Raw genomic sequence first — 130,036 nt, forward strand, 5'->3', positions numbered from 1 at the left:
GGCATTGGCAAATTAAAGCCCAAACTCATGCCAAACCCTGTGAGGTATAACCATAATTCTTTTATAAGTGCCAAAAAAAGCATAATTTGGGCATAACAAGTGTAATCTATATATTACATGCCTATATTACATGCCTGAATTACATCACATATGAAAAGGATACATTTTTACTACTAACCTGGTTCTGCACCTGGTAAAAATTCTTTTCACAAAGGACAAATCCAGAATACAAACACAAAATATACTAAAAACGTATTAATAGACAGCACTCACTTCAACTAGTCTACAAGTGTAACCACTCGCTAAACGATTGTGAACTGGAATTCTACAATGATCATGGTTAGGTGCTCAGGGTGCTGTATTAGATTACTCTCATAGTCTTCTTTTAAAGTTTGTAAAGCGGTATTGATTTGTCACTTTTTCTGATCCGACATATTTTGAAGTTTGAATAGATCAATCTGCTCTAGAATTTTCCGTTATATAACATCCACAACTCACACCGTAAAGCGTTTACTTTAACATCTGGCACCATTTTCTTTAAAAATAGACTGTCTCCGTAATTAGCTTACCAATAAAATAAATATGTAATGCAAAGTTCACTTTTGAAGAAACCCTTTTGTTTTCTTGGAAATGGGTAATGTACAGTTGCTATAAATAGCAAATAAGGAAATTACTCTTATGCTATTCTTATGCAGCATTCACCTTTTAAAGAATATTCTCAAATTAATATGAATGGAATTAAAGAGATGATAATAAAAATGACATAGAACTTTTTATTGCTTTATTTTTATTTTTTAATGTAGCAAAAAAGTGTTATCCATATACAGTCTAGCGGAAAACCTAATTTGGTGAAGAAAATAGAGTGATGATTAAGCTAAAAGCGTAATGGTTACAATGAATGCAAACTGAAGAGTGCGCCAGTTCTTTCAGCTTCAAATTTCAGCCAATCGCTTAAAATGTATGTTGATGCAAGTAATATGGGAGTTGGTGTAGTATATCAGGAAGATAAAAATTGTGTCAGTCATCCAGTGTGCTATTTGTCTAAAAAAAAGAATTAAGCACCAGAGAAATTCTTCCACATTTGAGAAGGAATATTTGGCTTTAGTACTGACTTTGAAACACGTTCAAGTATAAATTAGTATAGCTCCTTGTTAGATTATTGTATTCGGTGATCCCAATTCCCTTACTTTCATTAACAAAATGAAAAACAAAATTTGAGATTGTTGTTTAGGTGGAATTTAATGTTGCAAAAATACAATATTGACAAGAAAGAAAGAACTTAATTTACATTTAGCCAACTGGCCATCAGCAAGTACATACATATTCGTTTGTTACAAACAATGATGGTGACATGTTTAATATTTAATGAAAACAAACCTATTGAAATTACAAACATTCAGTAAATGCAAAAGATATATACTTACATATACATACCCATATTCTCATAAGCATCCCTACCTGCATTTATGTTGGAACAGAGTATGATACGAAGTTAGAATACAACTCAATAAGCATCCCTACCTGCATTTATGTTGGAACAGAGTATGATACGAAGTTAGAATACAACTCAGTAAGCATCCCTACCTGCATTTATGTTGGAACAGAGTATGATACGAAGTTAGAATACAACTCAATAATTTGTGACCTGTACAATACTCTAGAATATGCTTGTTAAATCACATGCATGATCTTCAATACAACCTCCTTTGGGAGAAGACACACAAAAATTTCATCAGTATGTAAACAGTATTAAACATCCTTTACTTAATACTATCATAAGCACATTACACATTAAATCTAGTGGGGTGATACATGTATGTAGTCTCTTCCGTCTCCCTGATTCAACATGCAAAGTATCGGCAGACATCCTTATTTCTGAAAGGGGCCGTGCATTTAGTACGGAAGCATGGAGGTGGGTGTTAACCAAAATGCATACGCTTGCGTGGGGGGGGGGGCTACTGATAATGTACGTACGCATAGGAAACGGGTGGGGTGGTAAAACCTAGATTACAATTTGTCTAATACATAACCTGTCCGACCGGGTTCAGTCAGCATTTTAATTTTAGCGGACACCAGACAAACATTTTATAAGTTACCGAGATTATTTTTTTATGCTGCCAGACATTCAACGTTGGTGGACTATCTGTTTTATTAACACGTTAATATTATTAATCATGGATTGTTTCTGTGTGGATTGAATATAGGCCATTATATAGGACTGGGGGACCTTAAGCGTACATACGTAGGTGGGAGTGTATAAAAGAAAAAGTATGCACGTGTACGAGGAGGGGGAAGGGTCAAGCTTTGCCAGATTTTTGCATACATACTAAATGGATGGCCCCAAAGTGATTTTCTCAATTTTGTCAATGTTTCTACATCTAAATACTCCTTGTACAAAAAATTTGGGACAAATTTCAATATAATCTAGCTCTTAAAGATTCACAGACTCTTGATTGCCAATTTTGGATAAACTGGTCAGATTGTTGTTGTTTAACTAAATATATAAGATGCTTTTATATTCCCGACAGCTTGCGTTATCAACTTCGCCCAGGACCAGGCAATTTAATAAATTCTATTATCTAAGTAGATCATCTTAGTCCAGTATTTCAAAATGCAGCAATATATATTGATCTCTAAGGATGTGCTTCCCATTTCACCATCTACAAAATAATTTTAGGTAACTGTTTAACCCCAAGAAGGTGTTATGTGTACCCATTCAACAGCGTTTCCTTCCAAACTTCTGAGCCATAATTAAAACTGGTGAAAATAGTGTGTCAAACATTTCACCTTTGGAGGCACATTTCCAAACTAGAGTAAATATGTATCCATTGCAAATAATGCTTTCGAAGCTTGTTCACTTAAATGTTTATTGAGCAAATGCGAACGAACCCCCTTTTACAAACACAATACCAAGAAATAAAAATTTGTTAATAACCTCTTCATAGAAGAATAACAAATCATCTTATATTATTCCTCCCCTACTGAAAATCATATTTTTTGTTTTATTTGTATTATCTTTAAGGCAACATAAAGCAAAAAGATCATTTGATTGCAGATGCAATTTTTCATGTATGTAAGTACTGTACTATATTATGTATATTTTGTGGCATTCATAAGAAATCTTCTTAATTTTAATTATAGGATCATGTGCATATCTGACTTATATGTAAAGGAAATCTTATTTTTCTATATGAAGGGAGGTGTTATGTATATTGAATTTAGTGTGCTTGATTCTTTTTCCGTGATTGAATGTTGTGGTTAGTTTTGTAAATCTGACATTTATCTTGACTGTGATTGAGGGCTGTGAATGGAGTAATGCCTACCTGACTTTTGTAATTTATTTAAGTAGTAAACAAGATGTTTGCTAGAATCTGACTTCAAGAGTTAGTGGAATTTCCATCAGAAATTTTGGTTTTCGAGTGAAACCTATTTCCTTGTAAGTCAAGTGGGTGTTTGTATATATAGAGGTTTGTTAAATAATTCTTCATTCATGATTGACTCTTATCAGTCTACCTCTCTGAAAGAAAGTACGCTATTTTAAGAGATACACTGTGATGAAGATGAGAGCAAAAATGTATCTTGCAAATTCTGTTACTCTGTTGTTTTACGACATTTTTTTCAGCATTTGTATAATTCTCTGTATTTTCCAATACTTCAAAGATAATGACTTTTCCAGTGTCATCTGTTCTCATGGAATATATATATATATATATATATATATATATATATATATATATATAGAGAGAGAGAGAGAGAGAGAGAGAGAGAGAGAGAGATATGCATACATATATAGTCTTTCTATGTGTTCTCATTGTATACTTATTATCATTATAAAATTATTATTTTTATTATTATTATTATTATTATTATCATTATGTTCTGCAGCCTTAGCAAACTTTTCAAATATACATCTGATAACTGGATTACATTTCTTGCTGTCAAATATATAACTGCCAAGGATTGGTCTGCCTCAAATATAGGATCTTTCTCCAAGAAGTGATAAATCCGAGTAGCTGAATCAGTTTATTGCATTTCATAACAAAAAGCTGTACATCTATCATTGGTTCCAGGCTATCTAATCGGGTGAGTTCTAACGAGGTAAAAGGAGAAGAAAAAGGCACAATTTTGAGACAAATATTCAAAGGTTGATAATATTTTCACCCTCGTCATTTTAACGTTACTTTTAGTCACATCCATTTTGTCGTTGAGCATTTCCTTGATTATAGCTATTTATAGCATCATTACAATTATGCAAATTTTTGAACACCCCAGCAAGATTTCAGGTCTTCGTAATGCTTTATATATAAATCCCACGCTTGTACTAGTGTATGTATGTTTCTGTCTCTGTTGTGTTTGACCCTCTACCATCATTGTCCCTAGATAGTCCCACCATGTTCAATTCCCCTTGACGCTATACAGATCCACCATGTTCAATTTCCATATGTTAAATTCCCTTGAGGCTATATCCCCAGGGGTTTCCGTAATGTTAAATTTCCCATTGTCCCTAGACAGTCCCACGATCTATTCCCCATGTTAAATTCCCCTTGTACGTAGAGTGACCCACGATTTTTCGCCATGTTAAATTCCCCTTGTACGTAGAGTGTCCCAGGGGTCCCTGTAATGCTAATTCCCATTGTACGTAGGGTATCCCACTTAACTACTCCTAGCTCCACGCTACACCTTGAAAGTGCACCCTCAAGAAATGCGCGGGCCTCTGTTGTTTCGAGGCCAACATTTTAAGGACGGAAAATACATTCACCTTTATCATCACGATGAACATTTCGATACCATTACCAGTATCACTGGATTCCTGGGATATGTTTATTATTGTGAGAAATGTGACTATGGTTATAATAATCGAGAGCAACACAAACATTGTGGATGGAAATGCTCAGGATGTTTGGCCTCTCAACCCTGTCTGAGCGAAAAACCAGTGCCTTGTTCAACTTGTCTGCGCACGTTTGTCAGTCCTACCTGTTACCAACAACATTTGAAGACGCAAGGTTCACAGAAGAAATGCGCTTGTCAACTGCTGAGATTGTGCCCCGCGTGTGGACAAGGCATACGTACCAATAGAGTCAAGGCACACGTATGTTCAGGAAAGAAAAAATGTCACATTTGTCACCACATCGTGGACTTGGAACACCAATGTTACGTGCAAAAATACCAACCCCCACCAGAGAAAGAGGACGGTCACAAGAAGAAAGGCAATTTCATCTTTTTCGATTTCGAATGCATGCAAGAGACTGGCATTCACATTCCTAATTTCTGCGTGGCTCATCCAGCGTGCGAGAAGTGTATTCAAGAACCTATCTTCAGTTATTGCCCTCACTGCAGCAAAATTCCTGGAGGGCGTGAAAAAATCTTTCGAGGACCAAAGACGCTAGACGATTTTGCCAAATGGGTCTTAGACCCCATCGACAAGACATGGAGCAAAGAGGACATCGAACGTTACCGAGATTGTCATCGCCATGCCACAGTGATGGCTCACAATTTCTCCGGATACGATGGACAGTTTCTTTTGAGGTACTATACGGAACATGGCACCGAACGTCCTAAAGTCACTTTGAACGGAGCCAAAATCATTTTCATGCAAGTGGGACAAGTGCAGTTTAAAGATTCGATGAGTTACTTGGCCATGCCTTTGAGTCGAATGCCTAAAACGTTTGGAATGACAGAAATGGCTAAAGGGTACTTTCCACACTTTTTCAATACGGAAGCCAATCAACATGCCGTTCTACCCCATTTGCCTGAGGCTCACTATTACGACCCCGACAACATGCGTACCGAACAACGAGAAGATTTCTACGCTTGGTACCAGGCTCATGCCTCTGACCCCTTCGACTTTCAGGAAGAAATGTTAAAGTATTGTCGTTCCGACGTGGACATTTTACGACGTTGCTGTGGAAAATTTCGAGAACTGTTCATGGAACACGGAGGGGTCGATCCTTTGAAAGAAGCTTGCACCATTGCCAAAGCGTGTTCCTTAGTGTACCGCCAACGATTCATGCCTCAAAAGACCGTGGCTGTCATCAGTCCTCAAACGACCAACTACGTCAAGCGTCAATACTCGGTCAAAGCCCTACGCTGGTTACATTACTTGTGCGACAAGGAAGGCAAATGGATTCAGCATGCCCGCAACGGAGGAGGCGAAAGGACCATCGGAACGTATTCGGTCGATGGCTGGGACTTAAAAAACCCCAAGATCGTGTATGAGTTTAACGGTTGCTTATTTCACGGATGTCCCGTGTGCTACCCTGACCGTGACACTAAAAATCAGTTTTTACAACGGACCATGGGAGACCTGTACCAGGATACTTGTCAGCGACGCTTGAAGTTAGAACAGCAAGGATACCAAGTGGTGGAAATGTGGGAACACGAATACGATCACCGTTTGAAAATCGATCCCGAGTTTAAACGTGTCGTGGAAAGTTACAAGTTGATGGACCCCCTGAACCCGAGGGATAGTTTGTACGGAGGAAGGACCAATGCCACCTGTTTGCTGTACCAAGCCGACGAAGAGAAAGGAGAAGAAATCAAATACTTGGATGTGTGTTCGCTGTATCCCTACGTGTACAAATATTGTCACTTTCCTACAGGGCACCCGCGATTGCTGACGGAACACATCGACCTGGTCAACATTCGACAATACGAAGGCTTGATCAAGTGCAAAGTTTTGCCTCCCACGAACCTATACCATCCCGTCTTACCTCACCATTGTCAAGGGAAACTGATGTTTCCCTTGTGCCGTACTGGTGCCGAAACGTGCAACCAAGATCAGCCTTGTCAGCACACCCAGGAAGAACGGGCCTTGACGGGAACCTGGGTCAGCGTAGAATTGTTCAAAGCTATAGACATGGGATACCAACTGTTAGAAGTGTACGAAATTTGCCACTTTCCCAAGACACAACAATACCACAAGGGTGACCCTACTCAGAAAGGCATTTTCGCAGACTACGTGGATGCCTTTTTGAAACTGAAGCAAGAAGCCAGCGGCTATCCTTCCTGGTGTCACACTCCCGAAGACCAAATAAAATTCAAAGAGAAATACCGGGAACAAGAAGGCATCACTTTAGACCACATCGAGAAAAACGAAGGCAGGCGATCGTTTGCCAAAGTGATGTTAAATTGCTTGTGGGGTAAAATGGCACAACGACCGTGTTTACCCAAGACGGAATATTTGACAGAACCTTCCCGCTACTTCCAGATGATTCACGACAAAACCAAATACATGAAACACGTGGACGTCGTTCGAGAGAATTTAATCTTGGTCAATTACGAAGAAGATCTGGACTTTGTACAAGACGACCCTTTTGGAAATGTCATCATTGCGGCTTACGTGACAGCTCATGCTCGCTTAAAATTGTACGAAGCTTTAGAACTGTTAGGGGATCGCGTCCTGTTCTTTGACACGGACAGTTGCATCTACATCGATCGACCGGGTCAGCAACACCCTAACATCGAAGGAGACCGTTTAGGAGCCTGGACAGACGAACATCCTGACGACAAGATTCTAAGTTTCGCGAGTGGCGGTCCTAAAAATTACGGCTACGAATACCGGGACCCACAAGGAGAAGTGCACACAGAGTGTAAAGTGAAAGGATTGACTCTGAATTATCGTACCAGTCGTGTGGTCAACTTTGGCGTATTGAAAGAAGCATTGCAGTCTGGAGAGGATGCAAACTTTAAAGTGACCACCTACCAGCCGAACAAGATTGTACGTTTACCCACTCACCACATCGTCAGTCGTCCCTTGGAAAAAGTCTATCAAATCGTGTACCAGAAGCGAGTGCGACTTCCCAACCACTTTACTTTGCCGTACGGTCACATCAATATTTGTCAGCATATAAAAAAGGACAACGTCCAAGACCAACAGTTCATTGTCACTACTAAGACCAATTGAGAAAAAATGAATCCCTTCAAACAGCAAGTATAGAGCGTAAGACTCAAGTCCAACGAGAAACTCGGGTGTGATTCTTTGCCTCACTATCACATCACCAATGCAGTAACACATCTTAGTTATTTATGTACTAACGCCATGACAAACTACGTGCAGCTAGTGAAACTTCCAGACCACAAAACTTTACCTTATGGACATACTGATATCACCCAGTATAAAAAGGGACGACTTCCAAGAACGACACTTCATTGCGAGGACAAGCAACGAGAAAGATGAATCACTCTACGCAGATGAAAAAAGAGAAGGAACAAACATCACTGACCTCTTTCACAACCATACCGTCACAGCAAAGTGCGTCCAAGAAGGGAAAGGATTCAGTAGACCTACAGGAGTATTTTAGCATCCAAATGACTCAGACAGTGACCTCAAGAAAATTTAGAACGACAACTTACACCTACACGGTGAAATTTAGAGACTTTGCGTCTGACATTTCAGCCGAGGAAGTAGCAGGTTTCATTACGGACCTACTTGACTCACTGTTAGAGGAACTCAAATGTCATTGCCAAGTCAAAGATCGAGGTCGTTTGAGCCTATCTATGTATCGCGACAGTTTGAACTCACCTGTATGTCTCGGATTTAGCACACCTGCAGAAATAACTTCGTCCAAACTTTTTAGGGCTATTGAAGACGTGCAGTCGATGAGAGGAAAATTTGACATCAACGAAGGAAAAGTAACCATTCATATGGTATACATTGTACCTCCATGGGAAGAAGACGATGACTGCACTTGATCTGCTTACTGATAAGTGTACCTAGCACGATGGATATAACAGCCGATTTATGAATGAAACGGATTAAGTGATGGGAAATATCTACGCTGGGACACAGGTGCTAGCTGACCAGATTTTTAACAACGTGTGAGACGAATAGAGAGAGAGAAACATGAACTTTGTCCTATTTGATTGCATGTTACTTGTTTTGTGTTAGCTTTTTCTTATAAATGAACATTAAATGTAAACAGGTTTACTAGAGCCAAGAACTAAATAACTAGTAAATAGGTTTGTTTGATGTAGAAATGTTTATGTATTAAATGGATAGTGCTTAGACCAAAGCACAGGCCAGAGAGCCCATGTATATACTTGAATAAATGTTTTGAACCCATACAATAGACTTTTCTTTTTTGAGCCATTATTCTCTCTGTGAGGTTTGTTTTAGAACATTTCTGTCGTCTTTTCTGTGTGTTTAAATGTGTATTTTGTATGTTTGTCCCTATCTACCCTTTGTCCTTACAAATACATTAAAATCCCTATAAAATGTTTTGACCCTATAAACCTCATGACGTCACCCAAAGTTCAATTCCCATTGACATCCAGGTGACATTCCCATGTTCAATTTCCATTTACGACAAAGTGCAAACCCCATATTTTAACGTTAAAGTCCCATTGACTTTAAAGTACCGGTCCTGTTCAATTTCCATGTTCAATTCCCCTTGACGCTCTACAGTTCCATCCATGTTAAAATTTCCCATGTTAAATTCCCCTTGACGCCAGAGTGAATCGACTGTTTTTGCATAGTAAGTCCACTTGACGCTAGGGTGACCCCATATACTACTGCCCACATTGTTTATAGGCAGAAATAGACTGGTGTTAAAACATCTGAATGAAAGCATTATTGTTTGATGCAATATTATGTGCAGTTACAAGACATCAAACAATGAAGTCAACTGTATTCATTTATATACAAATCTGTACATGCAAGAAAGTGTTTAAATTCATGCGACCCTGGAGGGAATGAAGCCAGTGTATTGTCCATCTGGATATTTGTCATGTATCTGCCAGAAAGGAGCAAGTGGGAATTACATGTCTCTGTCCAGACCCAAGCCTTCCATGTTGTCGCAGTATGAGCTGACTATAGGCAGCATGTCTGTTGGCACTCATCAAGTCAACCTTATGATTGAGGACAAGAACATCCCGTCTGTACATCCTGGAATATATTAAAAAAAATAATAGGAACATGCACTTATTCAAATGTTATTCATCTTTGATCAGCAAATTCCACTGTAAAATACACATTGATCAAAACTGGACACGTTTTTATTTTGACATCAGCACTGAGAGTTCCATCACTACTAGAACTGATATTAGGTGAAGTTTACGTTAAGATGGATAGCCCAAAGCTTTTGGGGAGTGTTACTAGAAGTCAGAGACTCCTGCATTGGGATCAGATAGGAATGGCTGATTGCAGATGAAGATAATAGTTACATAAGAATTTTATCCTTGTGTCATCATCAGCTTAGATTTGTTTAGCATAGTGAGGTACCCACATTGAAACCAGGTAATGAAAAGAATCTATTTGATTGTAAATAAAAAAAGTCCTTACCATTTGCATATGTATGCATGTCTGTTTTTGGATGGCTTACAATTTTAAAATTCTTTCACAGTGGTTGCAAAGAAATAATCTAAGCATATGCCTCATTTGGTAAGCAGTCTCACTAAAAGTCTTGAAATATTTTACGTTAAATACACTCTTAAGCTAGTTAAAAATAATACATTAAGAGACAGCATGCATTCTAAACAAAACTTGATATATTCATTACCAGTAAAAGTGATATGCAGAGCTATCTCTCACAACACCTATTCCGTTTGTGGGCATCTCCATACATTTTCCACACACCATTCGGGTAATCCTGTGTTGGGGAATGGGTGATAACCATCACACTGCCTTGAACCAGAATACAATATATTATAAAAAAAGCTGAGGTGGAAATGCAACATCTGTATGAATAGTTCCCTCAGTCGATCTGATTCCACACTTATGATCTGGAATTTGTTTTAAAGATTAAGCATACTGAATCCCTGTATATATGTGGTACAAAAAGCTTGAAAGCTAAAATCATGATAGCATGGGAATTTCAACATTTACAACAATCATGTATTTACATCAATTATTAATCTTTGCAAGTCCACCTTGGAAATGGAAGTACCAAAGTTTTAATTATGTGTGTAAATGGATGCAGTATTTTGATTGTATTGGTACAAAGTGCAAGTTACAGATTCATAGGCAGCTGCCTCACATATCCTGTATACAGAAAGAGGTTTTCTGTAATGTAGCCAACATACCTGAAAAAGTTATTCATACCTTTTGTGATATATATATTTTGTACATAAATATTTTAAGCTTTAGCAATAACATGCTCAAGGAATACTTAAAAGTTATTGAAAGAGTTAAAGAAGTGTCAAAATTGCCACTGAAGTAAAAATTTTATTACAGAAATCATTTGCAGTAATCACCAGTTCAGATTTGGAAAAAGTGAATGCCAAGCAGACAAGGCAATATAAATTCTTACCCAAAAGTGTTAGATCAGATATGAAGAAAAAAATCTTTTTATTGCAAGCCTTCATTTCAGTCTAAATTCTGGACAAATAAAACATTTTAGGATTATAAGTCCTTATCTTTATCATGATAGTGCATATATAGTACTATCCTTAAATATTTTGGGGCTTTAGAAATACACATTAAGGCATGCATTATATTTAAAACAGAAGAATAAAAGTGTAGTATTTATTTTACAAGACTTTAATGGATATACGAATTTTGTACAGGTCTAATTTTTTTTAAACTGCAATCTTGTCAGGTCTAATCACTGAACGCCAAAGTAAGATTGCATAGACTTTGTGTTACCATTTTGTATTTTTAAAAATAAAAATGGTTGATGTTGCTGTTGGGTTTAACGCCATTTTTCAGTACAAGATAGGCTATACATGGCGGCCAGTATTAAATAATCACCGACCCACGATAAGCTACTGGCAAGCTTTCTCACATACCCACATATGCCGAACGCGAGACTCGAACCCACACAGACAGGTGAGATGGCAGTGATCCGTAACGGTGAGCGCTTTAGACCACTCGGGGCCCCAAAAAATAAAAATAATAAATGTATTACATCAAAAAGTATTGAATATGTGTATGCCAATAACGTAGATCACTAATACCTATATATGAAATGATTTTTGCTAATCTACCTTTAGACCTTCATACAAAGGAATTTATCTATTTTAACTGCATCTATGAAGCCACTGTACATATTGGGTTTGGAAGAAGGAAATAGAGTTGGCATTTCTAATGTCAACCGGAATACTATTCCAGAGCAAAGTTCCAGAGTACTAGAAACATTTTTTGAATAACTCCTTATTTGGTTTTGGAATTTTATATTGTTTGGTAGACATGGCTCACAGGTGGGGAATATTACCAGGTAGCCTATACTGGATAGTGATTGTAAATATTCAGGAGCACTATTATTGGATATCCTGTACATTAATTTGGCTTTTCTCAACCGGATTCAGTCTTTAATAGGTAATAATTTTAACTTACCAGTTAAAATTTCCTTGCTTTATTTCTGGATTGATATTAGCCTGAATGCTATTGTCTGAAGATGAGCTAGATTTGCTATGTTTTTATCATTTGAATTACTCCACACTGTGTTACAGTAGTCTAAATAGGGTTGTATGTAACTGTTATAAAATAGTTTTCTGTACCTTTCAGGGAGAAAATGTCTTATCCTACTGAAGAGCCATAAATTTGAATTAACTTTTTTACTGATATGTTTGATATGTTCAGTCCATGATAGGTTATAATCTACCAGAACACCAAGTAGTCTATCATGACAAACCATTTGCAAATTTGTATCCTTCCTTGTCAGACATAGTTCATCACTACCAAGAATTGGTTTTTTTTGCCATGTTGAGATAAATATTTTAATTTTACCAATATTTACCACCATGCCATTGCATGTGCACCAGTTGTCCAGTTTGTTTAGGGCATCCTGTAAAGACATTTCTAGTTCATGCTTTGTGTTTTGCATGTCTGCATCTGCATAGAGATCTGTAGATGAAATTGAGTCTCTTAGTAAAAAATGGTAGGCCATTAATAAATAATATCAATAGTAATGGACCTAGAATTGAACTTTGTGGTACTCTGTATCTAACTGTTCCAGGTTCAGACAGAACATTATTTATATAAACATGTTGTGTTCTCTCACTTAAGTATGAAGTAAACCATCTAATTGTGCTTTCATCACATTGGTAAATTTTCAGTTTCTTCAAAAGGATCTCATGATCCACCATGTCATAAACTTTCCTGAAATCTACAAATAGAGATCCTATTATTCAGGTTTGATCACTTGTTTGAAGCCATTAATCGGTTAGAGGGATCAAGTCAGTCTCGCGTTAATGTTTCTGTTTAAAGCCTGATTGACTAGGGTGTAACAGAAAGTGTTTCGTTAAATATGACATGGACACGTTTTTCAATCAATTTTGACAAGTTTGGTAGTATTGAAATTGGCTGGTAGTTATTAGCATCATTCTTAGAACCTGATTTGTGCATAGGCATTACTTTTGCAGTTTTCCATATTTGGGGACAGATGAGGTTGCAATATTTAAATTGATTATGAATGTTATGCTTCTGAAATAGCTGAGGCAGAAGTTTTAATGAGTGGTGGACCAATCTGATCAAGTCCTGTAGCTTTCTTGGTATCAAGTTTACAGAGACATATTTTTTTATTTAAAAAAAAAAATTATACCTGTGGGATAGAGAAACAAACTCCTTAGGGATTTTTTCAGTTCATTAAAGTTGTTTTCTACCACTGGTTCTTTTAAATTAGTGGTAACGATAGTGAAAAAATCATTGAAAACATTTGCAATGTCAGTGTCATCAGTGACTTTGGTGTCATTTACCAGAAGTGAGTGAATTTTATTTGTCTGATCTTTGTATGTTACCCCAATGAGTTCATTGAAGACTTTCCAATGGAGTTTGTATTGCGCTTTGTGTTTTTGCGCATTGATTGATAAAAAGATTTTGTGTAGCCTTTTTAATCATGCTTGTTATGTTATTTCCCCATACTTTATATTGTGCATGGTTTCCCATAGCCTTCAATTGGTCTCGTGACTTTATAGTATCTAGGATTTCAGTAGCAAATCAATTAGGTTGGATTTCATACATTACTCTATGTACTTTCAGTGGTGCATGCTTAGAGACTACATCCATAAATAAGTCAGTCCACACCCTCAGAGCTTCATCTATGTCATCAAAAGTTTGGATAATATTCCATGGAACTTTATATAGGTCATCTTGAAATTGTTCTTTACTTCAATTTTGGAGAGATCTGTAAGTGATAGGTTTTTGTGTATTTTTCCTATTTCTCCTGCATTCAAAAAGGTAGGATAGTGGTCACTAAGACCAACATTTGGCACATTAACATAAGCCACATTGTCTGTTAGGTTGGTATAAATGTGATCAATAAGAGTGCTTGATATATATGTTACCATTGTGAGCTCATTTACCAGCTGGACTAGGCCTAATGATTCAATAAATTCCACCCAGTTACTCCTTATTTGAGTATTGAGTAGGTCCTTATTTACACTGCCAAGTATATATGTTTCTTTCTTCTGTGCAAGAACATTTTCTATTTGTTTCAAAATATTATCATTCCAAATTGCTTTGGAGGAAGGTGGCCTATAAATGAAACCAACTAGGAATGATTTTGCATTATTTTGAGAAATTTCCACCCAAATACTCTCAATTTCGTGTGACTCCAAGTCTGGTCACCTTTCTGCATTTACATCTTCCCTAATGTATACAAGACCTACCCCTTCTGTCTCTCTGTCCCTGCGTTATGGTTTATTGTAGCCTTGACAGTGAAATAGATTATCATTGTGGTTAGCATTTAATTTGGTTTCAGTGAGTCCTAAAGCATGCATATTATTTTCCTTGGAAGACAACATTACCTTCATATGTTCTGTTTTTTTTTTCTTTTTCGTCTCCATTATACCTTGTATATTTAAGTGACCCATGTTAAAACCTTTTGTATTTAGTTTCATATCAGTTATATGTATGTCATCATACAATGGGGTACTCTATGAGATTGTCTCCATAATACTTTTACCATTTTGGTATTATATAAGGTGTCCACATAAATGAGGTGGCCTCTATTTTCTACAGTATCTGTACATGGTCTTCCTTTATCAAATGATATTGGGGTGGGGTGGTGAATAGCAACAAAAAAGTAGAGCAGTTTTGAACATACTTTGTTTGGTAAAAAAATAATCCTATAATACAAGTATGCATTTTCTAAGTTGTGCAAAACACTACTGACTTAGATAATTGAGTCTTTGCCAAGTTACTTAGTACCAAACATGCCTCGTCCTTCCTCTCCCTCTAAAGGTCGCTCTGGAATTTAGCTTGAAAGTGAGCTGATTTAAGACTCTCTAATAAATTTTAATATGTAAAAGTATTTCATAATTAGACAACTAACATATTCATGATTACTTATCAAACTTATAGGACTAGTGCTAACTGAGAATCAGAAATTAATACGTGAGAAATTTTGTGATCCGATGGAAGTTTTCTGGACTGGATCAGGTCGTGTTAGGTGGGTGGGGGTTCTAAATTAAAAAAGGCCCCTACCTTCCTCGATTGGGCACCAAAGCAAAGTTTAAGTGTATATTTACTCAGTGTACATAATACCCAATAAACATGCGCAAGAATAAAACTGGTCAAATTTCAAATGACAAGTGACTGTACGTTTACGTGTGTGTGTACTTTTTATGATCTGACCCTAAGTTTTGGACCTGGATTCCCTATTCCAGTCGCATATTTTTTTTAAATTTAAAACAAAAGTGTTATTTAAAACCGTGTGTATGTAAAGTATTAACTTGGAGAAGCAGAACACGAATTCTTTTCTGCTTTGTTTGAACCGCCAGAAAGATGAGTGTTAGGGCTCCACTGGCGACAGTCTGGTTAAAATTTATACATTGATTAATAAAATTACTAAATTGTGAGCATTTTTAAATATCCTTGATGCTTTTCGTTTATAAAACTGAGTGGTGGGGACGTGAGGAAATGCGAATGCTACTATACAAAAATAGGCTAGAAATACAGTACCTGTGTGTTTTTGTAATACTGTACAAAGCACGTGGATTTAAATTATTCTCGTACCACAAAAACTGTAAAATATAACTAGAAAAGTAGTTTTACATACATTTCAATGTTTCCTCTCAAAATTAACATTAGAAAGGAAAAGGCTAAGGAGAAAAGAACGAGATCAGAAGAAAATCTTACTCACCGTTGTTGACATTTTGCGCGGTCTCGTAGCGTGGTTGTGTTTTATGTCATCATCTTCAGTGTTTACAATATGGCATATAATTATGCAAATTTGGGTCACCGGAATCATGTGTGTTATTCGTTCGGGATCTACCGATCACTGCCGAGCGGGATTTCATTACGGAGACAATAGATTCGATACTCTACATACGAAGATTTCAGAGAGCTCGTATTTCATAATGAGAACGTCTACGTACTTGATATTACTCCCAGAATTGCCTTTTAAATAGCATTTAATCAGTTGGTATACATAAATGTCCAAACATTTTTGCAAGAAAATTGACCCTCAGCTGCACTATTGTGCCTTTAAAAGATGTAAAAATAATATTAATGTAGCAGAAGAGGGGGCGAACAGACCACTTGTCTGAAACCTCATTTGCTTAAAATATAAGCTTCTTCCGAAATAAAAAATAAGGTCACTGCTAACCTGACAGAGAGTTGTGTTTACATACCAGACGTCCCGTCCAATCTGCTGCTATAATTAAATCATCATCATATTAATAAATGCCACCGGCTAATAAATCTCACACCGCTAGATTAGCTCGAGAAAGACTAGAAGCAATTAAGAAACTCCTTCCTGTTAGAGATTTATTTAGAAAAAAACCTACAAGCACAGCAGGAAGCACAAGTTGAGTACGAAGAAGACATTAAAAAGTTATTTAAACCTGTCACTATAGCTACTGAAAAAGCTGCAGTGGCTGCTGAAAAAACTATATGGGGAGATATTAAGGAGGAGGATGAGAAGAGGGAAAATGGTATTTTTCCAGTATTAGAACAAACCGCAGAACAAACTGAAAAAATAGCAGGAAGAACTAAAAAAATCAAAGGGATTTTACGAAAACCTCCAACTGATATAGCTGCAGCTCAACCTCCACCCGATGAAAAATACTTGAAGGTACTGACAAAATTCGTACTGAAATAGGTGTTATGAAAGATCGCGTACCAGAAACGGAGCAAAGGGCCAGGGATAACATGACCGATAAATTTAACTACAGCAGTATTGATCAGATAAGAGGATCTAAAAACGTAAGTGAATTGGCTAGTTTTGCTGTGGGAAGTTGTGATAAACGAGATAGCGCTTTAAAATCCGAGTATGCCAATGATCCGGTGAGCCGTGAGAATTGGTACAAATGGATATATCGTGTACATTATGGAGTTGATCGAGCTAGAAGTAATAATACTAAATATATTGAATTTATTGATACAATAAATGAATATTCTACACTAATCTACAACGACAATCTTCACCGTGGCGACTAACTCCTCAACGACAATCTCCACCGCAGCGACGATCTACTCAGCCACAATCTCCACCACAGCAGCAAACTACTCAACCGCAATCTCCAGAAGAAGAGTTTCATGATGATGCACCTGGAGTAACGGGAAGTGGTCTTATTGTCTGTCCTAACAATGTTCTTTCTGACGTAGAACGACTAGAAATACTGATTGGAGGAAAACGTGCAGGAAACAATTCTTCAGAAATTGTTAATGAAATATCTGATATTTGTCGAAGATTATTTCAAGGCGGTATCATGGATCGTAGCATTTATCGTTCTCTTATTGATGAAATTGCTGATGATTATCACAGCGACTAAACAATTAATTAATCAGTATAAAAATGATTATACACATTGCTCAACGTGGACCAATCATGGTCAGGGTAGTAAACGCACGGCTGCCAAATTACAAAACAATTTACGGAGATGGACTTAATGATGTTGTTCAGGGTCTATTTAGAAGGATGGCTCCAAAAGCGATACCGATTGCAAAACAAATAGGAATGAAGGCTATTGAGGCTGTTCGTGATAAAATTCCTGGCGCTATTGGTAATCTTGCCAGTAAAGAGTTCTCGACAGTCAAGGACAGACTATCTCGATTAGTACGAAGAAAACAGCAGCAACCAATGAAACTGGCCAGCACTGAAGTTATGCCCGCAAATGTCAGTAAAATAAAAAATCAAGCCGCGTATCAAAAACTAGCGGAATTATCTGAAGAAGCAGAAAGAAATATAACTACAAATTTGATGGCGGGAAGTGGTCTTCATGTCAGACAACGATAATTTAAATCACCATTTGGAAAATCGGTAATTATAATAAAATGTTCAAGCGTATGTCCGACACAGCATTTGACATGGATGCACCGGTCCTCAAAGAAGAATCAGTACGTGATTATCAATTTTATTCCTATGACGCAAGACAACCAAATCAGCGGGGGAGAATCGAATTACAGGTTCAGGATACAAGTAGATATTTTTTGCCCGCTGAGGCGTTTATTGAAGTAGAAGGTGAACTTGTAACAAATTTGCGGCTAATACGCCATATGATGCCAATTTGCGAGTTGGTTTTGTCAACAACGGGATTATGGCGCTGTTTGATAGCGCCACATTCATGATTGATGGAAAAAATATTGAATCAATTCAGAAGAATGTTGATGTTGCTACAACAATAATTGGTCTAGCGAGATATTCTGATGATTACACAAGATCAGCTGGTCCAACAATGATGTTTGCTAAGGATATTACCAACAATGCCGATCATGTTTAATATATTAAATTACGGACACCAGCAGGTACTGCATCTGATCCACAACCAGTTGCTGATGGTCCTGAATATGTAGCCAGACCAGGTGCTGCTTTTCATATTATAAGAGATGTTAATGCAACTTACAACTTAGGATTTGCAACACGCCGAGCAGCGTTGTCAGGAAACAATAGAAATTTTTCATGTGCAATTTCATTGTCTCACATCTTTGGATTTTGCAGAAATGTTAGAAAGGTCATCTTTGGAGCTAAACACACAGTTGTGCTCGTAAGAAAAGGTGATGATAATGATGCAATCTATCGAGGTGCTGGTGTTGCTGATGCTGGTAAAGTAAATATAACGAAGCTTTCATTGTGGATGCCAGTACTGATTCCATCTATTGCTGAAGAACACAAATTACTCTCTTTTACGGATCAAGGCGGTAAACCATTGCTATCATGGTTAACAGTAACCACAGATGCTACTCAAGGTAATGCTAATGGTTTATTTACATGGAATATAGCATCACAGCAAGGTGTTTCTGCGCCACAATATATTTTTATTGCGCTGCAAAATAATGATCGGACGAATAGTCAAGAACGTTCACATATTATATTTGACAAACTTGGAGTTGATGGGGTTTCCTTGCGGATAAATGGACATCAAGAACCAGCTGAAGATATGGTGTTAGATTTTGGTCAAAATCACGTAGCGCGTGTACATCATCGTTTGATGTCATTTATGGGACGTGATCAAAACGTGGATACTGGGCTGCAAATACTACAGTTAGATTTTATAAATCTGTATCCGATTTATTACTTTTCGCTGGAGCATCTTGATTTATCCAAGCAATCTGTCGTTGATATACACTTTTGAGCTCGTGTTACTGACCTGCCAGGTGGTGGTGTCTACAGAGCAATCGTGGTTATACTCAGTGACAAAGCGATGTTACTTGAAGGTGGTAGTGGTCGAATGAGAGTTATTGATGCACCAGTGGAAAATCTTTAACCATGTTATTTAAAAACACGAGTATTATCATAAAATGCCATATCATCACGTTAGTGTCAGTCTGACTCCTGGTCAGATTAAAAACCTTCAATCAAATTCAGCAAAAAACTGCGGAATTAAATTATCACTAAAGCGAGATCAGATCACCAGTGGTCAAAATAAATTATCATTAGCAGAACGTCAACTTAAACATTTCAACAGCGCTAAACAATCAAAGACAGACGTCAAACTTAATTTCTCTGCGGATGCGGTTAAAGACTCAATTAAAAGGCGGTATTTTTCCACTTCTCCCGGCTATTCCAACATTAATTGCCACAGCCGCACCTGCCGTAGCAAAAGCAGCCGCATTATGTGCTGTTGTAACCGCTGCTGGAATGGCATTAAAGAAGGCAACAGGGCGAGGATTAAAAAAAAAAGAGGGACCGGATTAAGATTACCGGGATCTCGCTGGGGAAGAGGTCTGCGGCTTCCAGGATCACTTCGTTAATTATTTCAGCATCAAATTTTGATTTACTTGATGCTGATAAACAAATAAAAATAAAAAACTTCGGAGGTGTTTTTATGCGAGATCAATTGCCGGACCGACCAAACAGCGCTGAAACAGGCATTATTAATCTCGATGATAATTCAGGACCTGGTACTCATTGGACCGCATACGCAATTGATCCACGTGGAATCGTTTATTTCCATTTGTACGGGTTAGCTCCACCTCGTGAGTTTATCAAGTATGTCGCGCCACTTCACGCAGCGGTTTGGTATTCAACGCTACCAACACAAACAATGACGGATCCGCCAATATGCGGCAGTGAAGTAATTAATGTACTCGACGCTATATCAAAGTCCTCCACGGCACTTCATAAAGTCGTGCATTTTTATACAAGTAACCGCTTCGTTTTGAACAGATCTTAAATTATAATGGTTGATATTTACGGAAGATCTTCTTCTACCAGTAAGAAAAAAAAAATCCGACATTGATTTGTCGAAGTACGCGACTAAAGATGACCTCTCTGATATTATGAACCTGGCTGGAGTTGACCGAGATGAAGTTGTTGTTTTTCAGGACCGATACGGAAAACTAAAAACGATCAATATCAAATGGAATGATATAGTTCGACGAGTACCCTGTGCGGTCACGGATAACATTCCTGTGTTTACTGACGACGGTAGAATCAAGGATTCAAGTATATCGTTTATAACCATCAGAGATGAAATTGCAAAAAGTGTTGCTAATCGTGTAAGAAACACCGGCGACACAATGACAGGTGAACTCAGCATGAACGGAAACAAGATAGTAGTGTTAAGATATCCAACATCCGACGAAGATGCCGCGACAAAAAAATTATGTAGAAGTTAACTACAATGCCGTTGACGGTAAATTATCTACGTTGCGGGCAGAGTATGATGTGCACGTAGGTGCTTTTGGAAGATTTCGAAGAAATTTTCAAAAAACCGATGAATCCATAGATAAATTCTTCGGCACTCCGTACGCCGTTGACATAAAACTTTCTGATATCAAAACTAACCTAGACACAACTAAAAAAACATTAGAAGATGTCGTAAGTGGAATTCCTGATATCGTTAACAAAATTAGTCTGATTAAAATTTCAGCCGGAATAACTCCCGGGCATATTACCACTATCGTATGCACGGTGTCATCTGGATTCGCAACATGGTCACAGCAAAATAAAACTATTAAATATACCGCAACAGTCACTGGCGTGTACAGGCTGTCTGTGTTTAGTGCTGCAAAATTCGAGATTTTTACAACGTACCCATGGCGTCATTCCACCGACAAGTTTTCTGGAGTTGTGTCTATCATATTAAATAGCGGAAACGAAGAAATATTTATTCTGGAAGCAGCTGATAAGAAATTAACCGCAGCATCTTTCTGGTGGTGTCTAGAATTTGTAGCTGAAACACCTCAATTGGTTACTGTATAAAATATAATGAGTACCTCAGCATCGCAACATTACAGGTACAATCAAGCACGTGAATGGCAAACGAACCTAAAAAATCGAGTCGAACAATATACGGTAAAAATAAAGAAATATCGACGACGACTAGTTATCGTTGACGTAATCGTTTATTCAGTTTCCGCTGTTGTTGTGTCCACCGGCGTATTATTATCAACGATAACAATGATGGCGCCAGTAGTCGTGACAATCTGTATTTCAGCTACAACATCAATTGCAGGTGTGCTCAATATCATTGCAAAAAAGATAAGTACTTGCACGAACAAAAAATTATCCGATTACATGATAAAGTTGCACACGGCGACGGTAGCATACTCGAAGTTATCTTCGTTGTTATAACATGTCTTAATGATGGAATTATATCTGATTTTGAGTTTACAAAAATGACTAAAATATACAACTGTGCTGGTATTAAAGGCACAAATATATTAAATAATGACATCACTAGAGCTACTCCAGCAGATCGTGACAAACTCAACTCCGCTGAAAACAGCCATGATCTCAGTAAGTTCGACTAATCCTGAATTTAACGTTAGTTTTCCAACTGCGATTCCAGTAAAAGAGATTGCACTACCACAATTACGAGTATATCACACTTGGCCAAATATCAGATCGAAATTATTTAATGGTCCACCAGCGAATAATTCGCTTGTATTTGCTAATAAAAATAAAGATGATGGAACACCTGACTGGAACGTTATTGGAATACCAACTGGCAGTTATGAGATTGAAGAGATCAATGAAGAATTTGCGCGTCGAATAAAATCATTAACGGGAAAAGAAGCAAAAATATCAATTAACGTTCATGAGCCGGCGCTATCTTCTGCGGTTGAGATACATTCACCTGATTACGCCTTTGATATGTATAAATCATCGATAAGATCAGTACTAGGTTGGCCTGATATTGTGCCAGAATATCATGGACCACCAGAACCACGTCGGGATGATGATTTTACAATAAATGAAAAGAAATTTATAATGACTCCAAAATATCGAGGCAAATTCCCATGGAGACAGACTGGAATTATAAGAATTACTGTTGCTCCTGATGGTGAGCTGCTTCATAGAATAATAGAGCATTTATATACCCATGATGATAAAATGAATCCAATCATCAATGAAGGATTTATTCAGTCATATTTCGATCCTGTTAATTCTGAATTTAGACAATCAATCAGCAAACTACAAAATTTCTTTCTGTCATCACAAAATACTACAGTGATGATGTGAAACAACAAATCGTTGAGACGATAAAACATCTAAATCAGGTCATATCAGATCTTAGATACGTCAATAAAACTATCATTTGGAATATGATTAGCTACGGTGATAATGTTGACACAACAATAACCCTTAAACAGTTGTTTCTCAATCATTACAAAATAACTGAACAACAATTACCAACATTTGTAATACCAGGGATTAATGCCGACAAACTAGTAAAATCACTCAACGATATTATCAACGAAAACTTTCCTAAAATCATTGAATCATGGAGAAAAATAGCCCCACCACCGCTTGTTCTCAAACATGGCAATGATCCATACGGCGGCGGCAGACATGTTTCACAAGGAATTGTTAATATAACATCGACTAATCTCGGTTAATCTCGTTTGAGATGTGATCGATGGCATCTATCAAATAGATCTTGGAAAGTCGAATCAAGCTCAACAAGGATACATTTTATACACGTTCACACCACAAGTTTCCCCTGGGTATTTGATCATGCAAGTACCAACCAATCCTGTAAATCTGCGGTGTTATAATAATATGTTAACACGAATAAAGTTTAAGTTCACAGACCACCTCGGACGCTTAATTGACCTGCGGGGAGAGGAATTAATTGTGAATCTGTATGTGAAATCGTAAGATTTTTCAGAAATATTTTATTTATTCTAAAATATTTTATTTATTCAGAAATATTTTATTCAGAAATATTTTTTTAATTCAGAAATTGATGGGGTAGTTTGGTACATATCGATCTGTTTGTTAATTCTGATGGGGTGGTTGGTACTCAAAATCATGTAAATCAATCAGTTTGTTGATTTTGATGGGGTAAATGATACTTAAAATTGTGCAAATCAATCAGTTTGTTGATTCTGATGGGGTGGTTGGTACTTAAAAATGTGCAAATCAATCAGATTGTTTGTTTTGATGGGGTAAATGGTACTTAAAATTGTGCAAAATCAATCAGTGCTGCAATAATTATTATAATCTGAAATATTTTATTCTGACATAATTATAATAATCTGAAATATTTTATTCTGAAATTTTATTTATTCCGAAATTGATGGGGTGGTTGGTACTTAAAATTGTGCAAATCAATCAGATTGTTTATTTTGATGGGGTGGTTTGGTACTTAAAATTGTGCAAATCAATCAGATTGTTTGTTTTGATGTTATAGTTGGTACTTAAAATTGTGCAGATCAATCAGATTGTTTGTTTTGATGGGGTGGTTGGTGATTAAAACTGTGTAAATTGCAATGATTATTATAATCTGAAATATTTTATTCTGAAATAATTATTATAATCTGAAATATTTTATTCAGAAATATTTTATTTATTCAGAAATTGATGGGGTAACTGGTACTTAAAATCATGTAAATCAATTAGTTTGTTAATTCTGATGGGGTGGTTGGTACTTAAAATCATTTATTTCAATTAGTTTGTTAATTCTGATGGGGTGGTTGGTATCCAAATCGATCAGATAAAAAATATTTCAGAATAAATAATATTTCAGAATAAAAAATGTATATTTCAGAATAAATAAATTTTAACAAAAAAAAAAACAGTAGCAATGATGAGCGGTTATCAATTGCATGGGTTTTCCTGCACTCGCCTGTGTGTTTCCATGGGATCCTTTGTTTGAGACTTTTGTCTTCATTTGAGACTTTTTCGTCTTCATTTGAGACTTTTGTCCCGAGACTCTGTCTCGGTTGAGACCTTTCTTATGGTCTTTTCTCGGCATCCCATGATCGTTTCTTTTAGCCAAACATTCTTTCTAAATGTTTTTTTTGTGGGTACCCATGTGACTTAGAGCTTATACATCCACGCTGCTGTTTATTTTGGGGGCGTCATAGACATATCTCCGGAGAATTTTTTTAACCGAAACGAAATGTTAGAATATTCAGAAGATTGTCTATGCACCATGTACACACCCCAAGAGAAAACCGATGTTGCTAAAACGCACCCACACTACGTGGTTTTCGTAGTGTGAGATGTACATGGGCTGCTGCCGCCCCCACTTTTATACTGAAAAACCTACCATAGGTACCGTCGACAGTATGTCCGTTACGAGATTCGAACCGCCGACCCCCAGAATGAGAGTCAGCTGCGCTACCACTTGCGCCATGGTTCCTAATCTGCTTGTATACGCTTTAGAAGTTATTATATAGTTAGCCATTCGCTGAAGAAATCAGTATTGGGTATTTTTCCCCATATGCAACTGATTTTTCAGTTCTGAACACAGATAAAACGTACAAGTCAGATTTAAAAAGTTATTCGGGATAATATATGCACCTGAAAAAAGCGATTCGAAAAACGTTCTTTCTACTTCCTATTATCGCAGAAGACAATTAGTGTTAGATATCACAATAAACTGCCACACTGTAGACATCGTAGTGAACCAGGAAAACCGAACGAATTTAATAAAATAAAAAAGTATAAAAAGTATATTCTTTGTGCTAAATACAGTCACTGATATAAAATAAGAGAGATAATTGATACTATTCCTGTAAGACAATTGAAAATAACTGATATTCTTCCCGTTAGCCAGCTCTAGACAAATCAAAATTAAATAAGTACGGTTTGTCGAACTCAACTGACTTTAGAAATACAGAGAAAAATATTATTTACAAGTTTATATTTATGTGCAACAATTTTAAGCTTACAATCGTAAACAAGTCTGTGTGGTCAAAGGGAAGTAACTCAATTACATGAGTATACTCAACGGAGTTATCCCCCTTCTTCAGGCAAGTAGTATACGAATACACTACAGACCCAAATATTAAATAAATAGTATATAATTCGAGGTAATTACTTACTGACTTGACGATTTATCTCCATCATTGATATTGGAAGATGATTCTTTGCTCATATTTTTTAGAGAAAGCGGATCTGGTTATATTTTCTGCAACGTATTGTATCACACGCGGGTTAATATCAAAATACTTCTCAGCTGAATCTATTGATTGAAACGTTCTTTCTTCTCAAGTCTGTGTATTGAAGGATTTAACCGCTCTATGATCGATCAAAAGACCGTCTTTGATCAACCCCTTCTGACACTCGTATAGGATTCGATGACAATAATAAGTTTTCTTCTCTGCAGTAAACATTAAATAACCGGTATTATTAACAGTACCACATGGTCTTTTTAACCGACAGTGTCTGATAAGACCATCATGATTTGATTCATAGTTTGTTATTATATGATGCTTCATAAATTCTTGGCTCATTTATATAATAATAGTATTTGTTTAAATCATAATTTGCCTGAAAACTTAGATAGTCCTTTACGGATTTTATAGATCTGTCACTGTCATTATTTTTTTAATCATAATATCTTTATGTTCTCTGTATGTTTTTTCCTCGTACTCCAACACCACATCGCATGCACGGTATTGGTCCTAAGCTTCCACGGTGAACGCTCTGCAAGTGTTGTCCGCAGAATTCGTTTTTACAGAATTTATTACAGGAAGTCAATGAACCAATCATCAACCATTTGCATCGAGACATTATATATAATATTTTTCATTTAAATACTTGTTTGAAGTATAATATGAGCGAGTTCGATAGATTGTCCCGAATCAAGCCCTGGAGCTCAGATAAATTTAATCTCGACAGAATATCTCCCGACCTACCGATGCGAGATCTGGTTGATCCGAAAAATAAAAGTCTGATTAATAATATTCACGGCGCCAAGAAAGAATTTCACACAGATGGTGCATCTCATGTATGGTCAACGCTCAAGATTATACGCAACGGTGTCATCGACGCTACGATGAATGACGAACGAGCAGCAACTATCATTAACTATATTGATAATCGCAAATATCTTTTCAGAACAAAATTTGTCGTGCTAACAGAAACAGGTAATTGGATTATACGTGACAAAAATGATCCTGTACACAAGGGTGAAAAAACTGTCGTATTAAGTAAAGATTCCAAACCAGGTCTATTGACTGGTATTGACAAACCGTATTATGAGCGAGCGTATCCTGTAACAGCAGTTATTTATGGAATCTGTGTGATAAATGAAAAACCCAACGTTGATAAACTGGCGCCGATGAAATTTTCAAAAATAAACTGTGTGGCTGAACGAGTAACAGAACATTTTACCGTTTCGACTCGTGGAAACGGCTTAACGGATAAAAGACGTAAAATAATAAACATGTGGGGAGAAATGGTTAAAGATGCTGGGGCGTCAATCAAAGATGTGGCTTTGAAAAACACTAAAGTTCCCAATAACCGTTGCAACAATAACAGGAGAAATATTGTTTGAATCAAAATATAAATCAAAATGTGCTTCGATCGAAATTATTGATCATAACGCGCATGCATGAACCAGCGCAGTAACAGTGTTTCCACGAAATCGAATTGTTAAATACTATCGCGGAGATATGTTTGATTTTATTAACTAAATAAGTAAAGACGATCCTGTGTCAGTATGGTTATTTCAGAGTTCTAACGACGAATCATGCGTGGAAGAAAAAAATAAATTTGATCAGCTTGTAAGACCTAATGGCGTTATTTATCGAAAAGATCTTCTCCACGAGAAAATGAAAAATCTTGCACTGCAATATACTGATGATACTGACAAACTATTGAGCAACTGTTTTACTGTTTCGTCAGTTGTGGCTCATTTTGCTAGAAAGAAAAATTCGTGGAAACCAACTAGATTTGATTTTCTGAATGACATAATATCTGTTATGTCGAATACGGACACGGTGGATTATGGAATACTAAATACGATCACAGAGATGTTATTTCGGTTGATATAGTCGCGTGTTATCCCGGAAGTTTTCTCGGGTACGGAGATTATTCTGTGTACTTTGAGCGATTCGGTCATCCGACGCACGAGATGACACGAGTATCAATAAATGGACCATTACCGGATTTTGACCTGACTGGATTCGCTCGTATCGAGTCATTCGAGTTTGCTATGGAACTTCATCCAATTTGTTACCTTTGGTTTGGAAAACATTTTTCAGAAAACATGTGGGTACCAATAGTACTGTTACGGTATATAATTGATTGTGCGATGTTAATATCGTTGACGATCAGCGAAGCAATTATATCATATCGGAAACAAACCGAAGTTTGGTTACCACAACAAAAACAGTATTCTGATGATGAAAACCCGGATAAAACAGATTACGAGAATAAAATTACGAAAGATCTTGGCAGAAAAATAATTGGCAAGTTCACTCAAGGAGGATCATACGATCATATTTACATTGTGCAAGATTGATCATGGATGATGCTGAGTTAGATTTTATAATCGCTGATACAACCAAGAAAAACACGTTTATAAGTCGAGAAATAGCATTCTTGTCAAATGGAACTAAACTAGGCACAATCGTGAGCTACATGGACGGTGAGTCACCTCAGTATACTCATTTAAGATCATCGATCCTCTCATATGTTTCGATAAATCTATTATCGATGAAAAATAAGGTTTCTACACTCGCTGTCAGAGTTGCCACGGACTCATTTTATATCAATAAAGAATATTCAGGATTATTAGAGCAACTACATATCGATACTTGTGCACAGTGGGGTTCGTGGAGAATAAAAAAAGAAAACTCGATTATTCCGAATCCGCTTATGTTGCGATTAAAGATATTTACCTGATAAATAATCAGATATCAAAATTATCATCTGCGGCATCTGTGTACGATCCAATAACCAGACACAAGATTGTTTATCTAAACGGACCTGCAAGTTCTGGTAAGACGATTCGAGCAATCAAATTATTTCAGAATTCAGATATGATTGTTTTAGACTCGCGCGAGAGATGAAACAACGAGGAGTACAATCGTGTACCTATCACAGCTTCTTCCGATGGAAGGGTGATGCATGGACTTCTTCGAGGATGGGTGAAAATTATATTCCGAAGATTATCGTTTGGGATGAAATATGTACAGTACCGTTAGAAACATTAAAAACGTTTCTTGATTGGTTATTAACAAAAAATACTGCTGTGATAATGTGTGGCGATCACGGTCAACCACCACCTTTTGTAGGACCATCTCCATATGATTGGCTGAAAGATTTTGTTGACCACTTCGAAGAAGTGACTGATGATCATAGAGCACTTGATCCAGAATTAAGGGAGTTTAAACAATTAATCAGACTACAGCCGAATAAAATTCAATGTGAAGTAATGCGTGAAGTGATTTCAGAAACCCCCATTAAAGACTTTTTGCGCGCGTGGAGACCAAACGATTTGATAGTTGCAAGTAGAAAGATAGTCAAAGACACACTTCAGCTGCGGTTGTTTCAGTTACAACGAGAAAAGTTTCCAACGTTGTCAGTTCAGTTATGTAATCGACCAGCAGATACACGACGACAAAATATTGACGTTGATATTGCAGGACAGACCGAGAAACAGAATTTAGCCTTGAATGATATTGTCACAGTTGATGTCAATGTTGTTGAAGATGCGCTAAAAACACATAAATCCCCGTGGACGCTAGGATACGCGATGACGATTCATTCACCTCAAGGATTAACTATCCCTGATACAGTTGTTTGGATCGTCGATGATCGTATCGAGTGGTCAAATTTGGTTTATCTCGCAGTGTCTCGAGTCAGAAGAATATCTCAACTACGAAGATTATCCTGGACGAGTCAGTGATCAATGATGATGATGTTGACGGTAACATAATAAGGAAAAAATTAGCTGGTTATAAACAGTGTGATAAAAAAAATAAACGCGACTTTGATCTTGACGTTGAATTTATTAGCAGCAGAATAATCAATGTGCAAGTTGTAATTGTATAATGTTATGGCGGTATCTGAAAAATGATCCAAGACAATTTACCATAGATAAGAAAGATAACCATCTTGGCCATACACGAGAACACACGATGTTGACCTGTCTTGAGTGTAATCGACGTAGGGGTGCTAGTTAAGTGATTGCGTTGGTAACTGAGTGTCCTCGGGAATTATTTGTAGTTGTTCACGTACAAATCCACGTTGAGGAGCAGTTGAATCTAGTCTGTAGATTGCTGGTCTACCAGTGTATCTTTTTATGTTAGATATCCTGTGTGTCGTAATACTCCAAATAGGATCAGTCGCTCTTTTTTTACCACCTTCAAGTTCACCTGGTTCATATAAATATCTCACAGTGGTATTACCCAGTACTGGCTGCGTTGAAAAATCACGTCGTTGTACAGGTATATTATTTTGGCAATGCGTTAATAGGTTTCATATTGGTTGTTCGAGTAATCTCATTATTTAACGCGGCTATCACACTTGGTAGTCTTGCAACCCATTCGCGAGATCTTTTATCTTGAATAAATTCCTTCACGTATTGATATCCAAATAACCACTCAGCAAGTGTTCGATTAAATCGTTCAACAATTGCCTGATCACGATGAATTGCAGTGTGTCCTCGTCTGATTTTGACATTATGTTGCTTCATCAACGATGATACTGGACCAAGAAATTCTTTGCCAGGAACAATCTGTAATAGTTGTGGCCATCGTAATGGTCCTCGTTGATAAATTCGTTCAAACGCATCGGCTACTTCAGATGATGTTTTCGTTGATAATGGTTCCGCTTCTTTATATCTACTTGCAACGTCAATGACAGTTAACGCGTATTTGTATGTTATTTGACGTCTACGTACTTTAATCGTATCAGAAGGTAAAAACAGAATATCTGCTTGATGAACTTCATTAGGAACACTAACATCGAAATACGCGTAGTGAATTCGTTTCGGTGATGGTAGGTAAATTTGCCATATTGTTTGTTTGGATAACCACGCTTTAGCAGTAGAATGTTTAACCGCTGCGGCATCAGCGAGTTTACTAATTGCTGCTTTACCCCTCCAATATCCCCTTGGACTATAATAAATTGATTCAATTTATAATTAATTACCAGCCCCTAATACGAGTTTACCTTTCATCGCAGATTTTACTAACCAATTAGCTAATGATTCTCTGATATTTTTATTTTTGATGGAATCTAGCGAATGAATCAACTTCACATCTGCAATATGCCTATGTTGTAGATATTTATTTTTATAAGCCCCATCATGAACGTGACATGCTTTATCAATATCATTTATGGGATACTCACCTGGTTTTGGTTGATCCTGATTGTCAAGTCGAGTACCAGGACCACAATAATTACATCCTGGTAGATGTTTTTCTCCAGGGTATTTAGCCCATGGGGTTCCTGGGAAATTTGACATTAATTTAGCAATATCAAAACCATCTTTTCTGGGTAAAAAAGAAAACTTTTTTCTGTTACATACTGCACACCTTCCACCATATGCTATTCTCGCATTTTTTTTTGTAACCGTAGATAGATCATTAGTTGGAGTTTTAACTCTACAACGTAAACAATATAGATTCATATTATTTATATATGGATATAATTGATTTCTCAGCGACACGAAAACAAGAGCCAGTTAAACACCATCCTGCGTTGCCCAGTTCGATCAGAATGATAATAATAGGTCCATCTGGATCGGCTAAGACGCAATCAGAGACACACTTCAGCTGCGGTTGTTTCAGTTACAACGAGAAAAGTTTCCAACGTTGTCAGTTCAGTTATGTAATCGACCAGCAGATACACGACGACAAAATATTGACGTTGATATACCAGGACAGACCGAGAAACAGAATTTAGCCTTGAATGATATTGTCACAGTTGATGTCAATGTTGTTGAAGATGCGCTAAAAACAAATAAATCCCCGTGGACGCTAGGATACGCGATGACGATTCATTCACCTCAAGGATTAACTATCTCTGATACAGTTGTTTGGATCGTCGATGATCGTATCGAGTGGTCAAATTTGGTTTATCTCGCAGTGTCTCGAGTCAGAAGAATATCTCAACTACGAAGATTATCCTGGACGAGTCAGTGATCAATGATGATGATGTTGACGGTAACATAATAAGAAAAAAATTAGCTGGTTATAAACAGTGTGATGAAAAAATAAACGCGACTTTGATCTTGACGTTGAATTTATTAGCAGCAGAATAATCAATGTGCAAGTTGTAATTGTATAATGTTATGGCGGTATCTGAAAAATGATCCAAGACAATTTACCATAGATAAGAAAGATAACCATCTTGGCCATACACGAGAACACACGATGTTGACCTGTCTTGAGTGTAATCGACGTAGGGGTGCTAATTAAGTGATTGCGTTGGTAACTGAGTGTCCTCGGGAATTATTTGTAGTTGTTCACGTACAAATCCACGTTGAGGAGCAGTTGAATCTAGTCTGTAGATTGCTGGTCTACCAGTGTATCTTGTTATGCTAGATATCCTGTGTGTCGTAATACTCCAAATAGGATCAGTCGCTCTTTTTTTACCACCTTCAAGTTCACCTGGTTCATATAAATATCTCACAGTGGTATTACCCAGTACTGGCTGCGTTGAAAAATCACGTCGTTGTACAGGTATATTTTTTTGGCAATTGCGTTAATAGGTTTCATATTGGTTGTTCGAGTAATCTCATTATTTAACGCGGCTATCACACTTGGTAATCTTGCAACCCATTCGCGAGATCTTTTATCTTGAATAAATTCCTTCGCGTATTGATATCCAAATAACCACTCAGCAAGTGTTCGATTAAATCGTTCAACAATTGCCTGATCACGATGAATTGCAGTGTGTCCTCGTCTGATTTTGACATTATGTTGCTTCATCAACGATGATACTGGACCAAGAAATTCTTTGCCAGGATCAATCTGTAATAGTTGTGGCCATCGTAATGGTCCTCGTTGATAAATTCGTTCAAACGCATCGGCTACTTCAGATGATGTTTTCGTTGATAATGGTTCCGCTTCTTTATATCTACTTGCAACGTCAATGACAGTTAACGCGTATTTGTATGTTATTTGACGTCTACGTACTTTAATCGTATCAGAAGGTAAAAACAGAATATCTGCTTGATGAACTTCATTAGGAACACTAACATCGAAATACGCGTAGTGAATTCGTTTCGGTGATGGTAGGTAAATTTGCCATATTGTTTGTTTGGATAACCACGCTTTAGCAGTAGAATGTTTAACCGCTGCGGCATCAGCGAGTTTACTAATTGCTGCTTTACCCCTCCAATATCCCCTTGGACTATAATAAATTGATTCCATTTATAATTAATTACCAGCCCCTAATACGAGTTTACCTTTCATCGCAGATTTTACTAACCAATTAGCTAATGATTCTCTGATATTTTTATTTTTGATGGAATCTAGCGAATGAATCAACTTCACATCTGCAATATGCCTATGTTGTAGATATTTATTTTTATAAGCCCCATCATGAACGTGACATGCTTTATCAATATCATTTATGGGATACTCACCTGGTTTTGGTTGATCCTGATTGTCAAGTCGAGTACCAGGACCACAATAATTATATCCAGGTAGATGTTTTTCTCCAGGGTATTTAGCCCATGGGGTTCCTGGGAAGTTTGACATTAATTTAGCAATATAAAAACCATCTTTTCTGGGTAAAAAAGAAAACTTTTTTCTGTTACATACTGCACACCTTCCACCATATGCTATTCTCGCATTTTTTGTTGTAACCGTAGATAGATCATTAGTTGGAGTTTTAACTCTACAACGTAAACAATATAGATTCATATTATTTATATGTGGATATAATTGATTTCTCAGCGACACGAAAACAAGAGCCAGTTAAACACCATCCTGCGTTGCCCAGTTCGATCAGAATGATAATAATAGGTCCATCTGGATCGGGTAAGACACAATTATTACTTAATCTGATAATGAGATGGCTAAAATGGAATAAGTTATATTTGGTAGCACCATCAGTTAATGATCAACGATGTTATGATGTACTTAAAGATTTCAATGAAAACGCACGATTACTGGACGAAGATAAGGATGTTATAGAGTTTATAACCGATATTGATGAAGCGCCGAGCGTTGATGTTTTAGACGGATTTATTTATAATTTAGTTGTATACGATGATGTGATGCTGGACAAACAATCAAATCGTGCCAGAATTTTTTCACGTGGCAGACATAAAAACACTGATGTGATTTATGTTACTCAACGATACACACAAATACCAAAGGTAATCAGAGATAACTGTAATATTTTAGTTATGTTTAATGGAGTCGATACGCACACGTTGCGAAATATTCATCAAACTTGGTATAGCGGTGACATGGATATAATTTAATTCAGAAATTTCTTTTCACAAGCACAATCAACCCAGTACGGGTTTATAACAATAAATTTGCATGATCCTAGAACAAGATATCGTATTGGACTTGATAAAATTTTTGGATAAATTGATAGCGACCTTATTTTTTTATTTCGGAAGAAGCTTATATTTAAAGCAAATGAGGTTTCAGACAAGTGGTCTGTTCGCCCCCTCTGCTGCTAATGTATATTTATATATTACTAGTATATATTTAACTTCTTTCAAACGAATATTAACTGCGATAACACACCTATAATTATAACAAAAATATATTCAAAAAGCATGATGCATCTTTATTTTTCTTTCAAGCATTTAGTCATATGGACAGCGTTTTTTTTTTTTTGGGGGGGGAGGGGGTTTGCATACCAGGGCCCAGCAACGTGAAACGAATTGCCCACTGAACTTAGACACAAAGACACCGTGATCCCATTCAAGAGCGCTCTCTCAAAACTCACTTATTTCGACTGCAAGAACAAACTTAAAGACCTAATAATGTTACCTACATTAAATATTCTCAGCATGTTTTTTATGTTTTCTAATGTCATGGTGTTTGTTTTTGTAATCATATCATTATATATTTATTTTTTTATCTTATAGGTGATGTCTAATGTTGTAAAGCTCTTAAAGCTTCTAATGATTAGGCTCTATACAAAGTCATCATCATTATTATTATTATTATTATTATTATTATTATTATTTAGTAAAAGTATCGTATTTAAAGGTGTAGAGAATTTTAAAGATTTTTTTCTTTGCTATTTCATAACAAAAGATTTTTCCCCTGACAAATATTTCAACGAAAAATTTCATTGTGTATAATGTTCTATTGGATTCATTTTTTTCTAACATGATATAAGAAGTGTATCTTTTAGTAACCATTATTTTTACATTTTCTTTGCCGTCACAAAAATGATCTTATTTGTGGGTTTCCCGCTAATAAAATGGTAAAGAAAATCAACATGTGAACAGCGGTCGTGGCTTGGATGGGTAACACTCTGTCCAGGGTCATTTCCATTGTGTTTTCGTTTACTTGAGCTGTAGTACGTATTGAAATTTTATTTCGCCGAATATTTCTTAGCAATTACTGTCACTCTCAACAAAATGTATTGACCCGGTTGATGACATCATATCTCAAAACAAGATAATAATACAAATAAAATACACGAGTGAAGTCAGACTATACTTTGAATAGCAATACGAAAACAAAGCATAAGACTGTTATTCGCTTGACAGGACAAGTCAGTGGTAGTTCTTAGCAAAATAAGTTTTTGCACCCCAACCCCAAATGTGGCTAAATTACCTACATTCTGAACGCTATTTTCACAGTCAAAATGCAATCTTTTTCTCTAGGTGATAATACTAAATAGCTTGTTGCAATTTAAAATGGTTGTCATCCAGTCCGTATTTCACATACTCTTCTAACTTAGAACCCACATGTCTACTGCTATGGGTTGTTTTAACCGACTATTGGTGTTACACTGTCTAAATTCGGCGAAGTAACTTTAAACGGTGTAGGCCTACATGCCTCAAGGCAATTTAAAAAAAAAAAGAACACAAGCCTGAAACACCTAATTCACAAACATACCATATTATAATTATTAAAAAATAATAGCTGGGGAAAAAAAAAACATCAGGGATCAAAGTGCAAACTACGAAACTGTCCACTGCCACCCTATGCTGTATGTACAGTAACTCAAATTCTAACTATAATGTTGAACCTAACCGGTATCATGTTATTGAGACCATATTCCTCCTAAAAGAACCGAAAAAAAATCATCAATGACAAAAATGATATTGCTCATCTGAAAGCAAGTCACAATAAGAACCAAAAGCCCTCACCTATCCACCAAGCACAAGAAAGATACACCGCAGTATATTATATATCGAATGTGACCATTAAGTTCCAAGCAATCGCCCATAACTGGCTTCAAGTGCCATTCTAAGAATACATGGCGCCCGGAGTAATGATGAGGGGCAGAATACAAGGCCTGAAATTTTCATCAGCTGTTTTGGCTCCCCAAGATCTCTGGCGCACCACCCATCTCCCCCCCCCCCCCCCCCGGCCTCCCTCCCCCCCCCCCGCAAAATTGCAATGCATTTTCCTTTGACGTCAAATATATTCTTCAAGACACTCTGATCGATACGGGTTGTACTTGTAATAGAATAATTATACAAGTTAAGAATCCCAATGTTTAACAACAATGGAGTATGCCAAGACTACGTATGAATCAATATCGCTGTTTACCTTCAGGTCCGATGCACCGATTCAGAAATGGGGTATAAAGAGTCAAACATTTTTAAAACGTGCGAGACGATTGGCGATGACTTATCAAGGCCAATAACCTGGCTAGAACACGGTTGGATCGGGACGGGCATCTAAATTTAGAAATGGAAATACCCTAACATACCTTTCTAAATTTAGACCGTTAGGAATCCTTTCGCTCGGTAGGGATTTGAGTCGTGAAGACAAATAGTCGCTTCCATATTTCTCTATATTACAGTGGCGAAATAGTAAGTATAACTCTTTTCCATATAGCTCATACGTTAAGATATCACTAGAATATATATATATATATATATATATATATATATATATATATATATATATATATATATATATATATATATATTAGCAACAGGGGATGATTTTTTCATAACTATAGAATATATAAAAATGGAATGTTTTCTGCATAATTTGAGCTTGCAGATTTCAAAAATGAACCCATCTTTATGATATCTTTTCAAATAAATTCACAGGAAGCATTCAAACATATGTACCGGCCACCATTTTTAATATTGGTCTTTGGCATTTTTAAAAAATTCTTGACCTCATGTTATTTCAAGCTGAAATTTGCATATTTCTTACATATATTTTATATAGAAATGTTTTGTGAACATTCGGCTTTAAGAATAAATTGACATTATATATGTTCCAGGTAATTCAGGAGCCCCCCCCCCTTGCCTTTTTATCACCCCACCCCACCCCAGCATTTTTGCATGAAATACTATATTTTTGAGTCATACACAAGTTGAAATTATATCTTGCTTTCAAAATGGAATAATTTCTGCCTAATTTGTGTGTGCAGATTTCAAAAATGAGCCCATCTTTATGATATCTTTTCAAATAAATTCACAGGAAGCGTTCAAACACATGTACCATCCACCATTTTTAATATTGGTCTTTGGTCACTTTTTGAAAATTCTTGACCTCATGTTACTTGATGCTGAAAGTTGCATATTTTTTACATATGGTTATACATAAATGTGTTTTGAACATTCAGCTTCAAGAATAAATTCACTTTTTCTATGTTCCAGGTACTTCTGAAGGCTTTCTGTGCCTTTTTATCACACGCCCCCTAACATTTTTAGCATAATCATGAGTCATACCAAGTTGAAATTGTATGTTACTCTTAAAACCAATAGTGCATATTCATTACAGTGTTCTTGTACATATATACATTTATCTGAAATCACAATTTAGTAAATAACAATTGCTATTTTAGAATTTAGTTATCATAAGATATATTTGGTCAGTTTTCATATCTATAAAATAAAACCAATGACAAAAGGTTTTCCACTAAGTAATACGTTTGATATAATGAAAGACAGTACGTCTGTATAATCCGATTCCTTGCTATAAATGTCTGCCATTTCATACAGTCAAGTTTTCGTGTGTTTTTGAACCTAAATTATATGTTGTATTGTTTTCATTGTTTACATTTTGTATCTACCCGTGTGCCGGGAAGAGTTACCGTTCTTGCTGGCATGGGTGACCGTTGAAAAATACGTAATTCGTGGGTTTTTCGCAAATATTCGCTTACATTTTATCATTATTCTCTTAAAAAGAACTCCAAAGTATTTAAAAAGTAGGCGTAGTTGAGCGTATATGTTCGTTTATTTAGTTTTTCAGCGTTTTGAAAAACTCGGTTTTCGCTTTCTTCCGCTGTATAAGTTGTAGAAATGGCCCAGTGTCATATATGCTAAATATAGACATTTGACCTTTCAACCATGAATACACTCGGATGTAATAATATCGGCTTTTTACATATTAAAGCGGAGAAAGTACCGGGTGTAATGAGGTTGACATTTTGAGAAAACGTTAATCTTGCTCGCCAGTGCCCTCTAGCGGCGTCCGCTGTTGCTATATATTGCTATATATATATATATATATATATATATATATATATATATATATATATATATATATTACAGGGTTTAGATAATGTTCTATTCATACAAAACTCGGTCCAAATATGTTTTAACTCGTTTTGTAATAGTTTTATTGTGTACTCTGGCAGCAAAACGTTGTATTCTCAACAGGGGGAAAATGTAAAAACAAACTTGCTGAATAGATAGGGAATTTTATTTTAACAATTTCGTTTAAATTATAATGTCCATAAATAATAGAGCATACTGTAAATTAATGGTGGCAAAATTTTGTAGTCTCATCTTGGGAAAATATAAAATAAACTTGCAGAATAGATAGGAAATTTAATTTTAACAATTTCACTTAAAACATAATGTCCATAAATAATAGAGGAAATACTGTCAATTAATGGTGATTTTATTACTTGTATGGGAAAACACTCATTAAACCATAAAAGTGTGTATTTAAACATAAATTTTCAGACATATATTTGATAATAATGTCTTGTAAATTCAAGAGTCTATTCTTATTAGTATTTGCATTGGCTATAAAACTTGTTCAGAGTCTGTTTTTAATATTCATCCTCAAAAGTTAGACTCAACACGTCTGGCTTACTTTCAGTAATCTTTGAGAATAAGAGACAATGTCTCGTTATACTAGTATTACTATATTTTCTTATGATATCGTAAGCTACTGTAGCAGAATTTACATTGAACACCACGTCCATGCACAGTGGGCAATTACTTGTCCAATGGCTAAGTTCTCTAATAATTAAATTGATACTTACAATGACATAAAGCTTTTAATTCGAATTTTAAGCTGCGCTTTTGAAAATTACACAGTAATTTCTTCATAATATCTTGTGTGCGATTGCATTCCTGTTCTTTATGTTTGGAGCATACATTTTTTTAAAATCATCGTCCGTTGATAAAAACTAACATTATCTTCAAAATGAGTGTTTTTAATATCAATTGTTAAGTACTAAGATAATAATTTCTTACTGAAATGGTCAAATGGAAGATTTTAACAAACACCCACCCTCCAAAAAACACAGATGTTAAGTATGTATTGTTTTAAAGCTGAACATTATGTTAGTCATATCCTATAACTATTGTATTACAGATGATGAAACAACCTTGCTACTGTTGTCTGACCTGACCTTTTGTCATTGTTGCATTGTTTTGCTGAATCTCTATTGTTCACTCGTATTTATATGTATATTGCACCTCACATTGCATTCTATTATTGAACTTGATAAAATTACGAGCAACGCCTTTTAAGTCAGCATGTTCAAAACTGACACTAAAGATTTCCACTGCCCTTCAAATTGTTGTTGTTGGCATCCGTTAGTCTCGAGAGACGATGGAACTGCGCCTATGAGAGATGTCCCGGTTGGTGGTTGTGCAGCGTCTGCTGTGGCTAAGTAGAACAATGCGGGAGCAGCAGTCCGTGCTGCACTTGCTGAACTTGAAGGTTGTGTCAGGTGTTGGTTGAAGCTATTTCTTCTTCCTCTGCGTTCGTCTTTCATTAGCTAGCAAGCGTTGCTTGTCCTTTCCGGCTTTCAGACCAGTGATCAGAGCATGTCGCCAGCCTGATCTGTCTAGAGCGAGCTCTTCCCAGGTGTTGACATTAATATCAAGGGCTTTCATGTCATTCTTACAGACATCCTTGAAGCGGAGATGTGGCCGTCCGATCGACCTTTTGCCAGAGGCGAGTTCCGAATAAAGAATGTCTTTGGGGATACGTCCGTCAACCATCCGACGTACATGGCCCAGCCATCTGATGCGGCGTTGGCGGAGGAGTGTGATCATGCTGAGAATCTTGGCACGCTCGAGCGCCTTGTTGCTTGTTGCTCGATCGCTCCAGGTGATCCCGAGTATGCGTCGGAGGCATCACATGTGAAAGGCGCTCAGTCTTTACTCTTGTGAGGCGTACAGAGTCCAGGTTTCACTGGCATACATGAGAGTGCTTAGCACGCATGCACGGTACACGGTGATCTTAGTGTTCACGGTCAGCATGCTTTGGTTCCATACTCTCTGCGACAACCTGGAGAGAGTTGTTGATGCCTTTCCGATCCGCTTGTTGAGCTCAGCATCGAGCGAGAGGTTGTTGGTGATGGTAGAGCCGAGATACATGAACTGACTCACCACTTCAAGTTCGTAGTTGTTGATGATGATGCTTGGGGGGTCCGCGTCCTGAACCATCACGTTTGTTTTCTTTAGGCTTATGGTTAACCCAAACTCATCACATGCTTTAGCAAAGCGGGCCATCAGGTGCTGAAGCTCAGCTTCTGTGTGGGTGGCTAGAGCAGTATCGTCTGCGAAGAGCATGTCCCTGATGGTTACTTCACGCACTTTGCTCTTTGCCTTCAGTCGTGCCAGATTGAACAGTCTGCGGTCTGATCGTGTGTGCAGGTAAATCCCTTCTGTCGACGTCCCAAAGGCGTGCTTGAGCAGGACTGCGAAGAAGATGCCGAAGAGCGTGGGGGCAAGGACACAGCCCTGTTTAACTCCACTACGGATGTCAAAGGGATCGGATGTTGAGACATCGTACTGCACTGTGCCTTTCATGTCATCGTGGAAGGACTGGATCATGCGATTCAATATTTGTCGATTTAACGATGCCTTCAAATATGATTGCAATTATTCTTGTCTGAACCATTTATTTAGAGGCAATGCTTAGTTCACGTCATAATATCGGAATAATAAAATAATAAAACCAGTATGACGCAATGTATTTGAATATATCATTGTTTATTCAGCGTTTCGATAGTAAAAGGAAAATCTTAAAACTGCAAGGGGTCTAAATCAGAGCAGGAGAGTATATTTTTAAGCTGTATGCATGCTTAAATATGTTTATCAGCAGGCCACAAATGTCAAGGTCAAATGCATTCTTATTGACTTCTATCAGGATAATAAGAGTTAAATTTAGACATGGAAAGTCCCCTACATTTCGGCTCTAAATTTTTAACCATCGGAAGTCGTGTCGCTTGTATAAAAATGTGTTGAAAGTACAAAATCGATTCAATATTTGTCGATTTAACGATGCAATAAAGGTTCTACTGAATTGTGAGGAATTTGTACTTGGCATTCACTGAAACAGCATATGGAAAATACACACACAAAGTGTATTATTCCCTACCGAATGTTTTTTCTGATGCGCATTTCAGGAGGAATGCATATTGTTATTATGTGAATCTGTTTTTAAAGAGTTAAAAGAAAAGACCCATCCTACATGTGTTTCCATACGTATTAAATTTGTCCTCGATTGCCACTATCTTGAACCGTCACACTAGCTGATTCGTTTAAATAAAATCGTATATGTTTCATGTAATGTGCACCGTTGATTAGTAATCGTAAATAAGTCGACATCAATCTTCGAGATAATTATATATGCAAAACCCTGTGATTTAATTAGCTGTCATTTGAATTTTCTAATTTAGATCGCTAACCTTAAATATTGGGCATAATTATCCGTTTATTTCACACCATTGTGTTTAAAATGGCATGGTTGATGGTCTTGGTTCATGGTTCTTTTGCGAACATCTCAGTATGCAAACGTTTGAACATGTCAGTATGCAACACGAACTTGCGTCCTTTAGGTCATTCTAACCTTGCCACTTTTCTGGAAGTCGTTTAAGCACACCGTGCAAGAAATATTTTTATCGCAATACCAAAAGAAATGTTCAAGTTAATAAACGTATTGGCTGATTTTATATTTCTTTTTCAAAGTAATGATACTAAGACCTGTTTCCAATTATCGAACAATCACTCATTTACTAAGAAAAAATGAGCCAGCCTGCTACCGATTTAATTCAGGTGATTTTACCCAAGTATTCTAACTTTAAAATCCTACTTATCTTTAACTTTAGTGATTTAAAGATTTACTGTGACATTTTAAAATTTATGACAAGCTTTCATTACTTGTACAGTTTTGAAATATTGTACATTTGCAGGACACGTGCAGTGTGCAAAATTTGGTGAAATAATTATTTCCTTTTCTTTTGTTTCCTACAAATAGTGAATTAAGTATGTTTCATTGACTATGGAACTAAAGGTGTTCTTGAAGTAAATTGTCCTGATTAGTTCGGCAGAAGTAAACAAAGTAAATAACCCATTTTGTGTATATGCATCAGCAACAAATACACCACAGATTTCATAAAAGTTAGCCTCCACGTGATATGGCTTGGATTAATAACAACTGGCAGCAAATATATATAATTGATTCCGTATAAGAACATTTCTCTGTATATGTGAATGTATTCAGTCAGATACATGGCACTCATCTTTACATCCGAAGTTCACACCAACTAACTACCATTATCATAAAGATGGCTTTGAATACAGTGGGAAAAGTTATACATTTGAAAATGAAATACGTGGGTTTAGATCAAAAGAAAAAAATTATCCTGGCATATCTTGGTAGGGACTATCCATTTAGTACGTACGCAAAAAGTTGGCAACGCTTGACCCCTCCCCCCCCCCCTTTACACATCCGTACTTTTGTACACCCCACCTGCGTACATACGCTTGACGCGGCCTTTATTTAATCCACGCAGAAACGATCAAGGAGTAATAATATTGACGTGTTTGATAAAACAGTCGACCGAGGTTGAATGTCTGGCTGCATCAAAGAAATAAGCCGCCTAACTTGAAATAGTTCGTCTAGTGTCTGCTAAAATTTAAACGCCGACTGAACCCAGTCGAACAGGTTACGTATTACACAAATTATTATCTAGGTTTCACCACCCCACCCCACCACCCGTTTCCTATGCGTACGTACATTAATAGTAGACCCCCCATATACGCAAGCGTATGCATATGGGTTAAGCCCCTCCCCCCCCCCTCCATGCGTACGTACTAAATGGACGGCCCCGTATGGTTTGGATTGAAAATCGGGGGAAAGGAAAAAGATCGTGTGAAGAACAGCAAAAGTACAGTTCACTCTCTGCTGCATTAAAACATAAACAGAAAGAGCAGAAATTATAAGTTCTAAATCTCAATTCATTCACACCCCTGAATTCCAGCCAATATCAAGGTATGGACATTCTAAATTTACCCTCGGCATCAAAGACATGCTAGAAGCATATAAAACTAATTTCTGTGAGAGTTGGCATAAGCCAGAGATGAGAAAGCATGGGACATTCGCTTACGAGCAGGAAATTATGCACGTAATTCTTATCGGCCCTCCTGACTACTCCAGGAACTCACACGTGCCTTCCACTGTCTGATGACCCTGTTATGAAACCAGATGCAAGGTTTGAAACGTCTGATCTACAATCATACACAAAAATAAGCTAAGCAATATTTTGTTTACAAAATGACATTTGAATATGTAGTCATGGTCAAAAGCCAACACACAACACTAATTAAATTAACATAACAGTATATGTGGTCGATCAACAATTATGTACCATGTAGCTAAACAATTTTCTTCTGAAAGGATGACAATGAACTTTAAAACCTTGCATTTGTTCGTTATGCGCCTTTGGATGCATCTCTAGCTAGGTCACTGACAAAAGCACAATAAATGCTACCATTGTAAAGTTTATGCAGGCAAAAAGTTTGAAATTAACACCTGACATAGTTGGGTATACGGCGTACGGGTTTTAATTTAGACCATTGAGGATCCTATCGCTCAGATGACAGGCGATGAAGTTTAAGACCAAGAGCATGCATATCTTCGTTGTACCAGGGATTGGCTTCCAAACTTAGAAACGGAATTACCCTAGTAGAACTTTATAAATGTAGTCGATTAGGAATCCGATAGGAATTATAAAGCCAAGAACAAGCCGAGACTCGTTGGACCTTAAATGGGCATCTATATTTAGAAATGGAAATACTCTAACAGACCTTTCTAAATTTAAACCATTAGGAATCCTGTCGCTCAGTATAAATGTAAGTAGAAGTGCCCAAACTGACTTTGGTATTTGTCTACATCACAGCGACAAAATAGTAAGTATAACTCGTTTCCCTGAAGTTACTATCTTAACATGTAACTACAATTTCTCAACATATATCAGGGTTTAGATTGTGTGCTGGTCATACTAAACTTGGTTCAAATGTGTTTGAGTATGGTACTTTTATTGTGTATTCAGGTAACAACAAAATGTACCCTTGCCCGGGAGAAATATAAAATAAACTTTCTGAACAGATAACACCATCATGCGGAAGTAGCGGATTCTGCCACGGGATGAATAATTGTTGTTGTTGTTGTTGTTGTAGGGTTTAACGCCATTTTTCAGCACAAGATAGGCTATACATGGCGGCCAGTATTAATGGTGGAGGAAAAACCCGGAAAACCCCCGGAAAGAACCACCGACCCACGAGAAGCTACTGGCAAGCTTTCTCACATAACCACATTAGCCGAATCTGAGACTCGAACCGACGCAGACAGAGGTGAGTTGGCAGTGATCCGTAACGGTGAGCGCTTTAGACCACTCGGCCACTCGGGGCCCCCCGGGATGAATAACACTTTGAAAGTAATTTCACAAAATAAAACGTTTAACTTGCCTTTTATTTCAGGTTGTATCATATGATAATTTTACATAAATATCATTAATACAAATATCTAGTTAAAGTTAAGATATTAGAAATGACAGCTGATGACGTCATCACACTTCTAATATTAGACCCGAGACGGATGCTGGATTCGGTAGTATTAAAATATAACACAGACTCTCCTCCGTGATCGGTACGAATATTAGACATTGACGCTTATTTGCTGCAGGGTAGAATCTGGTGAAATCGGCTCATTCCGCCTGATAGTGTCCTTTAGAAAGGCTTTGTGACCGTAATGATGAAAATAAAGGTTAATTGCCGGATTAGATTCATGCACTTGTCGTCCGAGAGTTTTGCGTTGGTACGTTACTATATTTTGAATGGATATATGTAACTTTTCAGACTTTTGGCGATTCTGAAGCTATAAAAGACGCTTGACAAAAGTCGAATCGAGCGGAGGGTTGGGGTCACGCTTGCACTACTTCAGTACTTGTGTTAATTTATAGTACCGATATGGTGATTTCGTGTTGTCAGAGATTTCATCGTACTTTATTGAGAAAACGTCAGACTCCTGTGCCTAAACTCGTTCACTTCTATCAGGATGTTATGATTTAAATTGAGACATGTAAATTCTCTTATATTTTCACTCTAAATTTAGTAGCAATAACAACGTAATTAGAGGCTGCTTCAGTCGGGCCGAGTACCACCATCTTAATATTTTTGTATACAGAGGGTACCCCACTTTACGGGGCTTCCATTATTTTAATTTTGATCGGATCATTTCATGAATAGCGGGGAAAATGATACGTGATTACCTGCGTAAAGGAAACCTGTTGGCTTTTACTGTTGAACTATAGACCTTTTTCCGTTAATATTTTTAGCTTGCCAAACCTCTCCCATAACCGCGTCCGGTACAGTCATCCGCATTTGACGTTATTGGTAAGAATTTGATATGGCTCAGAGAATATTTTCATGAAAAATCCACAAAACATGTGGATCTTGGAGGGTTTCACGCGTGAGAGGTTTTATTTATGTATCTAAATATAGAATGTGCCAAGAATATTGTGGTACTTATCTTCGTTTCGTGGGAATAAGGTTGTATTACAATAAGGTCAAAACTCACTTATTTCGACTGCAAGAACAAAGTTAAAGACCTAATAATGTTTCCTACCTTAAATATTCTCAGCATGTTTTTTGTTTTTTAATTTCATGGTGTTTGTTTGTGTAATCATATCATTAGATGTTTTTAATCTTATATGTGTTGTCTAATATTGTAAAGTGCTTAGAGCTTCTAAAGATTAGGCGCTATACAAAGTCCTCATTATTATTATTATAACATACTCTCCGTCTCATCTTTAACCGGAAATGTGTCAGTTCTCTCCCTTGAGTACCTGTCGCGGTATTAACACCGAGTTTAACATTTTATCAATAAAGTACAACAAAATCTGTGACAACACGAAATCACCTTATCAATATAATAAATATACATATGTTTATAGTACATTCAGGTGATTTATTGTAAGGTACTTTACTGACAAAACGTCAGACTCCTTTGGTAGCAGCTATATACTCAGTGAATATAAATGTCGTTGCTACCGCTACCTGTAACCGGCTGTTTGTTTTTATTATTACTGCTATAAAATAGTATAAAAGCCTGTTTGATACCTTTGGATATGAAATTAATCTAGTAGTAAAATAAAGATTAATACAAATTTATACTTGTATTTTCACAGATTACGGTGATTGTTTTCTGTTTGAAGAATAAGACACACACACACACACACACACCAGTAATAATTTAAAAGAAACTTTTGAAGTTTTTAAGGTTACTCACAGTTCAGGCTGCTGTAGCAACCATAGCCCCTGCATGAACATCTTCATTTGTCAGTGATTTTATTGTAATTTTACACTGTTTAAAAAATAAGTTAATATTATTATAACAAAGAATGCCAGCACAATCCACCTATGCAATAAAGCAACTGCAAAATAAATAAATATAAATAAAAAGTATATACAGTACTGTATTTAACTTTTCACAGGAAATATTAGAGAAAAATAAATATTTTATGTAGGCTTTCAGTCATAAAAACAAAATTTTTAGATGAATTAGTCTAAACACATTCTAATACAGGTAGACATTTAAAAGGAATAAATACCTGGATTTTCTTATTACATTGTTCTTATATATTTCTTTTGAAAAGTAAGGAGGCAAATGTTACCAATCCCTTTTGTTTTTCACTTTCACATGAATAAAACACAAATAAAAACAAGCTTTACACATAATAAGGCTTTTGGATTGGACATTACTCATAATTGTAAATTCTGAGTAATTAAACCTGCAAATTCTGGATTGGCCGATGCACATTTCCCCAGAATTTCCTTTTATATACCACATACATTTGTAAATTATGCCTCAAGAACAATCTGATTATATTCTCTAGTGACTGCTTCATTAATTAACCCCCGAAAAATTTCCATTACTGGATTTGTTTCCAATCTATACACTGTACAAAAAAATGCTCACTTTTTGGAGAATTCCTTTTTTTGCAGGCAATAAAATAAGTTCTTTGCACTTGCTATGAGCAACTACGATGAGAAGAAGTACACTTTATTAGCTAATTTGTTATTTCTGATGATTTGACCTTCTCAAAAATACCATCTTTATTAGCCTGAGATGAAATTTTAAATTTGGCTGTTATCCCTAAATTTAGACCATCGGAAATCTGTCGCTTTTATAAAAAATGTGCTGCAAGTGCAACATTGATTAAATATTTCTCTATTTCACGATCAAATAATGATTCTACCACCTTGTGAAGAATGTTTACTTGACAGTCGTTGAGATGACAGAGAGCAAATACATTCATGCATACACACCATAAACTATCCCCTGCAATAATAGTTTATGAACTACAATGGTTGTCTCAAACATCTTACTGTAACTATTCCTCCTAAATGAATTATCATTAAGATATTTGATTTTCGCCAAATTACTTTGAATAATGTATATTTTGTCCTAAATGAAACTGGCAATCAAGGAAGCAATGGTTGTACCTTGAACTCCTGAAAATTTTTTACTGAGCAATATTCGTCGAAATTCAAAATTAGAATTTTTCTAATCTTCTAAAACTTATCAATGTTATACATGTCAGATTCCTTCATATACAAGATGAAGAGAACCGGTTCCGAAACACCCGAAAATGAAATGCACTTTTTAAACATTAAAAAGCACACTGAACAAAGTCAAAATCATTCCTTTGGGCATAAAATGTGCTGCTGTTTTGAAACAAAAAATACGGATAACAATTTTACATACTGTACACACATATTATTCCTTGCCGAATTTATTTCCTACTTTGCATTTTATGAGGCATACATTTTTTTGTTGTTGTGAATCTGTATTTAAAAAGTATAAAAAATCCTTTCCTGCATTTGTTTCCATCCGATCCTTAAATTTCCCTTGAATGCCTCTACTTTCAATCCGCAATACAAGGGGGGAAAGAGAAAACAACACTGGACAACAAATTTTTACAAAAGTCATGTTACTGAAATAAAATTAGTCAATTCTTATCAATTTTTATGTGCTGAACACGAATATGACAGTCAAATTGCAAAATTGGCTCTAGTTTTTTTGTAATCTGCAAGAAATTAATGTTTACATAACGAAATGCATTCCAATAGTAAAAGGTCAACTGTAATAGCCTACCTATAAAAAATCAAGTCATTGACTACATCTTAGATTTCTTCGCCTGTCTCTTGTACAGCTGTTCGGGAGCATCTCTGAGGAGTGTCCAGCAATAGTCAGCCAGCATTGTAGTGGACCATTTTCCCTGGTATCTTTGTTCCATTGTTGCGATATCTTGATGAAAACGTTCGCCGTGTTCATCACTAACAATACCACAGTTGCTAGGAAAGAAATCCAAATGGGAATGAAGGAAGTGAATCTTTAGAGACATATTGCAGCCAAGTTTCTTATACTTCATCAACATGTCTTCTACTAGTTCCTTATAGTTTTCTGCCCTAACATTTCCGAGGAAGTTTGTAGAAACTAGGCGAAAAGCATTCCATGCTTGTTTCGCGTCACCTTCCAGCAAGTTGTTGAACCGATCATCTTTGAAAAGCTCTCGAATCTGAGGACCCACAAAAACTCCCTCTTTAATCTTTGCTTCGCTGAGTCGAGGGAATTTTTCATGCAGGTATCGGAATGCTGGCAAAGTCCGGTCAATGGCTTTCACGAAGTTCTTCATCAAACCTAGTTTGATGTGAAGGGGTGGTAGCAAGATTTTCTGAGCCTCAACCAGAGCTGGGTGTTGGATATTCTTCTCTCCAATGGCTACATTCTGCCTGTGAGTCCATTCCTTCCTCATGTAGTGCATTTCCCTTGCTCGGCTATCCCACTCGCATAAGAAACACATGTATTTTGTATATCCTTGCTGCAGTCCCATTAAAAGGGCAACTACCTTCAAATCACCACAGAGGTGCCAGCTGTACTTGTTATACTCAATGGAATTCAGTAGCTGCCTTAAGTTATCGTATGTCTCTTTCATGTGGACAGCATACGCTACTGGAATAGATGGAAGAATGTTTCCATTGTGCAAAAGCACAGCCTTGAGACTCAGTTTCGAAGAGTCCACAAATAGTCTCCATTCTTGTGGGTCATGAGTGATTTTTAAAGCATTCATGAGGCCCTCAATATCGGAACAGAATATCAGATTACTTTCCTTTCTGAAGAAAGGCTCCAATTGCTGGTGGCGCTTTCGATATGCAGTAATTGTGACATCTTCTTCTAGAAGATTCCATTGTTGGAGTCTTGATCCTAGCAATTCTGCCTTGTTCTTTGATAAGTCCAAATCACGAATCAGGTCATTTAGTTCTTCCTGTGTTATTCTGTGTGGGGTTGATGATGCACCACAGTGAAAATCTGGATCACTGCATGCTGATGGACCAGGAGAAGAACAGGTCGACTCACCTTTGTCTTCGTCAGATGAATCAAGAGAATATTCTGCTGGAGGTTCTGGAATAGGAAGTCCCTCACCATGTGGAACTGGTCTCAATGCAGACGGAATGTTTGGGTAGACTATTCTCGACTTCTTTCGCTTCGTTATTCCGCCGGAAAGAGGAGGAACCAAGCAGAAGTAACAGTCATTTAGGTGGTTGCTTGGCTCTCTCCACACCATTGGGACTGCAAACGGCATTGATGACCTTTTGCAATTCAACCACTGTGAAAGCTGTGTTGTACATGTAGCACAGCATATATGCGGAGCCCAAGGCTTGTCTTGGTCACCAACCTTGCATCCGAAGTAAAGATGATATGCCTTCTTCACTTGAGAATTGATACTTTTCTTCTGGTTGGCAAATGTCACTTCCCCACAAATATAGCAAAAATTGTCCGCGGTATTAACACACTTTCGAGGCATTACTGTTCTTTATTGTACGTAAATGGATAAAATAATAAGTTTTATGTAACAGTAGCTTGAACTGTCTCGCACAACGTCTAAAATATTTTAAATGCTGAACCTATCTGATTGGGCTTTATATAGTACACTGCTTACGTCAGCTTCAGCAGCCGCCTGGCATTAGTATAATAGGCCTACACATGTATAGTACACTGCTGACGTCAACTTACTTCAGCAGCCGCATGGCATTAGCATTGCATTGCATCAGAAAATGATGCAATCAACTGTGGATGATGTGAGCATGATGGTATTATGCAATGTTACATCATTATTCCGGATGTTGCTGCAGTCCTACTGGAGAAATTTACACAGTGAAACATAGAAAATGAGGTATATGAATATCTTCAAAACGAGAGCCAATACAAATTTTTCACGGTTATATTCGTGTTCGGCACACCAAAATACTACAGATTAGGGCCTTTTCAAGTCAGTAATGATTTCACTGTTGACCAGTGCAATCTTTCCTCTGGACTTTGTACTTTTCAACTTATGTTTTCATACTGTTGCCAATTAAAAGCCGATATGTCAGAATTTAATGGACTTAAAAAGTTCAAATGTCAAGATATAAATTGCAAAAGAATAGTTGCAGACACCTGCAGTGCCACTTTACTGTGATTGTATCTTTTCCATTATATTCTTTATAATGTTGACTGTGGACTAGTTACAGTAGAGGTGATGTATATAATCACTGATTCTACCCTGGTTATGTATGTGTTTGCAGTAGTTTTTTATCTCCCCGTTTTATTTGATTTTGAATCATGTTTGTTTTGGCTTTATTGTAAATCTTAATGGACCTATTACCTTTTTTAACATAAGCAGATACCATCGCACAGTTTGCATCCATCACATTACTGATAAAATAGCAGGTGCCTTGCTTGATTCCTCTAATAAAATTCATATTTTCATGTCATTTGCACTGCTGATTAGTGATCATCGTACATAAGTTTATATCAATCTTCGGGTTAATTCTACATGCAAAACTCGACAATGTAATTGGTTGTCATTTTAATTTATATTCTGTGATCTAATATATATCTCTTACTGGAAATTGGGTATTGGTATCAGTTTATTCTACATTACGTTGTGGTATCACATGGCATGGTTTATGGGCTGATCCCGTGCTTCTTTTGTGAACATGTCAATAAGCAAACGTTTTATCTAGTCAGAAACACGAACTTGCCTCCTTTTAGCCATTCTCATCTTGTGAAGTTTCTGGCAAGCCAGACAAAAATATTTTGTATTACAATATAAAAGTAAAAGTTCAAATTAATGATCAAGCTTTCAAGGAAGACATGTTTCCAATTATCGAACAATTACTCATTTACTATGGAAAAATATACAAGTCTATCCACTATGTATTGCAGGTCAGTTTAACCCAAATATTCAAACTCTAAGATTCAAAGGTATGTTTTATTATACAGTAATTCAAAGACAAGCTGTTTAATGTGTGACCTAGAATTTAATCATTTTATTGTTTTGTGCAAAAACATGCAGTTCAAATGCAGCTTACCTCTTTAGTTCAAGTTAACCGGTGTACTATCCACCAAAAATGTCCATTCCAAGGTTGCATGGTAAATGACAATTGCACATGAAATAGCGGGAAATCTCTGGGAAAAACGTTAATCATGAATGTGACATTCAAAATTTTATGACAAGTGTTTATTACTTGTAAAATTTTGAAATTTATATTTGCAGAGCACTTGCATTGTGTTAAATCTCGTGAATTCCATATAAACTTTTAATTTCTTATTTTTTCCTAGAAATGGTGGATTTAAATACAGTGGCTTCATTTCCTGACCATGAAACAAAAGGTGATCATGAAGTGACTGGTCGTTATTAGTTTGACACAAGTACACGAAGTAAAATTACCCATTTTGTATATGCATCAGTAACAAACATGCTACAGATTTAATAAAGTTTAGTCTCCACTTGATATGGCTGAGATGAATGCAGGCTGGCAGAAAATAGACAGGACAAAAAAGGTACAAGAACATTTCTGGCTAGGTGAATTTATTCAGTCAGATAGATGGCTCCAATCTTCACCTCCAAGTTTCAGACCAACTAACTACCCATATGAAAAAGATGGCTTTAAATACAGTGGGAATACGTATACATTTGATAATGAAATACATGTGACTGAAATAACACATGCAACATCACTCAAATCCATGCTTTCTATAATAAACGATGGTGGGTTTAAAGCAAAGGAAAATCTATATCCTGGCATAGGGCACATGAGTTTAGTATGGTTTGGACTAAAAAACGGGGAAAAAGAAATCGACTTTATGAAGGCAAATAGCAAATGTAGAGTGCAAGATCTAATGCAAAATATACCTGAACTGAAAGCTGAATGTGTACTATCTCAAATCGCTCATACCCTTGCATTCCAGCCAATGTCATTGTTTGGGCATTGTAAATTTACCCTTGGCATCAGAGACATGATAGAAGCATATAAAACTCAGTTCTGTGAGAGTTGTCCTAAGCCAGAGATGAGAAAGCTTGGGACATTCGCTTACAAACAGGAAATTATGCACGCGATTCTTGTCTGCCCTCCAGAAACTCCTCACACTCACAACTGTCCGCTACTCTCTGAAGCTGACACCGTCATTCAACCAGATGCAACGTTGGAAACATGGACATGGAAGCCACATTCCACTGGAAACCAGCATATATCCTTTCTTGACAGCGGCTACGCATGGTATAACCCCATAAGATGGGAACATGTCGTTTTTGCCTTTTATATACCAAAGGAAGGTTGTCTGAAAATTAATGCTCTGGAACATTGTGTGTCATTTTGTCTTGAAAGAAGCATACTAACTGGTCGCATTTCTGATGTTAATGAGCACATAAACGAGATGCTCAACTTCATAGCGTCCAAGAGGGTCACTGAGAGGAAATCACTGGCGGATATGTTGATAAGCATGATTGCTTGTTATCTAAAAGAAGAGCATTTGTATGAGAAAACGATGGAGAATAATGATGTTGTACAAGTTAATCTAGAGCAGGTTGTACAGCGTGTACAAGAATTACTACCACCATGGGACTTCAGAGCACTCAATTGGAGTCCACTCACTGAATGGATGAATTCACTTTCCAAACATTACAATGTGCTACATGTCATCCAGAAAGCCTGTACAGAGTTGAAATGTGGCAATAATATTAATGAAATATGACATACTATAAATCAACCTTGCAAAACTCTTGTGTGGTATAGTGTGTGCTATTATCAAACAATAAAAATGTATAGAAATATGACCGTTCAGAGTCCATATTCTGCAAGTGCGAGGAGTGAAATATATATATATATATATATATATATATATATATATATATATATATATATATATATATATATATATCTGATTTAATATATCTTTAATTTGATTGTTTGTTTGTCAGTTTTAATTTTTTTTAAATATTTTTCTTACATGCTATTGTAATGTAAATTTATTCACTGGAGATATTTTTCCAGAAAATTGGTTGAACTGAATCATTCTTTTCATAAACACCATGTGTTGGCCTGGATACGGACCTTGATTCAAAATTAGTAAACAAAGTTCTATTTTTATTTTAAAATGATTGGTTGTTGTCAAGGTCATGATGGGGCTTTGGGTTTAAGATGTAAACATTTTTTTTTTATTTCCTAGAGAAAATGATTACTTTTCGTCAGGGTCATTTTTGGTGTACGTGACCCACCCCCACCCACCCACCCACCCTGTGAATTCACAATTCTGGTTTTTCCATAACTACGCATTTGTTAATTTTATTAGAGATAGGTAGAGAGAGATTTCTCAGTTTTGGGCTTTTACACTTGGTATCAGTGGTTTTCTTTGTTGTTGCCAGAGTTTTTAAGATAATTTTCATCAGATCAGTTGGATTTCAAAAGGATTAATTCTTTATTCTCTTGAACAGTGTTCGTGTATAATTTCTGGAAAGACATTGCTTAACAAATTTTATTCTGATTATTATGAGGGTTATTTACAAGGAACTGCAAACGAAAACATTGTATAGGATACGGCTTACGTCATTGCCTTACATCTTGGATTCTTCGTTGGGACTCGAACTTGAATTCAGCAGAACATTTTATTATCAGGACTTTTGCAATTTAATTCGTGGATTATTTTTGGATTATTTTTGGATTTGATTCTTGAAACCGTAAGTTCTTATGTTTTCATTTTTAAAGAATTTGCCAGGGAAATATATTACTTATTAAATTTTGCAAGCTTGTTGTTTTCACTTTTTCTGTGTTACTGTTTATTCGAGCCTAAACACATAACAATATATATATATATATATATATATATATATATATATATATATATATATATATATATATATATATATGAGAAAGTCTTTGTGTTGTAATCAGGCCATTAACTGCACAATAGTGCAGAGTGTCTTTAATAGTATGAGTTCTAAAGATCATGAAAATAATGAAACGTGTCAACCCACAAGCTGAAATATTTCACACAAACCAAGAGTTTGTGAAGATTCAATTAGATAATTGATAAATAAACGATAGAAAATGAATTTTTGTGAAGGCCCACTTTAATTGAAACTCATTGGTCACGAACTGTTACGGAAACCAATCGTGACCACAAAAACGGACACATCATCTTAGTGGGCGGGTTATGAGTCACGTGGTTCTAATTTAAATATCTACTATAAACAAAAATGGCAAATGCAGGCGAGTGGCAGCAAAATAAAGGTCGCCCGCGTTTGTCGCTTTCCGAGAAGAAACGTCGAAAACCTGTCAAGGATTCGTCTTGGTGACCAGTTTGATCGATGGAGAGCATTGATGAGAGAGTTAGGACTGGCATCGTGCACTGAAATGACGAATTTGTTGGACAGGTAGGCCAGTGTTTACGTATAAAGTGTCCTCCAAATGTCAGCATCTTGTTCCTATGTTTGAAATCACAGTTTTATTATTACTATCTTTGCATAAGGACTTGATTTGTTTTGTAAGATTCCCCCCAAAAATGTGATCGGCTGATCGATATTTCACTCAGTGGTTGCATTGTGTGTATTATATATGTTGTGTTGGAATTTGTCTTTTTATGTTTATAACAGCGTGCTCATAAAGGTCATTTATATACATCTCCATTAGGCTACCTTCGTGAGAAAGGTTCTTTAAATTCCGTTAGGGAACTTAGATACATATACAAGCGTTATCAATATGTATACCCTCTCTCTCCCTCACACACACGCACCCCTTGGCTTAATGTGACAAGCACAATACTCCAATACTTTCATAAAAGCTTAAAAACCTTATCATGTAAATGTGTAGAACAAATGATACATGTTTAATGTTGATCTGTTCATAGGGTTTTTTGTATCTGAATGTAGAACTGATCCAGTACAATTTTGATGTCATGCTTACAGTAGGATGGATGCTGAGATATTTTATTGTACACCTTTCAACTACTAGTAAATTTATTATAAAGCACTGTATTGATAACATTTACAAAAGGATATCTTGCTTTAATTGACTTATAGGTCACGAACTGTTACGGAAACCAGTCGTGACCACAAAAACGGGCACGTAATCTTTGTCTAGTGGGCGGGTTATGAGTCACGTGGTCCTAATTTAAATATCTACTATAAACAAAAATGGCGGATGCACGCGAGTGGCAACAACATAAAGGTCGCCTGAGCTTGTCGCCTTCTGAGAAGAAACGTCGAAAAGGTATCACAGAAACCGAACGGGACCTATCAAGTATTCGTCTTGGGGACCAGTTTGTTCGATGGAGAGCATTGATGGAAGAGTTAGGACTGGCATCAGACAGTAAAATGACGAATTTGTTGGACAGGTAAGCCAGTGTCTTCGTATAAAGTGTTCTCCAAATGTCAGTATCTTGTTCCTATGTTTGAAATCACAGGAAAATACGGCTTTATTACAATGGTCCCAAGACATCATGAACCAGTTTTGCTTTTCGTGCAAGACTGCTAGCAGCTATGAACAATTTTTGGTGAGTTTTCAGTCCTTGTATTTGAAACAGATATGTGTAAACAGTTGTTACTGTGTACTTTTGTATGAAATCAAAATTACGGTGCATAATCCTTATCTTTCGATTTCTTTTAATGTATATTTTATCCAAAAATATACATTACCAATTCTACTATTAAAAACGATTTATTTGAAATGTCAGTGTAATGTGGAATATTGAAGGAACATTGATCCAAGCGAAACTGAAATCCTGCTGCATTAACTATGATCCAAATCTGCAATGCAGCTTTCACTTTATGAATATAAATCAAGTTGGCTTATCAATATGGGATCACCATGACAAAAGCGACCAGCTTTAGGTGCTATAGGTACTGACTGTGGCATTCTGTCAGAGTATCTGGAAAAGTGTCCTACATCACATCACCAATACACATGAATAGATCCTCTCACATGGCCAAGACATTAATAAATGTCTACATTAACCTTTGTTGGAGAATGAAGAGTGGACACAACCTTGGCTTGATCCCAAGAAGGATGCCAAAGTGCTGAAAATTTTGGCACAGTTACTCTTGGACCAAAGGTTCCTAAACAGAGCAGAGTATTACTTAAATTTCAGGTGTGCCATTTCAAGATTGCAGCAATTGCATCGTAATTAAAAGAAAAATGTGAAGACTGCTTTAAATGCTGTTATTCTCAGCTTAAGAATTGATTACTGTATATATTTACCATTTGAAGATCTGAATAAGTTTGCATTCATAAGATGGGTGCTCATGATACATGTATAGTGACTCTCCTTCTCAAGTCTTTGGTAAGCTCAAGTATAATACATGCACATCAGGTATAAACAATTCCATGACACCCTATCAATAAACACTTCAGTAAAGATTTTATGTATGCAAAATTTGCCAACAGTAATGATTATTTAATAATTGTATTAATCTGTTAGCAGATTATAAATGACACATGTTACAAGATACATGTTTTTTGAGAATTGCAGAAGCACTGCTGAGCTTTAAGTTTCTCATCAGCACATCCTGATGTAATGTGCCTAGAGATTTTCATACACTTTTCCTGTGACAGAATTGGGAGGGAGTTAACTACTTTGTATCACAACATCCATAGTGGCAGAGGTGTAATGAGAAACAAAGACGGGGAGATAGTGTACGTTTGTTTCACTAAAGGAAATTAGAAATAATTGTATATATTGTTTGTACATTATGATCCCTGCTTGGACATCAAGCCAATGGAATATTATTCATATGTACAAGTCATCAAAACTTAGTATTAGATACAAACTAGGTACAAGTCATTTTTTATATCTGTGGTAAGGAATCTTAATATTTTCATGCAAACAGATCTTGTAATTTGTATTGTTATCATTCTAGTGGATATTTATTTTGATTTGAGCAATGCAAGTCTAATAATTAGATCCAATTATATCTATAACACTTTCCCAGGGGACTGACACACTTTATTAAGGATATATGGGGTTCATGGAATTTTCTCAGGACATTTGGGGATGATGGTGTCATCACGATGATTACTAGCTAATACCTGTACATGGAAAAAACATGCTGCCTTCTGAAGGAATCGGCAAAAATGCATCCTGTCTCACTTAGTACTCTGTAGATTGAACAAATCAGAACAAAAACAACTCCTTGGGAACTGGTCATGAGGCTCTAATATTGCGTGAAAAGTTCATATGGGCTAGCATGGGGATGCTTGTCAAACAAGTTAAGAAAATAAAATTTTCTTTAAACAGGTATCATCAATGTTACAACAAAAAAAGCAGCAGATGGTCCATCTACCCTTTGCAAGAAAAATAAAACATATCCCGACATTAAGGAGCTTATTCAGAAAGCCCTCATCTGTCGACTTGAGGGATAGCAGGATATGCGGAGAAGAAGAGAACTAAAGGAAGATGATTCCAGGAGAACCTGGCACCTCAAGAACCACTATCAACTCTAGTTTTAGTGAGGGAGAAGATCTCTCGAATTTGTTTGTGTCAAATATGAAACAATGTCTAATATATGGAGATGTCTACTAAGGCAGGTTACACTTTATATAATATCCTGTAAATATCAGTAGTTGAAAATAAAATACTATATCTGCAATTACTAAAAACATTTTATATTGATTATTTATGACCTTCTTTTCCACATTGTTTATAGGCAGAAATAGACTGGTGTTAAAAAATCTGAATGAAAGCATTATTGTTTGATGCAATATTATGTGCAGTTACAAGACATCAAATAAAGAAGTCAGTTGTATTCATTTATATACAAATTTGTACATGCAAGAAAGTGTTTAAATTCATGCAACTCTGGAGGGGATGAAGCCAGTGTATTGTCCAAGAGCGTTTCAAGAAGTCAGAGACTCCTGCATTGGGATCAGATAGGCATGGCTGATTGCAGATGAAGATAATAGTTACATAAGAATTGTATCCCTGTATCATCATCAGCTTAGATTTGTTTAGCATAGTGAGGTACCCACATTGAAACCAGGTAATGAAAAGAATCTACTTGATTGTAAATATATATAAAAAAAAATCCTTACCATTTGCATATGTATGCATGTCTGTTTTTGGATGGCTTACAATTTTAATACTCTTTCACAGTGGTTGCACAGAAATAATCTAAGCATATGCCTCATTTGGTAAGCAGTCTCACTAAACGTCTCTAAACTTCTTACGTTAAATAAACTCTTAAGCATGTTAGGAATAATGCTTTAAGGGACAGTATACATTCTAAACAAAACTTGATATATTCATTACCAACAAAAGTGATATGCAGAGCTGCCTTTCACAACACCTATTCCAGGTTTTGTGTACATCTCCCTACATTTTCCACACACCATTCGGGTAATCCTGTGTTGGGGAATGGGTGATAACCATCACACTGCCTTGAACCTGGCTACAATACATTAAAAATAAGGTTGAGGTGGAAATGCAACATCTGTATGAACAGTTGCCTCTGTCGGTCTGGATCCACACTTATGATCTCCTGGAATTTGTTTAAAAGATAAAACATACTGAATCCCTGTATATATGTGGTACAAAAAGCTTGAAAGCTAAAATCATGATAGCATGGGAATTTCAACATTTACAACAATCATGTATTTACGTCAATTATTAATCTTTGCAAGTCCACCTTGGAAATGGAAGTACCAAAGTTTTAATTATGTGTGTAAATGGATGCAGTATTTTGATTGTATTGGTACAAAGTGCAAGTTACAGATTCATGGGCAGCTGCTACACATACCGTGTATACAGAAAGAGGTTTTCTATAATGTAGCCAACATACCTGTCAAGTTATTCATACTTTTGTGATATATTGTACATAATTTTTTTAGCTTTAGCAATAAATGCTCAAGGAATACTTAAAAGTTATTGAAAGAGTTAAAGAACTTTCAAAATTGCCATTGAATCAAGTAAAAATTTTATTACAAAAATCATTTGCAGTAATCACCAGTTCAGATTTGGAAAAATTGAATGTTGAGCAGACTGGGCAATTTAAATTCTTATCCAAAAATGTTAGATCAGATATGAAGGAAAACAATATTTTTATTGCAAGCCTTCATGTCAGTCTAAATTCTGGACAAATAAAACATTTTAGGATTGTTGAGTCTTTATGTTTATCATGATAGTGCATATATAGTACTATCCTTAAATATTTTGGGGCTTTAGAAATACACATTAAGGCATGCATTATATTTAAAACAGAAGAATAAAAGAATAGTATTACTTTTACAAGACTTAAATGGATATGTGAATTGTGTACAGGTCTAATTATTTTATAAAAAATCTGCAATCTTGTCAGGTCTAATCGCTGAACTCCAAAGTAAGATTGCATAGACTTTTTGTTACCATTTTGTATTTTTAAAAATAAAAATGGTTGATGTTGCTGTTGGGTTTAACCCTATTTTTCAGCACAAGATACGCTATACATGGCGGCCAGTATTAAAGAATCACCGACCCACAAGAAGCTACTGGCAAGCTTTCTCACGGACAGGTCAGATGGCAGTGATCCGTAACAGTGAGCGCTTTAGACCACTCGGGGCCCCAAAAAATAAAAATAATGTATTACATCAAACAGTATTGAATATGTGTATGCCACTAACGTAGATCGCTAATACCTATATATGAAATGATTTTAGCTAACCTATCTTTAGGCTTTCATACAAAGGAATTTATCTATTTTAACTGTACCTATGAAGCCACTATACATATTGGGTTTGGAAGAAGGAAATAGAGTTGGCATTTCTAATGTCAACCGGAATACTATTCCAGAGCAAAGTTCCAGAGTACTAGAAACATTTTTTGAATAACTCCTTATTTGGTTTTGGAATTTTATATTGTTTGGTAGACATGGCTCACAGGTGGGGAATATTACCAGGTAGCCTATACTAGAATAGTGATTGTAAATATTCAGGAGCACTATTATTGGATATCCTGTACATTAATTTGGCTTTTCTCGACCGGATTCAGTCTTTAATAAGTAATAATTTTAACTTACCAGTTAAATTTTCCTTGCTTTATTTCTGGATTGATATTAGCCTGAATGCTATTGTCTGAAGATGTGCTAGCTTTGCTATATCTTTATCAGTTGAATTACTCCACAATGTGTTACAGTAGTCTAAATAGGGTTGTATGTAACTGTTATAAAATAGTTTTCTGCACCTTTCAGGGAGAAAATGTCTTTTCCTACTGAAAAGCCATAAACTTGAATTAACTTTTTTACTGATATGTTTGATATGTTCAGTCCATGATAGGTTATTATCTACCTGAACACCAAGTAGTCTATCATGACAAACCATTTGTAAATTTGTATCCTTCCTTGTTAGACATAGTTCATCACTACCAAGATTTGTTCTTTTTTGCCATCTTGAGATAAATAATATTTTAGTTTCACCAGTATTTACCACCATGCCATTGCATGTGCACCAGTTGTCCAGTTTGTTTAGGGCATCCTGTAAAGAAATTTCTAGTTCATGCGTTGTGTTTTGGATGTCTGACAATGTTGTGTCATCTGCATAGAGATCCGTAGATGAAATTGAGTCCCTTAGTAAAAAAATGGTAGGCCATTAATAAATAATATCAATAGTAATGGACCTAGAATTGAACTTTGTGGTACTCTGTATCTAACTGTTCCAGGTTCAGACAGAACATTATTTACATAAACATGTTGTGTTCTCTCACTTAAGTATCAAGTAAACCATATAAATGTGCTTTCATCACACTGGTATATTTTCAGTTTCTTCAAAAGAATTTCATGATCCACCATGTCATAAACTTTCCTGAAATCTACAAATAGAGATCCTATTATTCAAGTTTGATCAATTGTTTGAAGCCAATTATCAGTTAGATCAAGTCAGTCTTGCGTGAATGTTTCTGTTTAAAGCCTGATTGACTAGGGTGTAACAGAAAGTGTTTCGTTAAATATAACATGGACATGTTTTTAATCAATTTTCACACATTTGGTAGTATTGAAATTGGCTGGTAGTTATCAGCATCATTCTTAGAACCAGATTTGTACATAGGCATTACTTTTGCAGTTTTCCATATTTTGGGGACAGATGAGGTTGCAATATTTAAATTGATATGAATGTTATGCTATCTGAAATAGCTGTGGCAGAAGTTTTAATGAGTGGTGGACCAATCTGATCAAGTCCTGTAGCTTTCTTGGTATCAAGTTTACTGAGACATTTTTTTTATAAATTTGTTTTTATACCTGTGGGATAGAGAAACATACCTCCTTAGGGATTTGTTCAGTTCATTAAAGTTGTTTTCTACCACAGGTTCTTTTAACTTAGTGGTAATGATAGTGAAAAAATCATTGAAAACATTTGCAATGTCAGTGTCATCAGTGACTTTGGTGTCATTTACCAGAAGTGAGTGAATTTTATTTGTCTGATCTTTGTATGTTACCCCAATGAGTTCATTGAAGACTTTCCAAATGGAGTTTGTGTTGCTCTTTGTGTTTTCAAGCATTGATTGATAAAAAGATTTTGTGTAGCCTTTTTAATCATGCTTGTTATGTTATTTCCCCATACTTTATATTGTGCATGGTTTCCCATAGCCTTCAATTGGTCTCGTGACTTTATAGTATCTAGGATTTCAGTAGTAAATCAGTTAGGTTGGATTTCATACTTTACTCAATGTACTTTCAGTGATGCATGATTAGAGACTACATCCATAAATAAGTCAGTCCACACCCTCAGAGCTTCATCTATGTCATCAAAATTTTGGATAATATTCCATGGAACTTTATATAGGTCATCTTGAAATTGTTCTTTACTTCAATTTTGGAAAGATCTGTAAGTGATAGGTTTTTGTTTATATTTCCTATTTCTCTTGCATTTAACCTTTCTTGTCAAAAAGGTAGGATAGTGGTCACTAAGACCAACATTTGGTACATTAACATAAGCCACATTGTCTGGTAAATGTGATCAATAAGAGTGCTTGATATTTCTGCTACCATTGTGGGCTCATTTACCAGCTGGACTAGGCCTAATGATTCAATAAATTCCATCCAGTTACTCCTTATTTGAGTATTGAGTAGGTCCTTATTTACATTGCCAAGTATATGTTTCTTTCTCCTGTGAAAGAACATTTTCTATTTGTTTCAAAAAATTATCATTCCAAATTGCTTTGAAGGAAGGTGGCCTATAAATGAAACCAACTAGGAATGATTTTGCATTATTTTGAGAAATTTCCGCCCAAACACTCTCAATTTCATGAGCAGCAGGGAGGGTGAACCCCCCCTTTTTTGTAGGAGCATCCAAATGTTGAGAATAAGCCTTCCTACAAATGGTCGAAAAATAAAAAGCGTTGACAAAATTTAAAAAAGCGTCGACACTTTACTGAGAAAATATCTCCGAAATTTTTCTAAGTAGTATTACTCCATTGTCGTTGGTGATTTTTTCTAGTTCATTATGCACGTTGTTTACGCAATTACGTCTTAATTGAGGTCGTGCCCTCCCTGCTGCTATTCATCCAAATATTTTATCGAGACCCACACGATATCTTGTTCTAGGGTCATGTAAATGTATCGTTATAAATCCGTGTGGAGTAGCTTACGCTCGTGAAAAGAAATTTCTAAACTTATTGATATCCATATCTCTGCTACACCAAATCTGATGAATATGCGCAACGTATGTCTGTCTACACCATTAAACACAACTAAAATATTACAGTTATCCCTGATCACTTTTGGTATTTGTGTATACCATTGTGTCACATATATCACATCAGTGATTTTCTGTCTTCCTCGAGAAAATATTCTAGCTGGATCTGATTGTTTGTCCAGCATCACATGATCGTATACAACTAAATTATTAATAAATCCATCTAGATCATCTACAGATGGTGCTTCATCAATATCGGTTATAAATTTAATGACATCGTCATCCAGTAATCGCGCGTTTTCATTAAAATCTTTAAGCACATCGTAGCATCTCTGATCATCAACTGATGGTGCTACCAAATACAACTTATCCCATTTTAGCCATCTCATTATAAGATTAAGTAACAATTGTGTCTTACCCGATCCAGATGGACCTATTATAATCATTCTGATGAAATTCGGTAACGCCGGATAATGCTTGACCGGTTCTTGTTTCTTTGCCGCTGAGAAATCAATTATATCCATATCATATAAACATATGAATCTATATTGTTTACGATGTAGAACCAAAACCCCAACTAATGATCTATCCACGGTTACAACAAAAAATGCGAGAATGGCATATGATGGAAGATGTGCAGTATGTAACAGAAAAAAAGTTTTCTTTTTTACCTAAAAAAGATGGTGGTGATATTGCTAAATACCAAGGAGAAAAACATCTACCAGGATATAATTATTGCGGTCCTGGTACTCGACTTGATATCAGGCTTGACAATCAGGATCAGCCAAAACCAGGTGAGGAACCAATAAACGCCATTGATCAAGCGTGTCATGTTCATGATGTAGCATATAAAAGCAAAAACCTACAAGACAGACATATTGCAGATGTGAAATTAATTCATGCGTTAAATTCTATAAAAAATAAAAATATAAGAGAATCACTAGCTAATTGGTTAATAAGATCCGCGATGAAAGGAAAATTTGCGCTAGGTGCTGGTAATGTATAAATGGAATCGATTTATTATTCCCCAAGAGGATACTGGAAAGGTGCCACAGCGATTAGAAAACTCGCCGAGGCAGCAAAAGTTACACGCGTTACTGCTATTAAATGGTTATCTAAACAGGCAATATGGCAAATTTACCTACCACCACAGAAACAAATTCAGTACGCGTATTTCGATGTCAGCGTCCCTAATGAAGTTCATCAAGCTGATATTCTGTTTTACCACATGATACTGTACACAGAAAAACGTACAAATACGCTTTAACTGTCGCTGATGTTGCAAGTAGATATAAAGAAACAGAACCATTATTGACAAAGACAGCTGCTGAAGTAGATTCTGTGTTTAAACGAATTTATCAACGAGTACCCGGACCACAAGGTGGTCTACAATGGCCACATCTGCTACAGGTTGATCCTGGCAAAGAATTTCTTGGTCCAGTATCATTGCTGATGAAGCAACATAATGTCACCATCAGATGAGGACATACCGCAATTCATCGTGATCAGGCAATTGTTGAGTGATTTAATCGATCGCTACCTGAGCGGTTATTTGGATATCAATACGCGAAGGAATTTATTCAGGATAAAAGATCTCGCGAATGGGTTGCAAGATTACCAAGTGTGATAACTGCGTTAAATAATGAGATTACTCGAACGACCAACATGAAAACTATTAATGCAATTACAAAAAAAATATACCAATACAACGACATGAATTTTCAACGCAACCAGTATTAGGTAATACCACTGTAAGGTATCTATATGAACTCGGTGAACTCGAAGGTGGTAAAAAAAGAGCGACTGATCCTATTTGGAGTGTTACCGCACATAAGATATCCGCAGTGACAAGATCCTCAGGTAGACCTGCAATCCACAGACTGGATTCAACTGCTCCTCAACGTGGATTTACACGTGAACAATTACAAGTAATTCCCGAGGATACGCAATTACCACCACGATCACTTAACTAGCACCCCTATGTCGATTACACTCAAGACAGGTCAACATGGTATTTTCACGTGAATGACCGCGACTGTTATCTTTTCTATCTACGGTAAATTGTCTTGGATTATAATTTGAATATCTCCATAACATCACACAATTACAACTTGCCCAGTGATTATTCTGTTGTTGTTTCAACGTGCTGATAAATTCAACGTCGAGATCAAAATCGCCTTTATTATTTTAGTCAGATTGTTTATAACCAGCTGATTTTTTTTTTATTATATCATTATCAATATCATCACTAGTTACTGACTCGTCCAAGACAATTATCCACAACTGAGATATTCTTCTGACTCGAGACACTGCGAGATAAACTAGGTTTGACCACTCGATACGATCATCTATAATCCAAACAACTGTATCAGAAATAGTTAATCCCTGAGATGAGTGAATCGTCATTGCATATCCTAGTGTCCACGGAGATTTGTTCAACGATAATGCATCTTCAACAACATCAACAGCAACTGTGACAATATCATTTAATACTAAATTCTGTTTCTCGGTCTGTCCTGGTATATCAACGTCAATATTCTGCCGCCGTCTATCAGCTGGCAGATAACATAAAGGAACTGGCAATGTTGGAAATTTTTCTTTATGTAACTGAAACAATTCCCGTTGAAGTGTATCACGAACTATTTTTCTACTTGCAACTATCAAATCATTTGGTCGCCACGTTTGTAGAAAGTCGTTCATGGATGTTTCTGAAATTATTCCACGCATTATTTCACTTTGAATTTTATTCGGCTGTAGTCTGATTAAATTTTTAAACTGTTTTAATTCTGCATCAAGCGCTCTATGATCATCATTTATTTCTTCGTAATAATCGACAAAGTTCTTTAGCCATCCATGTAGACATAGTAAAACAAACGGTGGTGGTTGACAGTGACCGCCACACATTATTACAGCAGTATTTCTTGTTAATAATCAATCAAGAAATGTTTTTAATGTTTCTAACGGCACAGTGCATATTTCATCCCAAATGATGATCCTTGGAATGTATTTCTCGCCCATCCTTAAAGATGTCCATGCATCACCCTTCCATCGGAAGAAGCTGTGATAGGTACACTACTGCACTCCTCGTTGTTTCATCTCTCAAGCGAGTCTGTGTGTGGGTGTCAGCACGATCATATCTGATTTCTGAAACAGTTCGATCGCTCTAGTGGTTTTACCAGAACTTCCAGGTCCGTTTAGATAAACTGTTTTATTTCCAGTTATTGGATCGTACACCGATGGTGCAGATGATAATTGTAGTTTTTGATGTTTTTTACAATAAATATCTTTAACCGCAACATCAGCTGATTCGGAATAATTAAGTATATTTTCCTTTTTTATTCTCCACGAACCCCATGATGCACAAGTACCGATATGTAGTTGTTCTAGTAATCCTGAATATATTTTATTGATATAAAATGAATCTCTAGCGACTCTGACAGCGAGTGAAGAAACCTTATTTATCATCGATAATAGATTTATTGAAACGTACGCGAGCATTGAAGATCTTAAATGAGTATACTGAGGTGACTCACCGTCCATGTAGCTCACAATTGTACCTAATTTAGTTCCATTTGACAAGAAAGCAATTTCTTGACTTATAAACGTATTTCTGTTCGTTATATCAGCGATTATAAAATCTAACTCAGCATCATCCATAATCAATCTTGTACAATGTCGTATGTGATCATTTTCTCCTCCTTGGGTGAATTCGCCGATTATATTTCTACCGATATATTTTGTAATTTTATTCTCGTAATCGGTTATATCGGGGTTTTCATCATCGGAATATTTCTTTTGTTGTGGTAACCAAACTTCGGTTTGTTTCCGATATGATATAATTGCTTCACTTACAATCAACAGTGTTGACATCGCACAATCAAGCATATACCATAATAGTACTATTGGTGCCAACATTTTTTCTGAAAAATGTTTTCCAAACCAGGTATAACAAATCGCATGGAGATCTTAAGACATTTCAAATGACTCGATACAAGCAAATCAAGTCAGGTCAAAATCCGGTAATGATCCATTTATCGATACTCGCGTCATCTCGTGCGTTGGATGACCGAATATCTCAAAGTACACAGAACAATCTCCGTTTCCAAGAAAACTTCCAGGATAACATGCAACTATATCAACCGAAATAACATCTTTATGATCGTATTTAGTATTCCACAATCCACCGTGTCCGTATTCGACACAACTTGATATTATATCATCAAGAAAATCAGCCCGAGTTGGTTTCCACGCATTTTTCTCTCTAGCAAAATGATCCGCAACTGACGGAACAGTAAATCAGTTGCTCAATACTTCGTCAGTGTCATCAGTATATTGCAGTACAAGAGATTTCATTTTTTCGTGGAGAAGATCTGTTCGATAAATAACGCCATTCGGTCTTACAAACTGATCAAATTTATTTTTTTCTTCAATATCTGATTCGTCGTTAGAACTCTGAAACAGCCATACTGACACAGGATCGTTTTCACTTATCTCGTTAATAAAATCAAACATACCTCCCCCAGAATTATCTGGGGGGTAAAATTTAACAGTTCGATCTCGTGGAAATACTGTTACTGCGCTGGTCCACGCGTGAGCGTTATGATCAATGATATTTATTAGAGCTCCTCCTTTTTTATAATGTTTCGAATTATATAAAATCTCCCCTGTTATAGTTTTTACTATTATTGGACATTTTAGCGTTTTTTCCAACTTAGCAACATCGTTTATTGTAGCTCAAGTATCCTTCACTAAATCAGCCGAGTTATTTATTTTTTCACGTCGTAAATTCGTCGGACCGTTTCCACGGGCTGAGTTTGTAAAATGTTCTATTACTCGTTCAGCCACACAGTTTATTTTTGAAAATCTGATCGGCGCCAGTTTATTAATGCTGGGTTTTTCATTTATCACATAGATTCCATAAACAACCGCGGTCACAGGATACGCTCGCTCATAATACGGTTTGTCAATACCAGTCAGCGTTCTTGGTTTGGAAATTCTACTCAGTATGAGTTTTTTTTCTTATTGTGGACAGGATCATATTTGTCACGGATAATCCAGTTATCTGTTTCTGTTAACACGACAAAATTTTATTCTGAAAAGATAACTTCTATCATCAAGCTGCTCAATAATAGCTGCCGCTCGTTTGTCATAAATCGTAGCGTCGATGATATCTTTGTCGCGTATAATTTTGAACGTTGACCATACATGAGATGCACCATCTGCGTGAAATTCTTTCTTGACGTCGTGAATTTTATTGATCAAACTTTTCTTTTTCTTATCAACTAGATGTTTTATTGGTAAATCAGAAGATGTCCTGTCGAGGTTGAATTTACTTGTTTTCCAAGGCTTGATTCTGGATAATCTCTCAAAATCATCCATATTATATTTCAGACAAGTATTTAAATAAAAAATATCACATATACAATGTCTCAACAGACAAGTGCAAATGGTTGATGATCGGATCATTAACTCCCTGCAATAAACCCTGCAGGAAGGAATTCTGCGGGATTCACTTGCAGTCTGTTCGTAGCGGAAGTCTAGGACCGATACCATGTCTGCGATGTGGTGTTGGAGTACGAGGTAAAACAGATATTATGATTAAAAAAAATAATGTCAGTGACGGAGCTATAAAATCCGTGGAGGATTGTTTAACTAAGTTTTCGGGCAAATTATGATTTAAACAAATAATATTATTATAATGAATGGAGAGTTTGTGAAGCATCCTATAATAACAAACTACGAATCAAATCTTGATGGTGTGATCAGAAATTGTCAGAAGAAAGTACCAGTTGGTTATATTAATAATGCTGGTTATATGATGTTTACTGTTGGGAAGAAACCTTATCTCTGTCATCGATTTGTGTACCAGTGTCACAAGGGGTTGATCAAAGATGGTCTTGTGATCGATCATATTGACTCAGACCCTCAAAACAATAATTTATCCAACCTTCAAGCTATTAAACAGAGTGAGAATAATACACGGGGAGGGACGAGTAATTACTCAAAAATCCCTAGATCAGTTAAATCCTTCAATACAGAGACTAGCGAAGAAATTATTTTTCAATCAATGAATTCAGCTGCGAAATACTTTGACATTAACTCGCGTTCGGTACAAAAAGTCGCGGACAATATGTATAAATCCGCTTTCTCAAAAAATATAAACAGAAAATCACCTTTCAATATTGTTAATGAGATAAATTATCATCACTATCAAGTAATTACGTCGAATTATATTTATTAAATATTTATTTAATTATTTATATATTTGACAGAAATCCTCAGTTGTATACTACTTATTTTTCCGACTTGAGTGAAAGAGAGATAATTCTGTAATTATATATTTCTCCGTAGATTTCTGATTTTTATGGTCGTAATTAGTCAATTAACCATCTACGTCGTAATTAATATCATTGATATAACAGGTAGAAGGATATTTATGATTTCTAACTTACAAAATAAAAAAATAAACGAATTTTGCATCGTACAATATAGCGAGTTATTTTTAAATCTGTTACGAGATATCGAGACAGAACACGCTGTCTTACTGCAGATATGTACAATCTGTTCAGAAACCGCTGTTATAACGCAGAAATATTTAAACCGATAAACGGCGCCGTGGTAGGAGATGTACATATATTTTTTCAGACTCGATTTTATCACAGCAGAACACGCTGTTTGAGTACAGATATTTACAATATGTTACGAGAAATCGAGGCAGAACACGCTGTTACATTTATATATTTACAGTCTGTTCAGAAACCGATCTTTAGGTAGCTATAAAATATTTGATGGTGCAATGATTAGAGTTCTGTTGAAAACAGCTCAATTTTAGGATACTTTCGCTATTATGATAAATAACTATTTTTTCAGGGCAGAAACCGCTGTTTTAGTGCAGACATATTTACAATCTATTCAGAAACCGCTATTTTAATGCAGATATTTTACAATCTATTCAGAAACCGTAACTATAGGCAACTATATAATAATTTCTGAAACGTATATATATATATATATATATATATATATATATATATATATATATATATATATATATATATATATATATATATATATATATATATATATATATATATCAGATGTTTAGATAGCTCAGTTGATAACGTATCGGACTGTGATACTCGAAGTCCCAGGATTGAATCCCATGACTGACAACCGTCGGTGGTTACGCTTATTAGCGATTTTTATAATTAATTGGGGCCCCGCCAACCCTCAAAACTCAACAGAAAAAAACACACACACACACCACGTCACTGGTGGTGGATACATGTTTTGTATCACCCACGGGCTGATTATGTGGGGGTGGGGTGTCAAAATCTGTTGAGCGTAGAGAATGGCCCCATATATGTTTGTGCCATCCTTAATTAAGATTTATGGTTGTACTGTCATTCATTCATTGTATATATTTCATGTACCCCCTGAACTTGCTAAAACACTCGAATAGAGGTTCATGTGGGGATTGTCATTCATTGTATATATTCCATATATGTTTGTGCCTTCCTTAATTAAGATTTATGTTTGTACTGTCCTTCATTCATTCATTCATTATACATGTTGTGCTGTCCTTGAAACATGCCCTCTTGAGCTCGCTAGAACACTCAACTAGGGGCTCGCAAGTGGGTTTGTGTTTAATATACCCTTTGAAATCGCTAGAACACTGGACTAGGGGTTCATAAAGGGATTATATGTTGTGTTGTGTATCCTCTGAACTCGCTAGAACACTCGACTAGGGGTTCATAAGGGGATTATATGTTGTGTCGTCATTCATTCATTCATCATACTTGTTGTGCTGTCCTTGAAACATCCTCCTGAACTCACAAAAACACTCGATTAGGGGTTCACATGGGGATATATATATATATATATATATATATATATATATATATATATATATATATATATATATATATATATATATATATATATATATATAGATAGATAGATAGATAGATAGATAGATAGATAGATAGATAGATATACCGTATAATAATGAACTACAAAAATATTAATGATATTATTTCTGCTATTAACAAAATTGGAAAAAATGGAATTAATATATCTAATGAACTCAATCCTGAAAAAATAATTTCTGATTTTGAAATTTTACAAGAACGTAAGAACCAAGAATACACACGCTATCATCCGAATACAGGTTCATAAAACGAATTCAGGCGGCGATGTTTCAGTCGCAAGCTGCTATAGAAGGTGATCAAGTAAAGGAATTCGTTCCCCTCTCTGCTGCAGTAGAAAAAATTAGATCGGAGTTATCCCACGAATACGAGGCAAAAAAAATAATTAGTACTCGTATAAGACAATTAAGAAAAATTATGTCAGAGGATGAAACGACCGAGCACGTGTAATATTTTATTTTATCAGAAATATCTTATTTTATTTTATCAGAAATATTTTATTTTATTTTTTCTGAAATATTTTATTTTATTTTTTCTGATATATATTTATTTTTTTCTGAAATATTTATATTATTCAGAAACATGTTTTTTATTTTATCAGAAATATTTATATTATCAGAAATATTTTATTTTATTTTTTCAGAAATATTTATATTATTCAGAAATATTTTATTTTATTTTTTCTGAAATATATTTATTTTTTTCGGAAATATTCATATTATTTAGAAACATTTTTTATTTTATCAGAAATATTTATATTACCAGAAATATTTTATTTTATTTTTATCAGAAATTTTTATATTATCAGAAATATTTTTGTTCTGAAATATTTTTTATCATAAAATTTGATCATTTTACATAATATTGAGTACCAACTACCTCATTAAAATTACGAAATTGATCATTTTACATAATTCTGAGTACAGACTACCCCATCAAAATTACGAAATTGATTGGTTTGCAAGATTCTGAGTACTAACTAACCCATCAATTTCAGAAAAAATAAAATATTTCAGAATAAATAAAAAAATATTTCGATAAAATATAATATTTTAGAAAAAATAAAATATTTCTGATAATATAAACATATTTCTGATCAAAGATCTATGATCAAACATCATTACGATAAAAGTCTTTTAGACAGAAATCATTACGATAAAAGTCTTTATGATTTCACATATAGATTCACAATCAATTCCTTCCCACGCAGGTCAATTAATTGTCATATGTGGTCGGTGAGCTTGAAATTGATTCGTGACAAATACTGATTATGTGTACGTAGATAAACAGGATTGGTTGGCTCTTGCACGATCAAACTCGCAGGAGATACTTGTGGTGTGAACGTGTATAAAATATATCCTTGCTGAGCCTGATTTGACTTTCCAAGATCTATTTGATAGCTGCCATCGATAACGTCTCAAACAAGATTGACTGCGATCGTTGATGTTATATTAACGAATCCTGGTGAAATGTGTCTACCACTTCCGTACGGGTCGTTGTTGTGTCTGAGAACAGTTGCTGGTGGTATCATCTTTCTCCATGCCTCAACAATTTCATGAAAGTTTTCGTTGATAAGATCATTGAGAGATTTTTTAGTTCATCCACGTTATATCCGGAGAATTTATAATTCGGTAGATCAGCTTCTTTTATCAAATATTTATCTAACCATTTTTTTTATCAGATCCTTCAGGAAATTTTAAATTAACCATCGCCTGAACTATTCGGTTGTTAAGATATTCCATGTCTCATACAAGCTGATTTAATGTTTCCACGCGGGTGATAATTTTTACGCGTGACATTGTTACATCAGCGATATGTTCTTGAAAATATTGATTTAGTCGATTTAGTTGTTTCCTGCATTCTTGATTGATTTCCTGAAAATATTCAATAATTTCACTTCGATGAAAACCTAAAGTAGTTGTTTCTCCGGGATTTTTAAAAGTCTATGACTCAATTTCATCACCGATAATGACAAATCTACTAAACAGTGATTTACTTTTTAATTTACGTAGATGTTCCCGGTGGATTAATTTCATGATATGATTGCCTATCCGTGACATAATGAGACTTTTTCGGTTCTGGTGGCATTGGCTTTTCAGGTGGAGGAATTTCAGGCCAACCTAGTACGGATCTTATCGATGATTGATAAATATCAACGGCGTAATCAGGTGAATGTATTTCAATCGTTGCTGATAAAGTTGGCTCATGAACGTTAATTGATATTTTTTATTCTTTTACTGTTATTGATTTTATTCTACGTTGAAATTCGTCGTTGATTACCTCGACCTTATAACTGCCAGTTGGTATTCCAACAACGATCCAATCAGGCGTTCCATCTGGTTTGTTCTTGTTAGCAAATACAAGCGAATTATTTGCTGGTGTTCCATTAAATGATTTCGATCTGATGTTTGGCCAGCTGTAATATACTCGTGATTGTGTTAACGCGATTTCATTTGCACGTATCGCAGTTGGAATATTAACACTAAATTCAGGATTAGTCGAGCTTACCGAGATCATCATGTTCTTGTGAGGAGCTGTGTTTGTCACGATCTGCTGGAGTAGCTCTACTGATGTCATTATTAATACTCGTACCTTTAACAGCACTGTTATATATTTTAATCATTTCTAAAAACTCAAAATCAGAAATTATTCCATCGCCGAGGCTTGCTGATAACAACGAAGATAACTTCGAGTATGAGACCGTCGCTGTGTGTAATTTTATTATGTAATTGGATAATTTTTCATTCATGCAGGTGCGTATATTTTTTGCAACGATATTAAGAACACCTACAATAGTTGTTGTGGCTGAAATATAGATTGTTACGGCTACTGGTGCCATCATTGTCATTGTTGGCAATATAACACCTGTTCCAGCAACAACAGCGGATACTGAATAAACAATCACGTCGACGATAACCAGTCGTCGTCGATATTTTTTTTACTTTTACCGTATATTGTTCGATGATATCTTTCAACGCTGCTTGCCATTCACGCGCTTGATTGTACCTCTATTGAGATGCATCGTCGATTGAGGTACTCATTATATTTTATGCAGTAACCAATTGAGGTGTTTCAGCTACAAATTCCAAACACCACCAGTAAGATGTTGCGGTTAATTTCTTATCAGCTGCTTCCAGAATAAATGTTTCTTCGGTTCCCTTGTTTAATATGATAGTTACAATTCCAGAAAACTTTTCAGTTGAATGACGCCATGGATACGTTGTAAATATCTTAAATTTTGCAACACTGAACACAGATAGCCTGTGCACGCCAGTGACTATTGCGGCATATTTAATAGTATCATTTTGCTGTGACCACGTTGCAAATCCCGATGATACCGTGTATACGATGTTGGTAATATGCCCGGGAGTTATCCCGCTGAAATTTTAATCAAACTAATTTTGTTAACGATCTCAGGAATCTCTGCTACGATGTCTTCGAGTGTTCGTTTAATCGTGTCGATGTTAGTTTTGATATCAGATAGTTTTACGTCAACGATGGGCGGAGTACCAAAAAATTCCTCTGCGGTTTCGTTAATTTTTCCAAAATTTCTACGGAGATTTGTGAACGCATTTACCTGAACATCATACTCGGCCCGCAACGTGGATAATTTTCCATCTACGGTGTTATAGTTGACCTCGACGTATTTCTTCGTTGCGGCATCTACGTCGGATGTTGGATCCCTCAACACTACTATCTTATTCCCGTTCATGCTGAGTTCTCCCGTCATTGTGTTGCCGGTGTTTTCACGCGATTTGCAACGCTTCTTGTAATTTCATCTCTGATAGTTGTAAATGATATACTTGAGTCTCTGATTTTTCCGCTGTCAGTAAACACAGAGACGTTATCCGTGACCGCACCGAGTACTCGTCGAACTATGTCATTCCATTTGATGTTACTCGTTTTTAAAACACCATATCGGTCCTGAGAAACAACAACTTCATCTCGGTCAACTTCAGCAAGATTCATAATATCGACAAGTTCATCTTTAGTCGCGAACTTTAACAAATCGATGTCATCGGATTTTTTCTTACTTTTTTTACTTGTAGAGGAAGATCTTCCGTAAATGTCAACCATTATATAAGATCCTTAATCTGTTTAAAACACCTTGCGCGCAACGAACTGGTTACTTGTGTAATCATGTACAACTTTATGTGGCGATTTGGATGATTTTGATATGGCGTTAAGTACATTAATTGCTTCACGGCCGCATATTGGCGGATCTTTCATTGTTTGTGTTGGTAGCGTTGAATACCAAACGTTTGTATGAAGTGTCTGTACATACCTGATAAATTCAACGGGTGGAGCTAACCCGTAAGAATCGAAATAAACAATTCCACGTGGATCAATTGCGTATGATACCCAGTGTGTACCGGGTCCTGAATTCGAGTCAAGATTAATAATACCCGTTTCAACGCTGTTTGTCGTTGTGGTAATTGATCTCGCATGAAAACACCTCTAAAGGCAGATATTTTTAGTTGTTTAGAACATTAAGTAAATCAAAATTTGATGCTGGAACGTCTAACGGATTGTTCCTGGAAGCCTCAGACCTCTTCCCCAACGAGATCCTGGCAATCTTAGGCCGCGCCCTTTTTTTGTATCCCTTTCCTGTTGTTTTCTTTAGAGCCATTCCATCAGCTGCTCTAACAGCACCTAACGCGGCTGCTTTTGCTACGGCTGGAGCAGCAGCAGTTATTAATGCCGGAATGGCCGCGAGAAGTGGAAAAATACCACCTGTTTTAACCATGTCTTTGATGGCGCTCAAAGAAAGATGAAATTGAACTCCGGTTTTTGATTCATGGGCTTTATTGAGATGTTTAATCTGATTATTTGTCAACGATAATTTGTTTGGACCACCACTAGAAATCTGATCTCGCTTTAGTGATATTTTTGTTCCGCATTTGTTGGCGTTTTTTGATTGAAGTTTCTTCACCTGACCGGGAGTCAGAGTGACATTGACATGACTGTACGATATTTTGTATATAAATATCTTTTTTCTAAATAACACGATTATAGATTTTCCACTGGTGCATCAACAACTCTCATTCGACCACTACCACCTTCAAGTAACATCGCTTTGTCACTAAGTATGACCGCGATTGCTCTATAGGGGACAAAACCACCTGGCGGGTTACTAACATAAGCTCGAAAATGTATATCAACAACAGACTGCTTGGATGAATCAAGATTCTCCAGCGAAAAATAATAAATCGGATATAGATTTATAAAATCTAACTGTGATATTTGCAAACTAGTATCCACATTTTGATCACGTCCCATGAATGACATCAAACGATGATATACACGTGCTACATGGTTATGTTCATAATTTAACGATATATTTTCGGATGGATCTTGTTGTCCGTTTATCCGTAAAGAAACCTCAGTAACGCCTAAATTGTCAAATATCATATGTGAACGTTCCTGACTACCTATCCGATTATTATTTTGCAGCGCAACAAAAATATGTCGCGGCGCAGAAACACCCTGTTGTGATGCTATATGCCATGTAAATAAACCCCGAATAGAACTTTGAATAGCATCTGTGGTTACTGTTAACCATGATAGCAATGATTTACCGCCTTGATCCATAAAAGACAATAATTTCTGTTCTTCTGTAATTGATGGAGTTAATACAGGCATCCACAGTGACAGTTTGTTTATAATTACTTTGCCATCAGCAACACCAGCACCCTTTCTTACAAGCACAACTGTGTGTTTAGCTCCAAAGATGACCTTTCTAAAATCTCTGCAAAATCCGAAGATGTGAGATAATGGAATTGCACATGAAAACTCTCTATTGTCACCTTTCAACATCGCTCGGCGTGTTGCAAATCCCAAGTTGTAAGTTGCATTAACACTTCCTATAATATCAAAAGCAGCATCTGGTCTATCCGCATGTTCAAAATCAACTGGTTGTGGATCATATGCAGTACATCGTGGTGTTTGTACTTTAATATGCTGAACATGATCGGCGTTGTCGGTAATATCCTTAGCAAACATCACTGATGGACCAGCTGATCTTGTGTAATCATCAGAATATCTTGCTAGACCAATTATTGCTGTAGCAACGTCGACATCTTTCTCAATTGTCTCGATGTTTTTCCCATCGATCATATGAGTAGCGCCACTAAACAATGCCATGATACCATTATTGACAAAACCAACTCGCAAATTAGCATCATATGCAGTATCAGCTGCAACATTCCTCACAATTGTACCCTCTACCTCAGTAAATGTCTCATAGGGTAAAATATATCTACTCGTATCTGAACTTGAAGTTCGATACGTCCACGTTGATTTGATTGTCTTGCGTCATAGGAATAAAATTGATAATCACGTTTTGATTCGTCCTTTTCGACAGGTGCCTCCTTGTCGAATGCTACGTCGGATATACGTTTAAACATTTATTATATAACTTTGATTTAAATCATCGTCGCGCTGACTTTGTCAAGCGAGTACGAAGTCCACTTCCTGCTATCAAATCTGCAGTAATATTTCTTTGTGCTTCATCAGATCCTTGATCCATCAACGCTGCTAGTTTTTTATTTGCTGCTTGATTTATTATTTTACTAACCTCCGCAGGCATAATTTCAGTACTTGGTAATTTTACTGGTTGTCGTTTTCTTCGTATTAATCGTGCTAGTCTTTCTCTGATCTCACTTTGTCAAGCGAGTACGAAGTCCACTTCCTGCTATCAAATCTGCAGTAATATTTCTTTGTGCTTCATCAGATCCTTGATCCATCAACGCTGCTAGTTTTTTATTTGCTGCTTGATTTATTATTTTACTGACCTCCGCAGGCATAATTTCAGTACTTGGTAATTTTACTGGTTGTCGTTTTCTTCGTATTAATCGTGCTAGTCTTTCTCTGATTGCCGAGAACGCCTTACCAGCAACATTAACAATTGCACCGGGAGCTTGTTCACGAACAATATCAATAGCCTTCATTGGTAATTGTTTTGCAACAGGCGCTACTTTTGAGGCCATCCTTGTAAATAATCCCCGAATCACATCGCCAAGCCCATCTCCGTAAGTTGCTCTGTAGACTGGCAGTCGTGAGTTCACTACTCTGACCATTACAGGTCTACGATAATTATTGTGTATGATCATCTTATCTTATTTATCATTTATCTAATCGCAGTGACTAATCATCAACGAGTTCATCAATAAGTTCCAGGTAAACGCCGATATCCATAATACCGCCGCGAAATAATCGTTGACAAATATCAGCTGCTTCATTAATTATTTCTGGTGAATTATTTCCGGCACGCTTTCCTCCTATGAGAACTTCTAACCGTGACACGTCATCGAGGATATTGTCATGACAAGTAATAGTACTTCCCAAACCACTACCAGTAGTAGGTACATCATGAAATTCTTCTTCTGGAGATTGCGGTCGAGGAGGTTGTTGAGGAGGTTGTTGTTTCTTCTGTTGCAGCAGGTGGTGGAGTTTGTGGGTTTTTTCTGTTGTGGAGGAGGTTGTTGTTTCCTTTGTTGCTGCAGTGGTGGAGTTTGTGGTTTTTGCTGTGATAGAGGAGATTGTTTTTTCTGTTGTGGAGGAGGTTGTTGTTTCCTTTGTTGCTGCAGTGGTGGAGTTTGTGGTTTTTGCTGTGATAGAGGAGATTGTTTTTTCTGTTGTGGAGGAGGTTGCTGTTTCCTTTGTTGCTGCTGTGGTGGAGTTTGTGATTGTTGCACTCGTGCATAAAATCTATATATTGCGCCTAATAACGCAATATATCTAAGATCACTGGTTTTAGCTTGATCAAGAATATTGTGTATACGAAATATCCATTTTCACCAGTTATCACGACCTATAGCATCATCAACATACTCGGATTTTAAAAGTCTTTCTCGCTGATTATAAAATATTTCGATAAATTCAGCTAATTTATCTACATCTTCAATTTTCTTTATTAAATTAATACTTTTTTTCAGTAAATTTATCGTTTACATCAGCCCTAGCCCTTGTTTGCTCTGTTTCTGTTTCTGGTATACGATCTTTTACATCACCTATTTCAGTACGAATTTTACCAATTCCTTCAAGTATTTCTTCACCGACGGGTGGAGGTTGAGCTGCAGCTATATCAGTTGGAAGATATCGTAAAAAAATTTTTTTTGTTTTTTTAGCTCTCGCTGCTATTTATTCGGTTTGTTCAACAGTTTGTTTAAATGATGGAAGATCTTCTTTGATGACAGCTGTAACTTTCTCAGCAGCTGCAGTGACGGGTTTAAATAACGTTTTAGTGTCTTTCTCATATTCAACTTGTGCTTCCTGCTGCGCTCGTAAGTTTTCTCTAAATGAATCTCTGACAGGAAGAAATTTCTTAATTGCTTCTAGTCGCTCTCGGGCTAATCTAGCTGTGTGAGATTCTGGATGAACCATTATTTTGATATAACAATTTTTTAATTAATAGCAGCAGGGAGGGCACGACCTCAATTAAGATGTAATTGCGTAAACAACGTGCATAATAAACTAGAAAAAATCACCAACGACAATGGAGTAATATTAATTTGAAAAATTTCGGAGAGATTTTCTCAGTTCAGTGTCGACGCTTTTTTACAATTTTGTCGAAGCTTTTTATTTTTCGATCATTTGTAGGAAGGCTTATTTTCGACATTTGGACGCACCTACAAAAAAGGTGGGTTCACCCTTCCTGCTGCTTCATATGACTCCAAGTCTGGTCACCTTTCTGCATTTACATCTTCCCTAATGTATACAAGACCTACCCGTGCTGTCTCTCTGTCCCTGCGTTATGGTTTATTGTAGCCTTGACAGTGAAATAGATTATCATTGTGGTTAGCATTTAATTTGGTTTCAGTGAGTCCTAAAGCATGCATATTATTTTCCTTGGAAGACAACATTACCTTCATATGTTCTGTTTTTTTTTTCTTTTTCGTCTCCATTATACCTTGTATATTTAAGTGACCCATGTTAAAACCTTTTGTATTTAGTTTCATATCAGTTATATGTATGTCATCATACAATGGGGTACTCTATGAGATTGTCTCCATACTACTTTTATCATTTTGGTATTATATAAGGTGGACATATAAATGAGGTGGCCTCTATTGTCTACAGTATCTGTACATGGTCTTCCTTTATTAAACGATATTGGGGTGGGGTGGTGCGTAGCAACAAAAACGTAAAGCAGTTTGAACATACATTGTTCGGTAAAATAAATAATCCTATAATACAAGTATGCATTTTCTAAGTTGTGCAAAACACTACTGACTTAGATAGTAGAGTCTTTGCCAAGTTACTTAGTACCAAACAGTTTTCAATATGTATCAATACTAGTTTGCAAGAAATAAATAAATAATTACCCCCATTCTTGTCTGCCTTGTTTAAACTATGTGTAGAGCTTGGTCAGCTCTGTTTTCAGGCTGCACAGCATGTCTTCCTCTTCCTCTTCCCCCTCTAGTTCTTGCTCCATGCCTCGTCCCTCCTCTACCTCTAAAGGTCGCTCTGGAATTGAGCTTGAAAGTGAGCTGATTTAAGACTCTCTAATGAATTTTAATATGTAAAAGTATTTCATATTTTGACAACTAACATATCCATGATTACTCATCAAACTTATAGGACTAGTGCTAACTGAGAATCAGAAATTAATACGTGAGAGGTTGTGATCCGATGGAAGTTTTCTGGGCTGGATCAGGTCAAGTGTTGGATGGGTGGAGGTCCTAAATTAAAAAAGCAAAAGCAAAGTTTAAGTGTATATTTACTCATTGTACATAATACCCAATAGACATGCGCAAGAATAAGACTGGTCAAACTTCAAATGACAAGTGACTGTACGTTTTTGTGTGTGCGTGTACTTTTTATGATCTGGCCCTGAGTTTTGGACCTGGATTCCCTATTCCAGTCGCATATTTAAAAAAAAAAGAAATGTTATTTAAAACCGTGCGTATGTAAAGTATTAACTTGGAGAAGCAGAACACGAATTCTTTTCTGCTTTGTTTAAACCGCCAGAAAGATGAAATTACTCATTTTTGAGCATTTTTAAATATCCTTGATGCTTTTCGTTTATAAAACTGAGTGGTGGGGACGTGAGGGAGTGCGAATACTACTGGGCTAGAAATACAGTACCTGTGTGTTTTTGTAATACTGTACAAAGCACGTGGATTTTAATTATTCTCGTACCAAAAAAACTGAAAAATATAACTATAAAAGTAGGTTTACATACATTTCAATGTTTCCTCTCAAAATTAACATTAGAAAGGAAAAGGCTAAGGAGAAAAGAACGAGATCAGAAGAAAATCTTACTCACCGTTGTTGACATTTTGCGCGGTCTCGTAGCGTGGTTGTGTTTTATGTCATCATCTTCAGTGTTTACAATATGACATATAATTATGCAAATTTTTGTCACCGGAATCATGTGTGTTATTCGTTCTGGATCTACCGATCACTGCCGAGCGGGATTTCAATATGGAGACGATATATTCGATATTCTACATACGAAGATTTCAGAGAGCTCGTATTTCATAACGAGAACGTCTACGTACTTGATATTACCCCCAGAATTGCCTTTTAAATAGTATTTAATCAGTTGATATACATAAATGTCCAAACATTTTTGCAAGAAAATTGACCCTCAGCTGCACTATTGTGCCTTTAAAAGATGTAAAAATAACATTAATCTATATTTATATAAACGAATATTAACTGCGATAACACACCTATAATTATAACAAAAATATATTCAAAAAGCATGATGCATCTTTATTTTTTTCTTTCAAGCATTTAGCAATATGGACAGCGTTTTCTTTTTTTTTCATACCAGGGCCCAGCAACGTGAAACGAATTGCCCACTGAACTTAGACACAAAGACACAGTGATCCCATTCAAGAGCGCTCTCTCAAAACTCACTTTTTTCGACTGCAAGAAAAAACTTAAAGACCATATAATGTTTCCTACCTTAAATATTCTCAGCATGTTTTTTTATGTTTTCTAATTTCATGGTGTTTGTTTTTGTAATCATATCATTATATATATATATATATATATATATATATATATATATATATATATATATATATATATATATATATATATATATATATCTTATAGGTGTTGTCTAATGTTGTAAAGCGCTTAAAGCTTCTAAAGATTAGGCGCTATACAAAGTCCTCATTATTATTATTATTATTATTTAGTAAAAGTATCTTATTTAAAGGTGTAGAGAATTTTAAAGATTTTTCTCCTTGCTATTTCATAACAAAAGATTTTTTCCCCTGACTAAAATATTTCAATGAAAAATTTCATTGTGTATAATGTTCTATTGGATTCATTTTTTCTAACATGATGTAACAAGTGCATTTTTTAGTAACCATTCTTTTACATTTTCTTTGCCGTCACAAAAATGATCTTATTTGTGGGTTTCCCGCTAATAAAATGGTAAAGAAAATCAACATGTGAACAGCGGTCGTGGCTTGGATGGGTAACACTCTGTCCAGGGTCATTTCCATTGTGTTTTCGTTTACTTGAGCTGTAGTACGTATTGAAATTTTATTTCGCCGAATATTTCTTAGCAATTACTGTCACTCTCAATGAAATGTATTGACCCGGTTGGTGACATCATATCTCAAAACAAGATAATAATACAAATAAAATACACGAGTGAAGTCAGACTATACTTTGAATAGCAATACGAAAACAAAGCATAAGACTGTTATTCGCTTGACAGGACAAGTCAGTGGTAGTTCTTAGCAAAATAAGTTTTTGCACCCCAACCCCAAATGTGGCTAAATTACCTACATTCTGAACGCTATTTTCACAGTCAAAATGCAATCTTTTTCTCTAGGTGATAATACTAAATAGCTTGTTGCAATTTAAAATGGTTGTCATCCAGTCCGTATTTCACATACTCTTCTAACTTAGAACCCACATGTCTACTGATATGGGTTGTTTTAACCGACTATTGGTGTTACACTGTCTAAATTCGGCGAAGTAACTTTAAACGGTGTAGGCCTACATGCCTCAAGGCAATTTAAAAAAAAAAAAAGAACACAAGCCTGAAACACCTAATTCACAAACATACCATATTATAATTATTAAAAAATAATAGCTGGGAAAAAAAAAAACATCAGGGATCAAAGTGCAAACTACGAAACTGTCCACTGCCACCCTATGCTGTATGTACAGTAACTCAAATTCTAACTATAATGTTGAACCTAACCGGTATTATGTTATTGAGACCATATTCCTCCTAAAAGAACCGAAAAAAAAGAAGAGAAAAACGCAATAAATTTCATCAATGACAAAAATGATATTGCTCATCTGAAATCAAGTCACAATAAGAACCAAAAGGCTTCAACTATTCACCAAACACAAGAAAGATACAAAGCAGTATATTATATATCGAATGTGACCATTAAGTTCCATGCAATCGCCCATAACTGGCTTCAAGTGCCATACTAAGAGTAAATGGCGCCCGGAGTGATGACGAGGGGCAGAATACAAGGCCTGAAATTTTCATCAGCTGTTTTGGCTCCCCAAGATCTCCCTATCTCCCCCCCCCCCCCCGCCCCCAAAGCCCCCGTAAAATTGCAATGCATTTTCCTTTTGACGTCTAATATATTCTTGCTTCAAGACACTCTAATCGATACGGTTTGTACTAGTAATATAATTATTATACAAGTTAAGAATCCCAATATTTATCAACAATGAAGTATGCCAAGACTACGTGTGAACCAACATCGCTGTTCACCTTCAGGTTCGATACACCAATTCAGGAATGGGATATAAAGAGACAAACATTTTTGAAACGTGCGAGACGACTGGCGATGACTTATAAAGGCCAATAACCTGGCTAGCACACGGTTGGATCGGGACGGGCATCTAAATTTAGAAATGGAAATACCCTAACATACCTTTCTAAATTTAGACCGTTAGGAATACTTTCGCTCGGTAGAGATTTTATATATATATATATATATATATATATATATATATATATATATATATATATATATATATATATATATTACAGGGTTTGGATAATGTTCTATTCATACTAAACTAGGTCCAAATATGTTTTAACTCGTTTTGTAAATTTGTAAATGTTTTATTGTGTATTCTGGCAGCAAGACGTTGTAGTCTCATCAGGGGAAAAATGTAAAACAAACTTGCTGAATATATAGGGAATTTTATTTTAACAATTTCATTTAAAACATAATGTCCATAAATAACAGAGCATACTGTAAATTAATGGTGATTTCATTACTTGTCGTATTGGAAAATACTCATTAAACCATAATAGTGTATATTTAAACATAAATTTTCAGACATGTATTTGATAATAATGTCTTGTAAATTCAAGAGTCTATTCTTATTAGTATTTTCATTGGCTATAAAACTTGTTCAAAGTCTGTTTTTAATATTCATCCTCAAACGTTAGACTCAACACGTCTGGTTTACTTTCAATAATCTTTGAGCACGAGAAAACTAGTATTACTATATTTTCTTATTATATCGTAAGCTACTGTAGCAGAATTTACATTGAACACCACGTCCATGCACAGTGGGCAATTACTTGTCCAATGGCTCAGTTCTCTAATAATTAAATTGATACTTACAATAAAATAAAGCTTTTACTTCGAATTTTAAGCTGCGCTTTTGAAAATTACACAGTAATTTCTTCATAATATCTTGTGTGCGATTGCATTCCTTTCCTTTATATTTGGAGCATACATTTTTTTAAATCATCGTCCGTTGATAAAAACTAACATTATCTTCAAAATGAGTGTTTTCAATATCAATTGCTAAGTACGTAGATAATAATTCCTTACTGAGAAGGTCAAATTGAAGATTTTAACAACCACCCACCCTCCAAAAAACACAAATGTTAAGTATGTATTGTTTTAAAGCTGAATATTATGATAGTCATATAATATGACTAGTGTATTAGAGATGATGAAACAACATTACTAATGTTGTCTGACCTGACCTGCTGTCACGTGACATTTTTTTGTTAATGCGTCATTGTTGCATTGTTTTGCTGTATCTCTTTTGTTCGCTCGTATTTATATGTATATTGCACCTCACATTGCATTGTATTATTGAACTTGATAAAATTACGAGCAACGCCTTTTAAGTCAGCATGTTCAAAACTGACACTAAAGATTTCCACTGTACTTCAAATGTGCTTGCAATTATTCTTGTCTGAGCCATTTATTTACCGGCAATGCTTAGTTCACGTCATAATATCGGAATAATAAAATAATAAAACCAGTACGACGCAATGTATTTGAATATAACAGTGTTTATTCAGCGTTTCGAGAGGTAAAAGGAAAATCTTAAAACTGCAAGGGGTCTAAATCAGAGCAGGAGAGTATATTTTTAAGCAGCATGCATGTTTAAACATGTTTATCAGCAGGCCACAAATGTCAAGGTCAAATGCATTCTTATTGACTTCCATCAGGATAATAAGAGTTAAATTTAGACATGGAAAGTCCCCTAAATTTCTGCTCTTAATTTAGACCACCGGAAGTCGTGTCGCTTGTATAAAAATGTGTTGAAAGTACAAAATCGATTCAATAGTTGTCGATCTAACGATGCAATAACGGTTCTACCGAATTGTGAAGAATTTGTATTTGACATTCACTGAAACAGTATATGGACAATATACACACATAAACTATCCCTTGCAATGATAGTTAGAACGGCTGCCTTGAAAATTATGTTGTCACTACTCCCACTAAATGCATTAAAACTGTTACATTAAATTTTCATTAAATTACTTTTAATAATATATACTTTGTCATAAAGGAAACTGGCGCCAATCTGACATTCAGTTATGTCCAACACAACAGCTAATTCGGACATGTTATTATCGATGAAGAGATGAAGGAAGAATGGTCCTACCCTGAACTCCTGGAAATTCGAACATTAAAGTACTTTTTTGGAGTGAGGGGGTAATTTGCAATGCAGAACACTTTCTGTTGCCTCAAAACCGTGTGTAGTATCAAATTTTGGCCGTTGCTGTACAAAGTAGTGGTTTTCATCTAAATAGGAGATTATAAATGTCCATTTCATCTGGAATCTGATCGATGTTATACATATCAGAATCCTTCATATATAAGAATATGTAGACAACATGTTCTGAATAACTCAAAAAGTAAATGCACCTTTTAAAACAGTAAGAACATAAAAAGAACAAAACAAAGTAACATTCATTCTGGAACAAAATATGATAACACCATTTTTTTAATTAATCTGTGCTCTATAATAATTTCAGAAATATATATTTCCTTTCGTTATTTGAAAGTGGACAAGCACGTGTCTTATAGATATCTCCTCTAGGTATTTAAAATTGCATAATTCTGAAATATGTTGATAATTTTCTATTATAAGGCTTGAAATAATAGATTAACCTGCATTGAGGATGGCTGAAATTCAAACTGAACAAAGTGTATTATTCCCTACCGAATGTTTTTTCTAATGTGCATTTCAGGAGGAATGCATATTGTTATTAAAGAGTTAACAGAAAAGACCCATCTTACATGCGTTACCATACGGTATTAAATTTGTTCTTGATTGCCACTATTTTGAACCGCATACTAACTATGAAAAAGAGAATAATATTCTCTACTGGACTTTGTACACTTTTGCATTTGCTTACATAGAAAGATGTTTGCTGATTTTGTTTTAGCTCATATCACTTCTGCATATCTGTTACTACCACACTCGTCTTTTGACATACAATTCATCTTTAACTGGCTTTGGTTACCTAATGATCGAAGGATTTATTGGCATGTTATTTGCTATCCAGCCATGCATCTTGAAACTTGGAGAGTGAATTCATCTTGATAATATCTTCATCATCTTGGCTAAAAGAGGTCTCTGTTACCTGTGTTTAATAATCAGTGACTTTCTTCAGATTTTGCGTTGAAAGATAATTTCTTGTGTGCTAGGCCTACTAACCTATTCAGAAGCCTTTTCTGGCCTATTCAGTCGGAAGTGGGAATAAATATGTGCATTCAAAGGCAAATATTCCATCTTAATGACTATATTTTGTATCTTGCGATATGTTTCCCACAGGCTACCTGAGTATTGTACATGTGAACTGGTATTAGAATCGGGTGAGTGGACCGCATTAAGTGGCTAAACAAGATAATTATTATTGCATGAACTATGCACCTGTCACCACTAGCTGTAACTCCATGGCTACTCATAGCTTATGACTTTTACCCAGTAAAATCTGACTTCTAGGGGTGGAAAATATTATTAGCTCTTCAAGCAAATTGTAAGAACAAATTAATACGAACATAGTGTTAAATTTGTTTATAATCAGCTTATTATCTTTGCTTTCATATGACAGGAAAGAATCTTCTTTTTTCTCTAATGTATTTATGCCCTGACAGAGTAGAGAGGTATCTAGGTACGTAGGTTTTTCAAAATAATTCAACACCATACTAACTATATTGTGCCACTAAAAGACCATATTTCAGATTTTAAAGCATGAACGTTTCAAATGTCAAGATTAAAGAGTGCAAAAGAATGCATGTAAAGCGTTCAGTATCATTTTACTTTCATTTTATTTTCAGCATTATATTTTTTTTTACAATATTGACTGAATCAAGGTTACGTCAGAGTTGATACATGTAATCATTAATTATATTCTACTTACGTTTGTATTTCTATCAACCTTTATCTGGCTCTTTGATTTGATTTTGTATCATATTTGATATGGCTTTATTATAAATTTCAATGGACCCATTATTATTTTTTTCTTAACATAATCAGATACTATCGTGCAATTTGCATCCATAACAGTACTGGCAAAGGAAAATGTCCTTTGTTTGATTCCTCTAAATAAATATATTTTTATATCTACTATCCACACAAACGTATGCGAAGGCATAGAAACGCAATATCTACTATCCACACAAATATACTCGAATGCATACAAACACACTACTACCCACACAGAAGGGAAGGAGGACCCCAAATATACTATCCACACACGGGAGAGGAAAAGACAAACCCCAAATATATTATCCACACATAGGTTAGAAGTAAAAAAAAACCATATCTACTATTCGCACAGAGGAAAGAAGAAAAAAAATAACCCTCTATACAATATCCACACAGAGGGAAGAAGAAAAAACAAACCCCAAAGATACTATCCACGCAAAGGCGGGTTGAGTGTCCTCATCATCCCAGTCTTCACTTTTTGGAATAGTGAAGGCTTCCCCTGTCTTCTTTTTTTTAAATCGTGGATGATGAGGCCTCCTTATCTCTGGTACTTGTATTGATAGTAGTAGTTGTGGTTATTGATGTTGTTGTTGACGTTGCTGTGGTACTGGAGTGGCTGTGGTGCTGCTACTGGTCATAGAGGTGTCCTCATCTTAGGTTTGACCTCACACAGGTCTCAGCATTGAGTGAGGCAGGATCCCTCTCTTCTTTTCGTTCTCCTCTTCTTTCCTTTTCTCCTCTACCTCTTCTTCTTCAAGTCTGATAGCTTCGGCTATAGCCGCCATAGTCAGCTCATCTAGAATGCGCCTGGCATACTTCATGTGCATTTGAAGCTCCAAGAGTTTCACAATTCTGCTCATCGTCTCAAAGTTGATACGTCAACGTTGGGTAGCCAGACTGACGAACGCTTTCGTTTTATATTTGAGAAGCACAGACGTGAAGGAAACCATGCCCTGACACAAGACCAATATCATCACCAAAACAAAATGGAACGTGCGAACCTAAAAGAAACACTCACATTTTTACCTAAAAACACAAACACACAGACTATTTGACAAGCTACGGAAACGAAGTGCTTACAGAAACACTTTTTGGACATAAAACAAAGAAACTAAGTGCTTATAGACACACTTCTTAACTTACCCATAAACACATATACACAATTTTTTGACAATGGAAGTAGTATCTCTTTTCTAGAGTATTGGGGTAGCCCTGAAAAGAGCTGTTTTGTGGACAGGGAGTTATTGCAATCTTTTATCGTGTTAGATTGTGCGGCAGCAGGCTTTCCCACAGGATAAGGTCTGCTAATTCAGAAAGAGGAGAACGCTTTCGTGTCCACACGGCCATCGACAAAACATCTTTCTGGTTCCTGTTGTTGTTGCTGCTCTTCTCTCTCTCTCTCTCTCTCTCTCTCTCTCTCTCTCGCTCGCTCGCTCGCTCGCTATGGTTCAAGTGCTGGTTGCAATACTATAGAGTTGATTTTAGGATGAGGGATAGAGAGAAGTCAAAGAGCATGTATAATGATAAAAATTTCAAATGAACAACATGCACAGTTTTTCAAAACATAACATTCATTATTCAAACAACTAACAAGCAATAATTAACAATAAAACAAACAAACTATTTTGACAAGGTTGACAACGTTTTGAAGTGAAGCGAGATTTCCACTGATGGAAGTTGCCATTGATGTACACTACGTTTCCTAGATAAAGACAAAAGATAGCCATAATGGTCACAAAACCATCGATCTACTTTTTCATCGTTTCTAGAAGATGTACAATCAAAATAAGTCACCAAATGATTTAAAGAATATCCAAGACTGCGTTGATGAAGAAAATACACACAATATTGTCTACACCATGGAATCTGTGCCTTGTAATTTCTTATTATTGAATCGTGTCGTCTGGGCATTTCTTCTCATAAAGTCGATGATGTCGTCTTCCAAAGGTGGCAATCCATACGAATCAAAATACTCCACACAACACTCTTTAGGGAAGTAGATGGCTACCCAGTGGGTTCCTGGGGATGACTGTCGTCCGTGTTGATGACACAAGCTTAATGGTCTTGACGCTTGCGATGAGGCAGTTTATCTTTACTACACACCATTGGATTACAAGACGCAATGTACGAACTGTTATTCAAGAGGTAATACAGTTCCAAGGTATCCATTTTTTGTTTTGTTTAGTTTTGTTTTTCCCTGGTTTTTTCACAGGTAATGATAAGTCATCAATTCAATCCTGACTTTTTGTTTAAAATTTATTCGCTTTGTCTCCCTAATGTGAGCCAAGAGAGCTTCGATGTGATAGATCTCTAGAGCAATCAGTGGAGGGAAGGAATGATCACAGAAGTCTTTATACCTCTGATGCAACACGGCTTCTTCTGAGATGAGACCAAAAGCGTCGTCCAGATACTCGTCCTATTTTTCTTCGTGACTCATCATCAAAAATGTATCGTGTTGAAGTTGACTGGGATGATCGTTTTGACATCCATAGCAATCTTTCTTGATCAGTTCTGTAATTTTTCTGTCAGGTGATTGGCAAGACAGGAGACTAAATTTTGTTATTGTTCTGGCCACCTGGATATGACCACCACATCCTCTTCGTCTTTGTCTTTGGATTCTCTTTCCACGGCATCCTTCTATTCCATTTTCATAGATTCTTCACCATTCAAAGAGGGATTACAGTCTTCCATAGTTTCTAATAGTCTAGAATGACTTCTCTCAAACTGTTGATTTCTATGGTATTATCGAATTAAGCATACAAGATGACGTTCGCCGTCTCAGGTAGAGCTTTAGCAAACTGAAGTTCCACGCGAATCTGTCCTGATTTTATAGGGCGGAAACGTCCATCATTACGGCCTTGGTCTGGAGTGAAATCAAAATCCCACAAAGCATAGCCTCCTCAAAAATCCTCGTACGTAATGCCATTACTGGTGTTGGTCCCTAACTGTCCAGTGGCTTTGTACAGGGATCAGTATGACCTCAAGTAATTTATCATTTTCCTGTTATCAAGAAAGCTTCTTTAGGGTTTTGTTTGTCAATGATGATATTTTGGAGAAATTTTTTACCGTGCGTCAATGCGACATCTTTCAAGGCGTGCAATCCTCGTGTCACCATCGGCTTCAAAACCGGGGCCACCGAACGAAAGGCCGACTCCTCGGTACACTGGATACATGACTTACAACTCGTTGGAGAATCGTTTTCGACAATGGAGTTTCATCGTGACATTTTCTTTGGAGAATGGAATATTTTGTCCCAAATCTCCTTTCATAGCAATGTTGAAACTGTCGAAATACGACTTACTGACAGTCAGATAGTGAGGATCTACAAATTCGCGGTGAACATGATAGGTGTGTCCACCCTCCTCGTCAGCGGCCATGGAGAATCTACTTTGAAAGGAACGACACGCAGTAACGGTAAGGATTTGTCCCACCACGTTGTACTCCACCGCACCGGAGTACACAAACATCAAACTTAGTTCCTCTTTCAGTTCTACAGCGGATCCAAAAGCCCTGTAAAAATCACAGGACCCATATCATCACCAAAACAGCTCAATCCGTTTCGATCCGCTCTTCCACTATAAATAACAGCGGTTCACTTAATTTCCTTCACCTGTTCTCGTCACAAGATGTGGACTAACGTTGAATCATCTACCCGCGTATCGTCGATACTATTCCGTACGGACTTACCCATGTATGGCAGATCATCATTGACAATCATCCGGATCACCGATACGAGCGTTTGGAAAAGAAGAATCTATGTGGAGAGACAAGGCTGTCCGAAGAGAGTCCTCATCTACGGTCCAAAAATCAGAAGAAGTTTGAGGAAGAGAAGAAGACCTATGCGATGCCCTCTATGTTAACGGAATGGTGTTAACAAAAAACAAAAGGCCCTTTTCAGAGCCACTTATATACCTCGAAAAAATATTTATTCTTTATGCCATATAGATGTGTGTGTGTGTGTTTGTGTGTCTTTGTTTACCCACCCAACCTATTGACCCTATACAACAAACCAACTTTCCCTTGTCGGCATACATGTCCAGTATTTCCCATGTTAAATTCCCATAGTCGCTAAAGTTGGCCAGGGTGTGCTGAAATGTCATGTCGCTATACAGACCCAAGGGGGAGGGGGTCTTTAATGTATTTTCCCATTGCTGCTATATCGCCCACCCACCCACTCTTCACTACTCGTAAACAACCTTAATGTTAAAAAAAGTTTATTTCTAGCACATTTTAAATTCTAAACAAGGTCAGGTCTTTCACTTAAACTTTAGTAAAGAACATAGCAAATATCAGGTAGACCAGAAATTCCCCTGGCGATAACCAATATCCTAAACTCAAATCCAAGAAGCAAAAGTGTTTACCAACAAGTACTACTTATCTTAAAATAATAATAATAATAATAATAATAATAATAATAATAATGACTTTGTATAGCGCCTTATCTTTAGAAGCTCTAAGCGCTTTACAACATTAGACAACATATATAAGATAAAAAACATATATAATGATATGATTACAAAAACTAATACAATGAAATTAGAAAACATAAAAAACATCCTGAGAATATTTAAGGTAGGAAACATTTTTAGGTCTTTAAGTTCGTTCTTGCAGTTGGAATAAGTGAGTTTTGAGAGCACTCTTGAATGGGATTACTGTGTCTTTGTGTCTAAGTTCAGTGGGCAATTCATTCCACGTTGCTGCGCTCTGGTATGCAAAAGAACGCTGTCCATATGACTTTGTTTTCATAGTGGGAATAATAAGTATACGATTGTCAGAAGAGGAGCGTAAGTATCTTGCCGGTGTGTACACATGAGTGAGGTCGGATAGGTATGTTGGATTAGAGTCCGTCAGTGAAACGTAGCACAGAGAACACATTTTTGTTTGATTCTGGATCGAATGGATAGCCAGTGTGGGGTACAGAGCAGTGGGGAGGTGTGATCTGATCGTGGTACTCTAAATATGATCCGAGCAGCTGTGTTTTGAACTGTTTGAAGTTTCTGGAGTAGATATTGAGATGAACCAGACAGAATTGTGTTACAGTCCAGTCTTGAAAGTACTAATGAACACACAAGTGTTTTAGAGGCATCAGCTGAAAGATATTTGCGAATGGAGCTGATTCGTCTCAGCTTAAGATATGCAGCCTTGCATATGTTCATGACATGTTGGTGCAATGTGAGAGTACTGTCCAGAGTAACACCTAGGTTTCGTAATGATTATGTGAATTTAATGTTGCTGTTGCTGATATTTTTTGTTTGATGTAAAGGATGTGAATGAGAAAGTCTTTGTTTTGTGATCAGAATGGCCTCCGTTTTATCATCATTCATCTACAGCTTGTTACATGTCATCCATGATTTCACATCAAAAATGCACCTCTCTACACTTTGGATGGTAGCATCAACTTCAGTTGGGTGGCTAGATTTGTATATTTGGGTGTCATCAGCGTACAATTGGTGAGACACTGGATGATAATCTATGGCACTTGAGAGCGCCTGAGTGTATAGAATGAAGAGAACAGGTCCAAGAATAGACCCTTTTGGAACACCACAACATAGATCACCTGGGCTGGAGTGTATTCCGTTTGCAGATACAATTTGTGTCCTGTTGACCAAGTAGGACTTGAACCACAGTACCCATGAATGCCAAATACATGCTCAAGGCAGTGAAGTTATATTTCATGTTCTATGGTGTCGAGTGCTGCAGACAAATTAAGGAGGGTGAGGACTGTAATCTTTCTGCTATCCAAAGCAGAGAGAATGTCATTAACTACTTTTAGAAGAGTAGTTTCAGTACTGTGGAAAGGGCGATATGCAGACTCTACATTTCTAAAAAGACTGTTTGAATTCAGATGAGATACAAGCTGGGATAGAACAACCTTTTCAAAGATTTTTTATATGAATGGGAGATTAGAAACTGGGCGGTAGTTGTTTAAATCTGTATGGTCTAGTGTTGGTTTCTTCAGCAGAGGCTTTACAATGGCAGTTTTGAAAAATGATGGGAATTCCCCTGATGTGAGAGAAGTATTAATAACATCAGTTAGTGAAGGCAATACTGGATCTAAGCACTGAAGCAGCGATGATGTTAAGATTGGATCAAGTTCACATGACTTTGGTGCACTCTTCATCAGGATTGTACGTACGAAATCCATACAGACAGGTTCAAATACTGCTAATGGTTGCCGCTCAAATTATGTATCCCAGCTGTATGGTGACGACGAGTCAATTGAAATTGTGGTGTCAAGCTTATCTCTAATGGTTTGTACTTTGGCACGGAAGAAATTTGCAAACATGTCCGAAAGGTCGACTGGAGAGAAGGTAGTTGGAAGTGGTGTAGATGTGTTTGGTGTAGAAACATAATCCACAAACATAACCTAATAATAGATATGTGATATGTCATTTATACAAAATACCACTTCCATCAATAATGATGGACAAAAGTCAACCCACACTGCAAATTAAATATACATAAGAGTAAATGAAGTCGACTAAACAGTAATTTACCATGTAGTTAGGCAGTTTTGTTCTAAAAGGATGACCAGTAACTTTGAAACCTTGTATTTTTTATTTTTATGCTCGTTTGTTTGTATACGGGGTCTGGGGTTCTCCCATAGGTTTTTTAAATATGTCGACTAGCTAGGTGTGCCATAAAACCCAAGAAGGCTGCAAACAAATCCGAGAGTAAGTTCCATTAGCTTGAATTAATGTGCAGCAGATTTAAGCTAAATCCGTCAAACATTGCCCCAGCTTCAACATCCACCGGATTTTGTGGATAATCTGTAATCCACAATGCGTGTACTGTATATACCAGACACAGGGGAAAGTGCTATCCCTGGTTCCTTCCACCGCGTTCTAGATAATATGAAGTGAAATTATATACCGCGAAAGAATATTACCATATCTCAGACCTGAGTTAGAATCACAGCAGAGAACGAATTAAAAATTCTTAACCTGTGTGGTGATATTCTTTCTCTACATTTAATTTCACTATTACGCGATTTTGGATCTAATAAAATTATTATTGCAGAGTCGTGGATACCGTACCTTATTGGCTTGAACTCTGATGATAAATGGCATCATAGCTGTAAGTAACCTACAAAAGCGGGAGAAAGAGATTTATCTGTTTCTTACTAAAAAGGGATGTGACCAAAGATTAAACATATTGAAGGATGCAAATCTTGTGCGTGATGAGATAAATCACATTTCCTGTTTTGCATGGATCACGTTTCGTCACCTATTCTCTCGTCACAGTGCTATAGTATAGTTTGTCTCTAATCTACGTTGACATGCTTCGTACCTGTTATCACCATAGGGACAAGATGTAGCAATGTGCTGTTGGCATGTGACTTGCGTTAACGTTATTCTGACTAGGATGTCTCTGAGTTTTTTCGGTCTTTGGTAGGCTACTATTTGTTTTGATGGGAGAATTAACAGTGTATCAAACGACCCACGATGGGCCAATATTATCTGGGTAATTTGATTTACTTTGGTATGTCAACTTTTTCCTTTATTTTCTATTTAACGAAGCGAATGGTTTTCTTTTGTTTTTCTTTCCCTTGTTTTTTTTTTGGGGGGGGTGGGGGGGTAGCAGCCTTCATTGTGGGTTCCATGTCAGATCTTTGTCGTGGTCTCGTTTCATCAAGTATTCATTCAACTTATCAGAACTTATATTAGAAGATTTCACCGTCGGTCGGAGCGAATTCTGTGTATTTATCAGTGCCTGGTTGTACGGGATGCCCTGAATTCCAGTTGGACGGAAGAACGTTTATGTGGTCTGAGGCAGAGTTTTGTCGTGGATTTTACAGAATGATGTAAGTCGTTTGCTTTTGATTTAAAGTCGTCCAGGTTTTCTCATAAATGTTGCCAGTTCATATCTATGAAACAAATAATAAAGTGTAACTCTCAACCATGACAAACGTTTCACCTACAGCCGTCCGAAAATAATATTATGATATGATGGGACCATCTTTATAACCATGTCGGATCCATTGATTTGGAGGTAGTCCTTTCATTGAATAGAAAGTTTTAAGTCTTCATATCAAACAGTTAATTCAAGAATTCACCTGTGTTCATTTTTACAAGCCCCCATCTATCTTTCACCCATCCCCATATCTCCACCCACGCTTGGTGTGTGGAAATTTTAAGCTCAAAAAGTAAGTTACTCTAGATCTCATGATTGCTCTTTCGCACCTTTATGTTATTTACAATTGCGTCATTAGGGCGTTAATTTTATCGCTCGATCTCATTTTTGTTCTCGACCGCTTCTGTGTCCTGGTCTTAGAGCATTCGCCTGGATTCGAACCCCGGCTGAGTCATAGAAAAGACTTTTCAAATGGTACTAACAGCTATCTCGCTAGGCGCTCAGCATTAAGAGGTTAGTGTTAGGACTGGTCGGCCTGGTGTCAGGATAATGTGACTTGCTGGGACATCATGTTACATGTCAGCGGTATGATGTCCAGGTGCTAGACATCACTATAAACTGCCACACTGTAGACATCGTAGCAATATGACTGAAAAATTGTTAAAGCTACGTTAAAAATCCAAATCACACACACAGTTTTGTTATCTTATTTGGATATATAACCTCAAAATTTCAAACACTGAACTGCATTTATCGAACAGGAGGTAATTTCCTTTTTACCTCAGAATGCCACCCTAATGTTAACCATGTAATATTTTTAAGATTAAATTCCTGTTTGCCCACAAGGCCAGTCTGTCAGATCATATGGACATACCATTGATACATCTTGGTATATTATACTTCACATTACATTGAAATTCATGGTCATACAAAATCTATTCTTAACATGTTACACCATGAAATTTATTTCAGCGTTATTTGTGAGTAAATGTTATTAGACTTATTTATCTCAGATACGAAGAAGAATATAACAAAGTTTGAACGCGTTTTCGTTAAGCTTGGGACGAAATCCTGCTTGAAAAGCTGTAATAAATACGGGCTGTGCAATAAATATAACTATTCTTAAAGAACCCTACATTATAACATATAACAGGTGATAATCATACGTGCAGTTCAAAATCGGTTTCAACATAGAACTGGAGAAGTAAGAAATACAGTAAGCACATTTAAGACCTATCAGATGATGGGCGATGAGCATGTCTAGACGCGTTGGAGCAGATAAAGATCTAAATTTAGAAATAAAATACCCTAACAGAATTTTCTAAATTTAGACCATTAGAAATCCTATTGCTAAGATGACAGGCGATGAATAGTAAGCCAGGGACATGCATAGACTTGTTGGAACGAGAATGGGCATCTAAATTTAGAAATGGAAATAGCCTAACAGAACTTTCTAAATTTAGACCATTAGAAATGCTATCATTAAGATGATAAGCAATGAATTATAAAATTGCATGCATAGTCTCGTTCGACCAGGAATGAACATCTAAATTTAGAAATGGAAATAACCTAATAGAACTTTCTAAATTTAGACGATTAGGATTCCTATCGTTGAAATGACGGGCGCTAAATAATGAGGCCAAGAGTGTGCTTCGACTTGTTGGGCCGAGAATGGACATCTAAATTTAGAAAAGGAAACAGCGTAACAGAACTTCCTCATTAAACCATTAGGAATCCATTGCAAAGATGATAGGCGATAAAAAGTAAGTCACAAATGCATGCCTGGATTCCTTGGACTGAGGATAAATATCTAAATTTAGAAATAGAAGTAGTCTAACAGAACTTTCTAAATTTAGACCATTAGGAATCCTATCACTGAGACGATAGGCGATACATATAAGTCCAAAAGCATGCCTAGACTCGTTGGACCCATATTAGGCCTCTAATTTAAAAATGGAAATACAGTAACATATCTTTTTAAATTTAGATCTAGTTAGGAATCCTTTCCCTCGGTATAAATTTCGGTTGGTAAACAGTCGCTTCAGTATTTCTGTTCATTTCAGTGGCGAAATAGTAAGTATAGCTCTTTTCCGCGTAGTGTGCCACTACAATTTCTCAACATATTTCATGATTTGGATTTGTACTACCCACACTAAATGTGTTTTAAGACGCTTTGTATACGGTACTCTTTATTTAGTATTCCGGCAACAAATTGTAGTCTCGTCGGGGTAAAATTTAACATAAATTTGCTGAACAGATAAGAAAGTTACCTTTTATAAATTTCACTTGAGATTTAATATCCATAAGCAATGTAAGAAATAATGTAAATGAAAGGCGATTTCATTTCTTATGGTATGGCAAAACAATCATAAAACCATAAAAAATAGTGTATTAAAACATAATTTTCAAACATATTTTTTCATATTTTCATGCAAACTCCAGAGTATCTTATTATTACCTACATTGATCATAAGACCTGTTTTGGAATCTTTTTTAATATTCATCCTCAAAAGTTAGACTCAACAGGTCTTGTTTACTATCGTTCAGTAATGTTTGAGTAAGAGAAACCATGTCTCGTTTTACTATCATTACCATAATTTTATTATATAGTAAGCGCAAAATTTTTACATTAAAAGCATTCAGCACTATGCTCATTCATAATGGGCAATTACTTGTCAAACCGGCAAATCTCTAATTATTAAAAATTCATACTTACAATAGCAAAAAAACAATAGTTCTAATTTTAAACTGCGCATTTTAAAAGGTTTCATAGTACGTTTGTGATAGTATTTTGTGTGCGACTGCATTGCATTGCGATACATTTGGAACATATATTTTGGAAATCATCGTTCGTTGATAAAAATAACCTTACCTTCAAAATGTTTTTTCGATGTCTAGTGTTGGGTATATAGACAGCAATTCCTTACCTAGCTGATTAAATTCAAGATTCACCTGTGTCTGTTTGGATTGCAACCGTCAACAACAACCCACCCTCTATAACAAAGGAAAAAAGAACAGATTTTCGGTATGTTTTGTTTTAAAGCTCAACAGTAAGTTTGTCAGACACCATGGCTGATGTATCACAGATTGTATTAACCTGTTGTCATGTTTATACTATTTGTTAATGTGCCGTTGGTGCGTTAATTGCTCGCTCTTTTGTATATGTATCCCATAAATGCCTCACATTTCATTATCTTATCAAACTTGAGAAAATTGAGTAACGCCTTTAGCAGCAGAGAGGGCGAACATACTCTAATTGACTCACCCTCGAATTGCAAAAATAAGCCTTAATGAAAATCGCAATTAAAAGATCGCAGCGGGGGGGGGGGGGGGAGGGGTAGGTGCGGTGACTGGGTGCCGAGTATGAGACTTCTCCCTCGTTGCTGCTATAAATTAAAATAAATTTATATCAGATAATGCCACCAGCGTAGGAATCTTAAACATTTAGATTAGGCCACCACCTCCCTATTCGTTGGCTCCTAAGCAAGAGCCTTAATATAAACTTCCTCCACCGCAGCAACAAATAGAACAACAAAAACCTCAGCCTGAATCTAAGTCACCTGGGTTACAGTCACTACCTGCAAAAATGTTTACCAATGCCGCTCTTGAACACTTTTCCAAAAACCCGAATGAATTAATCGATATTGCTGCGCGTGGTTATGATTCTAGAAAAACATTTAAAACCTGAATTTGTTGAACCAGGAAAAGCTGCAAACTAGATTCCTTCATTATATTTCGCCGCCAAAATTTCACGGGTTAATTTACAAGACCCCGGGTTTAAAGCATTTAGAAAGAGTGTATCAGAAAGAGTAAAGATGCAACCTTCTCGACCGCAGTCTCCAGAAGAATTTTACGAAGCACCTGACACTGGTTTTACAGGAAGTGGTGTTGTTGCTTGTCCTAACAATATCATCAATGACGTGCAACGATTAGAAGTTCTCATAGGAGGAAAACGAGCTGGAAATAATTCTCCGGAAATAATCAATGAAGCAGCTGATATTTGTCAACGATTATTTCGCGGCGGTATCATGGATATTAATGTTTACGATGGTCTTATTGATGAAATCGTGGATGGATACCACAGCGATTAAACGAATACCTAACAGATAAGATGATCATACATGACTCTCACCGCAGACCCAAGATGGTCAGAGTAATAAACTCACGATTACCTGTTTACAGCGCGTATTATGGGGATGGACTTGGCGATGTTGTCCAGGGATTATTTACAAGAATAGCTACCAAAGTAACGTCAATTGCAAAACAATTATCAATGAAAGCCATGGATGTTATTCGTGAAAAAGCTTCTGGAGCAATCAGCGATGTTGCTGGTAAAGGCTCACGGCAATCAAAGATAGAATAGCACGATTAATACGACGACGAAAGGTGGTTCAGTAACAAGCAGAAAAATTACCAAGCACCGAAGTTATGCCCGCAATTGCCAGTAAAATAATAAATCAGACCGCAAATCAAAAACTAGCAGAGTTGGCTGGTGTGCCTTCCGCCAAGGAAATAGAAAAAAATATAACTGCAAGTCTGATAGCAGGAAGTGGTCTTCGTGTTAGACGATAACAACTATAATAAAAAGGTTCAAGCGTATATCCGACACAGCATTTGACATGGACGCACCAGTCCCCAAAAATGAGTCTGTGCGTGATTATCAGTATTATTTTTATGATGCGCGCACACCAAACGCACGTGGAAGAATTTAATTACAAGTTCAGAATACAAGTAGATACTTCCTACTCTCTGAGGGGTTTATCGAAGTTGAAGGTGTACTTGTAAAAGAAAACAATGACCCACAAGACGCTAACAATCAAGTTGGTTTTGTTAACAACGGCATAATGGCGTTATTTAGCAGAGCCACATACCCGATTGATGGAGGGATATTGAATCATGTCTTGAACACGTTGACGTTGCCACGACGATACTTGGTCTTGCAAGATTCTCCGACGACTATACGAGATCGGCTGGTCCAACAATGATGTTTGCGAAAGACACAAATGACTTCTCTAATGGTAATCAATATATTATAAGACGACCAAAAAGGCACACTGCCCCTACCCATGATTGTAGGGCCTGTGGTCGTAAATTGTAATCCAGAATTCAACTTGGGGTTTGCTACACATCGAATGATGTTAAACGCCAATGGAAGCTTTTCTTACGCGATTCCATTGACTCATATTTTTGGATTCTGCAGGGATGTCAGAAAAGTTATATTCGGCGCCAAACACACAGTAGTACTTGTTAGAAAACCCACCGACAGCGATGCAATATGGCGTTCTAATGGAGCTGATGCTGCCATAGTAACCCTAACAAAACTGTCACTGTGGATGCCCGTAATGACTCCGTCGATCACTGAGGAACAGCAACTACTTTCTTTTATGAACACAGGTGGGAAGTCGATGTTATCATGGTTTACAACAACTACAGATAGTGCCCCGTTAATGCCACTGGGCTGTTCACGTGGCAAATAGCATCACAGCAGGGAGTGACAGCACCTCGACATATATTTGTTGCGCTTCAGGTAAATGCGCGAGTAAACAACCAAGAAAAAAATCCAATGGTATTTGACACACTTTGAGTTTCTGAAGTTGCTTTGAGGATAAACGGACACCAAGAACCATCTGAAGAAGGGGCCCCGAGTGGCCGAGTGGTCTAAAGCGCTCTCCGTTACAGATCACTGCCATCTCACCTCTGTCTGCATGGGTTCGAGTCTCGGATTCAGCCAATGTGGGTATGTGAGAAAGCTTGCCAGTAGCTTCTCGTGGGTCAGTGGTTCTTTCCGGGGTTTTTCCCGGGTTCTTCCTCCACCATTAATACTGGCCGCCATGTATAGCCTATCGTGTGCTGAAAAATGGCGTTAAACCATGCAACAACAACAACAACCATCTGAAGAAATACTGCTGAATTTTGAGAATAATCATGTTGCACGTGCATATCATCGATTAATGTCGTATATGGGATATGTTCAAAACATCGAGACTGGTTTACAGATATCTCAGCGCGATTTTACAACACTGCATCCGATTTATTAGTTCTCGCTGGAACATCTTGATTTATTCAGGCAATCTGTCGTTGATATACACTTCCGAGCTCTCATAGGAGCTATTGGTGCTGGGGGGGGGGTGTTTAGTGGAGGACGACACAGTACATGAATCTTAATTCTAAATCTTAAATCTAAGGACGACACAACCTCCCATGTGATACTTTAGATTGTCAAACAACAGTCTAACAGGCTCAAGAGGGCGTGTCTCCAGTGAGGACGGCACAGTACATGTAGTTTTATAGTATTTACAATAAGGACGGTACAGTACATATGGGGGCGCTCACCAGTTATTATGTACTTTTGAGAGAGTGACGTATGTAAGGAGAAGCTGTTTGCATTTAAAACATGCACAATAGAGAGAATGTTGGCATACTTCTGTGCTACATTAATGTAATGGGGATGATATTTCTTTGGATATTGTACTTTTGGAAATTGTACATGATTTAAACACACTGCTAACTAAATCGACTGCTCCCTTCTGCTAAAAAGTCAGTCTGAATTAGTCTAAAGTACACTATCAATAGCAGCTATTAAAATAGGGAAAATGAATTTTGCTAGACTAGGCAATGCCATCTTCTGAAAGTGCAATGAATGAATTACAAATTTATAAAATGTTAAAAAAAAAGTTTCGGCTCTTTTTTTTTTATACAATTTGCCTCTGAAGTTCAGGAAGTGAAAATGACTAAGTGGAGCTAGCACTTTTTTGAAAGGTGCACATCTGGAGTAAGGCCAAGCTGTATACTCTATAAACCATATTACACCCGTCAATCACACACCAAAATAAAGGGAATTAAACGTTCTTTGAAATATACCTAAGACATACAAGGTCTTTTTTAAATAGCCAATATAACTAGTGAGGAAAGCCTTTAAAATTCTTTTTCTTTAAAATTCGAACCCTATGCAAAATACGAAACTGTAGAGCGCCCCCTATAGTATTACAGTATTTAGGTAAAGACGGTAAAATACATAATTCCTATCTAAGGACAGCACAACGTACACGGGAGATATTCCCTACATTCAACAGATTTTTGCACACACACACACACCTGAAATCAACCCCGGGAGAATACAAAAGGGTACCCACCACATGGTGTCATGGCGGGTGTGTTTTTACCTGTTGAGTTTCGAGGCGGAGGCTCGGCCCCCGATTTTATATAGAAAAATTGCGAAATATTCGCAACCATCGACAGTTGTCAGTCACGGGATTCGATCGCCAGACCTCGAGTATCAGAGTTATATGATTTATCAATGAGCTACGGAGAGATCTGACAGATATATGTTTCAGATTTTATTATAAAGTTACCTATCTTGGATTGCAAGAAAAGAATAGTTATTACAACTTGAATTTAGTTCTGCATGCACAAATTCAGAAAAATACGCTATATAAACGTATTTCTACATGAAAGCCAGATTTGAAAAGTTAGTAATTTTCTGGATAATATATATACTGAAAATAATTCAGGAAATGGTGTGACTGCTCGCTGTTTGCGTTTCTTAATTATAATCGCTGAAAAAATATAGATGAAACTGGAAATCCGACGGATTCAGTAAAATGAGAATATTGTTTCTGAAAAGAAAACATTATTTTTCCTTAATAAAAGATTACACCTGCCTTTACTGGTAGTTCTTGATAGATTCAAGGGGAAGTAATGTTACAAAACAACGGAGATAACTGTCAGCGCTTGAATTACAATGCAAACCGCTTTCTTGAGAACTAGACAGTTCCGTGTTTGTCGAATTAACATTAGAGTGAAAGGTCTGTCTTTTTTTGTTGCACCGAATCATTCGACAATTGATTAAATTTTTTCCAACCATTAGATTCTGTTACTCTTAGGAACACCTGACCCCCAAGAAACTCTCGATGAGAGAAATAACCACAAAAAATTATTTATTTACAAGTCAATATTATTGTGCAATCTGTCCCCGTTGATTTCTATCAAGGGACACCATCTTTGACAGATTCAAGGGGGTAACTCTATCAACCGCGTTATTATCCGCGGCAGAGTTATTTCCGTTAATTTTTATCAAAGATGTCCGTATCTAATATGACTGGGATATAAAAAAAAATGAAATCAATTGTTCATACTTGTGTGAAAAGGCTGATTTTTGTATTTTATCTGCGACATTTTGTACTTCGTACGGGTAAATACCGAAATACTTGGCAGCCGCATACATTATTTGAAATATTCTTTCTTCGTCGGTCTTAATATTTACAGATTTAACTGTTATCTTTGCAATAGTCTTATATCTTCCGATATTTCCACGTGCAGAATTTTCAGTCTGTGTGATAGCTTGTAAGTTATTCAAAGAATTTTTTATCCGAGTCAATATGGTCAATCATAAGACCGTCTTTGATGACCCCAACGTAACACTCGTATACGAACCTATGACTGTAATACTTCTTCCCCCCTCCCACCACCCCCCCCCCCCCGTCGGCGCCGAACACTAGATAACCGGTATTATTAATAAAACCAACTGGGTTTTTTCCGCTGACAGTGTTAAATTACACCATCACGAGATGCTTCATAATTCTTGATGATAGGATGTCTGACAAATTCTTTTTGCTCCATTTATATATAATATTATTTGTCTAAATTATAATTTGTTTATATTATTCCTGTACAGAATCTAGCTATATAGTCTTCAGGGTTTATTATAACTTTATCAAGGTCCTTGACAGAGTCAGGGTTGTTTTTGTTATCATAATAACGCCTTAGCTCTCTATATCTTTTAACACCACATTGCACACACAACTGCGTTTTCCCTCCTACTCCAGCCCCACACCGTAAACACGGTTTGGGACCTAGACTCCCTCTTCTCACTCTTTGTAAATGTTGACCGCAGAATTCATTTACGCAAGATTTGTTACAAGGAGTTAAAGACCCTACCATGAACCACTTGCATTGATTCCTTACTTGCGTCATTGTACATATAATATTTTTAACTAAATACTTGTCTAAAATATAATATGGAAGAGCTTGGGAGATTATCTATAATCAAGCCTTGGAAAACTTTTTTCCTGAATCCAGATTCGATCTTGACAGTATAACTTCTGACTTGCTGAGGCGAACTCTGGCTGATCCGACGAATAATCTGATTAATAATATTCGGAATGCTAGAAAAGAATTTCTTGATGAAGGGGCATCTCTTACGTGGTCGACATTCAAGGTCATACTTGATGATAAAGTCATTGATGCTACAATGAACGATGAGCGGGCGAAAATGATTATTGATTATCTCAACGATCAAAAATATTTTTTCAGAATAAAATTTGTTGTATTATCAGAAACAGATTCCGCTGAGTGGATTATCCGTGACAAACGTGACCCTGTCCTTGCTAATGGAAAAACCGCTGTGCTAAGTAAAAATTCCAAGCCAAGAATGCTGACTGGAATTGATAGACCATATCCTATGACCGCGGTTATTTATGGAATTTATCAGCTAAATGATAACCCTACCGTTAATGATCTTGCACCAATGAGATTTTCAAAGCTGAACTGTGTAGCCGAACCAGTAATCGAACAGTTTACAAACTCGATACGTGGAAATGGGTTAACGGATCTACGATGGGAAAAAATAAACAAATGGGCCGAATCTGTCAAGGATATCGGAGCTACAATAAATGATGTCGCCGAGTTATGAAATAAATTAAAATCTCGAATAAGAGTAGCAACGATAACCGGAAAGATTTTATGCGAATCAAAGAATACTTCGAGAGGAGCCCCAATTGAAATTATTGATCATACTGTTCACGCCTGGACCAGCGCAGTCATAATATTTCCACGAGATGGAACCGTAAGATTTTACGTTTGATTTTATTCACGAAATAAGTAAATTCTATCCTGTGTCAACATGGCTATTTAAGAGTTCAGATGATGAAAAATATGATCAATTTGTACGACAAAACGGCGAAATATATCGTAAAGAATCTCTCTACGAAGAAATGAAAACTCATGCGCAGAAATGTTCAACAGAGAATACTGAGCAATTACTAAATAATTGTTTTACAGTTCCATCAGTTACTGCTCACTTTGCAAGAGAGAAAAATTTGTGGAAGCCAACACGATTTGAATTTCTCGAAGACGTACAACTAAGTTGCTGTGAATACGGACACGGTGGATTTTAGAATACTAAGTGACGTTATCTCAGTTAATATGGTCGCGTGTTATCCGGGAAGTTTTCTTGGTTATGGAGAATGTTCTGGATATTTTAAAAGATTTGGACACCCCACAAACGAAATGACCAGAGTATCGATAAATGGACCACTACCTGATTTTACTCTGACCGGATTCGCTCGTATTGCATCATTCGAGTTTGCTAAAGATCTTCATCTGATCTGTTATGCTTGGTTTGGTAGGCACTTTTTCAGAAAAACGTTGGGCACCAATAGTTTTATTACGATATATGCATGATTGTAAAATATTAATATCGTTGACTGTAAGTAAGGTAATTATATCATATCGGAAGCAGACCAAGTTTGGTTACCACCACCTGATGATGATAAAACCGCAAAAGACCTCGGTAGAAGAATAATCGGTAAAGTTACTCAAGTCGGGGCATATGATCATAAACGACATTATACACGATTAATTCTAGATGATGCTGAATATGATTTTATAATCGCCGATGCAACAAAGAGAGATATATTTGTAAGTCGAGAAAACGCCTACTTGTCTAACTGAACACGATTAGGTACAATTGTTGGATATATTGATGGTAGTCACCTCAGTTTACTCATTTAAGATCCCCAATGCTCGCTTATGTTTCTATAAATTTATTATCGATGATAAATAGATTCCCTACCACTACAGTCAGAGTTGCAATGGATTCATTCTATATCGAAAACTATTCAGAATTACTGACTCAATTTACAATCACTGATGCATCATGGGGGGGGGAATGGTGAATAAAACAAAAAATGTTATATAATTATGAATCCGCAGATGTTGCGATTAAAAATATTTATTACAAAAATAATCAGATATCAGAATTATCGTCTGCGGCATCTGTGTATGATTCAATATCCAGACACAAGACGGTCTATCTAAACGGACCGAGGGGTTCTGGTAAAACAACGCCAGTTATTGATTTATTTCGGCAGTGTTCGGATGATATGGTTGTTTTAACACCTACACACAGACTCGCAAGAGAAATGAAACAACGAGGAGTGCAATCATGTGCTTATCACAGCTTTTCTCGACACAAGGGTGACACATGGACTCCTGGTCGAATGGGAGAGAAATATATTCCACAAATTATTATTTGGGATGACGTATGCACAGTATCTAAAGATACATTAAAAATGTTTCTCGATTGGTTGTTATTGAAAAATACAGCTGTGATCATGTGCGGCGATCACGGTCAAGCACCACCGTTTGTCGGGTTATCTCCGCACGGGTGGCTAAAGAATTATGTGGAATATTACGAGGAGATAACTGATGATCATAGATTAAAGGAATATAAAAAATGAATCACACTACTATCAAATAAAATTCAATGTGAAATAATACGTAAAATAATTTCAGAAACTTTTATGAACGACTTTCTGCAAGTGTGGAGACCAAATGATTTGATAGTGGCAAGTAGAAAGATAGTTCGTGATACACTTCAGCAGCGGTTATTTCAGCTGCATAAAGAAAGGTTTTTAGATCTACGTGTACCATTGTGTTTTAGACCAGCTGATATACGACGAAAGAATATCGACGTTGAAATACCAGGACAGACTGAGAAACAGAATCTCGTATTAAATGATGTCGCAGTTGATGTCAGTGTTGTTGATGATGCGCTGAGTACGGATAAATCCCAGTGGACACTGGGATATGCAATGACAAGTCATTCATCTCGAGGGTTAACCATCTCTGGTACTCGAGTTTGGATTGTCGATGATCGTGTCGAATGGTCAAACTTAGTTTATCTCGCAGTGTCCCGAGTCAGCAAAATATCTCAGCTGCGTAGAATTGTCATAGACGTTACAGAAACCATCAATGATGTCCTCGATGATAGTGATATTGTAAGAAAAAAATTAGCTGGTTATAAACAAAGTGACAAAAAAACGCAACTTTGATCTCGATGTTGAATTAATCATAGCGCTAAAACAGCAGCAGAATGATCATTGTGCGAGCTGTAATACAGTAATGTTGTGGCAGTACTCGAGTAATAATCCAAGACAATTTACCGTAGATAGTAAAGATAATAGTCTTGGTTATACACGCGAAAATGTGATGCTGACCTGTCTTGAGTGTAATCGGCATAGGGGTGCTAGTTAAGTGATCGCGGTGGTAATTGTTTGTCTTCAGGAATTACTTGTAATTGTTCACGTATAAATCCACGTTGAGAAGCAGTTGAATCTAGTCTGTAGATTGCAGGTCTACCCGCGGATTTTACCACGCAGGAAAGTTTATGTGTCGTAATACTCCAGACAGGATCAGTTGCTCTTTTTTTACCACCTTCAAGTTTACCGGGTTTATATAAATATCTTACAGTCACATTACCCAATACTGGTTGTTTTGAAAAATCACGTCGTTGTACGGGTATATGTTTTTTTTTTTGTAATTGCATTAATTGGTTTCATAGAAGTTGCACGAGTAATTTCATTACTTAATGCAGCTATCACACTTGGTAATCTTGCAACTATTCACGAAATCTCGTATCTTGAAATATTTCCTTCGCTTATTGATATCCAAATAACCGCTCAGCAACTGTTCGATTAAATCGTTCAACAATTGCCTGATCACGATGAATTGTACTATGTCCTCGTCTGATTTTGATATTATGTTTTTTTTTTCACCAGCGATGATACTACACCTTAAAATTCTCTGCCAGGATCAACTTGTAGCAGCTGTGGCCATTGCAAGAGTCCATGTCGATAAATTCGTTCAAATGCAGAAGCTACTTCAGTCGCTGTCTTTGCTGATAACGGCTCTGCTTCCTTGTATCTACTTGCAACATCAACGACAGTTAACGCGTATTTGTACGTTAATCGACGTCTACCGATTTTGATAGTATCATGAGGTAAAAATAAAATATCAGCCTGATGAACTTTATTTGGCACGCTAACATCAAAATGTGCGTATTGTATTGCTTTAGGTGGTGGTAGGTAAATTTGCCATATTGCCTGTCGTGCTAACCATTTTTCAGCAGAAACACGTTCGACACCTGCTGCTTCAGCGAGTTTACTAATCGCTGCTCTACCTTTCCAGTATCCTCTTGGGCTATAAAAAATCGACTCCATTATGATAATAATCGGTTGATTAATTACCAGCTCCTAATACAAGCTTACCCCTCATAGCAGATCTCACCAACCAATTAGCTAATGATTCTTTGAAAGATTTTTTTTAATGGAATTTAGCTCGTGAATTAATTTTACATCTGCGATATGTCTATCTTGCAGGTTTTTACTTTTATAAGCTACATCATGAACGTGACACGCTATATCAATACCATTTACTGGATATTCACCTGGATTTGGCTGATCTTGGTTATCAAGCCTGATATCAAGTCGAGTACCAGGACCACAGTAATTATATCCTGGAAGATGTTTTTCTCCTGGGTATTTCCCCCATGGAGCTCCTGGTAACTTCGTTAACTGGGCGGCAATATCAATATTTACTGTTCTGACCCGGGATAAATTTAAACTTTTTTGTACCACATCGTTCACACTTACCTGTAACTGCTGATCTGTTATTTTTTTGTTGTGATGGTTGTTAGTCCACCTGTGCGAGTACGTGTCCTTCATTTCACACAATATAAATCCATATTATTTATTATATTTCTATAACATATAGGTCACTGATTTCTCGGCAACAAAAAAGCGCGAACCGATCAAGTTTAATCCAATGTTGCCAAATTCTATTCGAATGATTATTATAGGACCGTCTTATTCTGGCAAAACACAATTACTACTTAATTTGGTAATGAAGTGGATGAAATGGGATAATGTTTATTTGATAGCTCCGTCAGCTGATGATCAACGATGTTACGCTATACTTAAGGATTTAACGAGCGCGCGAAGACAATAAGCGACGACAACGTCATTGAATTTATCACTGACATCAATGATACCCCGCCGTAGATGACCTTGACAAAAATATTAACAATTTAGTTGTATACGACGACATAATGCTAGACGAACAGGAAAATCTTGTTGAATATTTTCCCGAGGAAGATATAAAACCGCCGATATGATTTTATGTACTCAACGGTACTCACATATACCTAAAGTGATCAGGGATAACTGTAATGTATTTGCGGTGTTTAACGGAATTGTTAAGTATATGATAAGATATATTTATCATTCTTGGTGCATCGGTGATATGGATTTTAATGGGTTTAAAGAACTGTTTAACAGCGTGAAGTCAATCCCGTATGGGTTTATATCAGTAAACTTGCATGATCCGCGGGCGCGATATCAAATTGCTTTTGATTAAAAAAAAATTAATTGATATAAGCAACGAAGGCGAAGTCTCATACTCGGCGCCCAGTCACCGCAATCCCCACCCCCCGCGATTTTTTGCGATTTTCAGGAAGGCTTATTTTTGCAATTCGAGGGTGAGTCAATTACAGTCTGTTCGCCCTCTCTGCTGCTCCTTTTGAATCATCATGTTTAAAACTGGTACTGAAGATTTCCATTACACTTGCAAAACGGCTGCAAGTGTTATTGTCAGAATCATTTATTTGCCGGCAATATTTAGTTCATGTCACAGTGACGGAATAGTATAAACAGCCAGGTTTGATGTTTTTTTAAATATCGATGCTTGCTCAGCTCTTCGATGGTAAAAACGCAAAGTTACAAAATCAACGCAGAAAAGTCTAATTTCAAACCATACAGATGTGTCAACATGAGTATCTGGCGATAGGCTACAAATTACAAGATCAAAGACATGCCTCTTGATTTCTCTCAGGATAATAAAATCTAAATTTAGACTTGGAAATTCCCTAACTTTCTACTCTGTGAAATTACAATATCGTGAATATGGTCCGTAGTTGCACAGCAAGAACAAAAAAAAAAACAAAAAAAAAAAACCAGTACATACTTAGCTAGAACATATAAATAGAAACTACCTTATATTTCAAACACAAAAATTAATCTTTGACAGTCAATGAAACAGAAATCTGACCAGACGCCGTTCGCGTCTCTTTGAAGCTGTCGCCTTTATTCCTTGATAACAACGATAAACCCACTGTGATGAGTTGCATTTATATTAAGGTCAGATAGTTTACAAAAAGACAGAAATGTAATTAATTGCAACATATTAGGTCAACCCGATCCTACTGCTTTCTTAAGTCACGTATATGATCATGCTATGAAAGTGAGGTGAATTTACGAAAAGGTTGTGGTAAGCGTGTTGTGCCGAAGAGAGAGTTTAATCTTCTAAACTTCGATTCATGAACAAGTTTGGTATATGCTAAAAATAAGACTTCCTTTTTCTACATTAATATATGGTATGTTTCATTGTGGTACCAAAAGCGATACATTTTGACTAGTGGTTTCTACACTCGTTAAAATATCACATGTTTAGCACCACACGATGAATGTATTTTAACGTAGGAAAAGAAAGTAATCATCTCTCTCTCTCTCTCTCTCATTTCTGCGTACCTAAGGTTTCCATCTCCAGTAGTAAAGGAAAATGCTTACCAAATTAGACCGACTGACGAAAATGGAATACAGCAATGCTTACAATTCGAAAAGAGACATTTGTCACTATAATATTAATTTTGGACACACGGGATACCACCCCGTGTTTTCATGACTCGCGATATGTCGGCCTATTCTGCGTACAGTTTGGAAAGGATGTAATGTTTATCCATCGTGCGACAGAAATGAAATACATTACTTTCGTCTGTTCCTGTCAGCATTACAGTGGAATAATTCGGTCAGGTTTATAGCTAGTTTTACAAAATTCAACGAAACAATGCCAATAAATGGCAAGAGATATTAATCAAACTAAACCAATCTTGTAAAATAAATTAGTAAAGTTCAAACTTTTATATACAAAAAAACGCTATTATGTGGAATAGAAACAACAATGAATAGGATGTAATGTGTTCACAACGCCTTGTTTATTGAGAAGAATTACTAAAGAATTTAGAAACAGACTATGCGCCTGGGAATTTATTGAGAATCCCGGTCTAGCGGCAAGTTGACACGTTGTGTAGCTGACGATATTCTACGTGTGGGACAAGTTCTTGCAAAATTGGAAACTTGGATTAAGATGCAGAATGTTTTAAGGTATACATTTGTATCTGTTACATAATGTATTTATTTGTATGATTCTTAAACATACATAGTAAATAGGATTTTCTGGGTTATTTAAGAAGGTCGTGGAGTGGGTATTCATGTTGACATTTAGAAATCATATATTCATATGCCGTTCGAGTCGAAATGTAATATATTCTTCTACACTTAATTAAAGTATGATTGTTCTTTCTTGACACAAAATGGATTTTTGCCCCAAAATAGCACGTGATCCAATGTTTACAGCAATGACGTATCGCTGCGCAGAATTGCCAGACACGCAGAATTGGCCGACATGGTGATATGTGTGTGTGATGTGATGTGATTTGGATTTTTAACGTAGCTTTAACAATTTTTCAGTCATATCGCTACGATGTCTGCAATGTGGCAGTTTATAGTGATGTCTAGACCTGGGGCTTCATGCCGCAGACATGTAGCATGATGTCCCACCCAGTCAAATTATTCTGACACCAAGCCGACCAATCCTAACACTAACCTCGTAATGCTGAGCGCCAAGCGAGGCAGCTGTTCGTACCATTTTTGTAAGTCTTTGTCCGAGGCGGACGCTCTAACCACTATGCCACCGGAACGTGTGTGTATATATATATATATATATATATATATATATATATATATATATATATATATATATGCGCAGGTTTTTATGTTGTGTGATGCGCATTGTGTTTATATGTAAAAGTACATGTGTGCATAATTAAATATTATTAAGTATTATGTAAGAATTACAAAAATACATTTTACAAGTGTTCTTTACTTTGCGTTTTACATGAAACGCTTTTATTCCGTACCCTGTTTTGTCATATATCAGTTTGTATAATAAACTGATCGATAACTCACATGCCATCTACGTGTGGCTGCAGATTTCAGCACCAAAATGCATTGCTGTTGTTTAAGATTACGAACAAAGACAACAGTTATTAGTAATGTCGGTCATATATGCACAATGATACAGTTACACTTCAATATTGCAATGATCTGGAGCGCCAAATTACAAATAAAGTTAACACAGTGAGGTGGAACAGGAAAGAAGAAAAGAGAAATATGTTGAAGATGAAACAGAACTAGCATTATATAACTATGTAGTTGTGATCTTCCATATAGGTAGAAAAATAAATAAAATAAAATAAAATAATAAGATAGTCATGTGTATATTTCATTTCTTCTGTGGAATGCAGAAAACACGTATTGTGCAAGTTGAACCATGTTTCCTTGACTTCATCAAAAAATAGAAGATTTCTTCACATGGGACCGCTTCTGTGGCCTAGTAGATAGAGCGTCCTCCTCGGATGTGGGAGGTCGTGGGTTCGAAACCCAATGAAATATAAAAAAGGTACTAACATTGCCTCGCTTGGCGCTCAGCATTAAGAGCATATTAGGTTAGTGTTAGGACTAGTCGGTGTCAGGTTAATGTTACTGGGTGGGACATCATGCTACATGTCTGCAGCATGATGCCCCAGTGCTATACATCACAATAAATTGATCTGCTTCACACTTCGTAGCAATATGACTTACAAATTGTTAAAGCTACATTAAAAATCCAAATCACACACATACACACACACACACACTTCTCATGGGTGTTTTTTTGCTAACATTTCTAGTGTGAATCCGTTTTTAAGATCTACATAAAAAGGTGTGTGTCATTTTGACGTCCTTCCTTTATAGCTAAGTTATGAGCGAAACAACGGAGTGTTAATGCATTGTGTAGACGGCTAGGTAATTTTGTAGTTGTTTAAACTAAACGGAAAAAAGTGTCATACAGTTTACTATAGGGATATGCCTTGTGTGATTTATTGAAGGCTGAATTCTAGTCCTGAATTAAATCGTCCTTTAGACAATGGCTAAAATTCAGCAAAAATACTTTGTTTGTATCTCCTACATCATGTGCAGATCAGCTATAGCCGAATCCATATCTGAATAGTATGTTTATGACTTTCGAAATCCACGAAAACTGGAAAAGGAAAAAAAGATTTGCTATTTAGATTTCAGTATTTCCCAAGAATTTGCTGGGATATTAAAAAATAAGAACAGAAATGGAGAAAATATACAATACCAAGAGGACATGTTACCAAAGACAACGACGAAATTAAAGCTGTCCTTGGACATAGTATAGGTGACGATATCACAGTCGAAATGAATGGCCTATATTGGTGAACACTAACAGATATTTTTAAGGTGAACAACAAGTGTCCCTTCAATTTTGCAGCTAACATCACCAGGCACTATGCAGGATCTTTCGAAGTATCATGATAAAGATTTCAAGCCAATAGCCAATTTTCGTTTGCTATAAATTATGACTTCAGAATCATTCATTTTATGTACTGCACTGATTTACAGACTTCTAAAATAACAGGACAAGAATATAAACTAGCAAACGATTGCAATGAGAAAGGAATAATACAGTTCTGATTATCTGAGTTCTCTTTTAACGCCCTGCTAATAAACTGAATAGTATTTAAACGAGAAGGAGATTAATTAAATGTATAACATAAAGTAGCTAGAAAACATTTTAATACGTACATAAATGGATTTATATATTCTGTATCCAATGAATTTCCTGAAGACTATGTTCCAAAAGTATTAATCCTTTTCTTAAACTGGAAATGTTTGCTACAAACGAAGATAACACAATTGCTTAACAATATACGAACTAGAAGAAATACAGCCACATTACAAAGTATTTACAAAATGTCACATGAAAAAGAAAACTAGAATTAGAACAGAACACTAGTCCTACAAAGTAAAACATTTCAAATAGAATACAAAGGTAACACAGAGCAGAATTTTCAATTAATACAGGAATACATCGATAACAGGTTATTTATATTCTGTAAGATGAAAAAGAACATTTACAAATCTTTGGAATGAATAGTGGAAACTACAGAATTTGTAATGTTGACATCTGCGCGGGAAAATTACACGAGGAAAATTTGTTGGTATTGGCATTAATATTTTTGTAGGAAATATGATTATTGGTGTTTAATGTTATCCTAAACTTTTGAGTGGCTTTGTGATTTTCGGAAATTTTAAAATGGTGGCGGTTCAAATGTGATGGAGGACAAGTGAGTTTCTTTATAATTTTTAGAAGCTTGTATGTTAAAGCCTCTTAAAACTGGATGAGCAGATGGTGTTTTGGGAATTTTATCTAAATGATTGAAACTGGTTGCAACAGGCCTAGGATTTGTAATAAAACTTTCAGTGATAGCGGGGTGGCTGGGTAGCATTGTTAAGAATTCTGAACATTTTGAAAAGTGTTTGGCTGAAAACTCTTAATGAAATTTCAAGAGTGAGTGGACTATGATTTCTTTTAGTTATATGTGGCAGAAAAATTGCAGAGTGTCACGTGTTTCTTCTTGAAAACAATGTAAAAGAAAACATCTTTCAACTGGGCTTTGTGTGAACGTGAAAGAATGATTATAGTGAGACTTTTATTCTCTTTTATGTTTGTTATTTGCACAATTTTTTTTATCCCACCACTGTGTTATTCGTATATTGGTTGGTTTACCTATATTACAAATATCTTTTAGTGTTTTCTTCGTAACATAATCTGATTGCCATCTCACAATTTGTATCCATGGCAGTGTTCAAGAAACATATCTTGTTTGATTTCTTTAATACATTTCTTGTTCTTAGATCGAGTGCCCCGTTGATTAGCTATCTCACATGTACTCATGTGATATAGAAAAATTTACCAGTCTGTCAAACGACTTTTACTGATTTCTTTTAACCGAAGTATACAAAATGTACAATCCAAATGTATCTTTCTCTTTAAAATGGTTTCAAGAGACCATTTTAAGATCTGACCTAGAATAGAATTTGTTTGTTTCGTGCAAATATGCGCAGTTTCAATGTTGCTTACCTCAGTTATTCACGTTAATCAAAGCACTATCTACCTACATTGTACTTCTTCCCAAGGAAGCTTGTAAATTTACAATTGTAGACGAAATTACTGCAAACTTCCAAGCATCTGGGATTAATTTTATTTATGAATGTGAAATTCAACGTTTTCCGACAAATTTCTATTGTACATTTACTGGACATCTGCTTATGTTAAATATGATGAATTCTGTATAAATATTTCATTTCTTTCTTTTTCATAGAAATGGGCAATTAAATACAACGACCTCTCATCCCGGTCATTGAACGAAACATACCTGTAAAGTGACTGATCCTTATTAGTTATACTATTTACTACTGATCTGTTATGGCTTCGATGAATAAAGGGTGGCAGAAAGTACCACGAACTGATCGTGTGCAGGAATATTTCATGATCGGCGAATTTATTCAGTCCGATAACTGGGAAGGATCTTCTCCTCCAAATTTCGTCCCAAAAAACTACCCATATTTTAAGGATTGTATTGAATTCTGCGGGAACAAATATGGAAGAGATATCAATAACGAAATACGTGTGACTGAAATAACACATGGGACATCATGCGAAAACATGCTTTCTATCATAAAGGATGGTGGATTTAGACCGGACACAAAAGATATTCCTGGCATTGGATGCATGGACTTAGTATGGTTTGGACTAAAGATCAGGGAAACAGAAATAGATTGTGTGAAGGAGAACTACAAACAGTGCGCTCGAGACCTACTGCAAAATAGATTTTCAATGGAGACAGTTGATAGTGTAATTTCTCATTTTGCTAGTACAGCTCCTTTCCAGCCCATGTCCAGGTATGGAAATTGTAAATTTACCCTCAGCATCCAAGAAGTACTCTATAAATATCAAATGCAGTTCTGCGAAAGTCCATTTGGTTATGCTATGCCAGAGATAAGAAAGCTCGGAACATTTGCTTATAAAATGGAAACTATGCACGCGATTCTTGTCTGCCCACCAGGCACCTACCGCACTGGCCAGTGTCCACTACTGTTCAGTGATCCTATCATTCAACCAGATGAGAACTTTGGAACATGGATATGGAGACCACATTCTACTGGAGACCAGGGAGTTTCCGTTACACTATGGGGCAACGTATTCACATTTGGTAATAGATGGGAACATGTCGTTTTTGCATTCTACGTACCTGAGGGACGTTGCCTACACATTGATAATCTGAATGAGCATCTGTCGCTGTGTCTTTGGCAACATATGAACTACAGCATTTCTGGTGTAAACGTAGCCATAAATAATATGCTTGAATTGATAGCACGTGAGGAGCACACTACCAGAAAATCACTGGCCAATATGTTGATACGCATGATACGTGGCTATTTTGACGAAATGCGTCTATATCATAAAACAATAACTTCAGGTTTAAGTAAGGAAAACTTACATATTGATCGAGAGTTGGTTGTACAGGGGTTAAAAGACCTTCTACAAATGGAATTTACAGGCTTAAACTGGTCGCCGCTCAGTGGTTGGATAAATCCAGTTTCAAGACTTACACATTTACCACTTTTCTACTAAAATCTCCAGAAACAATACTTGCATTCAGCTGATGCAATGGCAGCAGAGTAATTCATTCATCACGTGCGATTAAGAAAGATGATTAAATAGTGTGGAATGATAAACATTTGTGGAATCTTACCAAACAAGTAAGATAATGCAAGAATGTTTTTCATATTGCAATGGTTTTAAAATTAGGGTAGGCAAGTGGGTTTTTGATAAATATCATATAAATGTAATGTGATATTTTTTACCATAGGGGAAAAAGTGCTAAGGTCGGCAGTGAGAAACAAGGAGCATCGGCCGACTCGAAACAAGTGTTTGATGCCCCGGTATTGCATATTTAATTTGTATTGTTAATCTTTTCTCCATCATTGTGTGTTCTGCTTAATTGCATTAAGTTGTTGACCTTCTTCGAAATCAGGTACACTATGCTTTTGATGGGATGTTGATGTTATTTTTATTTTGTAAAGAAATATTGGATAGTTAATATTTTTCTAAGAGTGTGGGTTAAATATTAATATTATTATCAATTAGAAGTATGTATGTTTATCTTGGCGTGAGTCTTGGATATTGGAATCCAAAAATTACCTAGCATCATGATGTTTACCACTTTCTTTATTTAATTTCTGTAACAGTTTATCTAGTTGAGAACTTATAATGTTCTAGAATGGTAATTTCATCAAGTCATATTATTTCGAGAAAATGCTAATTGTGACCTTTGCCAAGTAGAGGGTTTTATAATCTTGTTTACTTGCTGAATTACTCATTCTTGCTTCAACATCTTTTCAATACTGTAAGTTTTTTTTCTTCAAATTGTCACTTTGTATTCTAAGGAAATAAATTAGTTCTTGAATTTGACAAAACTTGTTGGCTTTCGCACTTTTTATTACTTAGCATAAGACCATAGTCAATTACTAAGAGCAAACGTCAATGAGTGAAGTGTTAGTGAATTTTCATGATTATATGATTTACTTTTGGTGAATTCAGGTCAGAGCCGCATGAGTGTCCCTGTCGCACCATAGGCCCTATTCAAATCTAATGATGTACCTTGGTTGTGTGACTACAGGTGCAGTATTTATGGTTGAAGACTGGATAATTACACAATGGAATAAACAAGAAGAGACTCGGCAGATACCGTTATGTCGCCATGGTGGCAAATGTGATGCACTTTTACAGGCGCAATGTGCCTCGAAACCATGAATTCACTGGCATAAGGTTACGTAGTTAAACTAATTCCCTGTGTTTATGGAAGTTGTATAGTTTTACAGCGTGAAATGCTGACGGTACGGAAGGTTGAAGATAAACCATACAGATTTGCTATCGTAATGCAATCCGATAGTATTTTATGTTTTATGTATAGATAGTTTAAGGAGCCTCCTAAAAACTAGTCTCTGATTAAATCAAGAAAGAAAAGATTTCAAGTTACCGAAACACAGAAAATAAAACTGCGAATTCAACAAAATGAAACCAACGCATGTAATTGAAGGCCCGTAAAGAAAATATCTGATTGTAGGACGTGCAGTGTATCCCCCTGGGGTGTAAAATTGAGGGTACAAAAAACCCTTTGGTGTCAAAACTGGGGGTCAAATAAAAAATGTGGGGGTCAAAAATGTACTGACACATTTTCATACGACTCATACTTTTTCAGCTTGAATTAGGATATTGCAACATGCACTACTCTCTCTCTCTCTCTCTCTCTCCATACAAATACACCAACATGCACAATTAACAAAGAAATGTATTGTCCATTCAAAGAATAATTTTATTAGTTCATTTTTCTTTTAAAGTCGTACTTTTAACAGTCTCCTAACAATATTATAGCCCAACACATTACATATAAGCCAATACAAAAAGCCAAATAAATCTTTTTAACTAAATGGGACTTAATTTACTGCCTTTAATCAAATGTGTACTATCATAGGTTTCATCGTACTTCGTCCTAGAACACATTTATCCAAATATCAAGGAGGATAATGATTCATCTTCTTTCTAATAAGTTACACTTGAACTTTAAGATCTTTCTTTTATTGCAGTAAAAGTTAAAAACCAACAAAATCTGCAATGACTGCTGACTTTGTAATCCAAATAACGCATTTGTCTCTGCAAGTTTACTGATTTCTATGTTGTGAAATAATGTCTTAGGTTATAAAGTGTTCTCCAGATATCTTATGGCGAACGAGGGCCTATTTTTAAAAATTCTAAAATCCTGTCACGAAAGGATTATTCACTATCAATGGGAAATGCAACCGGGTTGGCTTTGTCTGTAAACTCCACTTCGTTGTTGTAGAAACAATGCCTGATTGATTTGATACCTTGCTGTGAATTCGCAGTTTGAAATCAACATCTTGAACATCTGCGTTAGATATTCTAGATTTTCCAGTTTGATCTTAGAATGTCACGACCTCACCCTGCCCTGGTCGACGCCAACAATAACCCATCTGATTAACTCAGTCAAATCCGATTTGGTGGCAAACACGCTTAGATACGCATAAGCGCTGCGTCGGACTAAGCAGCATTTGTAAAAGTTAATATTCATTTCGTATACAATTAAGTGTACTTTCTAAGTTAATAGTGTAAAATCAACAAGCCCACATGGTGTTGGTGAGCGCTTGAGAACATGCATTGTTCAACGAAACGATGTTCACATCTTGGCCGTGTTTGCAACGGCAGCGTCGAATAAAACAGTGGATGTCGTCCAGTTCCACCGCCTCGGGTTAAATAATCTGCAACTTCAAGTGATAGTGTAGTCCAGTACTAGTCAAAATATTAAAAAATGTGTTACAGCGTTTATGACCGAAACAATCATAGGACCTTTTGTTGTTGTTGTTATTGAACCGGTCTATTGCATTGACGTCACCACTTACTTTGAGAGCTTTAATGTCACTGATATGTTCTTTTGTTTAGCGGCATTATGTTAAGTTTTGTTTGTGTTAACCACACGAGAATAAATCCAGTTATCTTTCCCGGAGAAAGCCTCACTGTGTACCTGGAACCGCCTTTGGTGAAGCTCGAGTCACTAATGGCCATAGTCATTTTAGAAGCAATTGAAACGGCTGCAATTCAGATTTTTTAACCAATTCACAACAGCAGTTTTGATGCTATCAAGGACTCGCACTGCAACTTGTTCAGCGACTGGTGCAATGTCAGACGCAATATGGTGACCAGAATAAGCGTATGATTCTTTTGACCTCAGTAATATCATTAATATCTTCAGCCAAACCGAAAATTGTTCTTATCGACGACCGTGTTATGTCAACCGCGTACAATATTATTACTGAGTCTTTGACAGTCATTGATAAAATCCTCCGTCAGATCGTACAATTGTTGGATTCGAGCGCGGGGGGAGTTCAATATCATTCCAGGTGGAGTCAATCACCGAAAATACAAACGAATTATTCGGTTGAAGAACCCCAAATGGTCACGATCGGATGTCATGCCAACTATAATACACGTGCAATGATGCTAGTACAATATCAAGTGTGCGGGGAAACTCCCTGGTAATTGGTTTAGAGAAAGTCCCGTCAAATTCTGATTGCGTTGGCGAATCAAGTTCGTCAATAGTAGGAGATTCATCAGCTGTAGAAAAGAAATCAATGGTCGCTAATGAATGTCTTTCACGTCTATAGAGCTTCGGTAAATTCTTTCAGTAAGTCACATCATGGTTTGTTGTCCGTCAACCGCGAAATCCAGTACAGGCTTTCCTACGTTAACCATCTCGTAATCAAATTCCTGGATCCAGCTGGGCCAGCGATGAACCTATGAACTGAGTTTGAGTGGTCTAGGTCTTGCCTGCGCAGGGAATTCAGTGACAGCGAATTTCATTTTTCGTGATGCCATGTTGAATATCACTTGTTGTTTAACAACATCATGCCTACATATTTTATGTTTTGCCTGAAAGTTCGTACTTCAAATCCAAAGCGGGCTGGAAGACGTAATGGTAGGACTGCGACCACTGGGCTTTGTGTTCGATTTGAGGAGACACGTTTTCATCCGTAAGAAGCTCCGGTTCTCGACGCGGATTAAAAACAACGTCGCCATCGGTGATTTTTAGAAATGGAATGACCATGCATTCCTAGCTAATTCTTTGTAATACATATACAGATATACGGATTGTCATTCCAGAAGGAATTACCATTTTAATGTTCACGAAGTGTGGTGAAATATGCGCGTTTATTTAAATATTTTCTCATATTCATACATTGTGAAACAGTTAGTCCATAGATTGAATTCTGCAGAGTTTGCTCAATCAAAATTTATTTCTATTTTGATATTTTTTTTTTTTTTTGAAAATATGAAATGGTATGGTTTGAGTTAGTTTCCTTATCAAGTTTCAATCAAATACATTACCCACTGCATACTGAGGAAACGAATTATATCTGCATAATCTGTTTTTAATATAGGTTTTTCTATTCATCAAAATTGCATATTATAAAGTAATCGTTGCATGTAATGTCTCGTGGATACCATATATACTCGTTTATAAGACGGATCCAACTAAGAATTGCATAGGCACGAATCTGCCGTGGCATAATGTGATACCAGATCTAGATTAGCACAGTTTGTTGATATTTATCACCAGAACAAACAACATAGAGCTTGATTTGCTGGCACATTATATGACTGTAGATCACGGTCTTTATTGTATGCAGTTTGCAACAGTCTTAACATCAGGTAGTGACGGCATTCATTTATCATCATTCGGCAGTGCTTTACTTATCAAAGGAAAACTTTTACATGTTTACCATCCTCAAATCGAAATCGTATGGATAAGCTATTTTGTGTCCAGAGGACTGTAGTGCTATTTTAAGATATTTTAAGACGGCTGACTTTCACATAGATATATAAAATATGTTCAAACCGGGCGTGACGGAAACTGCTTTACCCTCACTCTGGTTGTTCTTTCTTGCAATAAGCAATTCTCAATTTCTACAGCCCCATACACCCTTTTTAGGAATTTCCCTGTGTGTGTTACACAGACTCCATATAAGGCACACTAGTTTGCCACATTCTATGTTTCTTGAGATGCACTAGATGGCCGATGGGCCAAATGAGTTCGCCTTTACATGTGACTCATACATCTCACCTCGGTGAATTCGAGTCTCTCTGATCGACCCGTAATGTAATGTGAGAAACCTTTCCGTGAGTCTGTGGTTCTTCCTGGGAACTTCCTCATTATATACTGGCGGTCATGTATAACCTATCATATTCTGAAAAAATGGCGTTAAACCCACCAAAAACAGTTCATGACATTTAAAAAGGACTTATCGGCAGGGATTTTTAAAACATTGTTTTCTTATATTTTAGAGAAAATAAAATGTCGACTGAAAAAAATCAAACAATACGACCTTTTAAAAATGCAAAATTCGTTTTTATCTGAAACACCTCCATGATTCAAAGAGAACACAAAGTACTTATTCTCTACACGAGACAAATCCTCCCATTTTTATAAGTATTTTCGCAGCTGCTCTCCGAATTTGACAATTAAACAGAATTTATACTGATGGCTCAAAGGATGGTGAAAATGTTGCTACAACCTTCACTAGTGTAAACCACATTAAATATATTTGTATGTCTGATGGTGCGTCTTTACTTTCAGGAAAAATCAGGGCAAAAGACCTTGCTCTGAAAAGTATCGAAACCAACAATATTTTAAACTCTTTCATCTTCTCAGTTTCACCATCTGTAATACAGTCATTTCAGTAAGTTGGAAAACCCATTATTGACCAATGTCCTCATTGAACATACCAAGCCGTGTGCCTCTCACAATATCAGATACTGTTGGTTACCGAGTCATGTCAATATCAAAGGTAATGAGAGAGCAGACCGCTCTCTTTGCAACCATCTGACTTTAAAATACCATATACTGATTTTAAACCTATGCTCAGAACACTCTTATTTAGTATGTAGCAGGCATTATGGAATAATGCTGCCAACAACAAGCTTTGTTCGGTGCAACCCTCCTTACTCGAATGGTCCCCTCCAGCAGAATTATGCATAAGAACGAGATGGTCATTCCATGAATTAGAATCAGTCACACTTACATAACCTACTCCTACATACTGAAGTGGGAAGATCCACCCGAGTGCATTACTTGCAACGAACCATTTTACCGTAAAGCAGTTTGTAACAGATTGCAAACGACTTAAATTTACAATTTCTTGAAAGAAGTAAACAGTTATTCTAAAATATAGCTTTTGTGCCATCTCTTTGAGTATTTTTACCTCAACATATGTACAATCATTATGAATCTAATTATTCATTGACATACATAATTTACATTGCTTGTTGATCGGGAACCCTCATATATTACCCTCTCCATCTCATCATCTTGCACCGCTCCGGTCGCCTAATGGTTAGAGCGTCCGCCTCGGAAGCGGGAGGTCGTCGGTTCGAACCCCGGCCGAGACATACCAAAGACTTACAAAAATGGTATTAACAGCTACCTGGCTTGGCGCTCACTGTTAAGAGGTTAGTGTTAGGACTGGTCGGCCTGGTGTCAGGATAATGTGGCTGGGTGGGACATCATGCTACGTGTCTGCAGCATGATGCCCCGGTGCTGGACATCACTATAAACTGCCACACTGCACACATTGTAGCGATATGACTGAAAAATTATTAAAAGCTACGTTAAAAATCTGAATCACACACACACACTCATCGTCTTGCTTATAATTGTTTGGTCTTATTATCGCTGGTCGATATTGAACCTGTAAATAATCAAACACAAAACAACAAGCAAGCAATCAATCATGACTCCTCCACCCGCAAATATAATCGTGCATCTTCGATAACAACGATTAAGTATAACAAAAATTCCTAAAGGACAACAGTAATGTGAATGATATTTAGACAGATATGTGCCTATACATATATAAGACCATCTTTTTACCATTCCGATTGATAATTGGTGTGCAATTGTTATCTATATTTAATTTATATGGTGTGCTTGTCTTTCGTCCGTAATTGGGTGTTGTGGATGGAGTATTTGTATACTTGACTTTTGTCATGATTTTAAATCGGTCCGATCTCGTCAAGGGTCAAGTTGTTACGTATGGAATTATCCGGCACGTTATGCGGAAATCAGGCATCATACAGTTTACGTCTTCAACCTATCACCCCTGAAAGTCAAGGGGCTTTTGAAAAATATCACCAAACTTTGAAGAATATGATTTGGTCATATTACCTTAAAACATGAAAGATTGGGACGACGCTGTTTCCTTGTTGTTGTTTACTGTTAGGAAAATAGAATCTTTAGGTTTCAATCCTTTTGAACTAGCTTTTGGACATACTGTCCATGGACTATTGAAAAAATTAGAAGAGAAACTTCTTTCTTCCGAAGATAAAAAAAATTAATCTTCACTGACTATGTTCTTGATTTCAAATACAAATTGTCAAAAGCTTGTGAAATAGCAAGAACTAATCTTCAATATAGGTTGTCAAGAATGAAATTAAGGTACGACAGAAATACAAAAGAAAGATTTCAGCCTAGTGATATAATTATGACTCACTTACCCATACCTCAAAATCCCGTTATAAATATGTGCTTGTGTTACATTTTTAGGACATGTAGAGGGACAGTGTGAAGTCAAACCTAGAGAAGTTAAGGTCTAGGATGTCTCTAAATTACATGTGGATATCTCACCTCTGTCTCCGTGGGATCGAGTCTCAGGTTCGGTCAATGTGGATAAGTTTGCCAGTAACTTTTCGTGAGTCGATTGTTCTTTCCGGGGTTTCCCCCGAGTTCTTCCTACACCATCTATACTGGCCGCCATGTATTGCATATCTTGTGCTGAAAAATGGAGTTAAACCCAACAACAACAACAACAACAACATCCTGTACATATCCATATAAAGCAACTGATAAGATTTTGAGGTATGGCTGGATTTTACCGTTGATTTTGCTCCAATTTTTCCATAAATGATAAACCCCTGGCCAATTTACTGAGGAAGAAAACCAAGTTTCGTTGTTCCCTTTAATACTGGCTTTGCAACATTTTTAAGTGTATGTTAGTTCCGCTACTTCTCCGATTGTTGTGTTCAGCGAACATAACCCCCTTATTTTCATTAATAAAATGAGGAACAACATTATAGATTGTTAGGATGGAGACTGATGTTGCTGGAATACAACATTGATATTGGGCACATCAAGTGAAAGAATAATCTGATTCCAGACGCACTTTCACGTGAACTATTTTGCTTTATTTTTGTATACATGTGTCATTCAAAGGACATAATGCTATGCAATTATATATATATATATATATATATATATATATATATATATATATATATATATATATATATATATATATATATATATATGTGTGTGTGTGTGTGTGTGTGTGTAGGAAATCTTTGTTGTATAAATCTTCCTTTCTTTCTTTTCTCTAGTACGTTAAATTTTATGATTATAGATTGCAAGGGTGTCACATTTTGGGGAAAATTTGCTGTTGCTTCATGCTACATGTAGACACGTATCTTATAGTTAATTCTTAATTAAGAGCACCTGGGATCATGTCAATGCGTAATTTGTAATATTACGACTTTAGACCGATTCTGGACATAAGAAACTGCCTGTCTATTGTTTAACAACTAAGCAAAGACCTGTCCGTGGTCACTTCAAAGTGAATTCTACCACCAGGACGACCAGGTAGAGACTCATGTTTCTTTTTTGCAATCATTCAGTGAAGTCACGACCGGCTTTGAACGAGTTTGTGCTTTTGGGATCCAGAAACCCGTTATAAACAAGTAATTGATAAATTACCCAAGGGCAGTTTTCAAAGAGACCAGACCGTATCCAATAAAAACAGAGAATCAAATCTAAGGCGGAGTCTAAATAAGCAACCACCTATGTTCCGACCAAATCCATTTTCAATCAGTATTTGTGTGAACCTCGCCATGGGCAGATCATAGAGAAGTTGAGAGGCAGTACTCCGAGTAGCCGAAGCTGTGCGCTCGTTAACAGCCGGAAAGGAATTCTAGGGAAATTCTAGGTTTGGACTTGAGGACCAAGGTTTCTTGAGGTAACATAACTTCGCCCGAATTTATCTTACTTTCATAACTAGGTGTTGTAAGATTGATTCATTATTATGTACAGTGTATTTATTAGAAATGGAATCTTCCATGTATAGCTGAATTATCAACATATCGTAACGTAACGTATAGCTAATTATTAACATGCAAGATTAACGTATATAGATTGTTAGACTGAAATCAAAGTGGATGGTGTAATTTGCTACTATGTTGCATCGTAATGCATAACTGAATGTATTAGTGAACTGTGTTAAAACTTGTACTTGCTTTAGTAGTATACGAATATACAGATTGTGAATTACGCAGAGTTAGTCATGGTTGGACTTGTGCACATATAATTTGGTATTTGTTTATTTGTATGTGTCTTTTATAATTCGTAGGGTAGGAAATGCAGATGGTTGCTGTTGATAGTTTACTATATCGAGAAGTTAACAATTAGGGATGTGTATACATCTATTAGAAATCGTCGATAATATTGTTATTGTTATTGCACAATTATTATAGAACAAAGCGTGTATGGAATGTTTAGATGTGAGTTCGTGAGTCGACCTGATAATGTATTCGCCATTATTCTGAAGAATGGTCTGTGACAGTGTGTTTAATTTTCCTGAGATTATAGCTTGGAGACAAGATTATACGTCCCTTCTAATTCCACAGGAAGCTTTCCGGGTGGGTGTAGAGTCTACATCCGAGGATTGGAGAGAGGAAAGACACGTGTAGAGCACGTGGTATGTGTTAGTGTGACGTCAGCTGTTTGTGTCGAGGCGCATTACCGGAAGTTAGCACGTGATCAACAGTACAGGAATAGTCGGAAGGACAGATCTGGAAGTGCTAGAAGAGCACGTAGACAGGGGTACCGGAAGTACCAAAAGAGGAACAAGAGATGGACAAATGAGCAACACAGGCAACATTGAAGGGAAACACTCTCACTTAGGACGTTTAATTCATATGATGAGATATATGGCAAATGTGAATAGGTCAGTTACTCTATTTGTTCAAAACAAATTGTGATTGGGAAATCTGTCTATGAAATTGTTGAATTAATTTAAGATATTTTATTAAATTGTTATACCATTCACCTTGAGTTATTTATACACTTAGACCGTCAGCATTGCTGACTGGGGACTCCGAGCTATTTAAACTGTAATTGACCACCTTCTCCAGCATTAGAAATAATACCGTGGGGGAGGGGTACGTGGCAAAGGGTCATTTTTAAGCGCATTGTACCTTTAATGGGAGTAAATGTTACTGCGACCTTTTCACCTTGTAAACAGTAAAATAAATCTTGATTAGTTTGATACGATTTCAGGTCAGGTCATGGGTTTCCTTCCAGAATAACCATGTGGCCCAATTTTAGATTGGTTAGCTGTTGAAGGACCTGATCTTGCTGACAAGTTAGAATGATCTAGAAATCAGTATTCGACCCTCATTGTACTTCTGAAATTGCATCTTAGTTTTCTTATATAAGAAATGTTTACCTGAGAATTAATTTTTCATGCATGTATATCTTAAACATCAGTCGTAGTAGATCATTTAGACGTATTCGATTATTATTTCAGAGGATGTATTTCAATTATATATTGGAATTACAAGGTGTTCATACAGTTAATGACTAAGTAAACGTTTTGGAATTACTGTCAATTCTTTTAAAGACATATTGGATTATATCATTGTGATACATCAAGACTGTTAGAACACCTAGCTAAACAAACTATTGGCTCATCAGCACAATAGAATGGACATCGTTTGGAACAGCATTGAAACTCGTTTCTCATACTCGATACATTTTTACTTGTGATATAAGTTTTAGGGATATTTAGAATTTCACTCAACATACTGTTAAGTTATTTTTAATTTTTAACTTTGTTTTCTCGGGAAATAAATTTTTTGTTGAACTTTATCAAACTTGTTGGCTTTCACTCTTTTTGTTACATAGTTAAGAACATAAGAGTCGTAACAGTAAAAATAACCAATTTTATTATTCGGTACGTTTAGTTGTACCTGTCCTAAACAGTGAGCACGTAAACAATTTAATGCAATCTGGCTGTAGTAACTCTGGTTTAACCAATCTTAAGAACTCGAAAATATTAAACAATCAGGACTGGACCTGAAACTTTTACATCTACAACCACAGGACAAGAGTGAACTAACACAGCTATTATATGAATATGAGTACTTGTTTCTCGATGTTCCTACACAAATAAAATCTACCATTATGCTGAGATCGTAGATTGTACACCTGTGAAACAACATTCCTACAGGATGAATACTCTCTTGCAGGAATGTCTCAAAAAAAGAAATTCACTATTTGCTGAAGAATGATTTCATAGAACCATGTAAAAGTAACTAGAGTTCACCATGTATTCTTGTGCCTAAGCCAGATTATACATTCTGCATGTGTACCGACTATATAAAAGTTGACAGTGACACCAAAGCAGTTTCATTTCCAATGCCAAGAATAGATGACCACATTGACAAAATTGGAAATGCAAAATATGTCACCAAGTTTAAATTCTATAAGGATTGACTAATTCCACTCAAGGAAAGAGAAAATGAGATTTCGGCATTCGTAACTCTAGATGGACTTTATCAATATCAATTGATGACATTTTTTTATGAACCATTCCGCCTCAACATTCTAGCATTTAATGAACATGAAAACGTTCTGGTCTAGATATAATTGCGACACCAACCTTGATGATATCATGTGCAATTATACCCAGAAAGATCGTTTAGAAACCATTTGGAAATTCTTTGAACGACTCAGTGATGCAAATCTGACAGTTATTTTACATCAAAATGAGCTTAGCCATGATAGTGTCACATTTTATGGGCACACTGTGGTTCACAGTCAAGTTAAACCTGTGAAAGGTAACATCTAGGCTGTCTCTGAAATTTCAGCATCTGTTAGTAAAAAGCAACTTATAAGAGTTTGGGGGATGGCTGAATATTATTGAAAATTGTGCTCCAATTTTCCCTTAATTGCTGAACCCCTGACCACTTTGTTGAGTAAGAAATCCAAGTTTCTTTGGTCTGACAAACGTAATCAGGCATTGGCAAATTAAAGCCCAAACTCATGCATGCCAAACCCTGTGAGGTATAACCATAATTCTTTTATAAGTGCCAAAAAAGCATAATTTGGGCATAACAAGTGTAATCTATATATTACATGCCTATATTACATGCCTGAATTACATCACATATGAAAACGATACATTTTTACTACTAACCTGGTTCTGCACCTGGTAAAAATTCTTTTCACAAAGGACAAATCCAGAATACAAACACAAAATATACTAAAAACGTATTAATGTACAGCACTCACTTCAACTAGTCTACAAGTGTAACCACTCGCTAAACGATTGTGAACTGGAATTCTACAATGATCATGGTCAGGTGCTCAGGGTGCTGTATTACATTACTCTCATAGTCTTCTTTTAAAGTTTGTAAAGCGGTATTGATTTGTCACTTTTTCTGATCCGACATGTTTTGAAGTTTGAATAGATCCACCTGCTCTAGAATTTTCCGTTATATAACATCCACAACTCACACCGTAAAGCGTTTACTTTAACATCTGGCACCATTTTCTTTAAAAATAGACTGTCTCCGTAATTAGCTTATCAATAAAATAAATATGTAATGCAAAGTTCACTTTTGAAGAAACCCTTTTGTTTTCTTGG

General features: G+C 36.3%; 1 protein-coding gene across 5 annotated transcripts; it reads left to right on the plus strand.

The window, feature by feature from the left end:
• Nucleotides 1-36,350: 36,350 nt before the first annotated feature.
• On the plus strand, nt 36,351-118,186 carry LOC149796535 (uncharacterized). Of its 5 annotated transcripts, XM_089961229.1 has the most exons (4): nt 95,357-97,387; nt 98,523-98,649; nt 108,464-108,684; nt 116,029-118,186. In XM_089961229.1, exon 4 carries the CDS (start codon nt 116,133-116,135, stop codon nt 117,339-117,341), a length of 1,209 nt encoding a protein of 402 aa, XP_089817355.1. In that variant the 5' UTR covers nt 95,357-97,387; nt 98,523-98,649; nt 108,464-108,684; nt 116,029-116,132; the 3' UTR covers nt 117,342-118,186. The 5 variants fall into 5 exon arrangements, with proteins under 5 accessions (XP_089817356.1, XP_089817354.1, XP_089817359.1 ...); XM_089961233.1 differs by lacking the exons at nt 95,357-97,387; nt 98,523-98,649 and adding an exon at nt 36,424-36,483; XM_089961232.1 differs by lacking the exon at nt 108,464-108,684.
• Nucleotides 118,187-130,036: the final 11,850 nt, after the last annotated feature.

Source organism: Sinohyriopsis cumingii, chromosome 6, assembly GCF_028554795.1.
Source record: "Sinohyriopsis cumingii isolate HCF-2022 chromosome 6, ASM2855479v2, whole genome shotgun sequence".
In the NCBI taxonomy this organism is placed as follows: Eukaryota; Metazoa; Mollusca; class Bivalvia; order Unionida; family Unionidae; genus Sinohyriopsis; species Sinohyriopsis cumingii.

Bases quoted from the DNA above. Each gene is read 5' to 3' on its own strand.
- LOC149796535 (XM_089961228.1), top strand. From the start codon at position 52,007: ATGGCTGAGATGAATGCAGGCTGGCAGAAAATAGACAGGACAAAAAAG.